At 42.5% G+C, this 144,179-nt stretch overlaps 3 protein-coding genes across 6 annotated transcripts in view; 2 read left to right on the top strand and 1 right to left on the bottom strand.

Annotated features, from left to right (window-relative positions):
* The window catches only part of foxk2a (forkhead box K2a), a 10,799-nt gene extending 5,003 nt beyond the window's left edge, over positions 1-5,796 (top strand). The window contains exons 7-9 of one of the 2 annotated variants that reach the window (XM_048233916.1): positions 1,744-2,037; positions 2,337-2,546; positions 3,881-5,796. In XM_048233916.1, coding sequence (XP_048089873.1) covers positions 1,744-2,037; positions 2,337-2,546; positions 3,881-4,065 — 689 coding nt within the window. In that variant the 3' untranslated portion in view covers positions 4,066-5,796. Of the gene's footprint in view, positions 1-1,743; positions 2,038-2,336; positions 2,547-3,877 lie in introns of both variants that reach the window. The other variant, XM_048233915.1, reaches the window with a different exon arrangement.
* Positions 5,797-66,322: 60,526 nt separating this feature from the next.
* On the top strand, positions 66,323-119,316 carry LOC125287360 (protein shisa-6). 3 transcript variants are annotated; one of them, XM_048233101.1, is made up of 9 exons: positions 66,323-66,572; positions 66,994-68,049; positions 69,666-69,826; positions 74,079-74,177; positions 102,960-102,998; positions 110,902-110,964; positions 113,776-113,796; positions 114,824-114,976; positions 117,838-119,316. In XM_048233101.1, the coding sequence occupies exons 2-9, from the start codon at positions 67,502-67,504 to the stop codon at positions 118,788-118,790; spliced, it is 2,037 nt and encodes a 678-aa protein (XP_048089058.1). In that variant the 5' UTR covers positions 66,323-66,572; positions 66,994-67,501; the 3' UTR covers positions 118,791-119,316. The 3 variants fall into 3 exon arrangements, with proteins under 3 accessions (XP_048089058.1, XP_048089059.1, XP_048089060.1); XM_048233102.1 differs by lacking the exon at positions 113,776-113,796; XM_048233103.1 differs by lacking the exons at positions 113,776-113,796; positions 114,824-114,976.
* An 8,154-nt stretch (positions 119,317-127,470) lies between these two features.
* Positions 127,471-144,179, bottom strand: part of dnah9 (dynein, axonemal, heavy chain 9) — a 107,200-nt gene continuing 90,491 nt past the window's right edge. The window contains 6 exon segments of the mRNA XM_048233169.1: positions 127,471-128,277; positions 133,256-133,645; positions 135,248-135,430; positions 136,358-136,528; positions 139,778-139,969; positions 141,887-142,078. Of these exon segments, the coding sequence (XP_048089126.1) occupies positions 128,050-128,277; positions 133,256-133,645; positions 135,248-135,430; positions 136,358-136,528; positions 139,778-139,969; positions 141,887-142,078 (1,356 nt within the window). The 3' untranslated portion in view covers positions 127,471-128,049.

The following is a 144,179-nucleotide window of genomic DNA, read 5'->3' as shown; positions in this document are numbered from 1 at the left end:
TCTGATGCGTTTGTGCTAGAGATTATACTTAATCATTCCTTGCTTTTTAGACTCATGTCTAAATGTCTGCCCAGCTCAAAAAGGAAAAATGATCTTGACATGAATTATAATGGCCTTTCTTCATGCTGTCTTAACCACAGTCTTGAGCGATGCAGCACACTTGAATTGCACAGAACTGATAAGTGAAAAATGTTTGCAACTTATTGGAAGCCACCGGTAATATGAAAGCCGGCCAGTAAAAACAAACCTAACTGAGGGTTGTGATCATGAAGGCAAAGAGTATATGATGAAGGCCTGACCTTGCTATGAAGCAGGGTCAAAGATGTCCCATTTCTTTATCAGTTAGACTGTACAAATCAATGAAACAATAACTTTGGTTTATTGCAAAGCAGTTCCGTTCTTGCTTGATTAGTTTGAGTTGAAAGTGGTTGTTAGCGTAAGGCTCATCCAGGTCAGTAGAATAGACGTGCACAGTAAAAAAAATTCCCATCACTCAGCACACCAGCCAAATTAATAATTCAAACACGTACAGACGTAAGTGCATTTGACTGTCGCTGAAGTATTCATAAAGGCTAACAAACAAGGACGACAAGCGGACAACAGCAAATGGACAAACCGAAGTAGACCACCGGGGAACGGCCTGTGTAGAGCTGGGTCTGTGGTTATTGCTTGATTGGACTGGATTTCTGGAGTTGGAGTTGAAAAACTGTACTGATTAGATTTGCCTATTTCATGAACTGCCAATTTTATATAAAACAATTTTGATCTGAGAAGAGGGCTGAACATGTCAGTTGGATGAAGGTTGAAAAGAATGGCTATAAAATGACAAATCGATATAAAATGCTGCACGTGTTATATGCTGACATGTCAATCAGCACAGCCTCTATTATTGTTTATATTTTTATCAAAATAATACCCTTGGTACCTGATTGCTATTAGCATGGATTATCGTAACACTACTTCAGATAGTATTACTTGTAGATTACTTGGACAGATCGTTACTTTGAATCAAAAGCTTTTGTTTAGAATCTTTAAATTGTTAATGTGTTTTTTTTTTTTTTTGTACAAAGAACCTTGGATCCTTCACAGCTGAAATTACGACGGAGTATTAGGGCCACACATGAAGGAAAATATTTTTGCCATGTCAACATTAAACTTAATAATAAAGTTGAAATGTAATATCGACTTTAATCTCGACGTATCGACATTAAACTCAACATTTTGAGAATAAAGTTAGTTTGGAGAGAGAATGACCGCTCGGGACGATTGAAAGGGAGGACGAATGAAACAATGCAACAAGTGCAACAATGATTCAGAGTGTTTGAGTGCAACAATGATTAGACATAGGCCTATATCATGTGGACAAAACATAGAACATATTAACCTACGTTGCTCAGCCAAATACTTTGCTGTTAGGTTCTTATCACAGAGTTACAGGCAATAAATGCGATGGTCAAAAGTAGCCTAAACGTCATAGCGGTTTATTTATTTATTGTAGGCCTATTATTAAAGTAGATATGATATTTCAACTTTATTCTCGAAATGTCGAGTTTAATCTCGCCATGGCAAAAATATTTTTTTTTCTTCATGTGTGGCCCTAATACTCCGTCGTATGAAATATCTCCGTACATGGTTAAAATAGAGGGTTTTTTTTTTTTTTTTTTTTTTCTATTTAAGCGACTTTGCACACACACACACACACACACAGGTCCTTTATATCTCTGTCCGCCATCTTTCCTCCAGGGTCTCCCATGGCCGGCCAGCCAGTCCTAATCACCGTTCAGCGGCAACTCCCCCAGACCATTAAGCCGGTGACCTACGCCATGGCCTCGCCCGTCTCCACCCCCTCCTCCTCATCATCCTCCTCGCCCCAGCCCACCGTGGTGCAGACGTTACACGTGGTTCACCAGCTCCCGGCTGTGGCAGTCACCACGGTGGCCAGCCTCACCGCCGGCGCTACCTACACGGCCAACGCCGCCTACACTGCCAACGCCCAGTCGGGGCAGCAGAACGGTGGTGACCACTCGGAGGTCAAAGGTGAAGGATTACAGCTTTTTCTAGTCTGTCTCCCTCTCCCACCCCCACTCCCACATGCACTCCGACACTTAATCACTCTGTCTCTCTCTGTTTGTGTGTGTGTTCCTGTGTGTGGTGTTTTTATGTGGTTGCTTTTATGTGTTCCATTGTTCACAAAATGGTCAGTAAAACTTGTTTTTTTAGGAGAGTGGTTGTATGATGGGTTGATCATACGTGGCTGTGCAGTGCATCTGCTAGTAGCATTTCATTAAACGTGTTTTTTTTGTTTTTTTTTTCTTCCTCCATTTTTGTATTTGCAGTGAAAGTAGAAGCGATGCCTGCCATCTCAAACGCCTCTATAGGTGGGGCCAGTCGCTTCATTCAGACCTCCCAGGGCACACCCCTCCAGACTGTTACCTTGGTGCAGCAGGCTCCATTGGGTCAGCACCAACTGCCAATCAAAACCATCACACAGAACGGCACGCACGTAGTGCCCATCAGCGCTGCCATCTCAACTGCAGGAAACACGGGTCAGTGCTAAACCATGCTTATGAACTCTGTCTTTACAGTCAAACTTGAAAAGTCATGAAATATCTTCAAATGTATGCTTCAAATATTTAATATTGGCTTGTGGTAATATCTTCAAATGTATGCATCAAATATTTAATATTGGCTTGTGGTTTAAGCTTTAACGTTGAATCCTTTTAAGCCATGAAGTTTTGCATGTGCTGCTTGAACAGCGGTTGTAATGGCTAGTATGAGCTAGTTGGGGCAGCCGTGGCCTACTGGTTAGCGCTTCGGACTTCGAACCCCAACCAGTAGGCCATGGCTGAAGTACCTTTGAGCAAGGCACCTAACCCCTCACTGCTCCCCGAGCGCCGCTGTTGTTGCAGGCAGCTCACTGCACCGGGATTAGTGTGTGCTTCACTTCACTGTGTGCTCACTGTATGATGAGTGTGTTTCACTAATTCACAGATTGGGATAAATGCAGAGACCAAATTTCCCTCACGGGATCAAAAGAGTATATATACTTATACATACTTATACTTAGTATTTTCCTCAACTCAGTTCTGTCACCCCAGTCTGGCGGAGGCTAATATTTGATGGCTGTTGTGCATGCAAATCACTTTGCCTGTGATGGTAATATGCTCTGTTTTGGGATTAGATAATATGCAGATTAATGGTTTATGAGACTGAAGGACACCAAAAAATGCGGAGGTGTATCCCTCAACACTGCATGGTAATATGCCAGTATGTTGGAATGGCGCAAAGCACTGCTCCGTTGCATGAAGGGGAAATAGTTTCCCTGTGCAATGGAATGAAAAATGATCATGAGGTCTGGAGATCTGAGATATCATTGATGCATGTGAACTGCACATGCATACATACACTGAGTAGATTATATGAGGGTGAGCTGTGTATATGTACGGGTTTTCCACTACTTCAAACTGGACAGTCATTCCATGAGGCCACATGTAAAAGTGTTTGTCCCGTGAGCATGGTCTCAGCAATGTTTCTGTTTGATAGGAATGTTATAGAAGGCCAGCACTTAAGGGCTTATGAAGCCAGAAATGTGTTGCGGAGTTTGCTTGTTTATATAGTACAGTTTACCAGCAGGCTTGTGAGGACCATGCCGTCAACAACTGGCTGTGGTGTTGACTTTAATTATGCCATATAGAGGCACAATGCACTTCACCTCTTAGTTGTAGAATTCTTTTTGAATATCAAACTAAACCTAATTCATAACTAAAATAACTACTCAAACCAGCATAACTATCTGATGTTCTCCAATCTCCATGGAGACCGTTGTGTTTACAAAGTAACTGAGTTTGGTGGCCTCTCTTTTTTTTTTTTCTCTCAGCAGTGGCAAGTCCCCTCCACTTACTGGCAACCCACGCCTCGGCGTCGGCCTCCCTGCCAACCAAGCGCCAAAACGGAGAGCCGTCAGATCAGTCGGAGCCCAAGAAGCTCAAAACTGAGGACGAGACGGAAGGTGGAGGAGTCTTCGCCGTGACTACAGACAGAGACAAGCAGGCGGTCAACGAATAGGGCTTCTCCTTCCATTCTCATCCTGTTACCCGCGAGTCTCTCATTTCTTGTTTTCTCTTCCCCATTTTTTTTTTTGGCCATAATCATTTTCCATCATTACTTATTTCACCGATTTCAATGGTGCCAAAAAAAGGAAACCACATGTTTTAAGAACAGATGGATTGGGAAAGTGTCATCTCTGAGTTCGTAGGCGAAGTGGAAAGACAATGCGTTTGGTGCAAAAATGACCAGGAAGGCCGAGGAACGCAAACAAAAGGAAGGATAACTTCAAGTGTACAGTGAGCAAAGCACATGAAGCCTTTACACATAACCAGAAATAAAACTGTATTTGAACCCCAAGGCCTACCTAAACTTCATAGAACAACCACCCAGGTCTTCAGGAGGTTCTAGAACCTTCCACCTCCACTACCTCTTTGTGGACTGGAAATAAAAAGGCAAAGGGATGATGGTTGGACCTTTCCAAATTTGAATGACTTATCAGAAAGCATGACACAATCAAAACACTTTAGAAGTGAGAATATGTCTCTAAAGTCGTCATCCAATGCTATTTTGTATGCAGATATTCACAGTGGCTTACAGCCAGTTTTGTTTTGAAGTGGGGACTGCAACTTCTTTACCTGATCCATGGACACAACCATACTGCTGCTATTTATGAAGTCCTTTAGAAAAGAAGTTGCAGTGGATGAAGGAGCAAGTCTTCAAAGCGTCATGACCATGTTGTTTGTTGACAAACAAACAAGCAAGCAAAAGTTCTCATGTTGTGTAACAGATTGGAATATCTTCTATTCTATTTAGTAGCATAAAAACACCTAACCTTGGAACCGCCAAGGTGTTCCAAATTAAGTTCCACAATAGGAGAATGTGTGGAACTATTGTCCTGTACCATGGCAGCTAGCCTTTATGTAAAACCTACCTAATGCAGTCCTAACTAGATATGCAGTATTTTGTGGTACATGTGTATCATAGTCTTATTTGTGTGTGTTTTTCCATTTACCAAGGCACCCAAAAGCAACTGGGACAACACCAGAATGGGATCTTCTCACATTCACAAGCATTCAAGTTTTAGGGTTTAAAAAAAAAAAAAAAGAAAAAAAAAACAGACTCTAACTTTATCAGAATGAATGTAGTTTCTCTGTAAAAGAAAAAAAACAAAACACTATTGATACAGTGGATTTGTGTTTATTTTTCTGTTGAGTCCAAATTATGTTTTTTTTTTTGTTACATCTAAAGTTTTTTTTTTTTTTTTTTTTTTTTCATATTTTAACAAATAACCTATAAGATAAGAGATATATTTCCATTCGTATTTGAACAAAACACTTCATCTGAGCTTGCATGTTTAATGAGTAGAGAAACCTATACAGGACCTGAGCAGAACCCCCTAAGGAACTGTGAAGAAACTTAAAAAAAGGAAATATTTTCCTGCGTGATTTCCAACCAGAGCTGCACTTACCTTGTCCCTATATCTCTGACATCCTCTTTTCCCTCTCCTTTTAATTCTTTTTTTATGTTTTCCCTGTCTGCGGTGTTTGTACTTTGTGTTGAAGTTGGCAATGTCTTTGCCCAATTTTTTTTTTTTTTTTTTTTTTTTTTATAAAAGTCTGCTCAGATTGGACAAAAAAAAGTTTATTCAAATGGTATATGTTCCTTAAGGAGAAAAATAAGTGATAGATGTTTGTTCTGCTTCAGTGGGTAAATGCCTTTTATATATTAAATTAAAAAATAACTAATGTATGTATCTGTCCTTGTGTGCATCCATTCAATACCTGAGAGGTCTACTATGAAGCAAGGTTACTGGCCTACCCAAGTAACTTCAGGAGTAACAGCGGATCTCCAAACACGGCGCTTAAGAAACATAGCTGATTAGTGCAGTGTTCTTTTAGAGATGAACGGTTACTCCCAATGTTATCTGGGTCAGTCAGCTACATACATTTGTAGCACACCCCTCTGAACTATACATTGAACATTAGTGTATTTGGTATTTATATCCATTATCTGGTTGGATAATGGATATAAACAGTAGATGGCGCTCTTGGCCAAGTTTGTCTTGGTTGAAAGCTCACACCAGGCCTCAGATATGAGATGACTACCATCAGCCGAGGCTCAATGTGGACGAAACGGCAAAAACGGCTTGAGAACAAACAAGAATGAGGCTCGTTGGCCTAACCCTCAGCGTTTTTAACAGTGGAGTTTGTTTATCTAGAGTAGTCCCATGCTTATAGATCTTTTTACTGGTGGTATACTTTAATCTTCGCACTGGCTCTATAATTAGTGCTCCAGTCTCATGTCTGATTAGTGGTCAAAATGGATGAAGGGGATAAGCGTCCACTGCACACTCTTTGTGAACATGTAGAAGGTTGCCTTTTATCACCAACCATTAATATGGAAAAGGTCTTCTAAACGAAAAGCTTCTCTGATCCGTACTCACCCTCTGTATACACCCTTTGTGTGTGTGTGTGTACATAGATAGATAGATAGATAGATACTTTATTGATCCCCAGGGGAAATTCAAGAACATGGCTCACAGCTCAACGCAACCATCTGAGCAAGCACACCTTTTCAGAGGCTGGTGCTTAGATATCGTATTTCTGTTTGATGTTGTTATGGTAAATGACTGCACACATATGTACAAGAATCTGAATACAAAATTGTAATCTGGGACAAAAGATTTCTAATGGCCATCCTCTGCTTAGTTTAAATGTTGCTGGTGGGAGAATGGCCAGTGGAAACAAATTAATTTGAAGATGACAACAAAACACAAAACATGTTGCACCAATGTCTCTAAACTTACCCACCATTGTATTCATTTTGGGGGGACACTGACTTTAGCAACTGTTCATAACTATACCATTGCACTATTTATAAAACACTACTTACTTAATATATGCAGATGTGAAGTTGTAGCCTGTGTTTCAATAAATTGACATAAATGGTCACAAGATGGTGGGTTTTTCCCAATAGACTCATGCAGGTGTGTCAACAAGGTATTGCAATAATAAAATAAATGAGCATTTACAATCGAAAAATAGCAAACAGGTTGTGATCACTATGAAGGGGATCACCAACTGGGAGAGTTTTGTGTGATAATGTTTTTATGCAATCATGAGAATATTATATATTATCTAGCTTTGAGCTTTCTATAGTTTACAGTTAGTTTTTACTCTCAAACCATTTGACTTGCACAAGGCTACATGTATCACTACAATAAAAAGCAGTCAAAGGCTTTATTCTTTACATCTGTTCAAAAAGGTAAGGATGTCGAGTAGCGTGCAAAGGCCTCCCATTATGAATTGTGTACTTTGTCATTATCTTCAGGTTCTTGAACAAAGCAGTGATGGATCTGCCAAGCTCTCCTCTCTGCTAAGATTACCAGACATTATTCTACTTCAAACATCAGCTGAGTAGTGTAATCATTAAACTGCTATTGAAACTAAAGCAAATGGATCAGCCTATCGATATAATGAATCTGCAAACAATGACACAGCAGGCACAGGGAACATTTAATCAGTCTGTGGAAAGGGTTGTGTCTGTGTGACTCATTTGAAAATGATGATATGCTGTTGATATTGTACACACAGGCTCACTAATGACAGCAGACTGCTAGATACCTCGCTGTTTTGTAAGGCATCACAGGACTCTTAATATCATATGCCTTACAGTCAAACATTTTGATGCCAGTGGGTAACACAGGTGAAGAATTCCCTGAATTCGGCTGCCCTTTTTCCATTCATACTTTGGAGTGAAATACGCAAGGACATTCTAACCCCCTCTTCAAAATGCATTCATCTTGAAAATGGAGTGAAAGCTGTATTCAAGTTTTTGACAGGGCATTTTACCCAGCCCCTTCTCCCCGAGCCAACAACCCCCTGCGTGTGAAATTGTGTCAGAAAAGGGGCACCTCAGCACATGCCCACTTGAAATGGCTTTATTCTGAAATGTCACCAGGCGTTATTTTTTTGTCGAGCTGACTGAAGTAACATAAGAGGCTTTCTGGGAGCCGATTCCCATCCAGTGTGTTTATTTTGCCACAAGGTATAGTTTGTTGTTGGTCCTACCATGGTGGTTGCTGCAGGCTTGCTGGACACATTTCACTGCTATGCGCTTTGCTTTTCAAACTCGCCCTTAAGAGAGGATCTGCTGGTGTGTTCCAACATACTGATAGATTTGTTGCTCAGAATATCTGTGGTTTGGTCAGCTGGGAACAATAGCTTTTGTGATGCCATAGGCAGCTTATGATGAGATCTTGCCGTCCCGGTTCTGTCTGTAGTCAGGGGGGAACTTGATCTCACTGTTAACAGTGATGTGCAGGGGTGTCAGATTCACCTGCCAGGCCAGGGAGGTGGGCCAAGCGAAGGTGTCGGAGCTGGAAACCCAAAGCCCTGTCCTCTCGACACAGTGGTTGTGAATAGGGCAATCTGATCTGTCTCTGAACATGTACTGGGTTACTGAAACAACAAGCGTCACTTGACACAAACACAGCTTGATTACTCAAAGGCACGCAAGCAGCTGCAATGAATAAGTGATGAATGTCTGACTTTTCTACCTCTCTCTCCCTCCTCTGAAGCTTTTCCACCAGCTCTGTCAAAAATGACCCCAGACAGTTGATGCTCCTGTGATCCTATGGCACGAAGGCCTGTAAGTAGGCCACGGAGCTTATTATGCTCACAGTGGGGACATAAGATCATTAATGCATTTCATCATGAATGAACCACAACATACATATACATTATTCTGTATTGCTCATTCAACACAGCATGGCACACTGATGACGACTCCCTGACCAAAAAATTGATCTCAGAATTTATTTAGTTACATTATATAGGCCTACAATCATTTTAGATTCCCATCGAAAATCAGCACACATTAACACAATAGAGAGATATTAGGCCGAACTTGCAAGCTCCATGGCATATTTTAAGCTTCTGCTTTAAAGTCAGTCTTATTTCCTGTAGGCTATGGTACTATCAAAGGTTCAATGTTTTCTTCAGGTGCATGTTTTCTTCGTGGCAAAACAACTACAGTCCTGTTTTGCGGCTGTCACGAGAAAGGTGATTGGAAAATCTTCCATTTCTTCCTCCACTGCCCCAGTAAGATAATACATAACATCAGAGGGTGTGACACTTCCAGACAAACAGGTTCCTCATGTTAGTGGTGTTAAAACTCTGGTGTTAGGCTAGTGTGTAGCATGTCAGCTTTCCCCCATCCCCAATTCTCAGTTCCTTGAGAAATGGTCATCACATTCACAAAATTCTATATGTATTCATCTTTGATTATGTTTTCCCTCCTTTGGTTTTCAGAAAAATATGGCTGTTTCTATACAGTGTTCATGAAAGGGGCACAGGTGTATTCAGCAGTCTTTATGTAAGCCAATAGGATTTTCAATGTTATGTCAGTAGGCTACACACTTAACTTTGCTGATGACAACAGCTGAATTGTGGATAATATGATTAAATGTGTATTCTAATATATTGCCACACTATGAGGGGTGGTTTTCTAGACATAGCCTAGTCCTAGATTAAAAGCTATCTTTTTTTCTGTCTACGGGCTTAATCCATGTGGAGGATACCGTCCCTGTTTATCCCCAGAACAGTCTTTATGTGAGGGTAAACACACCTTATGTTCGCTGGGAGGTTATAGGGGAGATTGAAGTTTTGTTTTTGTTCTTGGGTGAGTCATCTGCCATTTTCTTAAGTCCGCAAGTCTTCCCCTTGAGTCTATCTCCAGTGCAATAAACTAGCAGCAGTGAAATCCAGTTTCAGACAGACACACACAAACACAACTTTCTCCCCACTCGCGTCATTTCACAAGAAAGTCTGACGCCGGCACCACAAGGTTCCCCAGGTACCAAAATATCCAGAAGATAAGGCTGATGAAGATGACGAGAGGTCCTGAGAGGACGAAGAAGTCCCAGAAACTCAGGGGAGCAAAGATGCCGAGGAAGAAGAGGATGAGGCCGATTGCGTCGAACGCCACAGCCAGGAGGAAGAAGCCGATACAGTGGCCGAGGTACTGTGTGTAGTCCATGTTCGGAGAGATGTTCCTTTGTCTGTCCTCTACCAGCCGTGAACTCAAAGTGGCAAGCTGAGGGAGAGCTCTCTTGAAGGACAAGGACGCATTCCCGCAATAACAACACTGACATGTTCCGCATAGCAAAAATCTTGAACTACAAGTAGATCCACTTTAAGATGGATGAGATTCACCCTACAGTCTTTGTTTTAGGAAATGTGATTGATGATAAGTCCTTGTACACCGATTCCTTAGTGTCACAAGTTCCCAGATTAGTGGCCATACACCATCATATGGAAGGGATGTAGGCTAGGCTACGACTAAACTAGTCTTCAGCTACTGTAACACAGCATGTGATTATGTTATGAAATATAAATGTCATAAAATGGCAACGGGTGCTATGACTATGCTGGATATGCCAGCAGTGTCATAACTTAACTGATCAACTATATTAACCACCCTAATGAAAACAAATGTATATTATGCAGCCTACAGTACCCTCCAGAATTATTAGCACCCTTGGTAAAGTTGACTAAAAACAGGAATGAAAAATAATCTCAGTGATTTATTGTAGGGCTCACAATGAAAACAATGAGGAGGGAAGCAAATTTATTCTGAAGTAGGCCTAGGCAAATCTCAAAGAATTAAATATTTTGAACGAAAACACGTTGCTCACAATTATTGGCACCCCTAAAAACCTTATACAAAACAGAAGTATTTTCCTATCTAATCTCAACGTATTTAAAGGAACACGCCACCCAATGTCAGTATATGTTCTTACCTTAGGGACTGTACGATATTTACGGGGGGCGGAACAAGTCAGAGCCGGGCCGGGGGCGGGGCACATGACCGGGCCCTTTATTAAACTCATCATAACATAATTTTACAACATGAATACACATGCCCGTAACAGCGGGTGTTACAAGCGTCATCGCCACGGAGAGCAACTATGTAATTTGAAAGTCCATCGAACGTACATGAAGTGTAACCAAGAGAACAAGAAAAACATTAGGCTACATGAGCCCTAATAATAAAACAATAATAATACGCAGCACTATTTGAAGGGCATACGAGCCTTGCGCTCCGCGAACTCGTCCATGATGCTCTCAATGGCCTATGTCCATTTTCTTTGCTCTCTCATTCTCTATGGACAACATGGCAAGTCCACTCAATCTCTCCTGTCCCACTGTGCTCCTCGAGTGGTTTTTAATCTCACTGAATGCAGAAGTTACTGCTGGGTGGTTGCATTGGCGGAGCGAGGGGGTGGTTTCGGGGGCTCAAGCCCCGAATCCCTTTTTAAAAGCCCCGAATCTTTTTTTGTAGGTGTGTGTTTTCAATTTCCAACGATTTCTAATTTAACTTCCCCTCGGTTTCTCTATAAATGTTACAAAATATAGCCTAGGCCTACTATTACTGAGCAAATATCCCTTACTTTCAAAGCCCAATATGTAAGGGATAATGGACGACACGGTGGTCTGTTCACAGAAGTTAATGCACGGTCGAGGTTGTAAAACGGGAAATTCTAACAATGGGAAATTCAACCAAGCAGTGGAATAATGACAGATAATCTGATTTCCCACACGATGAGTTTAGGCAATGCCAGAGCCGAGATGTAGCGGTTTACGTCATAAACCGGGCAGGAAAGTTCAGAGCGGCGCAGTCAGTTTAAACAGCAAGCCGGTAAGAAAAACTATTGTCAAGACATTAGGCAATTAGGCTTGTACCCCGGAATCCAAAAATAAACTTCAGAAAGACAGAACGTTTGTTGTACTGTATTCTGTAGTCTGTATTCTCAATGACCGAATCAGTAGATATACCTGTTCAATTCATTTATTGTAGGCTAGTAGCCTAGGCAAATATGAAACGGAGATGTAACGTACCGGCGGGATTTTGAACTTGCATGTTTCATGCATTTTAAGGCAAAAAATACCATGGGATTGATGTGTTCTCCATTTGAGGAACGTAATCAATTGCGGACGTGCGCAGACAGCTCAGACACAGAGCGCATAGGCCTAGGTTAGGCTACTTTCACCTTCTAGAGCGCATTAGTTAGGCTACGTAAAAGATGCTTCATACCAAAACAACGATCAAACATTATCAAATGTATCATGACGTGTTGTCACAAAGACTTACTCCAATTAGAAAATCGAAACCAAAATCATGTAAGTGTAAGTGTTCTCTCATTAACGACAGGAGACAATATCGTTGATCCAATTTTGTAAATTTGCACGTCGTAAAGTTCAATATGAGAGTGAAAATAAAGCCAGTCATACAGCAGAACATTTTATTCAATATTTTACACCTACTAAATCATCAAAGTAAATTTCAAAACTTTTCAGCAACCGTGAGTCATAACTCGTCCTGACTGGGGCAACCTATAAGCCTAATACGTCCCACTCTGATGAAAATGATTGAAAATAAACCGTTTGCATGATCTTAGCTCCTCCGGCTTTGTGCCGTGGAGAGGCCCGGCCCCACCTTAGGAGGTGGGGATGATGGGCCCCGCGACCGGCCCCTACGTACTGCCCCTACGGGTCCCGGGCCGGGGGCGTGCCGCACCTCCCGCACCCCCTCAAGCTCCGCCCCTGCTATGAGTCATAAACAAAATATTTGAATGATATTCGGGTCATTTGCGGGCGGGTCAGTTAAAATTAATTAAATATATATTTTCTACAAATAGGCCTACTTAAAATATCACGAGAAGGCTAGGATCAATACAGTAAAGCATCAATACAGTACAGTAAAGAAGCTGAAGACGCGGGTTAGGCCTAAAATAATAAAGACGCCCCTTCAGGAAAAGCGATAGCCTAGGCTATGGGAAATATTGGGAAAAGTTCTTAAAGAAGATGACAGTAGTACAAGTTATGGTCTATGTAGGCCTACTTCTTGCGAAGCCATTTAAAAGTATGACAGCCAAAACGGGCAGCCTGCAGGAATAAATGTTATGGCACAGACTACACAGCCATATCTACCGGTATGTATAGGTTCGCGCATGCATAAAAGTTACCTTAGTTCGTTGTGTTTGTGACTTTAAACAGTGGATGTGCTTTAGTAAAGCTTTGTGCTTCATTCAGCATTTTAAACCACTTCTTACGCGTTTTGATCAGCAATGTATCTCTCTTGCCTACCTTGCCTCACTATTTCTGTTTTCGAAAGAAAGATGTATGTCCATGGCCAAATCTTATCCTGTTCTAATCCTTGGTGGTTGCGTGCGTGCTTACGCTCTTATTCTCATTCTCTCTCCTGCGCAAACATTATGTCCTGCATGCCTACTGCGTGTAGTTCTACTGCATAAAGTTTCGCAAATAAATTAGTTTGTTTTACAGAAATGGACTACTGTCACACTGCATGCAGGCTATAACCAAAAGCACACATTTTGTAAATAAGGGGGTCGGATCGCGGGTCGGGTATAATTTTGTCCTAATATTCGCGGTCCGAGTTGCGGTCGGCTTGATTAAAATATCGGGCGACCGCGGGCCGCTTGTGACCAAACCCACGCAACACTGGTGTGTAGCCTACCCGTGTGTGTGTATGTGTGCTTATGACATTTGCTGGCCGTTTTAACCTTGTAAACGTAATTTTTCGACCAGTTTTATTTGATTCACGTAGGGGGGAGGGCCTAGGAGAATTTTTTTGAGCCGGGGGGAGGCCCCTGGAAAAAAAAATTTGACCAGGGGGGAGGGCCAGGCAGAACATTTTTAACCGGATCGTCTGGCGACCGCCCCCACCCCTAAATATCGTACAGTCTCTTAACTTTCACGAGTTGAGTCATACCAGAGAATGTCTAACTAGATGTAGAGCGGTACAAAATATGACCGCCGCCCAGTCCAGCACATTTTTTCCACAAAAAGAAATCACGCTGAAAGGCCTATATGATTCTAACTGTCTCACTAAATTGCATTACCACACTCAATTCTCACTGGTATCTGCTAGACAACAAGTACCAAAACATGATTAGTTCATAGATTTCACATGTAAAATTAATTTTATACAACCTCACCTCCATCTTGCCTGTTCATAATTCTGAGAAATTCTTGATTGTTTGTGTTATGTTATGTGTGTGGGTGTGTGTGTGTGTGTGTGTGTGTGTGTGTGTGTGTGCGTGCGTGCTTGTGTGTGTGCCTGCATATGTGCCTGTGCATGCAAGCGTACATATGTCTACTGTGTTGGTTGCAATGCAACCTACTGTGTGAGTATGTGTCATACGTATGATTACTGTGAATGTATGTGTGTGTGTGTGTGTGTGTGTGTGTGTGTATCTGTTTGTTTGTGCACATGTGTGCACATGAAATGGGTTAACATGACCCCTAGAGGCAAACATACGGAAAAAAATGGTCATCCTAGGCCCTACAGTTCTCAAGATATTCACAGAGAACTGTGTCTGCCCTACCCTCCTTTCGGGGGGTCCAGTCCAGCGGGGGGGGGGTTACAGATCAAAACGAAAAATTACGGTTCCATGCTATCCATGTGGGGGTACATGCCCACCAAGTTTTGTGTACCCTGGTCTTTCAGTGTCCCGGGAATCCTTGTTGGTGTACGTCACTAAATGTACACATAAATTATTTTATTGTAAGGCCCCCCATGAACGAAAGTACACAAAACTTGGCATGCATTCGGAGGGTGTCATAATGATCCTACACTTTTAATTTCGTGCAGTTTTGACCTTGTCAGCCAGAGATATTGTGATGAAAACACCTAATTTTTTGCTACAGATCAAAACGAAAAACGGAACGGAAATTTGGGCATGCGAAAAAAAAAAAAAAAAAAAAAATCTGACTAAACCTATATGACCGCCGCTTCGCTGCGCGGCTGTCATAATAAGAGGAGAACTTTCACTCTCGGAACTGAGCTCCAACCATCTGGTGAAGTTTGCGGACGACACAACACTGGTGGGCCTCATCACTAAGGGCGATGAGGCTCACTACAGAGAAGAAGTAGACCTGCTGGCTAAATGGTGCAAAGACAACAACCTCCTGCTAAATGTCAGCAAGACCAAGGAGATTGTTGTCAACTTTCAGAGAGGCCACAAACAACTGCCACCACTGTCCATCGACGGAGATGCTGTGGAGAGAGTGAGCAGCACAAAATTTCTGGGGGTGCACATCAGCGGACGACCTCTCCTGGACCACCAACACAGCATCACTGGCTAAGAAAGCCCAGCAGCCTCTACTTCTTGCGCCAAATTGAAGAAGGCAAGTGCCACGCCTCCTGTCATGACTACATTCTACAGAGGGACCATCGAGAGCATCGTCTCCAGCAGCATCACAGTGTGGGGCGGAAGCTGCACAGATCAGAACAGGAAGACCCTCCAGCGCACTGTTAACACAGCTAAGAGGATCATTGGAGCACCACTCCCCTCCCTGCAGGACATTTACACCACCGCCTCACCGCCAAAGCACTAATGATTGTCAAGGATACAACCCACCCTGCACGCGAACTGTTCAGCCTCCTGCCCTCTGGAAGCGGTACAGGAGCCTCGGCTCCCGCACCACCAGACTGGCAAGTAGCTTCATCCACCAAGCAATCAGGATGCTGAACACTCTACCCACTCTCCCATCACTGACAGCCCCCCCCCCCCCAACACCGCCCTGTGGAACTGCACTGTGACTGCGCAGGCTAACGTGTTGCTGCTTCACATCAAGCCTGATATACTTGAAATTACTGCATACTGCATATCAATGTAAATATACAGGTCACACAAGCACAAGTTTAAACTTCATGTAACTGTTAAGACTATATAAATATACAACACAACTACCTCTATTTTTTTTATACATATGTCCTATATTTCTTTTTCGATACATACATGTTCTATATTTCAGTCTTGCACTTTAATTTAATGTTTATTGTCTATGGCTATGTCTATAGTATGTCTATGTCTGTATTTAAAGCATGTCTATGTCTAAATGGGAAAGTAAGAAACGAAATTTCAATTCTTTGTATGACCAGTGCATGTAAAGAAATTGCCAATAAAAGCCGACTTGACTTGACTTGAACTCTTCCGGTGTGGTACTGCATCTAGGGGCGCTCGCGGGCGAGTCCAGAATGAATGGAGGTTTATGAGCTGTACCCCTCAAAATCCACTTTTCTCGGGTTATAATTTTTTCTCAAGTAATTTGAATATTGTATTCGAAAGGGGAGGCAAAGACAATACACATGGTTGAGTATTATAAGTCACTTAATTGTTCTAAAAAGCCTTTCAAACGTGTCAATGGTCATTCATTAGCATGATCATAGCATAGCATAGCATCAATGCTAGCGTGTTATGGGCAACAACGACCCAACCTGTAAGAAAACGAAAGGACAAGGATTATTTCACTTTTGATTGATAATCCATATCCATTTTGCGAAAAATAAAATAAAATCTGAGGGTTTCAGTTGTTAAATAGGTGAAAACAATCACTTTAGCCATGTAGCTACATAGGACCCCATGTATTTTGGACTCGCCTGCGATCGCCATCTAGGTGAACTAGGTGAGCTGCAGCCAAATTCGGTTAGTGTGGGATTAATAGAGAGTGGGGAGGCTCTCCGTAGACGGGCTCTGGTCATACCTCTCCCGTGTCGGTATGTGCACTCAAACGCTCTGGTGCGCGGCGCAAATGTGTTAGCATGTTGCTATGCTAGCGGGCTCAGACGTAGCCATAGAGGGAGGTAGCAGTAATCAAAAACATCCACGTTTTCCCTTAAATACAGTCGCACGATTAGTTGATAAAAATGTGTAAGGTCACACAACATGAAACGTAGCAATTTTCCAAGCGAATAAACAGGAGAACTACAATGTGTAGCGCAATAGCACTTGAGAGTACTTCGACCTAGCGAAGTAATATTAATTAACACCTAATTGTAGATCCTATCCACCACAGCGTTCAGCCGACCCCTCAGCCTCCCCCTCCGAGGCACACACAGTCATTTCCGTAAATAGTGACAACATGTTAGTTTGAGCTGACTTAGAAAAGTAGCAGGTAGTAGTAAAGTAGATGTGAACAATCATCAAAATCATGTCATTCGGATGTGTTTTGAGAAAGTTCGATTTTACAGTTTTTAGTCAAAACTCGTTAGCCTGGAAGTGACCAGGGCATGTCATTTCGCCGCTACAAAACGCTATTTTAATACCTCTTCTACTCCTACGGACTTCCCCCTAAAGATGCCAGCTGCAGCAGTAACATTTCCGGAAAGGTACCCCCTACTCACTACCACGTAAGTGTAATGTTGTTTGGAACGGTAGAACTGGTGGAACTGTGGAACTGGTGTATTTACAAACTTTTCAATGCCTCGTTTTATGAGTAAAGAACATAGTTGTACTACTGTAGAAGTTTCGTACCATTCAGGGCATTATAAGTGGAGTAATTTACGAGATAAAAGTTGGTACCGTTACGACTGCAGAAACTCATTAGTGTCTGACAGCGCTACTCGACCAGGGTTCGACCAAGGGAAAACAGGTTCCTGGAGGGTGTTTGGCTCTGGGTCATGGTGCAAAGGACCCTAGGGTGAAATTACTCCGAACCATCGCTTTAAGTTAATCAGAGTGTCTGTGAACTTTCAGAAGTAGATCATGACTTTCTTTTTCACTAAGGTATGAAATTAAAGTGACACAGTGGCTAAATCCTCTAGTCATTTTTCAACATAGGAAAGACAAGAGAATACACTAAATTTAAATAAAAAGAAAGTGTGTTGACATTTTTAAGTTTGGGAATGTCTAAAGCAATGATTCAAATGTTCTAATCAAGTGGAAATGTGACAAACATGCTCAAAGACCCATTGTTATCTTGCCCCCGCACACAGTATGGAGGATGGTAAGAATCCCTTCATTCATGCAGGCAAAAAAATCCAAAAGAACCCTTGTTGGAGAGTTACAGAAAAAGGTGTCATCTTATGGTCACCAAGTCCCCCAAAAGTGACCTCACTGCTAATAGATTATTTAGAGGGCATGCTAGGTAAAAGTATGTCCAGTCATTAAAATTACCAATGTAAACAGCAGGAGTTACTGAATGGTAGAGACTTTGTCTGGAAGTGTGGTCTATTGTGAAATTAAATGAAAACAGCACTATTTGGCTAGAAACACTTTAGGCTTGTTTGGCGTACATATATGACGAATGACTACCTGAAAAGAACCTCATGCCTAATGAGAATTATGGTGGAAGGGCTGTGCTATTGTGGGGCTGTTTTTTATTCCCAAAGGCCTTGGGAACCTAATTAAGGTGCATGGTACATTTTCAAAGGAAATCTGTCAATCTCTGCCAAGACACTAAAAGTGGGTCATGATTGGATCTTTCATCAGGTCAATGAACCAAAACAAACATCCAGATCAAAACAAAGATGGTTTACTGCAAAATCAAGCTTCAGCCAATGCCATCTCTACCCCCTAATCTAAACTCCATAGAAAACATGTGGGGTGATTCAAAGAGGAGAATGCACAAAAAATTGCTTCCCTTCAAGATTGGATTTTTCCTTCATTGTTTTCATTGTGAGATTACAATAAATCACCAACAGATTCATTTTTTATAGTGGTTTTTGGTCAACTTTATCAGAGGTGCCGATAATTCTGGAGGGTGGTGTATGTATGTGCGTGTGTGTGTGTGTGTGTGCGTGTGTGTGTATATGTACCGGTATGTGTGTGTTTATGTGTGTATGGCTGTTAATTTCTGCTGAGAAGTTCTTAAAGATAGATTTTCTTTTAACTTTGCTGGCTTGTTAAGTCAAAACATTGGGAGGAGAGCCTGAATCATATTGCCATCTAGCCCCTTTATCAAAGGCTAAGTCATATAAGCTAGGCAATGCATACAGCATCTGTAATAGAAACATGAGGCAAAAGCTTCATTAAGTTTTGTAATAATGTGAAGACACCTGCTCAATCACTGTCAAACGAGTTTTGTTGTTATAAGTTAAGTGTCTGCATTACTGCATTAGTGTCTTACTTCATTCTGCACTCCTGGATCAAATCATCCAATTTCATGTCTCTGTTAAGGGGGTTCAAACCAAAGATATGTGTCGAGATGAGCTGCAATGTTCTAAAACCTTGCAACTGCGTTGGTGTGAATTGGGCCTTAAGCATTAGACTGAGGTGAGGCTGAATAAAGGAGTGTTATTACCTGAAGCGTGTTCTACATAGTCCGCTGAGACGGTGGTATGTTCAATATGGAGGTATATTTGGTGCAGTTCAGTCAACACATAACATTTCAGGAACCTGTGGTTTCATGTGGACAAAAGATATTTTTATAAAAAATAGTTTTTTATTAACACATAAAATGGTAAAAATAATTAAAATGTTCAAATGAAATGTCCATATACACTGAAATGTGCAAGATTTTTCTGAAATGAGAGCAGTGATTCAGAAGACCCATTCAAAGAGAAAAAAAGATATTAAAAACATTGATTTGCCATCTTCAGTCTTCTAAGTGCTGGTGTGCAAGAGAACCAGTGACCACCTGAAAAATAAACAAGTCCTGAGGTTAAACCTGTGCCAGCTATCAGAATACGCGATAACCTCAACTCAAATTACAACTGTTTTGTGTGGTCAAAAGAGTCTAATTGCAGTGAACAAACATTGCACAAACGATTGTTTCCCAACTGTACTGTTGATTCATGGGTGTTGCCTCTCTAACCACCAGTGTAGTCCTATACTGTTGGAAAATGTCCATGCAACTTACAGGAATGCCTTCAGGGAAGTGTTTGCTTCCTGCTGGGCCTAACCTACACAATATGCCAAACAATCATGATGGTTTAACAAAAAAGGGGGTAGAGGAGCGCTTCCTGGACTTGAAATTTGGTTAAGTCAGAGGTGCTCTTTGGATGGGAAACTAAATGCCAAGAATAAAAAAACTTTTTAACTTTTTCAAGAGTGCCTTGGAGTTTTTTTTATTCTTGGCAATCATGATGGTTTCACTGAATGAAAGGTGGTAATAACCTCTCCTTTCCCAGCATCCTGTATCTGTGAATGCAATGCAATCATCTGTAGATGCAATAAACTGCTCAACATTCAATATACACTGACACAGTTACATTGATTTAAGTTGAGTTCAAAGACTTCAACCTGTGTAATTGAAAAAGCAGCAACCCTGTTTAACAGAAGAAAGGTAAATTGCATGTTGGGACAATGTCATGGACAGAGGAAAGGTAAATTGCATGTTTGGAGAATGTCATGGGTGTCATAGTTCTGTACTGTATGGCAACAGCATCATAAATACACAATGCCCTCAAAATTAAACGTAGGATATTTCAGGAATGGAATAGACATTGAATTTGTTCTAAATTCTGTTACGTACGAAGGCTAGAGAAGACGTTCGACTTTCCCATCTTCATTCATCTGCAACAAATCTCCGGAATTCTTGAAAGTACCCAGTTCCACATTTTTTTGCACTGGAGTGTCAAGATTTCGATCATATCCTTCGTTATCGTATTCAAGGACTGCTGGACTCTCCCAGCTTATTTTTGTTGCCGCCTGCACTGATACAACTCCGTTGGTCGTCTTGCCAATGCATTTTTCTCCTGCCTCCAAAGTTTTAATACCACTCTTCGAAAGCCTCTGGGAAAACTTTCTAGCCCATTGTGTGAAACTGTCCAGACTGCTCTTGTCATAGTCCACAGATGTGTCTTTGATGTTTCCTGCGTACCACATTAGCCACCAAATCAAACTAAGAAAGACGATGATTGCGCCAGTGTATATTAAAAAGTCTCCATAAAACCTCCCGTCAAGACGCAAATTTCCAAAAATTCCCACCAATAAAACTGTCAAACCGACGACGTCGAAAATTATTCCGAGAATAAATAAAGGCATACAGGCACCCACACATTTCACTGTGGCCATGCTAGAACTCTCGGTGTTATCCCGTTGGTTAGCATTAGGGCAACATTTAACATGTTGTTCAAGGCATGTATTTCCCACCTGCACAACACACCTGTTTAGCGCCCCGCCTTGTTTGATGACGTCGTATACAACTCACACAGAAATCACAGTCAGTGTCAGTGCCCATCTCAGAGAACAGGGCACACAGTAGTTGATCATAGGCTACTTCATATGTATTTCTTAGTTATCGGGTTAGATCATGAACTCATTTCTGGCACGTGAGATGTGTTACTTTTATACGTTTATGTGTGTTTTTATGAAGGTTTTATGCATAAAGGCAAACGAGCACTGACACGTCCTATTCGCATATTTTGTTTCTGACCGTTTTACAGGTCACTTTAACACAATTAAACTTCAGCCCCGACAAAACAGGCTGTAGGTGAATAGCCAACAACTTCAACATGTAGACCTAAAGTAACAGAAGGAGTTCAAACAGGAAAGTGTGGATGATAGCGCTGGTGCATTGATAGAGGGCGCCAGTTACCTTTCTAAGAAACCGACCGTTGCATTTGGAGAGTGCGCAGATTTCATGCAGCTATACCACAGTACCATCGACAAGCTCACGCGCAGTTTACACAATGGGTAAGAGGCTTTAATTACACCTTTCCGGGTCTCTAACTAATCATCAGTTTTCCCAATGTAATACTAAAGTCGCATTTTTCTTTCCATAACGGATATAAAGCCACCAAACATGGATTTGACTCTGATATGAGAACCCTCTCTCTACACCCTCTTATTAAATGTTCAACATATATCGATCATTGTTCATTGTATTTATCTTATTATTGCAGTTTATTAAACTGAAATATTACCATTGACCACACCGTGGTGATAGTGCCATAGGAATGTGTGGTGCGCGCATCAGCCAAGTGTATACCCAGAAGTCGCATAGTAAGGCATATGAAATAATTAAGTCCTTGGGGAGTTTAAACTGCGAAATGACAAAGGTTCTCTGGAACTCGCTGGAGCCTACTGAAACCTCCCAAAAGATGCTCTTTTTTGCGTATAAATTATGCTAGTGCTGTTTACGAGATGCTTGCGTTTCCCCTCACTCTCATTCCTCAAGCATGTGTTGGATAGGCTTTGCTGCCACTAAAACTATACTGGAAAGCAATATATTCTTCCAGTCTTATGGTGGTTTTGTGAGGTGGTTTTGTGTAATAAGCAATGACATTATTTACTCCATAAGACGCCCGTCCAGCAAAGCAAGTATCTGATAATGCAGAGGGCCGTCAAATGAAATACATCAGACCAGTTCCACAGTGTCAAATACAAATGTTCCCTTCTGAAAATGATGACTGAAATAATAGCAGTGTTTGCACTATGGAAGTATAGGCCTATGATAGATTCATGAGACTGTTTAATCTAGAAATGGCCACTCTCTTTACCCACAGTGTGTTAAGCCTCTGGAATCTGTAAAGGGAATAGGTGCAGAAGAGTTTTCATTTGGAGCCAAATTTGATCTGAGACCTCTCTTGGCTTTACTATAAAGGATTGCATGTAGTTATATATTTTATATAGTTATGTAAGACCACACTTTGTTCCCGTACAATTTCCACATGAAATCACCCAGAGCAAAAAAGGAAAGGATGAGGCAATGTAATTTCTATTGTCTTTTGATAAACATACTGTAGGCCAGTGATACATTTGTCTTCCTACAAGTTTCATTAATGTGGCATCAGAAATGTTTTGCACATACGTATGTAGCATATAATGGACTGATCAAAATCACAACTGTGAACTTTGGGGCTGCTCACTGAGGGAAAGTCATAGGCATCCGTTGACTTTCGTGAAGTCCCCATAAAGTCCTTTATTTGCTGCCTTTAGATTTTCATTAATGGGGTTATAGAAAAGGTGAATTTACATTTAGTGTCGGAACAATGTTGGCTTGTCATGTCAAAGGTGCTCATGAATGGTGCAAAGGTGCTCATGAATGGTGCTCATGAATCCCTTGACATCTTGCTTTTCAGTAGTGGAAAGCAGTTTGGTCCAAGGGGGGATGTGGAGCAATTTTGAATGTACTTCCAGAGATGAATCTAAAGTTTAGTTGAGAACTGCTTTTCAGTAACTTGTTTCATGGTTGAAATCACGTTAAACAATTCAGCTCAATGGGAGATGAAGATCTAGATCAATAATGCCCAGGGAGCTACTCTCATTAGAGTAAAGTTTCCCAGTGAGCCCTCAAACAGCCGCAGAGTTGAACATTAGATTTAACTTGACAAATGAGCACCACTTCCTATCTCCTCCTTCAACAAGCGCACACGCCCAGTGTGGATGTCAATTTGGAGCGGTTGGTCTGGCTTTCGCCGTTTCGGGGGTGTCAGATCTCGGCGCTTGGAGCCGAGGCTCCTTTCCGAGGATGCTGTCTTTCTTCCCAATCCTTGATTTCCCAACGGAGCCGCAGCCTTGACACGCATGAGCTTCCTGGAGCATTTAAGCAGACGTCTTACCCTGTTATCAAAGACAGTTCCTCCTCGTGGTCTCTCTCCTCCACCCCCCCCACCCCAGACACGCTGCCTTCACATATCTCCCTGTCTGCGTGGTGGCAGATCACCAACTCATCCACAACCTCTTGGGGAATGTTGTACAGTAGATGATATTAGAAGTGGCTACAGAATGAGGTTTCCCCCCCCAGGGCAGATGTCGGTGTTTTCTCGCGGCAACCGAACAAAATGTGTTTTGCGTCTCCCATTAAGGACAGTTTAAAACTGCTGTGGGGTATAATTTGGAGAGGCGAAACTGAGACTTCTGATGTGGGGAGTTGAGAGAGGGTGAGTGGTGGGTGAGGGGGAGAAGAGAACGGGGAGCAGGAGAATTTCTACAGGTGCCGCCTGTCAAATGAGAGGGCAGCTCTTCTCGTAGTCTTTCCACTCAGTAGCCACAAACAAGGGTCCTTAGGGTCACATATTTATAGACAGTGACCGCAGCCACAATCTCTCTTTGTCTGTCTCTCTCTCTCTCTCTCTCTCTCTCTCTCTCTCTCCCTTTTTTACCCCCCCCCCACAGACACACAATCCCCTCTCTCCTGCTCTAGCTCAGATGAAACTGAAAAAAAGAAGCTGGTGAAAGGTTCATTCCTCCCTTCCGCTCCCTGCATCCCATGTCATCTGCTTTGGTCAAATAAATCAGTGCAGAAAGGCAGCGGGGAGGCACAGGGTGTGATGCTTATTCCCCATCCATCACTCTCAAGGTCAACTCAACAAATAGAGGGGACCACACAGGCCTGACTGGAGAGCATGTTTGTGGCACTTCTGTGTGTGTGTGTGTGTGTGTGTGTGTGTGTGTGTGGGGTGGGTTTATGTGTGTGTGTATGTGTTTGTACTCTGTATTTATTGACCATGTCTCTCCATACAAGACATCTCACACACAGTGGCACATGTCTCGTGGTGTGTGTCCTTCTAGTGCACACTATCCATCTTCTGAGACCCTCCACCACCACCACCATCACCCCCACATCAACACACATTCATAACTGGGAAAGCTTGCTCAGCAGCAAGGTCAGGACCACTTGACCTTTGAACCCGCAGCACACACACACACACACACACACACATGGTCTTGTGTTGAATGCACCACACCCACGCAGGAGGGTCCTTTTCAATCCAAACACACACAGGTGGCTGCCTGATTACCGGCGCATGATAAATAGGGCCGAAGGAGCCCCGGAGGCAACAGGGAAATGGAGGAGAAAGCTTCTTATCTTGCCGTGCAGATACATGCGTAGATTTTCCCTTGAATTATTTAGACTCGGCTCACCTCTTTCCAGGCCGGCCTTTCTTAAAAAGAGGACGCCTTCTGGAACTGACTTGTTTCTGACGCCACCCCTTATGGCTGGACTGAAAACCCAGCTTGGATTTAGATGACAGCTGTGGATGGCTAACTCCGTCCTCCCCTGTCAGCTTTCTCGAGGATACAGAAGATATGAACAATACATATCCTGTTCCTTTGCTCCATTCAAGCTTCACCTGCTTGGCGGCTGCAAGAGGCCGACCAAGGAGCATTTTCAATGTCGTCTCCGACAGCAAATGGGAGAGAGATTGGAAAAGGTGTTGAAGCCACACTCCATTCAGTGTCTCAGAGCCGCATGGGCCAAGGTCTTACAGCCGAGGTGCACGGCATCTGCTGCTGCTGTTCAGACTGTTGTCACGCATGCTGTTCCAATCGTTGCCTTTTAAAGCCTAAATTATAATGCAGCCCCATAATCCAAAAATAATTAGCGACTTCCTTGGCATGAGCCAATTCATTGAATTGTATCACTAATAGGGAAACATAAATGGATTGGGCAGCGAAGCTTAAACGGCCCACAACAGAAGTAATTGTTATTCACAGGCCATGCTGCTAATCAGGAAATAAATAAATGGCATAAATCTTTTCTCCTAGGAGGCATTCATTATGAATTTTGTCGAATGAGAATGCCATTGATAACCCCTGCCCCAGCTAAAGACAGGAGGAGAAGGGAAAGTAATAACTAAGTGATAAGACAGTATGCATAGTTACAATTTTCACATCACATCCTGAGAATGTTTTTCATTCTCCCAACGTAGGTGTGAGAATGTAGGTGTAGGAGCGCATGCAAATACAGGTGTCATAGGAGACACAGCGCTCAAATCCAAATGTGTTTTTGTTAAAAAAAGAGACCGCTTGTTATAAGAGATCATCAAAGAGATACAATAGCTCTCAGCCATCCAACACAATGTAGTATGCCAGATATGCAGGCTATAAGTGATATTTAATCATCATGTCTGCAAGCGTGTGAGATGGGGGGGGGGCTGATGTGTGAGGCAGGTTGGCCAGTCTGTTGTCTTACAAAATAATCAGGCATGTTCTTTTCTCCTATTTTTTTGCGCAACATGCCAAATTCCACTACAGTATCATTTTTGTGTTTGTTTTTCCACCTTCGTTTTTATTTTGTTTCTTTGTTTGTTTTCCTGGCTGCTCCAAGAGATCTTTTATGAGTCTGGGCTCCCAGGAACACCCTGCGCCTGTGGGCAGCAATAAAGAAGAATCCACCATATTTGTATGAAGAGAGGTGAGGGTGTGTGTGTTTGTGTGTTTGTGTGTGTGGGGGGCAGTGAGACAGCTTGGTACCTTTTTTCATGCTAAACTGCCAAAGTACTTTGGCAGAGAGAGAGAGAGAAAAGCTTAAGTTCCTTTGTTTGATTTAAGATTTCTGAGAGCTGAGAAAAAAGTGATACAGTGATCTTTTGTGAGTCATGTTTCGATAAGTGGATGCGTGATAAATACTGTGACTTGGCCTTACTTTTCCCCAACTCAACTGCTTCAGAGACTTTATAACCGTTTATCTGAAATATTGCTGGACTTAATCATAGCTTGGACTGTTATTTTAAAAGTAAAGTGACTATAGCAGATGCTTTTATCCAAAGGAATATTACATAATGAAGAATTTTAATATAAGACAGCATTAATATTTGCTTTGGAAAAAGGATTCAATGCATTTTATTCTTACCACACAGATGTGATGAGAAGCATTCTAAATAACATTGAATAATTGGAGTAATTCCATGCATTCTAGCACTGTTGATATTTGATGTGAATTAATCAACCACTAGAGCCCAAGAATACAGTATGTGTGGTAATCGGATAGAAACCTCAAGCAGCGTTAGCTCCAGCCAGGTTCATGAGAAAGACTGTAGCACCAGGTCTCCAAGGCAACCAGTAAGTGCTTGTGATGGATGCTGGTTCTCAGCATTAGGCTCTATCTATGGAGAATGAGTCACTCACCACTGAACCCGGCTGACCATTACCAGGGAGTCCCCTCAGTGCTCATAGTCTTGGTCTCTCTGAGGTCAATATTTTTGCTGTTAGCGACTGGACTGCACCACAATGAGTGTTCACTGATGCCAGTGTTTTATAGATCAACCTTTAGCATTCAAAACACTGACAAGAGTTTCACATATTAGCTATGGACATATCAATCATGTGCCCATTACTTTTCAATAATGATTTCTATTTTTCCTTCAAATAGTCTTTGCCCAGCTAAAGACACACACTCTCTCACACACACACACACACACACACATACACACACACACACACAACCACCACCACCATCATCACTACCCATTCCATACTCATTGGAAATTAAGTAGTAAGCAATTTAACATCCATTTGATTCTGTTGTGATAATCCTGTGGGGATTCTGCCGTAAGAGCAGCTGAATTATAGGCGGATAATTCTATAGGTTCCCTTCTCCTCTGGCCTGTGCTATTCTTGCATTCAGTAATCCTCTCATTCTGTGCCACTACCACCACAGGGAGAAGAAGAAGATGAAGAAGAAGAACCAAGGCTTTCGCCTCACGTGTAGAAGCACCATCTCTGAATATCACGATTAAATTCAAATTAGTGGATACTTCTTGGAGGCATGCCTGTTTTGCATTTTCAAGACCCTCTCCAGCAATGATTACCCTACACATTACTTTAATGGCTTCACATCCTTGTAATGCTTTCTTTAAATTAAGGTTAATTCCCGTGCTCAAAATTTTTCCATGTTTATAAGCAAATTAATTTGTGCAGAATTAAGACTTCCTGTGTAAATTATGCTATGCCATTCACCGCGACGCCTTCAGAGAAAGAGAGAGGTGATTCCATTTCTAATGGAGAGGCTCTCGACTGCATCCGACGATCCATTACTCCATGCGGCGAGTCAAGGACACATTGTGTGAGGCCCTTGTGACAAGCAAGGCGGAAAGCAGCCGTGATGAGATTTCTCCAAGCTGTAATAGGAGACCTCACTGTCACCAGTAGGCAGATAACTATAAACATGCCTTACCTCTAGGGGTGGCAAGCCAGGCTCTCAGACACAGAAAAAAGAAAACAGCATATGCCAGCGTGCGGGGGGGGGGGGGTGGGGTGGGGAGGGGAGGGGGGGTTGCAAGATGAGGTTCATTCACATTCAAGTGGAAATGCCACTATTCATGTGCATTCTTAGATTTGAAGACTGCGGCTGACATGTTCTATACAAGGCTTCTTGTCAGACTAAAAATCGTACAATATTCACCTGTATATGACAGTTGTGTCACGGCAACTTCCATCCAGAAGTACCACAAAATGATCTCACTTTCTCAATTTAATTCCATATACTTTCTCATTGAATGTAAGCTATGTAATACCAGAAGCTGCGAGGAAATATCTATTTTGTAAGTTACATATTTAATGTCCTATATCTAAACAACTAAACACTTCTTGTATTTGTGTGGTCTGTGAGCTGGGGGATTATATTACAGGGCATATGAGTCATTAAATAAAGAAGTCAATGAGGCTGAAAAACAACATGGCCGCTGTTAACCTCGAGCGCTGACAGACATGTAACTGCCTGCACTCTCAGAAAAGGATAGAGCAATTGTCATCTTCATCGTTAGCTGCCTTGCCATGTTAAATACGGAAATCTTGAATACAGCCCCCAACCTAACATGACACATCAAAGAAAAAAAAACAAAACAATTCTTTTGTTTGACTTTTTTTCTGCATTGTATGCTTGTCATCATGACAAATGACCAGCTAATAATATGAAGACATTCTATTGATTAAGTAAAGGCACATCTCTTATCTCATTTCACTGCATGGGAACAATAAATAAACTGCTGTCAACCGCATTAAAGGATGGTAAGTGGCAAAAACAGAGCCATTTACAACCATCGATTCACCCACAGACAGGATTATATAGCACTTAGCTTGCTGGTCAGGTTTGGGGAAAATTCCATTGCTGTGTAGCTGGGTTATTGAGGCGATTCCATTTTGGCCTTCATAAAAGGGCATAGTGAGACTGGAATATTGATGGCGCCATAGAGTGCCATTCATAGCGCCGGCCCAAAAGGTCCAGCAGCCCTTGTTCTCAAGCCTCTCTCTAGGTGTTTTGTCACTCACATTCTCCTGTCAAGTGTGCACCGCTCGCTGGGGAGAAGGCATAAAGTCTGGCTTTAACCTTCTCTCAATCCTTCAAAAGTCTTTGTGTTCTTTCACATGAAATTGGGGTACGTTCAAACCTCACAACTTTTTTTTTATTGACGTACAAGAGAAAAACAGGAGACAACTATTGAGAAAAATAAGTGTAACGTGCCAGATTTGACACCACCTCAAACACGTTTCCTAGACAACAAACAAATGTCAATAAAGAGGGTGGGCTGCTTCATTTTTACTTAAGAATCACAGGAAAACACAAACTGACAGTTTGCCACTAAGCCTATGTGGGTACACAATCTGTTTCAGCTGATACAAGTCATCCCCTACCTCCCCACAAATAACCCATCAGGATTAGTAGCAGGGTTTTCATCTAAGCACTTTAGAGACTAACATGCCATTGAATCTGAACTACAATATGGTGCTAAATCACTTGATTAGCCTCCCCTCAGGCATGCGGTCTGCCACCCAGCATAAGTTAAAGGGGCTACACTTGTTGGCCATTTCGTACCAACAAACATTAAGGCAGGGCTAGAGAGAGAGAGAGAGAGAGAGAGAAAAGAAAGAAGGAAAGAAAGAAAGAAAAGGGGCTTTCACTTTGCCTCAGTCACCACACTTTTTGGCTGGCAGCGAGATCAAGGCAGGTCCAGATTTACGAGCACAGCGAAGGAATGGATGGCTAATTCAATCAAGTCTATTATTCCCCGGGCTGAGGCAACGCTGAGGCACTGTTATCTGCAACGCAGCGCAGGCGTTTTGATGCATTGCCTCTCCTCAGAACGCCATCCACTCCCCTGAAATCAAAGCCTCCCTGCCACCCCCGCCCCCCGCACACACACACACACACACACTTCAAGAGGTGGTCGGTGGAATACATCAGCATACAGGCAGGCGGAAGACGGGTTTGTGGGGTGTGGGTGCCTGGGGAGGGGGAGACAACATTCCGGTTGCCAGGAACTGACAGAATTCCCGGCATTCCGGCGCAGTGAGATTTACCGCTGTGTGGCCACTTGCCGCTGGTGGGCACGTGCCAGCGAATCACCTTGGGATGCAGAAAGGCTCAGGTAACAAGCCTTTATTGTAAAGAGTTAATTAGGGTCATTGAGGCCTTAGCAATGCGAGAGAAAACTGAAAATATTGTCTTCTTACCAATTGTCACCAAATCAACACTTATCTTTCTCTCGACTTACACTTATATTTCTCAACAATTTGGTGTGCCATTCCAGACTAAGATGTGAACACAAATGCTTCCAAACACCATATTATTGAGTTTCCACACTGACTAACTGTCAAAAATAAGAACCGCTTAATTACCCAGAATTCTAGAGGGCTGTTGCACGGAGCCTAGCTGAGCTCTGATATAGTCACTCTGTGTTTCGCCTTCTAAAAGGTATGACTCACTCCTGCTCTTGTTAAGCAGAAAGACACCAGGCCATAGAATTTCATGTTCCAGAAAGGGAAGGAAAATTGCCTTTCTAGTGAGGGCTCCTAATGAGAAGGACTTGTGCAGGAGCAAGAAACGAGGTTCCCGCTCCACTTAAGGGCTGTGCTAATCACTTCTAAGATATAGAGGAGGATTCTCTGAATCAAGCACTGTTGATTACTGTAATCATCGATTACGACTGTCAACAAGCCCCCTACATCTGGGGGCATTTAAAAAAATCTTCTGCATATCTGGGAGACATTTAATTTACACCATGAATTACCAGTCACCGTACTCACACCTCATACCAACAAATGTCAGACACTGACGGTGAAACTTTTCCCGCAAACAATGAAAAAGGACACTGATGTGTGTGGCTCATTTTCTAGACATCAATTGGCTTGCCTTTCCAGGCATCAGCAGGTTGTCTGACAATGTATGAAAAGAACGATGAGTTTTTGTGGAGTTGGCAGTAAGATGGAATGGACTCCTGTCTCCCTTCTCCGCTCTCTTCCAAAATGGAGCTTGATTTAGGGCAGTGAGTCATCTGCACTACCCCTCACAGGACAAACGGCCATTGTGAAAGCTTAAGAATTGGGAAGAGAATGGGGAATGATGACTTTGCTAAGGAGCCTGCTGTGTGCCACCCGTCTGTATTATCTCACGGAAGAGTTCAGTTTTCGTCTCTGCCCTCCTCCTCCTCCCCTCCCTTCCTCCCTCCACCCCTACAGGCCCTCCATCTTTCAAAGAGGAGGAGGGTTCGTTCATTCGGCACTCTGATTATGTCACTTCTCAAAATTGTGAGTCAGCAAGGTCAAGGGGGTAGCAGCGGGGTGCCCGGTGCCGGGGCCAGATAATTTATTCTGGACTTGATAATCACAAGGATTTTGGAAATTGCCTTCAATATGACCCCCAAGAGATGAGGAAAAGCTGACTTAATAATTTAGCAGGTGCCATTAATACGAATCAGGAAATAAATGTATGATGAGCTGGATGCAAATATCACCTGAAATGAAGCTGCACACACAAACACATACGCACACACACACACACACACACACACAAACACACACACACACATACACATACACACACACACAGGTCTTAAGTGAGCCATTTGTTTTCTCAAAAGTATTTTGAATATGAAATGCAGTTCCATGAAGTCAAATCATCAGTCGTCATCCAAATACAGATTCTCCGTGCAACTCTGAGGCTTGTGTCATGGGGTTTAAGTACCATGTTTGTAGAGTATTTTGTATTCCTCCTCACTTAAACATATGGAAACACATGTTGCGAATGGTAATGATGCTTAATCTTTTTAAAGCCTCTACATATACATTAGCATCATCATCCATGTAGTGTTGTGTATTATGCTGTCGCACTTCTGCTGTGTCCTGATTTGACCGCTAAAGTCTTCAGTCTTCCCTATCATCCAGGTAAGAAAAGCGATCATCAATTCATTTTTGTTTTAATGATTCTCTTTGTAATACGAGTGTGAGAGTCGTGACACGTTTTCCCCTCAGCAGCTGCTGGAACAGATGCAACAAGCCTCTCACTGGAAGGGGGGTGGGGAAAGGGTGGAACTCAAGGTGTTCTTGGCAGTTCAATATGTCAGCCCTCAAGCATCATCCTGATAGCGAACGGCTACATCCAGATAGCGAATGGCTTAGCACGCTAACCTTGCAGCCAGCACAGAAACACTCAAACCATCCCACAAGTCGGTCTGGTGCATAAACTCACACCGCAGGAAAGGATTTGATCGTGTGTGTGTGTGTGTGTGTGTGTGTGTGTGTTTTGTAACTCTTTTCTCAGTGACATAATTCAAAATATGGCTGACTGTCTATAGTGTTTGTTCAGCTAACTATCCTGTCACCGGAAGTGTCCCCCTATTGTCTTAAATCCAATCAGTGATATCAGCATAAATAAACACACCCCTTCTATATGGAAATCAATTCATAATGTGCTGTGTATGTCAAAGGCTCAGACCAGCCTCCATTATCAACGGCTATTGCCTGTTTTCTTATTCACCTTTCCATTCCCCACCCACCCAACCCTTTGAGCATTGATTTTTATTTTGGCAGAGTGAGTTCCATTAGAGTGCCATCTCTGCCAGCTGTTACATCAAAAAAGTCGCAGTCTCCTGCTGCTCGACACACCTTGACATCCCATCAGTGAAGCCGAGCCAAACCAACTCACCTTCCAGCTTTGTCACTATAGTCACTGTCTGTTACTATGGCAGCCATGCTTGCATCTTCACCTTGTAGAATGCAAGGCGGGGTTGCTTGTGTCATGTCATCATCATGGTTTCATTTATTACCATTTCGAGAGAAGTGATGGGTTGGGGAGATAAAAGTGTCATTGCTGTGACTGAAGTGTTTTTTGCTGATCCAATAGTCAGATGTAGATAACGGATGGCACACTGTTCAAGTGATGCTTTCACCCAGTTAATCGGATAAAGCCATGGCAACTGCCCCGACCAAATACAGAGATGATAAATATGATACGGAATTGAATTGCAGTGGTGGCCCACAAAGTCATGGCATTGGCAAAATACTGTTATTGCTGAGGTTGCTCATGGAGATACATGTATAACAAAATCTGCTGAAACCTGCTTGCCAAAGTAGGAAAACAGCTAGCGGTACCCTTTTTAGTAAAGTTTGCTCTTGCAATCCCATGTTCTTTAGTATTTTTGTCCATATAGCTCTACTCTAAGCTATCCTTGTGGTACTTAAGTCAGGCATTTGACATGTTGTCTTGATGTAACTTTGAGTTGCATAATATGCATGCCAAGGCACAGAAAAGTCATGAGAGGTCCTGGGTCCCATAATTATTTCATGTTTAACCTCACCTTGACTTTTGACTGTGAGGGTAGGATGAATATTCAGTCAGACTCAAAGAGTATCATCTGTAAAATGTAATTGTGATGTACATATGATTTCACTCAGGAAACCAGGTGCGAAGGCTACATGTACATTAGGCTCATTGCATATTGAAAGCACCTTGGCTACAGCCACTTACATCCCTGAAATGTCCAAGTGATGTTCTGTCTTCCTCTGTCCCTCTGATGGTCTGTCTTCTTTAGTGCTCAATGTCCGAATCGTGCCAAAAAGTTATCAATCATGCTTGTAGCCACTGATAGATTTATGTGCCCTCTTTGAAACAGGTACTCCAGCCATGCCCTTGAACACTTGAGCAAATAAATGGAACCATGTACCAATCTGGAGGTATTTTCTCTCTCTCTCTCTCTCTCTCTCTCTCTCTCTCTCTCCTGGAAATGTCTGTCATTCATTTTACTGCATCGTGTCAGTGCATAAAAGACACGGACAAAGACATCATTTCACTTTTTCAGGGGAAAAAACAAAAAGCACATAAAAAGCAATATAAAATGTCATATTTGTGTTGATTATTGCAATTGTTGGCACATCATGATTTGTCAGGATAGAGCGAGCAGCACACATCATTCACGTAGTCTGATGACATATGACTATACTACAAAATGGAGGTAAATGAAAACAATGTAATACATATTTCATCAGATAAAGAAAAGAAATCTTTTATCAAGCATAAGGAAGTTCATCATTCCAGTCTTGCCCATAGGGTTTGGATTGCAAAAGCAAATTATGTCCTTAGGCTTCTCTCTCAGATGAAAAGCATTCAAATGAAATGAATGCATGCTAAATTATTTTTTTTATTATTTTAAGAAAAATGTCTATGACCTCAATTGCTCTGGATAAAAGCTCACCATGATTACATGTCTAAGAGAGCCTGGAGAGGCACTTATCAGGCCGGTAAATTTTATTAGAGACATTCTTTTTTTTTTTTTTTTCAATTTGTTTTTTTTTTTTTAAAAAGAAACATTAAAAATGGAAATAAGATCTGAAAAGACTGAGCAGACATTCCCAGACAGAGTCTTAATCCTTTTGGGTGTTTCCTCAAACAGCGAAAGAGGAATGCCATCCATTTTACTCACACTAACAGGTACACAGATAGCAGTGGAAGGACCTCGATGATATGAACAGCATGTCGTCTGTATGGCAAGATGCACACTCTCATCCAAAAGAGACTCTCTCGCCTGAGGATCCTGCTGTTAGGTTTAAACGTAAGGCCGAGGCTAACTCCCAACCCCTGCTATATCCATCACAGAGCCCCTGTCATCGGCAAAATCCCTCTCCATTTAGCACGGGGGATGAGAAAAGCTGTGAATGAGGCACTGTCGTCAGTGGGCTCTCGGTGTTTTAAATTCCCTTTTGATGTGACTCATGAGCAGAGAAAGGATTGTCTGTGTGCTCTGCCACTAATGGCTTCCTTTACTGAGTATTTGATTAGGCAAAATGCGTCATTCCTTCGGTTGTTATGGACCTTTAATAGCTTTCAGTTCTTTAGTCTTTTTTGTGTCAAAGAAATTGTATTTATTTATTGAGTTATTAAAAGCTTTTTTATGACGCCATTTTATGCTCGTGAAAAAAGTGTGCTTGCTTGGTTAATGCTGCTGTCATGACATTATCAAATTACATTGTGGACATCTAATCAAATAGCCTCTAACAATATGAGGTGGCATTAGATTTGAACCACTTGTTTCACCACAAATTTGTCTTATATTTGTGTTAACAGACATGATGTTCCTTTCTGAATAACATAAACCTTGAGATAAATCCTACTCTTCCATGAAATTAAGTTATACCTTTTAATGCTGCTCATAAATTAACAGTTCTGTTATAATTAAGGTTTCTTGTAACATGATGAGATACTTACTGCTCAATTGCTTGTGGATAGTGATCCAGTAATGGTCACTCCTCATATTTAAATTAGTACAGCACACACCATTACATTGAAATACATATGCTCAGTGTAGCATCAATTTAAGTTCAGCTGTTTAAACTTAATTGTTGATTGTATTTGATTGTTAGTGTAGAAGAAGTATTTCTGTTTGTATGAAGATGGATCTGCCTTTTTGTGGGATGTAAGAAAATCCACATTGGCCCATTACCCCTCTCTTGGCCGGTATGGAAGCAGACTATGAGTATTAGAGGAACTAACTGCAGGCTACCTGCAGCTTTCTGACTCCCCTATCTGTTATCTACAAATGAACTGGGATATGGTCTCCTGACAAAAAGGGCACTTTTGCCTCCAGATTACCTTATCAATACCTACCAAATACAGAGACAGAGAGGGGGGGGGGGGGAGCATTTTGTCCCTTTTGCGCCAGTACAGTCCAGACTGCCATGATATGAGAGGAAGAAAATATGTCTATATGAGATCATATCACTTCCTTATATTTAAGGACAACCTTGGCAATATCACAGTAAACATGGAGGCAGGATATATATTGGCACGCTCCTCCTGTCCTGCATATGTGCTGGCGGTTGTGCCAGTATGTCTGGAGAAAAAAACAGATAAGTAGCTGCCACTCTCCTGATGTCTTGAGTGACCTTAACAATATCCCTTGAGAGCATGCTTATGTGGCCTGCATGTCACAAATCACCACTGGCCATAACAATGTGTGACTGAAAACAAACTAATCAGTATACCCTGTGCTAGCCAAAGGACAGCTGCCACCTAAACATGTGAACAACACATGTAAACAGATGACAGATAGATAGATAGATAGATAGATAGATAGATAGATGCTTTATTGATCCCCAGGGGAAATTCAAGAATCTAACATGTAAATGTTACATGTTACATGTACATTCAAACATGTAAACATTCAAACATGTAAACAACACATGTAAATTACCTGCAGTAAATGGATATTAAAATTAATCAGTTTATCAAATATGTGTGTACTGACCATCATTCATGTTAAACTATGATGAACCCCTGGCAAGATGTTTCCAGGATGTTTCATTGGAGCCTTACAGCAGCATAACTGGTAGAGTAGATGCTTTGGAATCAAATCTGATCAAACTCAAAGGAAGTGAGTATTAGTAAAGTTTAATTTATATAAAGATGCAGGAAGTCAGCTTGATTTTTGAAACCAAGAATTCCACAACATAGCATTCTGTTACAATCTTAGAGGCTCTTAAAAATGAAAATGGGTGTCCCCATTTTAAGTTCATTTTCTTCCTGACAGCAAACAAATGTGACAGTACTCCACTAATGTAGTTTCATTGTCCTGACAGTCCTTCGCATTGAGCCATCATAAGAGACCGTGTTATACAACTGGGCAACATTCAGCAATGTTACTGTCAATGTTCCATTCTTCATAACCTAGGACACAATGCTCTCAATTCTCAATCGGTCTCCAGCCTCCCACTGATTCAACTGCATAAGTGAAAAAGATGTCAAATGTCAAAAATATGACCAAATTCAAAATTTGACATTCCTTGTCAATTTGTCCAACAAAAAAAAAAGATCCTTCCTTCACATTCAGTTCAGTTGCTTGTTGTGACCAACATGATCAAAGAAATCCAGCACTGTGTTTTGTAGAGATGTGTATTACTGCAAAAACAGATTCCCATTTCTGCCCCTATACCCCCTGCAGCAATTCCCATTCATGCACCTATACACCAGCAACCCCACTCTGAGCTGCGTTCGTTATCGGCACTGTCCAACCAAAGGCTCCAGTCAGGATGGACGGAGGTGGTTAGGGGGGGTGGTATCTAATTACAGATGGCCGATTCACTCCGTTACTCCTCAGCCCACACGCACACTCTCCGGCACCTTCTTCAGCCCCCCTGTCACCGTGGCTACACACATACACACCACACACACACATACACACACACACACTCAACACTCTCTTGCGCGTCACATGTCAGGTTTCTGAAGAATGCAGCTTGCCTTCTCTCTCTCTTCTGGCTCTGTGTGAGGAAGAGATGCTGTCCCTTGTAATACTTGATCCACAATAAAAACTTGCCATGCCCTTTGTGGTCAATATATTGCAACAATGTAAAGCCCCCCTGCCACTCTCTCCTTCACCATCACCAGCTATCCTTGAAAGCCTGCCATCATTTCTGATTCTGATTCTTATTTTCTTGCAGGGGCTCTGGGGGGAGGAAGCTGCTTGTGTGTGAGATATTTGATGAGTGGAAAGGGGATATGTTCAGAGCTGGAGAAAGTTTTTCTGGAAGCCGGATGTAAGATGAACCTGCAACCAAGGACAATAACGACTCTTCGCCGTCAGGCAGGCTCCTCCTCGGTCGCAGGACCGGGAGAAATAGAGTGCAAGGGCACTTTTAAGGCTTTACAGTGTGTTTTATGAGTAATCCTCTTTCCCCCCCCCCCTCTTATAATTAAATTCAACACTGACGCAACCACAGATGCGGCATGCATCCAGCAGGCAGTGAGATTGGACTGGGACTTACGAGGTCCTCCTCTTTGAATCACTGCGCTATCTTTTAGTAGATATCTGTCTGCTTGGGCTTGATAAATGGCTGAATCCCTGTAATCTATTTTCATTTGTTCCCCTTTTTTCTTTCTAGTGTTTCCAGCCACTCCTCAGTCCAGCCGCTTTTCACCAGTGAGACCAACGGCTTGATGGAATTCTAGCAGCTCCACCACACCAGAAAGAATAGCTCTCTCTCTCTCTCTTTCTCTGTGCCTCCCTCCCTCTCCCTCTCTCCTTCTCCCCTGCATTCTCTCTAGCACCTCTTTTACACCCTCCTCCCTTCCTTCCTCTCTGTGCATCTTCCTCTCTTCACTGTATCTGTGTGAATTTCTGTCTGTTCATGTTTGTGTGCCATTACTTAGTTCTACTCCCACAGCAACCTCATACAGTTTGGATTGAAACTGTAAGATGGACATTAACCATTTGCGCTACAATGGTTTATTGAGTAGTGTATGTCTCATACCTTGTGTCGTCATGCCAAAAGAGGGATCACTTACAGTTGAACTGGTCAGATCAATGTTGTAGTAACCTACACTTGAATTTAGCCAAATAATCTATTTAGGGTTAGGGTTAGGCCTTAATCTGAGCATGAACCCAATGACAGAGAGAGTGGTCAGTGTAGCAATACATCCATATCCAGTGTAGTTTGTTTGTGTACCTATTTGACTTCAACTCCAAATACTTGAAATGCAGATATTGCTTGATGTAATGTATTCTACAACCTATAAAGCTATTCATTTTTACTGAATATGCATGGCGACGTGGGGGGTTAATGCTTAGCAACCGAAGAAGCCCTCATCAAGCCATTTCATTCATATTTCCCTGTGACCCAATTTCCGTCCATTTTCACTGCATAAAAAGGATTTACCACAGAAGTAATTCCCCTGAGCTCTCAAAGTTCAAAGTTTTGCAAAACTGGAAAAGGTATGACACAGTTCTGCACAGTTCTATGATGAATACATGCTCTGTGCAACATGTTATCTATCCCATGTACATTGGCTACAAAGATAAATTATCATAGCTTTCATGAGTGGCTAAGATGAGACATGACAAGTCTTAAGGAGGGACAAATGCAATAGTGGCAATCAAATCATCTATCAGTGACTGTGTCATTGACAATATTTCAGTGAGTAATATTTCAGTTACTTCAAATGCATATGTATGTTTCGGTCCTAATCTAAGAAATGTAAAATAGATGCAAATCAGGTTTATAGGCCAAGTACACTTGCGTAAGGAATTTGGTCTCTGCATTTATCCCATCCGTGAATTAGTGTAACACACAGAGCAGATAGTCACACAGTGATGTGAAGCACACAATGAGGTGAAGCACACACTAACCCGAAGCAGTGAGCTGCTGTGGCAGTGCTCGGGGAGCAGTGAGGGGTTAGGGGTCTTACTCAAGGGCACTTCAGCTGTGGATGTGGGCAGTGCTCACCACTTCCCACATTTTTCCTACTGGTCAGGGATCGAACCTGCAGCCCTTTGGTTTTAAGCCTGAAGCCCTAAACAGTAGGCCACAGCTGCCCCCTGTCAATGTCCTCATTACCATGTTCTTACAAATGTTTCTCATCTAAATACATGTTATTACATATGACTAATCCTAACCTGAAACCCGCAAGTACCAATCTTGTATAAATGTACATTCAGAACGTACTTAATTGTACATATTGTACAAAAACCTAGTGCTTTAGAATAGTTCATAGAAAGTGGGACTGCTTTCTTTCTTTTACATATGCATGATTACAATTTTTTATTTGTGAATGAGTCAGCGTGTTGGTGGCAATGATGACAGTTACAGAGCTCAATATGGAACTGGACCTCTGTGTGTGACAGATGGAGACTTTTTGAAAACCCGGAGTTTATTTTTTTTTCTGCATTGATTACAGGGACATTTGAAATCAGTTCTGAGCGGCTTTAATTAATGAACTTCATTGCAATGGAAATAAGCCTGGACATTGATTATTGACTTTGCTAAACGAAAGAACTCAGTGCGCCAAAAGAATCGGTCGGGCGAGTGTCCAGAGCCACTCCTTTGCCTCGTGATTAATTTGTGTGGTGAAAAAGACCTCCGAGTTCTCCCTCCCATCAGATAAAACTAAAGACCGTGCTTCCAAGTGATTACGAGTTCCACAAAGCTTCAGTCCGCAGTGGTCCACTGCACTTGAGGATACACCAGGGCCACCTCAATCACATCATTGGAGCCTATTCAAACATTTATGATATTCTGGAACAGAGCTTGGTAAGCCAACCCCACCATCCCCCTACTTCCTCAAAGGCAAGTCCAAGTATTGTCTAAACAGCATGCACATGTTAGATTGCCCTTTGCTGGCCGTTGTTCACTATTCTCATTTACTGATTTGGTCAGTTAAGATGTCATTATTATGAGCTACTGATCCAGACGATTGGACAAAGCCCCTGATGGTGGGGGTGGAGTTGAAGATTTCAGTCCATAAACACTCGGCTAACACCCCCACCCACCCACCCACGATGGGTTAAACTCCAAATAATAATAAATTACTTTTTTTTCCTCTGTTTTTTTTTTTAAGATTATTTTAATTTGCCATCAGAGCAGGAGGGGTCAACAGACAGACATGGAAAGATTCAATGAAGTGGATTTCTCATTATCTCCCATTCACTTGCATTGCCAATCTTCTTGTAATTTCATTTGGGGGTTTTATAGACGGGACAAATTATTCATTTGTGAGAGACACATTTAAAGAAAAAAAAATCTTTTCAATTTCTCACGCTTCTGACCTTTATGTGGTGGCATTTGCTCTTTGTTCTGTGTATTAGCATGAGCTCTCCAGATATGGGTCTGAAGTTTCATCATGCTATAGTTACAGTTTCTGTACATCTACAGTTTCTGTACATTCATGTCCTCTTGAACATGGTCTTGGCCATATCTCTCAACAAAGTATTCACAAAGTATTCAGATATGCTTTAGATCAGAGAAGAAACAGAAATCCCTAGCTGGGTCCTGATGTATGACCACGTCATGAAATAATCATGAACTGGATGGATACAGTGTATATGAAATCCTTTGGTACGTTCCCTAGGTATTCTCTGCAGCAAAGGTTTCAGTGAAATATTATGTTGGAGGTGGATTTGCATACTATTATCTTTTTTTAACAGATGCATGTTTACAAAAATCTAGAAAGATTTAGAATCAACAAGCAAATCTCATGTGCAAAAATGCATCTTACCCTACTCACAGATACAGTCAAGTAGAGAGAGAGAGAGAGAGAGAGAGAGAGAGAGAGAGAGAGAGAGAGAGAGAGAGAGGCGGGGTATAGTAGATACTCTATATCCCAATGCCTCAAACTATATGCATTTTCTATATGTTTAGTACTTCTTATGGGAATCCTCTATGTCACCACTAAGCTCCTTAGAGATATACCAGTGCTGACATCACCAGATAAAAAACCCTTATGTGGATTCAGTCCTATCTAATCTGATATATCATTCACTAAGGGTGGTTGGCAGAAATGTTGACAGATAGGGACATGAAAGAGAATAGCTACAATATGTTTTATTCCATTGGTTTCAATAATAAAACGGGTGATAACCCTGCATAAATGCATTACAGCTGGGATTGCAAATGGCAGAATGTCACGCCGCGAGGATTTGGCTTCCATGTGTTCCATGTGCGGCATATATCCGACTGGATAATCGTGCACATAATGTTTTAGCAAAGGAGGAATGCATATATTTGTAAGGCTAAGGGTATAAAACATTTCGCCGCTAGGGTTGCTGTAAATTAAGATGAACCATATGTCTCATTAATACATTGGTACTTATTAAAAAACTATTAGCAACTTATCCACTAACTATGGCACACTGAAATGCCTTTAATTTCAGGGATAGATAGATAGATAGATAGAGAGAGATAGATATTCAATACAAATATAGTCAAGATATAATTTCTAAATGGCTTTCATTCTCTTATGTGTCTAATTTTATCCTTCTAGTCAAGTTTGGTGAAAGTGATGGGAGAGAATGTCTGGAGTTGGACAAGCAGCTTTCGTAATGAGGAAAAAAGCCGCTGAGCCATAGAGCGGTCTACCTTCAGTCAGGAGAGCTAAATTAAAGGACCAAATGATGCGTGCACTGAATTTCGTCTAAATCTCCAGGGCTGCAGTGTGCTGACTGGAATTAAACGTGTTTCTGAAAGACCCATCTGCCTTTGCGAGTTCAGTGCCTCAGATAAGGAGCCAAACTTTCTGCCTGGTTCTATGTGTGTCGTGGTTATGTGGGGTGGGGAGGTTTCTGTCTTCACTTATGGGACTCTTTTTCACACAAGCCTACACAATATCCCTTCTCACACACGTTGTGCCATAGGCTATCTCCGTCAGAAATGTATTCATTTCACATTTACAGATATGCATTTGGTATAATTATACATTTAACTTTGAGAACATCTATGTTAAACGCTGAGTTATCATATAACATATTTGCAACAGCCATTGGTAAAAAATAAAAGTAAACAAACATATAAATACAGTCAATGGCATGTTAAAAGTAATGGTAGTAAGTGACTGGTAGTCAGGAATGATTGAGTGTAGAGGGATTGGTAACTATTAGAATGATACTAGGGTGTGAAATGCTTCAAAAGTGCCATCTTGACATTGCACCCCCCACACACACCACTCACACCCACAACAGACACCCCAGCCACCCTTATCTCTGTATGGCCTCGAGACTAAACTAATGTGACAGTGTTGTGTGTGTGTGTGTGTGTGTCTGTGTGTGTGTGTCTTTGTGTGTGTGTGTGTGTGTGTGTGTGTGTGGTGTGTGTGTGTGTGTGTGTGTGTGTGTGTGTGTGTGTGTGTTTGTGTATGTGTGTGGTGTGTGTGTGTGAGGGTGGGGGGAGTGCGGAGACCCCGAGCATCAGTGTCTCAGTGGGCACAGCTCCCCGTGAGCGTGTACTGCACTTCCCTGTTAAAGAGTCGCACTGCTGCACGGCCATGTTCAACACGCCTCTCACAATTGGCTGTGTAATAATCAGCCACTACACCCTGCAGGAGGCGCAGAGAACGTGCCAGTGGCTCTGCATTTAAGACCCAGTAGTCCGTGGGCTGGAAGGCTGCGGTTGTGTCTCAGGAGGTCTGCTTACTGTTATTTAGGCTACAGCAAAGTTCTCAACGACTACTGTCAATTATTTTTGTTCCCTGTTCTGTCTTTTATCTGATACAGCTGATGCAGCACATTTTTCGATGTCCATTCTGACTAAAACTGTGAGGAATATGTTTCTTGTGTATTTTGTATCATTTACAGTATACACACAAAATGAGGGTGAATTCAAAACACTGGATAATCTACCCCAGTATTCTATTCTCAACAAACTAAATGGTCCTCTCACTTATTCAAAACAGAAATGCATGATCTATTCATAAGTGTTATGGCTGTAGGTTCATGAAACATGTAAGACATAAGAGCTCTACAAACTCTTCTGCACAGTTAAACACACAGTGAACATCACAGGCATGGAAAGGGATGGTAAACTCAGGCCCCACATGAAATGAAATCTACATTGTAGAGGTGGGATGGTGGTGCTCAAGGTTTAATAGACTGTCATTTTAACAGAGTCATAGTAGAGGATTTTATGCAGGATTTCAGGATTTCCTTTTTATGGGTAATAATACAAATGCTTGCAAATAAAGACACAGCTCACAGTGCAAAGGGTAATTAACTACTAGTTTATGTATACTATATTCTGAATCTTCTCTCACATGATGAACAACAAAGTAATTCAATATACAGTAAAGACTAAGCCCTGTGAAATGTAGCATGTTGGACCGTGTGACCATGGTACACAGCATACTTTTGAGGCATCCTAGGGAGCCCAGCAAGACAGCTTTTAAACAGTAACAGACTGAACTGTTAAACTGTAAACTGAACTGTAAAACTGCAGCAATGTTGATATCCACCAGGTAATGTTGTCTTTTTAGCTGCTATTTGCTTGTTTGAAGTTTTACATTCACTGCATTCACAAAATATTCTATTGTAGTGATAAATCTCCTACTTTCCCACTTTACATGTGGAATGATACCATGAAGGCTAACTACAACACTACAATGTTTGCATGTTTATGGTGCTTATGTGCTCGCCTCATCGTCACGATCCTTTGTTTGCCATGGTGACCATAGCTGAATAATATATTTTCATAATGAGAGCAGACTGTATGTTTTTTATTTTTATTGTCAGTCATGAAAAAGAAAGGATTTTGAAACCTTTGTTATTTCTGACATGCAGTGTGTTCTTAAGGTGGCTGTTTTAATTTGATTTAGTATGACCTTAATTAGATAGAAAGCCTGTGTCACTAATGAGGATTATTGATGAGGGCTGTTCAATGTTATGGGTGACTGCTCTTTAATTATGACTGTTATTCATCATCAAATCAAACAGCCATCATTTTGCCTTATGCTTTTGTGCGGTATGCATATATATATATATATTTCGCGGGTGTTGTGACAATCTTGCCTAAATGTCATTTAAAGGCACACTATGCAGGTTTTTTAGCTTAATATGCAAGTTTTTTAGCTTAATTTACCTTAATTTAACAGCCTCAGAGTCATTGGAATGGTTATATGACTTTATTCGGGTTGAATGGTGGCCGTCTCGCTTCCCCCTAGCGCCTGTGAGCGGAAAAACCACCCTTGCAACTGTGGGCCGGCGGGCCGACGGTCTCAGTGTCAGGAAGTATAACGAGTGTAACAAATTGCTTTACTGCATTCAAATACACATACATGCCAGGCACCGGCTAGAAAAGGTAGCGATGGAGTTTCTCAGACATTCGTCATGACAGAGCCAGCGAAAAAGAAGCAAAAACCGAGAAAACAGTAAGGAAATTGCCAATACTGCATAGTTTACCTTTAACTAAAAGATTAAAAGTTCAAAGTTCAAAATTATGGAATATAAAAAATAATCCATATGCTGAGCTGATTCCCTACTGTCATCTCCTATGGACTGACATACATTCACATATCAGTCACAATCATGTCATTCCCTCACCAGAGTCCAGCAGTAATACTCTGCTTTTAGCTTTTTGTGCCTATGCAAAACCTGTTGTACCACTTCCATTTTAAGCTATTTTTCTGAAAGGAAATTAGGAGGTGAACATGGCTGCAATTCACCTAAAAATGAAGATAAGCTGTAAGACATATCAGGTTGAGATTTGTTGAGCCAATAGGATAGAGCCTAATCCTAAATGCCTATTGAGGCCAATCTCACCTGTATCTGATGTACTGCACAGCACTGGCTGCCCAACACACTGTCTGTTTCCATTCTGACGAGTAATCCTCGGACTGACCTCCTGTGACATTCAATTTTTCAAAAAATATTTATTTATTTATTTATTTTTCATTTGCTGTCACCTGGGATTTACTGTCTTCCGACCGCTGCACTGGGGCCCCAAAAGTTCTCTCTCTCTCTCTCTCTCTCTCTTGGCATCCGTTTCCGAAAAGTCACTCCCCCAAAAAACAGAGTTGTTTTTTCTCGGTGTGTCACTAAGAACAGCAGACGGGTCTGTGCCCCGGTAGAGAGATGCTCTTTATCTGGCTGTGCCAAGATGGTAAAGAGTGACACCGCATTTCAGCGCGCCGTCCAACAAAAACAGATGGTGGAGTTTGGCAGCCACGGCAGGCTAATAATTGCACTCGCAATTTGATATGCCCATTATTTAGCATACTGTCGCTAAAAAACACGATCAGGATCAACCTCAAACTTATGGAGAGCATGCCAAACTGTGTTCTGCTGGGAAAATGTCTTTTCAGGGCCATCTGTTTGTGCTTGGCTTTCCTGCGATGGCACATCTTTCTCCATACCTTGAGTGAAACCACTTTTGTCAGCAGGAATTCAAAGGTTTTTTCTTTGAAAGTAATTAGCTCAACTGTTGGTAGCAGAGAAAAGGTGCTCAAATGCTCGAAAAAGTCCAACACAAGTTGCTATACATAATGCACATCACTCGATATGAACGTTTCTCCCTTTCTATTTCATTTTAAAGGTGCATTTCACTTCTCCCGAAATGGCTACAATCAGCTTTTATCACCCTTGAATTGTGTGCCACAGAATTTGGCTTGCCCCCAAGAAACGGGAAGATATAGGCCCCCTGATTAAACATCCAGCAGATGCATTAACGAGAGAGCAGTCAGCAATCACCTAATACCAGCAGCAAGCTATAAAATGGAGGCTGCTAAAGGTGCAATCACTTTGAGCATTAGGCCCAGTATTGAAAGTGACAGAGCAGATACGCTTGGCTTTGTCTTTCCCCGGTTCTCAGCGTCGCTGATCATCCAGGTGCACTTCAGAATAATTGCACTGTGTGGAGGACCCGCTTTTCTCCCAATTAGCCACATTTAGAAGATCAAAAATGGCCCGACTGTGTTCCCCGTCGCCTTTTTAAAAATCTCTCGTGCCAGTGGAGGTAGCCGTAGTTAAAGAAGACATCAAAGATGGTTGTACTTGTTACCGTATGTCTAATAGTGACTTTTTGAAAAAAAAGAGGAAAAACACTAGGCTTTAATGACAGCCTCAGCAAAGTTGTTTAATCAGGAACTGAGTTTAATGGCACATCCCCAGCTACAAACAAATGAGAAAAAAATCACTGCTTTCTGGCTCCATGCTGCCATTTATACTGTGTGATCAGACAAACTGAATAACATCAAAGAAGAGACACAGAGCTCATAAACTTCACACTGATTTTCACACAATTTTAAGAAGTCAAAAGAAGTTTTATCTATCAACAATCACAGGTGTTGCAAAGTCTCACTCAAAGTTGAGAGATTAGTCAATGCTAGAATCTGCTGTTATTCTGTAGCCATTATCACAGTAGGGGTTGACCAGCTCTAATACTAATCTCCAAGAGACGCATTGTCTGTCACACCACCCGAAACATGACAAGTATGGAAAAAATGAGTAAATGTAAAGTATATTTCACTTGATTTGGCTCAACACACAGTAACATAATGCAAGATTACATTCTTATGTCACAGGCAGAGCTTAAAGTACTGTATGTTCAAATAAATTATCTTTCGATATATATATATATATATATATATATACTTGTCGCAGCGTGATGTTTCTCACTGTGCCCGATCCCTGTTTCATGATGGACATTTGAGGTGAATGCCTCTGCAGAGCTGAAGTCAATCGTGTCAGTCTGCAGCACAGACATGTCTAAGAGCTAAGTGCAAGAATCACCACAAGGCTACTTCAAAGACCATGGTGGTCACTTCATATCAATCTAACCACTGATGTCCTAAAGCATGAGACAGCTTTATAGTTCAGGTTGGACTCACAAATGACCAAATGATGACCATGGCTGCCAGTAGAGTGAGTGTGTGAAAACCTAAGTTAACTCCTCAAATATATACCTGTTTGTGCACACCTCACTTTCATTCCAAAGTGTTAGAGAGATGGAGGCCAAGTTGCACATGCCAAGAAACTGACTAAAGACTAAAAATGTTGCCGATGAACTTGACTTGTTTTTCGAAAAGTGATGGGGACACATCCACCGCATCCACTCCACAGGAAGAGTATGTGAGGTTAAGCTCCTCTCTTTCTGTCTGCGTACGAGTTACAATGACTGTCCCCATGTCTCTGGCGGGAGGCAGATGTCTGTGGACAGGACGCCAGCAACAGCCTCATCAGGAGAAGACACCTCCGCGGCGGCGGCTAACTTAGCATTCCAGGCAGCAGCCCAGTGTAAGTGGCCAGACACACTTGTGCGGACGTGACAGGGGTTCCAGGCACGCTCAGTACACCAACCGCAGCAACAAGAGCAGCCCCAGCTCAACATCCCCACAGAAAGCAAACCACAAACCACTAAGCCGCCAACCCTCCCACCCCCAACCCCAACATCACTCACTGTATGCAGGTATCGATTTATTAAGGAATGTGTGTACAAAACCTTTCCACATACTTGACCTGAACTCCAAAACAGAAATGTCCAAGCTAAACTTTTTAAAGGTTTTGTGGAGAGTTACGTCTGTCAAACAGTAAAGTGACTTGTCTATTTTGCAACACTGCTGGCACAGTTGTTTTGTCATTGATATTGATATTGAGTTTGCACCCAGATACCTTGAATAACTCAGCATCAGAGTGATTTGAATGGATGAGTCTGTTCTGTTCTCTTGGATAACACTGTTCAGCTCTCCAATATTTATTGTTTTCTCTATATTGCTAATTCATATACCTCTGTAACTTTGCTGTCACCCTCACTGTAAAGATATGTATAATGCAAACCTCGGCGCAGTATAATGGTACTAAACCATATGACTAGAGTGTTGAAGATGTAACGAGAGGGAGGGACATTGGGCCTGCAGTGGTGACACAGTGTGGCCCGGTCGAGACACTTTTAGGAAACGTTGGCGCCAAATTCTCTCATTAAATCCCAGCCTAGGGGTGCTGTCATTGTCACAGTGCACATAAACACGATTGCTAAAATGAGAATGTCATCTCAATCTGAAAAAGCGAAAAGGGCATTTTAGCAGTAATAAATAAAAAAAAAAAAGTGTTTAATAATAATGGAGGTTAGAGGCAAAAGATTATGCTGCAAAGTTTTCCCTGTCTGCACTTTGTGACACTAAAAAGACAGCCCCGAGATTCAGGTCCATGGTTTGGAGATAATACAAATATTTTTGATCTTTAGTAAAACCCAAAGTTTGTGAATATCTAATCAGGCCGAACCCCCCTTTCCTGGCAAACACTACGGAAATGAACACACTATAAATAAAACAAAGGAAATCCTCTGACCAGGTACTAGGCCACGAACCCGAGATCTCCCTCATATCCTCGTTATGCAGAGTCACCGTGCCTTTTGGACTGCATCCATTTTCCGCCTTCATCGACACGCTCATGATGCTGCGGAGGAGAGGAGAGAACCGACAAAATACATCTTATCCACTGAGGGATTTGGTTAAATCCATCTGCGCAGAGTGTATTCTAATGAAAGCTTATCAGATTCAAGTAACTTAGTGGGAGGGTGACTTGCAACCAATGTCCTCGTCCTTAGTGTCTGTCACTGTTGCTTTTTTTGCAAACTATTGCTGTTTAAAAAAAATAAATAAAAAAAAATTCATCATCGAGGTCATACCCAAAAAAACATGATTCGGCGATGTCAACAATGAAAGCCAATGAATGTAATATTTGCGATGAGCCATCGGTGAATTAACAGTTTTTTGTAGCGGCGATGAAAATTCATTAACGTTTTCTATGGATAGGGAAATCAGCCATGTCACCCTTTCATAACATATAATCATATCTGTAATGGATATTGTGATTGTTGGCATTGATCCCTCAGAGCACACAGTCATGGATAATGCAAAGAGACTTATGCAGGGACAGACACAGATAACAAAGGCATTGATCCCTCCTCTGTAAAAAAGGTGCTGAGGCAGCTTTATGTGTGTTTTTCTTGATACCCCAAAAGAATGAGAAGCACAAACAAGGAGATGGCAAATGCCTCAGTGATGAGCACACTGGTGTCTTTTGGATGAGCAGACCATATTTTGTCAATCCACAGGGTCCCATACCCCCACCCTCAAACACACACACACACACACACACACACACACACACACACACACACACACACTTTGTCCTGTCTCATCTATTATCTCCTGTCTCTGTGAAATCCACAGTGAGCCAGTGAGTGAAAATCTTCAGTCACCTCTTATTTACTCACCTCCCTTATTTAGCCTTTTTATGGCATCTTAATTCACACAGACCACACTGCTTGGCACACACACACACACACACACACATACTGATGTAACTGATGGAGAGTTTGCTGCTCTCATGCGTGTGGTTGATGGCAACAGATTAATTTTTATGCACTTGAGGTTCCACTGCTGGCTATACTAACATGCTGTTACACTTGCACTAGAAAGCAATGATATATCATGTGTGTTATGAGAAATGGATTTACACACACTATATGACACACACACACACACACACACACAAGGCATGCACACACAGCCATGCACTCTCTCTCACACAGAAACATGCAAGTACACACACAACAGACATGTGCAGGCACTCTCTCTCTCTCTCTCTCTCTCATGTAAGTGATGTCCCACTCGTGTGGTCGCATGTCTCTCTATCCTTTTAGCTCACAACGACAGTGAAAGTGAAACTTGGAAAGTGGTCTCTCCACCGAGTGTCATGTTACCCCATGCATTAACGTCATGTCACTGCTTGACTAAATGAAAAATATAGGCTACTGAACATGGACATCGTCATAGTTGACAGAAATTACGTTTTGTGCCAACATGTTGTAGAAACACAAACACAGCCTTTATTTGGTGCAAATCTTCTCCTTTACTTTGGTTATAGTATATTCACATTAACTGTAGGCTATCACCACAAGTGTATACTAAACGTTTTTGCCCTAGTTTGTGTGCTGTCATCACATTTTGCAATACCTTCCAGTTGAACTTGATAGCCTACTTTTTACCTGCATCGACTCGCGATTGATTGCATCTAATGTAACACTCGGTGGAGAGACCACTTTCCAAGTTTCACTTTCACTGTCGTTGTGAGCTAAAAGGATAGGCCTACTATATGGGAAATACTTTGAAGTTCCTTTTGAGTAGGATCAGCTCCAAAAATGAATGGGTTTTCTTTAACCTGTGCTACACTTTTCCACCAAGTTGTGCGAAAATTGTAGGCTACCCGTAGTTTTTTTTTATGACAGAACCGCACTACAGCAGCCTACATGGTTCAGTAAATGAGCTCTTGGTAGCGCGTGCAACTAACTATATAAAACTCTATAAAAACAATATATTTATGGAATAAAACTAGACCTCTGATTGCTGTTTACGGTTAAACTGCATTAATGTGAACACCAGCCAGCGGAGGGCACTTATACAGCCTAGGCTACCATGCACTCGAACTAGCGGCTGCTTGGACAAATCCACTTGAGGGGTGGGGCAGGGGGGCGCAATCGTAACACACACTGAACCTGTCATGAAGAGGCCAAAATGATTGACCTGTCACCCCCCAAGCCAAATTGATGCAACTGCATTTATAAGCTAGGCCTAGGCCTACATGACAGGCTGCAAATAGGCAAAATAACTTAAAAAATAACTTAAAAATCGTGACTAAATTCAAGATGGCTGCAAACGCTAAACTTCGTGAAGATACTGTCTGTATAAATCGTCTTGTGAGTAAACTACCAGTGCAGATTTTGGAGTGCAGGGGACAAGCCGAGATGGGCTATGAGACATACGTTCACACTCGGTATCATGTTTCAACACACTTTAGGTCAACAGGGGCGCCTGCAGGAATTAATCCTATGGTAGTGCATTACACCCATCACCCCAAAAAAAAAAAAATCACTCGTGAACAATATTTGTCCGTTTTAGGTCCGTGCATTGGTCAGTCAGCAAAAAAGTAGCCTACATAGCATAACAACATCCACATACAATAATACAACGACAACGTCTACAATGACCTATTCATTTGGACAACTTGATACAGCCCTATACAGGCTAAAGTTACCTCTAGTTTTGTTCTAGTTTAGCGTGACGCCTGGCTTTAGTGCAGTCTAACGTTCTGACAAGCACACCAATTGCCTACCTTGTTCTTGTCCATCTGGAATAACTCCTAGCTTTGCTGCCTCCATCCTTTCTGTTTTCGTTGTTTAAAACTTGTGATATCCATGATGAGTATTGAGTTAGTGAATTAGCTCAACATTGTGTGCTGATAACCATATATAGATAGCCGAGTAAAAGAAAACAACAAGTAGCCTATTGCGTTCCTGCGTGCATATTCTCTCTCCTGCCAAAACAAAATGTGTGCACGTTATTTTGATAACGTGTTCACTAACTTTACGTAATAGAAAATGGTAAATAGCCTGATGGCATGCAGCTAATGGGATGCTGTGCATAGTTGGGAAGGTATGGTAGGCCAATTTGGTGTGAATACACACACACACAAGGGAAATTTTCTCTCGCTGTTGAGTAGCCTGATGGTACGCACAGTCGCGTCTGGGATCGATACACCTGCAAGGCCTGTAGGTCAATATCACACCGGAATTCTCCTTTAAGTCAGCGGTGCCTGGAAGACGACATTGGGGGCATAAAACACCATCAAGCAGGCATTACGGGAGAGGACAGCACAGGACACATGGCCCAGCTGTGGGCTTTCAAACGGCAGCGAGCCTCCTCATGCAGAAGAGGTCGTTCGCCGGCCTCGCTCACGGCCAGACCCTTTGATCCTCTATCCATCATCAAGCTGCCCGTGAAAGAATGAACAAGCCTCTTTTCTCTCTCCCGCTCTCTCTTTTCTCTTCTTTTTTCCCCTCCCCTCTGCCATGCCCTGATGCCACGCACCGACAGCGAGTTGACGGGCAAACTGGCCACCTCTGGAAATGGAGGGCGAAACTGGCTGCCAAAGCCAGCCTCCACGGCAGTTAAATGATGGAAATCGATGAGTCCTTGTTCAACAGCCTTTAGCTATGACCTTGAGTTAAAGTTAATAAATATACTGTGTTAATCCCCTCTTATCGGCAAGTCAAGCTAAACACCCATTTGAATCTGTATGTATATAAAAACGTCCTCACTACATACACACACATACACCCCACACACACACACACACACACACACACACAGAGAAAGAGTGGGCACACACACTCACACTGACAAACAAACCCACACAGTATCGAAATAATTTACATTTTGGTTTATTTAGGAGCAATATCTACAACACAGTTTGTGTGTAAAATGCAGAGAAGTGGGAGGCAGGAAGGGAGTTTAGCAAATGACAGAGCGGATTTGTTCTGCATGACGAAGTGATATGGAAAAAAACGAGTCAGAGAGAGGGAGAGAGAGAGAGAGAGAGAGAGAGAGAGAGAGTAAAACGACGGCGGCAAAGTGGGAACCCTGAGGTAATTTATCTTCTCGCCGAGCAGTGTGGAGGACGTGAATTCTCAGCAGCCCTGCAGCCTGCCGACGCCGGCTTCAAATTTGACTCACAGGGAGAAAGAAAGAGCGAGAGAGAAAGAGAGGGGGATAGAAAGAGAGAGAGAGAGGGAGGGTGGGTTGGTTGTGGGAGGGGGGCATGGCGAGGAAAGACAAGGTAGTTGGGATAGAAGCTCCTCACGGTAGGCCAAGGTCTTGGTCTAATCAAATCTGCAATGCATGAGAGAACAAGCCTTTTTGATCCTGTGAACTTAACTTCACTAGTGCACATGTTTGTAAATGTTTGTGTGTGTGTGTGAGAGAGAGAGAGAGAGAGGGAGAGAGAGAGAGAGAGAGAGAGGGAGAGAGAGAACTTCATGTGCTACTTTGAGTCTTCTGTGTACAAAAGAGAGATGGAAAGATTAAGGGAAAGAGAGATTGAGGCAGTGAGAGAGATTGAGACAGTGTGAGAAAGTGTGAGAAAGACAGAAGAAGGGATGGTGGCGAAGGAGGAGAGACAACGTCATCTCCCATTTGGCAAATGAATGATTTAACATCCAGCTTCCCTGTGCACTTGCACTTGCGCTCAGAAGCGCACAACGGAACGTGGGAGTGGTGGTAGTGATGAGCATGATGATGGCAGCGACAATGATGATGATGATGATGATGATGGGGTGGAAGCATAATGTTACTGCTACATGTGTTATAACAGCTACATGGGGTATACATGCTTATTCAATTTTTACCCCATACCATCCTCACTCACCATGACATGCCCTACCCCTTTTGCCAGGAAAGCCCCAGCTAGAGAAAGAAATAGAGAGAGAGAGAGAGAGAAGGAGAAAGATAGAGAGAGAGAAAGAGAGAGAGAAAGAGAGACTGGGCCAGGCTACTAGGCACTCATCCCGGCAGCTGTGACCCAGTTAATTCATTCATCCTCAACCACGTCACAAGAAAGAGAGATAGAGAGAGAAGAGAGAGAGAGATAGAGAGAGGAAAACAGTGGCAGCTGTAACACTGAGCCCTGGGGACGTATAGCACTATTAGAGTATATGGGCCCGTTAGGTGTCCCCACAGTGCATCCCAGCACTATTAGAGTATATGGGCCCGTTAGGTGTCCCCCTCCACCTCCTGCAGGGCACAGGGAGCGAAAACGTTATGAGTGCGTAGTTAATGACGGAGGCATCAAAAGTGGCACCTCGAGATGCGTTCGTAAATATGGGTCAGGCTACCATCAACTTCAAAAAGGAAAACGTCTCTGGGTGATTTCAGCTCCACTCCGCACAGGAAGTTCCCTGTCGCATATGTCAGGATGCATTTCGGAACGAGGCAGCAATATGTTGACGAAAAAAGGGTTTTAAAATTAATTTTTAATTAGAAAAACACACACACACACACACACAAAAGCAGCAGCGACAACAACAACAAAAATGCCGGTAACCCAAATGGGAAAGCACAGAGGCAGGTTAAAAAAAAGCACATATCAGTGAACACAGCTGAGACTGTTGCCCTGGCATCACATGTGACAGAGTGGGGACCTGCCTGATTGGCTGGCCAGGGAGCATCTGTGTTGCACACTTTTGTAAAAAGTATATTAAAAATATATAAAGTAAGATTACCTATAATTTAGCAATTAGTCACACATATATATATATAGCCCATATACTCTAATAGTGCTCGCTCTCTTCTCTCTCTATCTCTCTTTCTATATATATAAATATAGGAAATATGTACCCAGTAGACCATTTAAAAACACATAAAATGTAGATTTGTTGTTTTAGCAGTGTTATAATGACAATTACCCAAGGGGGAACCTCTTAATGGAGCTGTCATTCACCACCCAGGCCACTGATGTGCATGCCTGGCCTGCCAGAAGCTGCTGTTAGAAACAGCTACGATGGGGGTCTCAATATCATCTGCTGACTTGTGTCAGACCCAGAACCAGTACCAGTACCAACTGGCTTCAGCTTCCCCCTTGCGAGATGGGTCATTATAACACTGCATATAACCTATCTACTGGTAATTAGTTTTTTATATGTCCTCTATCTTCTGGTTAAATTCTAATAAAGACAATGATAAATAAACATATATGGTCATCACAACATTGCTAAAATAACAAATGTAATGGGTGCCTAATACTTTTGCACAGTATTATATATAAAACCTACATTATGCTAGTGTGCATTATTACATTGTAATTACTAGTGCAGCGCCTGCACAAAACCTACCCATTCCTGTAGAAACCCATAGCATAAACGCATACCACCACATAGTCCTTCTTTAAAAATGGTATTGATGGTTGGAAAAAACATCATTCCAATTAAGTATTCAATAATGCTAATAAAAAACATCCAATAAGCATAATTTAAGCATTATTTCATTTGTGACATTGTTTTAACAGATCAAAATGGCATCACACTAACAGGGCTTTGACATAGGGTTAATGCTATGTTTAATTCAATAACTTGATGGTAGAGAAGATGATGAACACCATTATTGTGGAATAATTCATTATCATCTGAAATTTGCAAGTGCCTAATCTTCCCAAAATAGTCTCTGGGATAAGTGACGTCACACTCAGCCACTCTGTTTCTTTTGTTGAAATGGCCAGAGTTGCCTAACTCTGCTCTTCAGTATTGTAACACTCCTAATTGTTTAGTCAAATGACAGTCCAACAGACAGATATACATTCCTGGAGTTGGAAAGATGCTTACGTAAGGCCTGCGAGATAGCCAAATGATGCTGTTTAATTAATTAACCTCTATCCCTATAGTGTAACCTTAAAGTTGGGGCATGAAATCTCATTTGCTCTCATAGCTTAGGCAAACTGTAGCTCATAGAGCTGCTGCACTGGGACAGAATTTAGCGAGACGGCATCATTTGCACGCGATGCACGCGTCCTCCTGTTGGAGGGGCATGGAGGCATGAGGTAGAGAATAGTCATCCTGCGTGTGTGTACGTACATGGCTGCTTATGCACATGGGGCACTGTACTGCCGACTTCAGGGACAGGTCAGGCGTGACAGGTTCACACAGACTGCAAAGAGCACAGTGAATGTATATGTGTTTGCCCTAACAACAATAATGCCCATATACGTTTTTTGTGTTCAGACACTAAGCAGTCTAGTTCTACTTGGGGGGAGGGTGGGGGGTGTCCTCCCTCAAAAATGTTTTGGGTTAAATGCAAATACATTAATGCAACAATACAGGAAATTAAAGATAATAAAATGGTCAAACAAATGAAAACATGAGGGTTTAAAAAGCCTTGGTTACACTTCACTTGACAGTATCGACATAAGAGTGACATGACACTGTCATGAACATGTCATAAACAATTCATAAACGTTTATGACATAACACTTCTGTCATTAAGTGTCATTCGGTTTTTGTCATAACAAGTTAGGGTTTAGGGTTAGGTTTAGAAAAAGGGTTAGGTTAGGATTAGGGTAAGAGGTTAGGGTTAGGGTTCATGTGTTCATGTCACTCTTATGTCGATACTGTCAAGTAAAGTGTTACCAAAGTCTTTAGTATGATAGTGTAGGGTGAGAATCAGTTATGAAACCATCAGTGTGACTCCTTAAATAAAGTGCATTGATAAAGTGCCTTGTTTTTTTATTATGCACCTTGTTGACTACTTTTTGGCATAGATATGAATGCAGGCACAATGTCACTCCCTTGGAATCTAAAAATACAGGCAGGATATACTTCTAAATTTCACAAGTAAAACTACTGAAAGTTACAGGATGTGCACTGAGATGTAGAAAAAAATACAGAGTAGATGACTTCTTAGACATGAGCCCTGTCAGAGCGCTTGACTTTGACGTGAACGAAAGAGAATTAAAAATGTCAGTTCGGAGACAAGTCTTATCTCATTCCCTTTAGTCACAGCCATTGAGCACTGACGGGATCAATCGCCCGCCTCTTGTCATGACAGGTCAGCGCGGCGACGGTTCGCGCTGTAGCCTGTGAAGTCGGCCGACACTGAAAAGCTTCTGGAGCAACACTGTGTATCCAAGCGTCCATTTCTCGACGAAAACGCTATAGGGTGCAATCCGACAGCTCACTTTGCTAAATTGCAGCAGATGACAGATCTGATGGGTCAGAAAACGTCCAGAAACGGTGTGCCCCATCATGGTGTCATTACTCCTCTCTCAAGCTACTGTTCACCTCCACCACCTCAAATTACCCTTCATCTTCTCAACTTGAACTCAGTGAGACCTGTGCTCATTGATGGAGGTGCCCAGACTATTGAATATGTAGGTGGGAGACCATGACCTGAATGTTGAATAAAAAGGAGGGTTGACATAGCATAGCTTGTTGGAGATTTTGATGACATGGCTTGCCATGAGACTCACAGCGCACTGCTGTCTGACCAAGAACTTTCTGATTTTTGTTGAGGTCACCACATATACATTTTGTTCAAGGCAACTGAATTTATTTCCCTTTATGTGTAAACCAATGTTCTGTTGATTTAACTCAGAGGTTTCAAAGTAACCTGATAAAAAAGACTGTGAGGAGAAACGCTGCTCCCAATAAATCCTTTATAACTGCAAATGCAGAAGACAGTGTGCGGGAGTTCGTTACTCATGCATTCAAAGCTTTTGACAGTCAGGTTAGATTTATGCAGAAGTACTTGCTATACTTGTGTTTGTACAAAATGCATAGACAAAAATGATACATGATATATCTAGACAACCTACAGTTACACCAAGTGTAACTATTACTAACAGTATATTTTACTCTGAACACCCAAGTGTAGCTAAGATCTTGTCCAAGGTCGGAATTAAAACAATACCTTTTACATTTCAGTGCAGCAGCAGCAGTCTTGATTTGCAACAGCAACTGGCGTAGACCAGCATTGGTGTTAAGCCGGCTTTTGCATATGAACGGTATGTAATTAATGGATGCATGGGCGCCACTTACAGTACAGCTCGTATACTGTAGAAGGGAAGTCATCCCCCCTCCCCCTCCCCTCCCCCTCATCCAAGAACCAGTGTGCCTGACATGTAAATGTGGCTGGATTCACCTCCAACAATCTTTGATTCCCCCCTCTCTTTTTTTCAGTGAATTCATTAAGCTGCAAATGCAAATGATAAACCACCACACAAGGTCAAATGGGACAGACCGCAATGGCAGCTAAACGGCACTAAGGAGCGTCATGATTTGTAACGTTTATCCTCAACACCCCTGACAAAAATGATACAGAACCGGGAGACACTAGCAGCAGTCGTTTTGCTCTCTCCTCTCTCCTCAACGTTGCCTGACTACTCCACGGTGCAGTATATAAAAACCAGACTGCCATGTAAGCTCAGTGGAGCTGACACCACACAGCATCACTTGAGCTCCCATCCTCCCTCTGTCTCTCCCTCTCCCTCTCTCTCCCTCTCTCTCTCTCTCTCTCTCCTCCCCTCCAGCTGAAGATGAGCCTGGTTTGGAATTCTTGACAAAGCACTTTTCTGCGCTGGCGACCTACCACGCATACCCAAACACAAGGGGACAGCTCGCTCTTAAAAGCATCGGTCCCCGGCACTGGCTCTTCGCCCGCAATTTTGGAACATTGTTTTCAAAAGAAATTAGGTCACGGCGGCGGCGCAGTGGAGGAGCATGGCGTGTTAGTGGGAAGAGAGAGACAGAGAGAAAAGAAAAGAAAAGAAAAGAAAAGAAAGAAAAGAGAAGAAAAAGGGTTCTGCTGCCCGCTGTAAGTTCATTATTGCAGAAGAGAGAGAGAGAGACAGAGAGAGAAGCCATCATCGACGTCGCCCGTCATCTCACAGGGAAACTCCCTTTGCGAGCCTTTTTGCATGGAGGAGCAGGAGGAGGAGAACTCTCTCATTGCGAGATCCTGTCAGTGATTGTAAGGTTACAATTACATAAGAGAAGAGAAGAGGAGAGGGGGGAGGGGAGTTCTGTATTGTAAGATACTGTCAGAAATAGTACGGTTGCAATCAAATAAAAGAACAGGAGAAGAGAGGAGAGGAGTCTCGTATTGTACGATACTATCAGAAATATTAGGGGTAACAATTGAATAAAAGAACAGGAGAAGAGAAGACTCTCATATGGTGAGATACTGTCAGATGCAGTCGGGGTAAAGTCAGCTTGGAATTCCACCAGCCTGCTGCCTCCACCTCCAGGGCTGTGCTCTCTCTCACGGCCGCTCAGACCCCCTGCTTGTACAGGGTGGTGAAGTATTTGCCAGATTCGACAGTGTGAGCTTCAAGGCTTTCTGCACAGCCCTGTAAGGCCGAAACACTGCTGGTCTCTGTCCCTCTGTCCTCATCTGACCATTAAGTATTATGACAATTGCCATAAAGTCATCGGTTCATTAAACTGATATTGTTTTTTATCAGAGAAAACAAATTAGTGGAACGATGGAATTGGAGTGTGATTCGATGAACACTGGTTTATCACTGGTTTATACCGTGCATCAAAAGAGACAGTGAATAGTCTCAAATGAATTGATACAATACAGTTACTGGATAAACCAGTAAGACCTTGGTTATGCAGTATACTATTGTAACCAAACTCCTAAAATCCATAAACCTGTGTGAGAATTAATAAGGAGTGGCATGTGACTCATTTATATTCCACACACATGGTGATGAAATCCCTGCAAAATTGACTGCATGTGATTCACTCATCACTCAAAAAGTTATGCTGATAGAAAGAAGAGGATGTGTCACAGTTTCACAGTTCGATAACTGAGGAGGGATGATTATCCTGATAAAAAGGCCTAAATCTGCTAGTTTATTAATCTGTTTAACAATGAGCGTCTCATTAATGTGCCTAATAGACTTTCCTGTGGGGATCTTAATTTAATTTTCCTGGTTTGGCTTGGATGGAGCCTTGCTGTTTCCCATATTGCAGTGTGAAAACTTCACTCATATCAGCGAGATGAGACATTTTCATTATCTCTGTTTGACATTATGTTTGGTGTGTGTGTGTGTGTGTGTGGGGGGGTGCACAATGTGAGCAATACAAAGGGAACTGTTCCCAAATTAAGTTGTGTCTTGTTTTGCCGCAGTGTCGTGATGGGGGCCCTTTTTTGTACGCTGGGACAAAGCGAGCACGGGAGTCCTGCTCCCGACAAGCTGCCGGGCACATTAACAATCACACTCACACAATGCCTCACAATGGAAGCGGGGAAAACATGATATTTATGAGCCAGCATTGACCTGCCAATGCATTTTTGCTGAGCCGGTGATTTTCTCCTCCGCAAACTGTTTAACAGTAATGGAAAATAGCTCTCTTGCTTGCCCTCCCTCTCTCCATCTCTCTCTCTCTCTCTCTCTGTCAAGCCTGCTCTTTGGATTGACAGAGTGACGACAGTGATTTGCAAATGCCATCATCCGTGATAGTAAGTGGGGCAGGAAATCTGAGGGAGAGGACTTAGAGAAGCGTGTCATGTCGCTGTAGCTTTGGGTGCTCCGACCAGGTCACTGTGGCGAGTCCACCTAGGCATCCTCCATTTTGTCTCGGTCTTAGAGGTGTCCCTGGTCGTGTTGCTCACATTTGGTGTTTCCATGTGCTTAGCATCAGTCGTGACGCCCAATTGCCAAATAAAAGGGGATGAAAACGAGATGCTATTCAAAAACTCCAGAATCTTCTCTGCGTTGAACAGCTGGCACATTTAAGATAGATAATGCTAGTTTCACACCCACTCAATGAGATTGTGTTTGTTTATTTGTTTGTCTGCGGGCATGGAAATTCAATCCCTTTTTTATTCTGAAGTGCATGTGTTCGTGACGTAATGGCACAGGCCTTTTAGAAATATGCATTTCTTGGAGACCAATATATCTTTTAACGTCCGAGGGGGAACTTCACAAGGAGGGCTTAAATATTTTATCACAACAAGTATGGATGGGATAGTGAAAAAAGTGGTTACTTAGCAACTGCTTCCCAGCTTTATAATTATGGGGTTGTGTAGGCATTTGTGCACATAATCTGAAATAATAGAACGCACTGGAGGAGGTATCTGAAACTTAAGGGATTCATCAGCCCTGGCGAGAGAAGAGGCTGCTGATTTTGTGCATCGTTTGCTTCATGTAAATGATGTATTCAGAATCTCTTTCATTTCAAAACTCCTCCATCAGGCAGGCTCTCTCACTTGGGCTTGCTTACCTTTCAGATTCCACCACAGTTTGAGACAGTGGTTTGAATGAAGGATGAATATGTAATGTCATATGTGTCAAATTTTCACAATCCTTTGGGTTGTAACAGCCTATGAACCTAAGGCAAACAAAAAAGAAATTCAAGCCACTTGATATTGGCCCACTTGAAAGAGCACCATTCTCCAAAATCAAGTGTGAACCTGATGAAGGGTGAATGTTCTTGCAAGTCTTTTGATGGGCTTGGCCTTGGAATAGCCTATCTTCGGTGGCTTTGAGTAAGACACTTAAGGAATCATGTAATGAATGAAATATTTTGTTTATGTGATTAATTATAGTGGATGGAATCCACTATCTTGAAATCTCCTGGCTTCTTCTTCTTCTTATTATAACCTTTTCTTTTTACCTTTTCAAGAATGAATGTGACTCTAACCGCTTAACGTACAGACATGTTGAAATAACCGTTGTGTAGGTCTGGAGTTGGACAAGAGATGTATTTTTTCAGATTTTCTTAAAAGTTTATGCTTTTTGAGAAATAGGGGATTAAAAATGTCAAAAAGCTAATTTTCCCCCCATAGACTTGTATGGCTGTGATGTCATAATGGCCTAAAGCCTGCTGCGCTCGTTAAGCTCCCAGAGAAGTTCCCGGGCTAATCAGAACACTGGCACAGGTGTCACCTGTGAAACTGTCTCTGCTTCTAATGCATACAATCTGGTGCTCCCTAAAACTACACATTCTGTTTAAAGGACAAGTCTGGTATTTTACACTTAAAGCCCTGTTTTCAGATAGTTTATGATTAAATAGAATGTTTAAGATTGAAATTTTGACACATGCTGCTGTCCTGAGAATTTTCGGTTTCTGTGGTAGCGCCCCCCCTCCTCCACAACGCTGCATAGGTGCACTGGAACAATCCTTCCTAAAGCGCATTAAACTTTTCGTTTACAAAGACGTGAAACTCACCGAGTGGTCAGGGGTGTTCGCTGATATGCTCACACAAAAATCGCTGCAAAAGATGCTTTCCAACAGATGTTTTACCATGCGTTGTAAAACTGTGGAGCTATTTTTCCAAACACCTCACACCCGTACATTCTTCCATTGAGAGCTTGAATTATAGACACTCCAGACCAGTTGGTGGCGATCATGCACCTTACACCGTCTTGCAAATTACAAGCAAACCACTGGCATTTCATTGAATACACAGAAGAAGTAGAAGATCGCTGTCTTGAAGTATTTTGCAACAGACAGCTAAAAATGAGGCAATTTTGTGCAGTTCTGAATTGCGGGAAAATTCATAGCAAAAAAAGTTGTCACAGACTTCCTTTCAACGATCCAGAAAGGCTAAAGTTGTGGCTGGAATTTCTGGGGTTGGATGTGAGCACACCTGTTGAGAATCTGCAGAAAACTGATCACCGTGTCTCTGCGGTCTGCATTTTACTGAACTTCGCTGGAGGTTGAAAAAAATCGCCCAAAAAGCTCTTTCGCCTGAGAAATACAGCGGTTCCCACATTACCTCCTGGGACGACAGAGTTGGAAGAACTTGGGGTAAGGTTGACATTTTGTAACATAACATTTGTAACAGGCGGAAAATTAACTTATTTGTTATGTCCATAACCTGTCATGTTCACATCATAAGCCTAAACCTAGCCTACATGAATAATTTGGCTACATGATTTTGTACGTTTACTATTTTTTTGGCTGTGGAACCTTAATGATGAAAACGTAATGATTCACGTAGGCTATCATTCACATCGTGCAAGTTCCAAGGCATTTTAGCATTAGACATGGTTGGACGTGACAATAATTTGGATAGCGTAGTAGTGTTAATTTTGTCACCTATTTTTAATTTAGTCTTAGTCTTAGTCTTGTGACGAAATGTCCTTTTTAGTCTTTGTCCTATTTAGTCATTCAAATATCATTTTTGTTAGTCAAGTTTTAGTCGACTAAAAGTCTCGTCATTTTAGTCTAGTTTTAGTCAAAAGAAAACTAAAGTCACTTTTTAGTCTTAATTTTTTATAACAAATTATTTCTGATTACCATTTGAGTCAAATAGTGTTTCACACATCTAAATTTTCCAACAATATTGTGTGTCCGCAGGGCTACTCGTCTGTTATAATTACTCATTCTGATTTTTTTGTCAGTCAGTATGTTTACATGCACAGGTAAGTCGAGCTACAGTTATAGCTCGGCTGGGATTTGACCATAAAAGATTTGACTGTAAAAGATTTGACTGGACCACTGTCATATTCGTAGACCAGTGTTTCTCAAAGTGTGGTCCGGGAATCACTGGTGGTCCGCAAGCTATCCCAAGTGGTCTGCGAGCAGACGTGGTAAAATATAATATGAGTTGTTTGCAATATTGAACCAACTTGTATGTAAAAACAGTTCTGCAACACTGTCTATGTAAGATATGCCAGTTTAAATCATACAGTATGAATCCACACAATAAGCAAAGTGCAAAGACAATAAGCAAGGTGGTTCAGTGAGTAGGCCTATTGTGTAGACTAATTATAGGCTACTGTTGAAGTAGGTCTAATCTTTTTTTTCAGCTAGGGTTAGTTAAGCGGTCCTGAAACTGAAAAAGTTTGAGAAACACTGTCGTAGACCAAAGTATTAATGTTTTACTCCGCCTCGCTAGATGGCGATATGCGCCCAAACACAACACATTCCCCAAACAGACTCTCCATCTTAGCCATAGCTAACTTGCTAGCGAACTTTCCATATTAGCTTACTTGCTAGCAAACTTTGCATCATCAGTCTAACTAGTTAAATAGTTGACATTACATGATGAACATTTTCGTATGGACATTCTGGGGGATGTTAATTTGTATGAGAGAAGCTTCAACTTCTGGGTATGTAGCATTGTGGCATAAAGCTTAGGTAGTTAACTTGCTAACTCTGGCAGAAATCTCCAGTGTTCTTGTTCCATGTAGTTTCGTGTTGCAGCCACAGGGTTGCAGCAACAGCACATAGACTAGCCTACAGAAAAGCTGTTGCGTATGAACTCATTCGGAATATTTTGAAAACGTAACAGCTAGATATTCTGTCTTCTCATTTTGTAGACGAAAATGAAGAGAGATTTTATCTTAGTTTTTATTTCATGCAAAACATTTTAGTCTCGTCTTTTTTCGTCAACAATAATGCATCTTAAGATAGTCTTAGTCAGTGTTTCAGGACATTACTGCCGTCTCGTCATCGTCTCGTCTTAGTCATGAAAAAAAAGGTCGTTGACGAACATATTTCCTCTCGTCTCGTCTGACGAAATTAACACTATAGCGTAGTAGCCTACGATACCGCGACTGCATAAGACTACAGAAAAAATACAAACAACTCCATATCCGTTTCCGGCAGCGGAGTAATACCATACCTCACAGCACATCCAATACAAGTCAATGGAGTTGGACAAAAACTACGATAAAACCTGTTGGAAAGAATCTTTTGCAGCGATTTTTGTGTGAGCATATCGGTGAACACCCACGACCACTCGGTGAGTTTCACGTCTTTGTAAACGAAAGTTTAATGCGTTTTAGGAAGGATTGTTCCAGTGCACCTATGCAGCGTTGTGGAGGAGGGGGGGCACTACCACAAAAACCGAAAATTCTCAGGACAGCAGCATGTGTCCAAATTTCAATCTTAAACGTTCTATTTAATCATAAACTATCTAAAAACAGGGCTTTAAGTGTAAAATACCGAACTTGTCCTTTAAGTGTTTCCCGTGTCAAAATAAAAGTCACAGCCATATCTCATGCTTTGCACATTATATCTCCAGAATGGTTTGACGCATATGCTTCAAATTTGGTACAAGTGTTTGTATGGACTCAAAGATGAAGTGAGTTGATATTGGAGGTCAAAGGCCAAAGGTCAAGTCAATGAACACTCTGAGCAAAGATTCTATAGTTAACTAAGATGAATCATAAGACGATTCACCAATGGAACGAAATGGCACTAGTTCCGGACTCCTAAATAGGCGTGTCAAAACAGAAACTTTTCTCTGAATAAGCAATAATAACATATAAATATAATTTTGTATACTATTTTACAGTCATTGTTTGTGTGCGATGCCAATGAAACACTCTTTCGGACACGGAATGAATAATTTAATTTTGCCCCATTAACCGAGCTAGCTAGCTAGCTAGCTAACGTTAGCACAGTAAACGGAAAGTGAATGGGAATGTTCGCTAGCTAGCTAGCAGCTAAGAACTTTGGTTAAACTTATATATTGTTGCAAACAAACCTGAAATAACATACGTTCAGCAACTTTGTAGTAGTCTACTAGTTCTAGCAAAAAATATGTTAGGTTAGTTTATCAACCATCTCTGAGTCTAGAGCCTCTGAGAACAGGTGGCTGTGCACCAGAGCTTTGAGGAGACAGTGACAGATCACGAACAAAGTTATTTTTGTCTTTATTTGTTTCGTTGGAAAATACAATGTCAGAATGTTAGGGAGACATGTGGCTTGTAGAAAATGGGTTCAAAACTTACATCGCTGAATGTAGGGCTAAGGGATTGGTCATATTCCGAGAAAATGTTCATTTCTCCCATAGGAATACATAGACACTGGACCTCCCGCTAGACTCCTAAATGGGCGTGACAGCTTCGAACCCCATGTCACAACGTGCCAGAATTTACCCTCTTATGAATCGTCTTGCTTTATCAACCGTCTCTGCTCTGAGTGTGATATCTCAAGAATGCCTTGACATACATGCCTGAAATTTGGTATGAGTATTTGTATCGATTCAAAGATGAAGTAAATTGATGTTGGAGGTCAAATGTCAAGGTGAAAAACACCTTGAGTATCATATCTCAAGAACGCCTTGACACACAAGGTCTTTTGGTACGAGGGTTTGTATGAACTCAAAGATTAAGTGATTTAATGTTTTTTTTTTCCCAGGAATTTCCCCACCAACATTAAGCCAGCAGCCTTCCATCCACTATTGTAATTCCTCTGGTATTACATTCTAGTTATTTATGATATTGAAGTGACTCATGGTGTTTCATACTTTGCAGTAGGCTATCTCATTAATATACACTAGTAGCAATTTTAATCTAGTCCTATTTGATTTTGACATAGGCCTAATGGAGTTTAAATTGACATTGGCTATCATATGTTTGGATCGCGTTTATATTTGCATTGTAACTGTATTTTGTGAACTGGACTTCCTAGAAAAGGACTGGATAGCCTGCTTTACGAGTCCACTTCATAAGTCTAGCCAGCACAGGATGTCGGATGGGTAAAATTGCTCCAAGTGTAGAAAGTCCCTCATCCTTTATTTAATCAACCCTGTGGTAATGCTGCCACAATGACCGGAACGGAGTCAGACATTATGGCAAATTAAAAGACAGCGGTCGTCTTTTCCAGCCACACCACGGCTGGTATCTGTCACTCACCGGCAGATGCAGCCTATCTGTTGGCATCTTGGAAGAATGCAACACCGATTATAAGCAGTGGGATTGATCGGCATATGGAATTCAGTGTTGTTGAGATCGGCTGCCGGTCTTTCACGGGACCAGGATAGTCTTTTAAAACAACCACAGTTGAATTATGTCTGCGTTCTGCCTGTTAAATTATAAATATTTGGAGGCTATCTGACAGCGTCTTTGCGAGTTCTATCGCAACAAGAAAGTTGCATCCTATACACAAGTCTTCAGCTGGAAGAGAATCAGACCTCCACAAAACGATATTTGTGCAGAGATGGTCATGTCGGAAACCAAACTGCTCACCATGAGTGTAACCGAGGACATGTAATTAACTGATACCTGGTTGGGTTGTGACGCTAGCACTTGAGTGATGTAAGTGTGGGAGAGAGGAGGCGGACCATAGGATCTGTCTCTAACCGAAAAGACAACCGATATTCAGTGTTATTCTGACAGGCAGAGCGCAAACAGTCGGCATCGAATTTACAGTATTTGGACAAGTGTCCTATTCCTAGTTATGGATATGAAGAAATAGTTTTCCTCTGCCATCACGATTTTTTTCTTAAATGGTAAGTGTGGCACAGCTATTTCATCAAGGTTTCGTTGTTATTTAAAAGCGTAAATCATTTGGTTATAATTGCATTAATTGCAGAATAACAGGGAAATCCTTTTCAGTGGGTATATTGTATTGTTGTATATTACTAACGACCAAATGTATGGCTGCGTCGATTTGAGTTAGCCTACTTATGGTTTACCAATATTGTTTAGGAATTTGCGAATTCTGTATTTTACTGAGTAGATATTTTCAGTCGTGCCATTGAACTATGACACGCATCAAACAGGACTGCATGCACAGAGCTGTCTAATACTTCACACCTCCCATGCGCTTGGATTTAAGTAGCTTTGCATTGCGATATTTCCTTTGCAGGCGACCGAGTTCTGATTTACAACGATTAATTAACATTTAAGTTATTTTCTCTGCTTTTCCAGCTTGGCTTCCATTCACAGAAGATGAAGAGCTTGCTTAGGCAAGAGTTCTCAACAAGGGCACCCGGAATCTTTCACCGGGGACAGTGACGCCCAGTTCGAAGAGGTGGAAAGGGAAGAAATGAATGGTCCCTCCACATCAGACTATCCCGCGCAGCGCATTTCAAGTCCTTCGGCGCAGTAACCGACCCCTGCGCAATCATCTACCAAACAGCGATGGCTATCACTGGCATTCTATTCTAATTGAATTAATGGCTTCTTCAGTGCAATCGACTGTGTCCTGTCCGAAATGCTGCTATGGGGATGAGGGTAATCGTGAGACCCACGGATGTCAGAATTGCCACAGCCTGATAGGATAGGGCTCCTGCCCGGGTAAGACAAAAGCAAAAGGGCGTCTTCGAAAGATAGAGAGTAAGAGAGGGAGAGAAAGATTGAAAGAGAAAGCAATAGAGAGAGAGAGAGAGAGAAAGAGAGAGAGAGAAGGAGAGGGGGCAACCAAGACAAGCATTAAATGAAACAAGCCATGGGTATTCAGCACTTTCTGCTTCTGCTAATTTATTTGGACCCACTGAACGTGTTCTGCGCTGTCCCCAAAAGGACAAAGGCTGTGCCAAAGAAGAAACCTAAGGAAGTGAACAGTACGGCGGCACCAACCGCATCCATACAGCGGATCGCGCAAGTCCAGTTGCCAACAGTGGTCGATTTTGACAGCTGCCGGGGTTACTACGACGTGAGCGGCGCCTATGATAAGGAGTTTGCATGCAATCACACCGACCACCACTACTGCTGCGGGACATGTGCCCTGCGGTTTTGTTGTCAGTTCAAATATAAACGGTTAGATCAAAGCGCCTGCAAGAATTACCAAAAACCAAAATGGGACCAAACGTCAACGCCGGCTCCCGCACCAACAGAAGACACCTACGACCCAAGTATGGACCAAACGAATACAGCGGTCTACATTACCTGTGGGGTTATAGCTTTCATCATAGTTCTTGGAGTTTCAGTAAAAGTTGCTTATGACAAAGCAAATCAACCACCTCAGGAGATGAACATCCATAGGTGAGATACATTTTGCATTTGATTTCAGCTAATGTCCTGTACTATCCATGTCTTTTGATCTTCAGTTCAGTGAAATCTTAAAATGACAACATTTATATTCTTAACAGCTGTTTTTCACGTTTTGTCAAATGAAGCTGCAAAAGGCATCTCATTCTGTCTTGAGAGGTTATTTATGTGGTTTCATTGCCTGGACTTGATATTTTTAAGTCCTGAACTTGACATTTACTACCTGCCTTCCATCAATTGTCACAAATATATCTCTTACTGTACAAATGCCAGTTGTCACATCAGTGATTCTCTGATTTACTGAATGCCACATTTTTAGAGACCTGTTCTACTAGTGACCATGATTTGGAAAGACAACAGCTTGGATAGATTTCTGCCCTTTTTTACCTTGTATTCTATGTAGGGTAAGGTGTGCTTCAGGAGAAGCCTCCTCCTTCATTGCCTGTGACAGAGAGCTTCTTGGATACCCTTTCATCAAATGCGTCCATTTACTCTGTCTTGAAATTGCCACCCACCCATCTCTCCTGACCCACCCCTCTCTCCTTTCTCCTCTCCTTGCACACATCATTAGGGTACACTTGTGTTGTTTGACCTATTCAATAAGTAGTATATGAGTGTAGATGGACATTTGTAAGCCATTGCTGTTATTCAAAACTCCTCCCATGAATAATAGAGGTAGGTACTGTAGGTTATAGGTTATGGGATAGTTATAGCATCCGACCATAGCCACTGCTTTTATAGTTAATCTTGGGTGGATTCAATATTTTACACTTCCAAGCCTGTTGGTGGAAGAATTTTAAACTGGAGGTCTATGTTCTGAAGAGCTCTTAATTTCAATATAAGACCAAAAAAAAAAACTGTAAATGTAAAAGGGTACCTGGTGACTGCAGGCTCTTCTTAACCTCTGTCTGAGCACAACATCTATTCCATTTTGCCTGTTGGAACACTCCTGGATTTGGATGAAGGTTGGCAGAAATGGGATCTGCATAAATTCACTTCGATTTCAAACATGTCACAGTTCGGTGGAAAGGCGGTCACAAGCCATCAGCTGAGGCCAGAGTAAAGTCAAGACATTTATTGTTTTCTGCACTCGGCCACTGTGTAAGCAGAAGCTCATTGGGCATGTGTGCTATTGACATTTCTGCCTCGCCAAGGCTTCTCAGAGTAACAGGGGCAAGAGTAATCCAATTGTCGTTCTGCCCAAAACATTGGCGGACTAAATTTTACTCTAGGCCGTCGGAATGCGGTGTGCATGCGCATGTGTGTGTGTGTGCGTGTGTTCTTTCTTCCTTTTTTCTTTTTTATTTTTCGCTTCGTTCCTCTACAGTCCCTCAGGGTCACCACTATGTGCACCTGGTGCGACTCAGGAAACATTCAAGAGTGACTCATCTACCGCACACTGTGTTCACCTCTTAAGAGCCACTGGAGGATCGCATGCACACACACACACACACACACACACACACACACACACACACACACACACACACACATACACACACACACACACGCACATACAGTATGATACCCTAGGCAAAACAAATATATGGTGCAGTCTCCATCAACACAGCCAAAGAAATAAACAGTGTCTTGTTGTTTTGTCTTCCCAGAGCGCTCGCAGACATCCTTAGGCAACAAGGACCTATTCCCATCTCGCAGTACGACTGCGAGAACTTTGCGGCCATGAACAGCTCCCCCAAAGACAACACGCCAGCCAGGACGGGATCCAAGAACCATTACACTCCAGTGCACACGTCAAAGTCCAACCACAGTAAGTAGTTGTTGGGAACACTGCATCCCATTGCGTTGAATGTGGCAAGATGATGCATTATGCTGGGTTCGTATGAATGTTTATGGGGGACATATTGAATTCTTCTTAGCTCATCAGTGTCCGAGTGAAAAGACCACTTACTAATCAGGGACACGTTTCCTGAAAAGCATAGTTACGCAACCACCATAACTACGATAGAGACAGTGACATCATTTAACGATAGTGATCGCACAACAATGCTTTTGGGAAATGCACTCCCGAATATTTGATAGGAGTGAAACGTAACATAGACGAAAGAGAATGCATATCGAAAGGAACACATATTCTCACTGCGGGAACTGACACCCTTGACGTCATATGTTCCTGAGTAACTACAACATCTAAAGAGCCCCCTTATTTGTACCAATAATGAATATCTTCAGCAATGATACATTCTGGATGGATGTTGTGTTGTATCTGAATGTGAGGCACTGCGTAAATCTATTACATGGACATGACACAGAAAGTCAGAACAAATGCTTCATTGAGTAGTTATACCCAGCCAAGACAAGTAAATACTGTGAATGTCTGATGCCAACATATGGAAAAGTGATATACTGTATATATGTGTATATATATTTAATATACAAACATCTCCTTTGAGGTCAGTGTTACAGTAAATACACAACTCCAGAGTAAACACCCTGAGCCAGACATAGTGCCTAGAGAACCAGGAGAGTTGGTGGGTGTTGAAGTGACCTGACAAGAGATTATGAATAAGTGACCGGCAAGCAGATAGCATCGGTCACAGGTGTCAGTATGCCTCATTGGTTTCGGCCACTATCCAAATTTGTCTCTGAAATTTGGTCTTGGTCAGCAGGTGTGTGTAGAGAGAGAGAGAGAGAGAGAGAGAGAGAGACATTTGTCCTTCTCTGTTAGAGCCTGCTCTATATTTGAAGTCAATAGACACTGCTGGTGTGTTTGTGTTTGTATATTTCTGTATGTGTGTGTGTGTCTGCATTTGTATGTGTGTGTGTGTGTGTGTGTGTGTGTGTGTGTGTGTGTGTGTGTGTGTGTGTGTGTGTGTGTGTGTGTTTATGCCAAGTGTGCTGTATTCTACATGCCCTTGTGTGGTCATCTCTGGGTCAGTCATCAGGCTCAGGAACCCCTCGTCACAATTGGCTTGCAGTAGATGAAGCCACTGCATTGTAGCTCCCTCAAGTCTCGCTCTCCGTGTAGACGTGAGAGACACTGACAGGCTCTGGCAAAGCGTGGTTCATTTGTGTATAAATTGCTTTGTAGTCCTATGCACTGGCAATGTATACATGCACACACACACACACACACACACACACACACACACACACAGTGACTTACAAACATACATACTGTATATCTTGAGAGCCAACTCAGACACAGAATGCATTGCATATTAATGCACTGAAAAGTGTCAGGGCTGGGCCATCATTAAGTGAGCTACACAGTGCTCTGAGGCCCCTGGGGAAATAACTGTTTTGGCTTGTGACTTGAGAAATTCGAATTTGTGAGTTCACTTTAGGAGTCAAGTGTGTAGCTTTGCACTATGTTAAGATGACTACAAACAATGTTATTTTTTTCTGTTTATGTGGGTAGTGATGTAATGCATGTACTGTATATATGAAAGGTCCACTGTAGGCTCCTCTGTTGGTTTGTGTTTGTTTAAGGGCTTAGCTGAAATCACAGTGACCATCTTTACAGTGTCGCTGCTTTACCTATTGGACTAGATGGTAGTGGGGTGACCAGAGCCTACTGCCTTAGACACACTATAGTATAACCCCCCCAGAGGCCATATGAATTTCAGCCAATCAGTTGTGCAACAGCTGTGTCTGTCTCCCTTACTTTTTTCAACAAAATCATGTGTACCTGTTAATATGATGCCCTTATGCTACTTAAAGAAGCAGTCTGTGATTTGGTTTCAAGAAGCAATCTGTGATTTAGTTTAAAGACGCAGTCTGTGATTTAGTTTCAGCTTCATGGAAGGTTGTTGATATTTGAGCGGTCAATTCCATTTAACCTGCCCCTTCCGTGCCTCTGAAGCGCCTTGTCGACTGGCTAGGACCTTTATGCTTGATCTGAGCCACTACATGCAACACATTTCATTTTGCAAAAGGTGTATGGGATTGAAATCATGGACCTTACCTTGAATTCTTGGGAAGGTGCATCAGGATTTAGCTTGACTCATTTACACATTTACACAGTTACTAATGAACCAGTGTAGAGGAATGAGATGGCAGAACTTGATTTGTGATGTGGTGTAACGTAACCTATGTTTGACTCTGGTAATAGCTCGCTTTTATGATTTACAAGTACTTGGGCCAGACTGCTGGTAGTAAACTAATTAACTGACAAATGAACTAAGATATAACAGAATGCAAAGAAATGTAAGCGCTATCTTTAAAAAAAAGATTATTTGACACTGCTTGAGGCGATTATTGTGTGTGTGTGTGTGTGTGTGTGTGTGTGTGTGTGTGTGTGTGAGAGAGAGAGAGAGTATGTGTGCGTATGCATGATGTTTTTTTTCTTTCAGATTTTGCTCCAAGAGATCATCGCTGCTTGCATGAAATTGTGCCTTGGTTATTAAACTATGATTTAATTAGTTTAATTAAGATGAGATATGCCAGTGGGCAATAACATAATGATATGGACATTTTCCCCCCCTAAATACTGCAGTCTTTTTTCCCCCACACCAGTTACTCGTAAAAATGCAAGATCTATACCGCGTACACAGAATCTATACCGCGTCCACTATGTCCACGTCCCCTGAATCTTCACTAGGCTAATTTAGTTTGGTTGCCTTAACACTGACCTACAGTGCTGTAACAGCCATAGTGGACATACCCCCCTCCAGCCTCAAAGCAGAAACAGAACATTGCTGGCAGTCATGCCATCCTCCCATGTAGCTTTCATATAGACCCTTTCAAGAGAGTTCCATTATCAGCATCATAGTTGGCCCCACAAGGCTTCCGTTTTAACATTCCATAATGTTATCTTAATGCAGAGGAAGTAGATTGGGGCCCAAATAGAACGTTCAAGCATTGTTTTTGTTTTTATTGTTGAAAGGGTCTATAATCATTTCAAATACATAAATATGCTCCTCTAGACTGCAGCTGGTAGTCAATGCTTCTCTATGGATCAGCCCCTAAGGGGGTCACTTTAATAGGCACTTATATTCAGTCATGAAGGACCTGGACTGTCAGGAGCTTGCTCACAGGACGATATATTGCCTATTTGGGACTGTTAAGATGCTGTCAGTTGTGATATTGATCCATGGATTAATGAAATAGGTTTTCCGAATTCCTAAGCCCTAACCACGGTATGGAGACATCAATTTATGTATTTGATTAGAATAGACAAGGTTCTCTCAGTCTAATCCAAAAAGGCTTGGATGTATAGAAAGATATATGCTTTTTATTTCAATATTCGTGCATTCATATGAAGTTGTTTGGCCTGTTTATTCAAACAGACCTGATGTACTGAACATTTTATCTGTATGTTTGCCCCATGGGTAAAGACCCTATGGCCTATGGTCAGCTTAACCAAGCAATTGAGTTTCAGGGGCTGAATTAGGGTTGGGCGATGTCGCCTAAATTGGCATTTGACGATGTTTGCCTTGCAAAAATATTTGAGCGCTAGAATGTCCTAGTCGTAGCCTAACAATAATAAATCTATATTTTTTGCTAAAACATTAGGCTACCTATTACGTCCAATGTAGGCTATAGGCCTGCGAGACATGTAGGCTACAAAAAGACAATTAGACTACACATTCACGTCACAGTCAGGAATTATTTGAATAAGAGGGTAGACTAATAAGTCTTTTATTTTACAAGACGGTAGACTAATACGTGATAACTGTTTGGTTGACAGCCTTTAAAGTAGGCTCAATTTCATTTTCAGGGAAAGGTTTTTTTATGTTTTAGCCTGTAACAGCAGGAATTAGTGACTGGCATGTGGGGGCGTGGCATCACGATGGTTGCTTTCCATCGTGATGCCTGTCAACCCATCACGATCGGCACAACCCTAGGCTGAATCTCACAATGGCAGAATCTCTAATCGCAACCATCATCTTCACACCTCAGAGATGGCTCCCGGCAGTCAGCAGTGGTGCATCACTATTTCAGAGACCCAAACTCTGAGACACTGGAGGTTATTTGAGTTTCACCCCACTGCCTAGCCGTGGGGACCACGACCTCTGACCTCTGACAATATTGTCTTGTCTTCTTCTCCCCCTCCCCAGGTGGACACTATGGCAAAGAGAGCAGCCGTAGCGGGGGGCATGACCTTCACAACTTTATCTCCTCGGGCTTCGTGACCTTGGGGCGAGGCCATGTGAAAGGTAGCGTGCCTCTTTTTTTTTTTTTTTGTTTCCTTTTCTTTGTTTTCATAGTTTCTACGAACAACTGGTCTGCGGTGCTGCTTACTTCTTCTACTCCATTTTTCATTTCCTATTCTCTCTCTCTCTCTCTCTCTCTCTCTCTCTCTTCTCCCTCTTGAAAAGACTTTCCTTGATACCACTGCTTTTGGGCCTCTGAAACATTGTCCATTAGTGGCTGTAAATGTTAGATGTAACTCACACTGTTTCCTTGGACAAAAAGGAAACTATGTCTCTCCACAGTGACTTTATAACCTCCAGAAATATGTTTTCATGCGTTTCCTGTCCATTTTTTTTTTGAGTAAGATCTTACAGACTGGGAAAATTGTGGTGCTAAAACATATTTCCTGTGGTTGTATAGTCACTGCACAGACCTGTCTTCAGACATGGTGCCTGGTTCCTATTGTCCTGTGACTGCACTTCAGTATTCTACTTCACTGTGTGGATAGTGGACAGTGGCTAGTGGATAGTGATTAGCAGTCACGTTATCAGTGTAAAGAAAAACAATAATATGTTTTCAGTTTTTATTTTGTCAGAAATGTCCAGGCCTTTGTTAAATATGCTGAATATCTGCTGAAATGAAACACACATTTATTGACAAATTGATCACATTACAAAGCATCACAAGTAAGGTAGAGTGAATAGCATTATCTTCAAGGGCCACAATCATGGATATGGAATAATACTTTCTCACACACACAGGACAAGAGCTATAGGCAAGACAAAGGCATAAAAAACAATGTTAATGGTCATGAGCATCTTGTCACCTTAGGAATTTGCATGTATATGAAAACATTAAAGTTCCTCCAGCTATTTATATAGAGCCTGCCACATAGCAATCTCCACTCACCCATAAAGAAGACACTCATTTACAGATTGGCGTCACGTGTGTGTGTGAGCTTCCTCCCACTGCCCAAAGCTTCATTAGTATGCATCTGTGTCGCCCATGTATCCACGGGCCCAATGGCTGGCCAAAGACCCATGTCGATAACTCATTCAAACAGACAATGAGCGGCTTCTCCCATGATCTCCCATTTTATGTCTCGCCCTTGAGTTGAGAGTTTTTAATCCTTTTTTGAAAGAGAGAGTGAGAGAGAGAGTGAGAGAGGTGGCAGAACGTGCCAGGAAAAAAAAGGGTTTGACTGCAGATTTATTAAATGTGTATGCAAATGGCCGCCAAGCCGTCAATACACGCGTGATTCTGTGTAATTGCCTGAAATGGTAAACATGTCATCAGTAAATATTTGTTGGCCGCCAGATTTATATTGCGGCTCAAAGCGCGGCGCTGCGTGGACTCTTTGCCATAAAGCATTTATTGTGTGATTGGAGTGCTCTCTGTATCTCGAGGGGGCCATATAAATCAAGAGATTCTGTTAGCGGAGGGCCATGTAGATTATGGATCTGGCCCGCCACAGAGGGTAGCTGGAGACTCGTGCTGCAGCACCTAGCCAGCAGCCCTCCCTTTTAAAAGTCCCTCACAGCAGGGCTGGACTCTCTGTCTCTCTGTGATATTTTGTTTTCCCCCAAAGTACCTCACATCAGCCTCGAAGTCTATTTCTTTTTTTCCTGGTGAGTTGTTGTGTGTGTGTGTGTGTGTGTGTGTGTGTGTGTGTGTGTGTGTGTGTGTGTGCGTGCGTGTGTGTGTATGTTCTCTTTTTCAGTGTCGTCCTTCTTTTTGTCGTTTTTCGGTTTGTTTTTGTCTCCTCACTGGCCATTTCAGCGTGACGTATTCGCTCATGTGCAGCCACAGTGGAAGTAAATGGGGGGTGGTGTGTGTGTGTGGGGGGTGGGGGTGGAAGGAGTAGCTATATTTGTCTGCCGCTCATGAAATATGAGTATTGGGAATATTGGTGCGAGCCTCCAGCTCTGTTCTCCGTTCTAAGCATAGGAAACAAATGGCCTGGCTAGTCCCTCAGAGCCCTCGCCTGCCAGGAGTCACTGTGACCCGGTCAGACTAGCTGAATTGAGAAACATTACGGTAGTATTTTTGTGGCGTTCCATCATTCCTGCTCAGGTTGAACTCATGAGTTCCTCAAAATATCACAAAATAACCCCCAACTTTAAATAAAAATAACCCCACAGGTCCATGGGCAACATCTAACTGATTCAGCGTGTGTTTTGAGATTCTTCAGGGACTTTAAATGGCTGACATCTCAGTTTGTGCAAAAATTCTCCACCTCTTGCATTCCCCCCTGACCTCCTCTCTCATGCTCTGTTCTTGCTTGTCTTCTTCCTTTGCCTTCAATGAGCTTCTTAGAAAACTTTGGATCAAAAGCGTAGTAAAACTGTCAATTATCCACTTGTGTCAGGATTGGAATTCGAATAGTTTTGCCACTGATGCGTACTCACACATCTTGTAGATATAGCTGATGTAACACCAAGCGCATAACAAGCAACACCAACATGCATATTTAGGTTAGTCCGACTTGCCTGCACTGTACAGACACACACTGCGGCAAGAATTCGTCCCAGCTTCATTTAAGTTCTTTTTTGGCACCGAAAAGTGTCTTTTTTCCTACAACATCACTTTTTTTAAAATGGATGCTAAATAATTAAGCCTCTGTTCTGGTGCCTAATTATGATGCAAGATTTTGCATTGTTATCTACTCCCTGGAGCAATGCAGTGAGGTCATATTGCGTACTAAGCCAGCTGAAAGCTTCACATATGGCTGAGGAAACGAAGACTGCACCTCGACCTTAAAGAAGTTCACCCTCGTCCATCTCCATGTGAAGGCTGAGCTATGTCTTAAGTCCTATGCACAGACTAGATGCAGCAACCCTGGCGTGCTCTGTCGCCAATCAGAGCTTGATGGGAAATAGACGAAATTCTAAAACCTTCTGATGCAGAGATGAGATGAAATTTTAGAACTGTCTGATGAACCGCCGAGGGATTGCATGCATCATTAGCGGGTGATACGTAAGAATTAGTCACTTATCCCACAGAGCCACTGCACCACAATCAGTTATAGATATAAATCACAAAGCTCATTTGCTCAACTGTTATAATGTCATAACCATTGTTACAATTTGCAGGCAAACAAGCACAACCCACAGCCTAATATTCAGATTTCAGAAACAGTCACCCGTCGAGCATGAACTCGAGTTGGGCTACATGGTGCTTGAACCACCACCACCACCACAACCCCATTGACCTCCCTCTCCCCCCTCTCCTACTTTAGACTTACACCATGCATAAACATATTTTCATTTTGCAACACTTTTAAACAGGAATATGTTATCACACCAACCACCCCTTCCCCATCTCCTTTCGCAGAGGAAGGAGAAAGTTTCCGTGATCAGCTGGTTACGTTGCGGGGTTCTGACCTTTGTTGCTGCACTGTGTGAATATGGAGCAGCTCCCTGAAGAGACACACAGACGCTCTTTTCACATCTCCCCATTAGCATGCGGCTACCGCTCGCATCATCTTTCCAGTAGCGGCTTCATAAATAAGGCTGCAAACAGTGCACCGGTCCGATGCTCATTCCCGCAGATAAATGTTATCCTAAAGCTCATCTCTACCTCTCTAATAGCTAGTTTACTGACGCACTGTGATGTTATGTATACATTAATCTGTATGTAGTATATCCTATGGTTAGTGTATGTAAACGGGGGTTTTCAAGAGGAAAGATTAAACAGGTCATTAGATAGAATGTAAATGACAGAGACAGAGAGAGGCTCCTCCTCTAAAGTGTCGGTAGAACAGTGAGTAATTTACCACAAAAACATTTATTTGAAGCAAGACCGTAATAGTTAAAGGGTTTGTAGAGTGTCCGATCATGCTTACAGATGTCATATTAGTGTGTCTTGCTGTTGCTTAAGACAGTGTTTATGTACTGGAAGGAAAATGCTTGTTTTGCTCTAGGAGCAAACTCATAAATTCCCATGGATGTATTAATCTTCTCAATACTTCCACTGTTGGCAGACATACCAATTTGATGAAAATATTCAAATGTGTGATACATTCAATCATAACTCTGTTGCTTAAAACACACATTGATTGTCAGTTTGCTGTAACTCTGCTCTTGGTGCAGAGTTCAAAGAGGAGGTAATTGGTTTTGACAAAGCTTAACTCCTCGACTGACATGTTTGCATCCCATCAATTCAGAAGAGTGTGATTTCTGTTGCAGTTGTGATGGCCTGCCATTGTCTCCCAGTGCCATAGCCAGATTAATTCTTGAATACACATGTCGTCATGATTGACATGTTGTTTGAAGACACCCGTGTGAAGCACGGGATTGGATTTTAAGTAATTAGTTATGCTCTGAATGGCTGAACTGGCTTGCTGGCTTTTTTTTCTCGGTGTGCAAAGCTAAATAGGACACCTGAGCTCATCTTCATAAAAATAACAAGTAATATTCCTGCTCTATTCACATCAGTGTAATTGCTGCGGTGACTCACGTCTGTCTTTGGATTTCCACGTCCATTTGCTCATTATGTCTTGGTTTTTGTAAGCGTTGATAAGAATATCGGTTTGTTCATGCATGTCTGTTTCTAAAACCGCTTTTCACAAAATTATGGCTCATCTGCAGTCAGAACAGTTCCCTATCAAGCCAAACCTATTGGCTTTCTGAAAGTGTGACAATATCATATGCAAGGATAAAGATCAGTGTGTGTGTGTATTTGTGTGTGTGTGTGTGTGTGAGGGAGTTGGGGATTGTCAGAGTCATTCCTCTAGTGACCACCAACCCCATCTCCCCATCTCTATTGCAATGGGGGAAATGCTGTGTGTAAGCTGCATTTCAGCTGTCTGTTTCAATACTCAGTGGTATGAGGGGTGTCCAGTACTTTGGCCTCAGGCTGAAGTACATGTGAAACAGCACTTCTGCTTACACTAATATTTGTTATACCTGAAGACAGAGTCAAAAAAAAAGATTTCGGAGTGGTACCGAAATGACAGCACTTCACTGCTCTACATGACTCGCGCCTGTCAACCCAACTCAGTATTTAGGAGATGCGTTTGTTGACTTTCAGATGCGGACAAAGCAACCATGGAAACTAGCTCGATGGTTTGGCTCGCCCAATGAACAGGAGCGAAGGCTATATGCCAGCGTACACTCAGCCCCTTCGATGACTCACTTAGGCTCTACCACCAGGGTCTGATGCTTTTCAATTAAAAACACCAAGCAGGACGTGGGAGAGATTTCTTGCCTCGGAGGTTTAAACCCAGATCCTCTAGAGTTTGAACATTTCTAATGTATATATACATATACAGTATATATATATATATATCCGACCGTTTTATATCTTCAACAGCTCATCTAGCACCAACGATGCAATTAGGATCATGAACGTTGAGGTCTCTGTGGACCAGGCCATATCTCCCGCCTTTACTCTGGAGGCCGGCGAGTGCGAGTGAGAGAGACAGGCTGCTGGTGAAGCAGCCCCGTGGAGTCCTCGCAAGTCAATTTAAATGTTCTCCCAACGAGGCTGAAGCGAAGGCCTGCAAGCACCCATTAAAAAGAGTGAAGTTCTTAATAACGAGTTGATATTATCACAGATTGGGAGAGAGAATTGGATGAGAACTCTGCTACTGTTAACTGATTTTGAGGAGGTGAATACTTCTCTCGACAGTCAATGTTATGGAGTAACTGGTTTTTTTTTTTACTGATGTAATCACATAGATTGTGCTATTTTAATTTTACTTTATTTAGTAATTTGCATTTGGAGGCACAGAGATAATATCGAGACCATGGGATAATTTTGTGCATATGGAGTATTTGTATACAATACTTCAAGAAAGTAGTGAAGTATTCTGAACTGAGGTTTTTTAATAGGCAAACCATGTTTTGTTTGTTTCATATCATATTCAATTCAGCTCAGCATTCTGTTTCCCATTCAGAATCTACAATCAAGAAAACTTCAAGTGCAACACAATGACTTGGCACATAACATGGTGCAGAAGGAAGCGAGTGTGCGACAGTTGTAAAACATATCTCCCATCAATGGTCTTTTGTGGTGTCCTGTGTTAAACAATTGAAGCTGCCAGGCTATTTGTCTTGCAACTGGGTGTGCGGCAGAGGGAGAGAGAAACACACACACACACACACACACACACACACACAAGAGGAAGGGGAAAAAACACGGCACGCAGAGAAAAAAAAAAGAAACAGAGATTGTGTTCCTTTTTTTCTTCTGCCTCCAACCAGCTCAAAGACAGTCAGGAGAAAATGGAGGACAAAGAGGGAAGGAACACTTTGATGTTTGGTTGGGCAGGCTACTCCACTAAAGTGCAACATCACTCAGGCTGTGTTTTCTATGGAGGGAGGCAACTGTCCCTGTTTTCTTATTTATATATTTATATATGTATTGCTGCTAATTAGAGTAAGATTTTTTATGCATCAGTTGAAATGTCTGCAGTTTCTTGCACAAAATTGTGTTCCCTAGATTGATAATGATTATCTTTGAGAAATCTTCTGTCATGTTAAAATGTGTAGCCAACACCACCAATCTCAACTGGAATGGAACATCCTCTGATAAAAGAAGGGAATATCTTTGCTTTGAGGATCCTGGGTTATGCTTCAGTTAGCGTTGACCTTGTTGTATTCTTTGTATGCAGTAAAGCATCTACAGTGAAGTGTAGTGTAACATAGTAAGATAAGGGAACAGCATATTTATCCTCTGCCTTTACACCATAGTGAGAATTAAGTTTAAGACTCAGCATGAATGCAAGGGTAGAATAGGAATGGTGTGCTACTCGGGACTTAATGGCACTTAAGTGCAACTTTAGGCCCTCAGGAGTGGTTAAAGTACATTTCTTTGGGGTTTTGGCTTTATTTCTGTATTTTTGGCTTTTTTTGGATATGGACAGTGAAGAATGACAAGAAGCGACAGAGATGGGGGTGGGAAATGACCGTGGGTCAGAATAGAACCCAAGTACCCTTGGCTGCTTGCACCACAGATTCCTCAAGACAAGACTTTATAGTCTACTTCTTTTGTTACAGCAACATCTTCAGCTGCACTTTGTGTCTCCTTCAAATAAATCCACACACACATACACACACACACACACACACACACACACACACACACACTGACATGATACTCAGAGAATGGTATGGTTGTGTTCATGTGATTTAACAAACATTTATTTTATGCATGTACTGTATCAGCGTTGATTTGTCAAATTGTCTCAGTCGAGAGCTTCGGCTTTAATAACGCCTCTGAATGGCGTCGTCCCATTAAGCTGTTGGGAAAAATGTTCATTGTTTTATTCCTTTTGGACCTGATAATGCGTTTTAATCGCATCTGCTCTCTTCGTCGCTTACCTTAATGGGCTATGGTAGCGTAGCTCTAACAACTGCAGTCTGAAATGAGACTGGCGTGCATGCTAATGACTTCACCTCTCAGGGTTATGTTTAGAACCCAACCGCACAGTCTCATCATTTGGCTCAGTGCGCTTTTGCACATTCTAATAGCCATAACAAAACAAAGCAAATATCAGTCTAGAGGGGCGTGATATTAGCCAGCAAGTAAGTAGCCAGTTTTTTGGATAGGATCTCACTCAGATCTGGATCCAGAAGTGGGATCACGTCATCTGTGCTCGATCACAGCTAGACATCTTCTAGGATCAGGATCAAGAGCATCGTGGGGATTTTGTGTTGGATCATGTCAGGGCCGGCACGGCTTGTGTCCTTACAGTGGTTTTGTTTAGCCTGATCTCCAACACAGAGCTCTCAGACTCTGCCCTCTGTTCGCAGGAGTGGGGCGGCCAAGCTGACATTAATACACTATGCCTTGTCACTGTTTGTTCTCACTTCAGACCTCTCTCGCTCTCTTAGCCTGGGACAAGACGAGATAAGATTACCCACAATGCCGTAGTCAGTGGGAAAGAATGAACTTGTGAATTGTAAAATCATCCCTCAAGAACACAATAACAGCAAGAGCATATTAGACAACTCTTGAAGGCAAGATTTCACATTATATCGACCCTTACATGTCTATCTCTCCAAACAGCATAATTTAGTAGTTATCGAATCCCAGGTTGTTCGCACTTGTGTTCTGCATATAGCTAAACACAGCAAAACCCACTTTCCTCACAGCTTTCTATCCTTGTATGTGGATCAGTATTAAACACTGTTTGAAGATCAGACACATTTCCCCATGTGTATAAGTCTTGTTCGAAGCTGAATGGGCTTAGCAACGGTTGCTTACATGTTGTCAGGTTCAAACTGTGCTTTAATACTGCACATACTGTGAGCTTAGCCTCTGATATGGATAGTTTGTAAGTACAGTATTCTCCTTAGTATCTGCGTTTATCCAAAAAACACAGCAAAACCCCCTCAGTGTGTGTACGAAAAAAACTCGAAGTTGTTCTCGAAGGAAGGGAATGTGAGTAAGAAAGCAACGCCCCGCTGCCTTGACCTTAAAGACGTAAGGCTCGCCACCTGCGAGGCAAACTCCAGTTTTCATTTGTAATCTATTATTCATATCGAGGGTGTGGGAGTGGATGCTAGCAGAAGGGCTTCGCTAGCTCCTTCTTGTGTCATCCTCTCCGCTCCTCTCATCTGCAACCCCCCCCCCCCCAACCTCACTCCTCCACTCCCCATAACCATTTTCAGATGCCATTGTGAAAGAGCACAAACGGAATGATTGCCTTTTAGTGTGCAGAGAGGAGAGAGGAGGGAGAAGAAGGATTCGGGGGTTGGGGGGCAGGGGTGGGTGGGTCGGAATTTGCCATTCTATTATGAGGGGGAGACCAGACTTGTCATTCCGAGCACACATGCTCCAAACTCTCCGCCTGCATACGGCATACCTTGTAAGTAATGACACTGGGGAATTGAATTAGGCCTCGGTAGCTCAAGGTATGATCGGTGCTGAAATCTGCCTCCCGTGTCAGTCTCGTCTTGTTAAACATTGAGCCAAGTAGGGCTGCTCTGTGGTGTGTTGTTGTCGCATTACCCCACACACCTTTAGTATTAGTCTGGTAATGCATGAGGGTGCTATGAAACACTGCGCGTGGTATTGATGGAAAAAAACGAATGTCCCAGGCTCACGGGCCCCAGCTCCTTGGTAACACAATGGTTTGCGTATCACTCTCTCACTGTGTCTCCAAAGCAACCTCTTAGCATCCTATGAGTTGACTGCGCGCCTGGCGTCTGTAATGCGCTCTGGCAGCACGGGGCACTGGGTTTTTGCATGTAAAACGCAACAATAATGGGCATATTTATCAAAGTGAAGTGCCACAATCGGCGAATCAACATTTGCCCTTTTTCGGGGCGGGCGGATTGCTCAGTGGAAGAGAGCTGGCGGGCGGGTGGGCAGCCGTCTTCGACAAGAGAATAAGGCACACACACAGGCCTGGCCTGCATGTGAATGTCAGGGAGCCACACTGCTGTGCCTCAGTAAATCTGTGTGCAGATAATTGCCTCATTAGACTCCTCGCCAGTGTCTGTTTGGGGAAATGAGCAGAGTGTGTGACAAAGTACCCGACAAGGACAGTGTTCACCGCTGTCGACCACTCCCCGCCAGTAGCTTTTTGATAATAATAAGACACGTTTTCCCCCCCCCTTTTCTTTTCTAATACAGGTGTGAAAATTTGGCAGCTATGGTGAATTACACAATACAGCCTCATTTCGGTATTGCGCGGGGAGGTGAATTATGGAGCAATAACTATCGAGTTTTCTGGACGTTTCTGTTATTGGGGGCGCAGATTTTACAGAACCCACTAAAGTACTGGGCTCATTTATATTCCACTGTGCAACTTTCCAGGCAGCATATAACAGTGGCTACACCAGCTTGAGTAGGTGTGCTTTCAGACTTTGCCAATGAACCTCCTTCAATATTTCAATAGTACATCACATACAGCATGAGAGTCAACCCATATCTATCTATGTATATTTAAAGGAGTAATAATGGTAGAAACGCCACTTGGGATTACTGGCAGCCTTGCGGAGGTCTAGTTTATAATGGCCTGTCTGCTGGTTGGCCACCAGTGGAGAGTCAGCGTGCGTTCAGTGGCAGAGCAATGCAGGGACGACCTTCTGCAGCACTCTGAGGAAATGTCAACCCCTAATGCATTGGATATGATCGATAGAGGGCCGTGTAACCCCAACACAACATGTTAAATATCGGCTGTAGGTTTCGTTTTGTGCAATTAGGGGTTTAAGGAAGGGTCAGAGGTAAGGGGAGTTTTGAACAAAACAAAACAAGTGAACAATTACTAATCAGAACAGGAACAGGTTTTATAACAGCAAAGTTTAACACGTTTTTCACTGAGGTAGTAAAACAAAATTGTTTGAATGATATTGAAAGCAAGATTGCAGCAGGGGTTGCAACTAAGACTTCCTTCTAGTCTTGGCTGGCAGGTTTGATGGAAATACTGGGGAGAAGGTAATAAAAGTAGGAAATGATTGTAGGGAGGAAGGGAAAGTGTATGTGAGTGTATTATAGAGAGAAAGGGATTTGTGTGTGTGTGTGTGTGTGTGTGTGTGTGTGTGTGTGTGTGTGTGTGTGTGTGTGTGTGTGTGTGTGTGTGTGTGTGTGTGTGTGTGTGTGTGTGTGTGTTTGTGTGTATCTGTGTGTGTGTGTGTTAGGAAGAGAGAGTTAAAGAGAGTGAGCGTGCATCCACCCCTACGGGGTGAATTCCGTGGGGATGTGCCACTGTACAGAGATGAGGGCTAAACATCAGCAAAAGCGTGCAAATGGTGTCGGAGAGCTCTGTGTGTGTTGCTGATATGATGGGATGTCTCAGCCAATTCCCCCGCAAGATCTGATGATAGACTCACTATTTTACTGGGCTGCTAGTGCTATGCATACCATTATTGTCAGAGTACAGCGAACGATCAAGACTCAGGTTAAATAGGGTCACACTGCTGTTTTTACATATTTAAGGTTTCTTTGCTCTGTCAAGCAGTCTCATCTCAGTGTCAAAATTTACTTTTTGTTCTAGTCTGTTAGCTTACAGGGTTATGCATGGGAAGGGATGTGCTTGGTGGTCATGCTTTTAAATCAATTTCGATGAGATTCGGTATAAGATGCTTACATAAAATATTCGCATAGACACAATGTTGGCTTTTAGCTATGAGCAAGATGAGTACTTTGTCTCTTGCAAAATAGAAAATATTTGAAGGATGTGATATTGCAGCTCCCCTCCCACCTCCAAACACACACTCCCACGGCACACTCTAGGTGTGTGTGCGTGTGCATATGACCCGGAGGGCTCGCATCATTTTGGAATTGTACTAATGGCATCATGATATACCCTTTTCCAATGGCTTAAGACATCAGTCTTTTGGATTGGCCCAGTAGCCCTCTAATGATGTTGCAAGACTCCCATTTTGTAGTCTGCACATGCAGTCCTGCTGGCATTTACTGGGACAAGTACAACAATTCTGACCGTTTTCACAAAATGGACGATGCGGTCATTGTTTGTGTTTGTTCCCGGACGGGCCTTCTCTCAGCTCATATTGCCAGTCCAATGGTCTCAGTGCCTTTGGGGGTACCTAGTCAGTTGCGATACTGAAAGCGATGACCTTTCCAGAAAGTTCAGCAGCAGTGGGGAGAAAAAAAAGCAACCGATCATGTATGCCAGTCTGACGCTTCTGATTCGGTGACCTCCATTCGCCTGTTAAACTCGCTTTGCTCGTTGTAGCATTGCGCTGCTGTATCATGGCCCAGTGCTTGTGCTGCTACCATTATGAATGCATCAACACCACAAGCAGCTGTGATGGTATGTGCCAAAACACACAGTCTAGTTTGTTTGCATAGCTTTATAGAGTGTGGTCCTATATATAATGTTTTTTTTTTTCTTTTCTTTTTTTGTCGGTGATGGCAAGGGAGTAAGTGAGAGCCCACAAAGTACATTCACATAACACATGATTAACCTATAAAATATTAAAATGGTGGCTTGTAAGATGTTCTGGTTAAACAATGTCTGTTCATTCAGAGGGTATAATGAGCAGAATAAATGATTTGCACTTAAACCAGAGTTAGCCTACTTACTTTATTTGCCAGCCTTGAAATATATCTTTCTTGAACCATGGATTCCTTCAGCCATTAAGTGAATACCTATCAAGATCAGGGGAGGCTATTCAGCAGTCCACAGAGTGGTTAATGAATAATGAAATAAATAAAAAATATATAATCCACTCCACATTCTATATTTAACTCAGAGTGCAGGGTGTCAGTCTGTCAAACCACTATGATAATTGTGTACAGTATACAGTAAATGTGGACACATTGAGATGGTCATATTAAATGTAGTTACAAGCTAATCAAATTCTCAGTACACTCATCTTGCATAGATGGCAATGCACTAGCTGGCTGCAATCTATTTTTCTCTACTGTCTCTTCAATCTGCAGTATCATTTGGCAGAGACGCGATATTGATTTGTTTTTCTGAAGCGCCATTTTCATCTGGCGGCTCCAACTATTAATATCACATCTGGCTCATTTAAATAAGTCGGTAACCGATAGCGACACCGGAAGAATCGCTGGGATAGAATGGGGAAATGGAACCTAGGATAAGCCTCGACTCTGAAGGCACAGGATTCAGAGGTTCTTTGATGATCGTATTTGAACTCTTGGTTTTTCTCCCCCCCACCAACCACCCCCCTCTCCATCTCCTTAGGCAGAGATAACGCCCAGAGAAGCCGTCCCAAAGCTCACAGCTAACCTGGGGAATGGCTCTTCATAGCAGAACAGTGGAGCAGTTCAGTTCAACACCCCCACCCATCCCCAACCTGACACACACACATACACACACACACACACACACACACAGACACACACACACACACACGCACACAGACACACACACACACACACACACACACACACACACACAGAGAGAGAGAGAGAGAGAGAGAGAGAGAGAGAGAGAGACATGCAAATATGCATAATCTCTGCTGCTCAGACAGAATTGATAGATTTCTATTATTCCTTGACCTCTCTTATGACACCTTGAAATTGCTTTTGTCAGTTAGCATCCTCCTTCTGATTTAAAAGTAATGAATCTGATGTTATTATCAGCGATTTTTGTCACTGCTTCTCATTGTGACTGGACGTGGACGTGAGGGCCTTGCACTGCTGTCTCATTGTGTCTTGCCATGTCAGCTGGTGAGAAAATACAGAGAACAAAAAAAAAGTAAAGAATCTCATCAGATGAACAGCACACTGGGTCTTTGAACAGATACATCGACCAAGGGAAGCATGAAAATATTTAATTAAACTCGGGCAAATTAGTCATGCACCCTCGAGGCCCCCTTGGGATGCATTGCCGAAGAAAAGAAATCTCAGTTTGGTGTTGGCCCGATGACATCCGTAACATTAGAGCCCGGGAGACCGAACTGGGCCAATATTGATTTTAGGCTTTTTTGACAAATGTTGTAGATTGTACTGGAGTTATCGATTTCAAGCATGGCTGCAGTGTGCCCTTCAGGTATGAGATTCCTCAAAACGGTCTCTTGTCCGTCACGAAGACGGATTCTTATCAACTCGTCCAGTAAGACGTAAGCTCTCTATCAGGGGTGACAGCACTGAAATGGCCTGCAGAGAGGCTCGCATGTGAGGGTTAGTCGTCTGTCTTTTCATTGGTGATGCTGCAACAAAGACTAAATATCACACTGTCTCGGTAAGTGTGTTGTGAAAATCTCTGGGGCTGAACTCAAGCTGAGAAGCACAAATCACACATGTACCAAGCAGAAAAGGTGACAGATGAAGCTTCAACTCTGCCAGCAGAGTTGTGTAACATTGTGAAAGGTGTGAGAGAGAAAGAGAGAGCGAGAGAAAGAGAGAAAGATCGCAAGCTGCACCTCTAAACTGATTTTGCCAGCTTCATCCTGGCATAAGGAAAAGTGAGTCACAGTTTGTTATCACGTTGTCATCTTATCATACCAGTTTTGCTTAGATACAACATCATATAGGAATTTCCCATGTGTTAGACACATGGTAAATGACATTAATGACATTGAGCTAACCGAGGCGTATATGAAACCACTCAGTTTCATCTGATCTAAACACAGTGCCCGATAGCTCAGTGATCAGGCTTTAATCCAGAAGAAGAAGGAAGAAAAGAAATGTTTTCTCATGTGTAGCCCGTCCCTGTGTAATAATATCATATCTGAAGAAAATTAGCAAAATCAATGTATAATCCTCGGTTAATAGACGGGAAATGATGGTAGACTGAACTGCCCATAAGGGCGAGACTCCAAAGATTATGTCGGCCCTAGGTGCTTGCAATATTGCTGTGTTGTGTAGGCCTTTTATTGAACATCAACCAAAGCAGATGACTCAGAATCCATTCTGATGACCTGATTGAAGGCCTTATAGGCATCTTAGATTAGTCGAGTGGAACATGGGACCTCAAGATCAGGATTTTAATTCCAGCCAAAAGCACAGCAACTAAAAATCCAATGAACCATATTCATAAAACTCTGCAGCAGTGCTATGCTAAATCTTCATCAGGGGAATTTAAGCTCCTTTGTTAAGTCACCATGTCGGTGATTTCCATGTCAGTAGCCCACTGCTAACCTATAATTGTCCTCCACATTTTTCATACCATGCAAAGTAGCTCCCTTCAGTGGCATGGTTATTGCAAGCAATATGAGAGTACCAATCTACCTACTGTATCTACCAGATAGCAGTGATGTTAGTTATGTCCCACAATGCACTTGGTCTCTGTCCCCTTTGTATTGCATGCTGCAAAACGGTGCACAGCTGCACAAAGCACTATTTAAACAGCTTAAAGCAGCTGCACATGTGCCCAAGCATGTTTGGTCATGTGTGGCTGAAAAGTAACCTTAACAAATATGTATCGTCTCATGTGACACTTTCCCTTTCCAGGTCAGTCATGTTCCTCTGCATGTCTGACAGGCCACTTTCATGTAATGGCTTTCGAATCGAAATCCAGGCGGGATGGTAATCTCCGATGACCTCCTTAAAAGCATACCGGACTAAAAAGCTTTGACCGTTTAAGGTGCCACACTTTTATTGATAAGGATCTCATCCTTATATAACAGTCCTTTGAAGTGACTTTTTCGCTAATAATTTAATAGGCCATAACTAATGTACTCTAATTTGTTCTAATTTAATTTGACTCAAAGGTTTTACTACACAAGATAAGACCATGCCCTCCCTATTCCATATGGAACAGAAATTAGCTGGAGAGCATTTCTTTACTAAAAAGCTGATTTTTAAAATCTGGGTTTTCCTGTACGAGCATATTGTTTGTGGTCAGCCAGCCTATTTTAATTCTAGCCACATCCTGGTATGCTGCATGGTTTTGATATACAGCATGCATTACACAAAATGATGACCGTTGTGCTGCTGCACTGTCTCTCAGTCTTTCATTTGCCATTGCAAACTGGACCTCGATATCGCAACCTATAATTTGTTCCAATATTTATTATCTGGATATAGCTATAATATTAATCACTTGGTTTATTGTATTCAGCACAGTAAGACTTGCTCATAGCAGCTTTAGTGCAGTGAAAATTATTGCTGTACTTACTGCTGTTGTTGCACAGACAGTACCAATATTATCTTGTAATTATATCATAAAATATAACAGTGTATATCATTCATATCTGTGTAAGAGCACATCTACTATCTGACCTCAGTGTTAAGCCAGTGCTGTCACTGTGATTGTATTATCCTGCACTATATGGGTGTGCCATTTATCCATCCTTAAAGTGTAGTTCACATAATTAGGCCATACTTGATTGTTGTGATTGGCCTTAGCATAGAATAGCCATAGCATCATAATAATTAACTTGATTATTTTATATCTGTATAAATGCCCATATTTGAATATAGAAGTCCACCACCATATATAACTACTATATTTTGCTTCTGGAAGTGTCAAATGTACTGCAGTCATAAAATGACTTGCATAATAGGACTTGATTGAGTCTCCAGTACCTGCAAGGTGTTGGTAGGCCTATTGTGTTCAGTGGATGTGTGCTCATTCATTTAGAAGATTTCCATCAGTGTCCACTGTTATAATAGCAACTGTGAGTCTTTAGGATGAGGAGCATCTGTTTGTGATAATGAGCTCTTGTAAAAATGCCTCTCCTGCAATGGCTGGCGGAAAGCTCTGTGGCAACATAATTAAAAAACATTAAAGGAGGCTTAATCTAAGACCAGTTTACGCGGTACATTATTCAAATTATTGATTAACGCACGCTTGATTTCTTCACCATTGAATTTTTGGGTTCATTCTGTCCGTGCGGCCAATGGCAAGATGAAATACCGCCACCCAAAGTGATTTCCAAAGGCCTTGGTTTGGAGCTATGGGGGCAATTATTAAAGGAATTCACCACTGCTGGAAAAGCCTCACCATAAATGTCAGAGTGAAATATGGATGTTCAGCACAAAACAGCATAAAAACATCACAGCAGCTGGCACATTTGTTTAGAAAGTCCAGATTAGCCTCTGTCCTTTTTTTGGGACTTCTACACAAAAGAAACACACAGTATAATGAGAGATTCTTAAATGTATCTAGATGTGAAATAGTTTAATATGCGTTTGGAATGTTTATTTGAAATACAATTTCAAATTTGTAAGATCCTAAGTATTAATGTAAAGACTTAAATATTGAATTTAGTGACATAACCAATTATTAAGTGCACTAGGACAGACACAAAGGATGTAGGATGTCAATCACGCAGGAAGGGACATATTTTGTTACAAACATCTGTTGCTCACATGTGTTCATGATCCAGAGGCTAGATCGCTCCTAACAGGAGTCTTACAGGATATACTGTATGACTTTATATGATTACACTACATAAGAGTGACATGACACTGTCATGAACATGTCATAAACAAGTCATAAACATTTATGACATAACACTTCTGTTATTAAGTGACATTCGGTTTTTGTCATAACAAGTTAGGGTTAGGATTAGGGTTAGGTTTAAGGTTAGGGTTAGAGATAGAGTTAGGGTTAGGATTAGGGCTAGAGGTTAGGATTAGGGTTAGGGTTAGGATGAATGTGTCATGACAGTGTCATGTCACTCTTATGTCGATACTGTCAAGTAAAGTGTTACCCTTTATACTGATCGAACAAAGTTAAGAAAATGTTTGACTACATGTATGTAACAGATTCTAACACCCCAAAAAGCTACCAGCAGCATTGCAGACAGAATGTTCAAAGGCACACCATTAGTTGTTTTTTATACAGTGCAATGTTTTTTTCTCTCTCCCTTGAGTTTTATCATTTTTCTTCTCTCTCTTTCTCTCTTTCTCTCTCTTCTTTCTCTTTTTCTTTGCTATGAAAGAGTGTGTCATTGAATCAGTAGGGTTCTTTTCTCTCTCTCCCTGCTCTGTCTCTTCCTGGTGGCTAGCACTCCAGGACTCCCTCTCACTTGCTCGCCCCTCTCTTGTTTGCCTACTCTATCATTCCCAGACTCTTTACAACAACAGTTATTTCACGCCGAGGACAACGCTGACTCTGACATCACGTCTGTGTGTCTGCAAGGGAGTGGAGTGGAGACTGTATACACTCTATTTCATTTTCACCTCTGCACATTTAAATTGGATTGCTCATTTCTGGACAAATTGGCTCCAGCGGACTGGAAATTAATCATATAGATTTTCCCTGCTGGTCCTCCCCCTCACACCCTCTTTATGATTTTATTTCGAGGTTTATAGTGTGGCTGGCACTGGTGCCAGTTCCAGATTATGTTCTGAGATGAGATTGAACTCATTATTTCTAATATTAGTCTCTGAGTTTGTTTTCTGTCAAGCCATCTTTATAGTACCGAAGTCTATACCCTCTATTTTTGCTTTGTATTTAGAGGAAAACACAGGGAACAAGAGAAGAGGTACAGAGGTAAAGACATGGAAGTAAACCCTATATAGAAATCATTGTACACACACACACACACACACACACACACACACACACACACTCAGTCCTTTGTCAGTCGTGCTAGCTCTACAGGTCAAGGTGAAAGGGTCACACTGTTCTCCATTACAGTATGTGGTAACTGCTGTTTGATAGATATATGAGAGATATTGACTTATGGATTTCCTGTCTATTGAAAACACCTTAATGATGGTCATCAAGTCACTTAAATGTCCACTGAACATGATGTCCTAAAAATGTGTATGGGAACGGGTCATCATACCATTGCTTACTATTTAAAGGCCACCTTTTTTTTTACTAGATGTGTCTTGAAAAGGAAATACAACTAGAACACTGTATGAGGGGTATGGACATGGTGTTGGGTGTGTAAAAGTCAAAGATTTTTATATGATACATTTAGTTTGATTTAACAGTGGGTGGATCATTGCAGATTTACAGAACCAGAAATCCTTGAAAACAAAATGGCTGATTTGAATTTTATGTCATCCCTCTGATGAGTAATGCTTTCACATAAAGGGCGAAAAATATCCTGTAGGAAAAGATAAGACTTATGCCTATGACTGTCAGTAAAAAAATGAAAGACAGATATTTGGATAGGTTTTGAAACAGATATTTAAGGTATTTGAGATTGAGATGTCATTCAAATGTGGTCTCCACTGGCATCTGTAACCCATTTAAAAATGTTACTTAAGTGCCGTTAAAGCCTCTCTACGCCACATGTAGATCTCAAATGACAAGATTTGCTCAACGTTTGATGCCGCAAATTCATTTTGTTAACTTTGCTGGCTGGCTGTCAATTTGGTTCTTGCTGTGAAATGAACCGACCTGCTGAGATGCTCCATTTCCTTGTGCTTTTGCGCTCCCTCCCTGGGCCTTTGTGTGCGTCGTGAGTCGAAGATGCGATGCAATTTTGACAAATTGAGTTACCCTCGATTAGAGTTCACAGATTATGAGCACTGACTTTTTTTCTTGCCCTCAGCTTCTCTCTCCAGGAAGCATCTCTAAAATGGCAAACACGGGGAAAAACAAATAATTAGGTTCCAAAAAAAAAAAAGAAACTTTTGCAAAAGTAGAGGATTTAAAAATGAATGTCAATTTTCAAACTCCAAGGAGACAGGGCAGTGCACAACACAGTGTCACTGTAGGGGGAAAACGTTTTCTTCCTATATTGTCTTCCCTTCCCTTTCTTAGCCTTCTAAGACCATGAAAAATGGCTTGGAGAAATTGCATCTCTCTATGAAAAACGTCATTTTGATGCATTGTTCCCTCGTTTTTTTTGCCCAGACATTCTTATTCAAGAACTTATTACTCCAAAGGCATGACATTGCCTGCTGATGTCTCCCCTGGTGGCGGATGGTAATTAAATGATCTCTGGGGCCTTCTTTTTGTGTTTTTGAAATAATCTGGCTTTTGAAAGCCAATCCTCTCCTCAAATAACAGGGTCTGTTTGTGTTACCTGCAGCTTAGTGTTTTAGGACTCGTCAACGCCGCTGATTGTGGGCTTCCTATGTTAATGACTATTGAATAATTAAAGCCATCGGCGAAGACACTTCCCTCTCGACGGACTTGATTAGACTTGAGGGAAGGTGCAGGAAATAATTAAACAAATTCAGAAAGTGCCTTTTGTTTATTCGCCTGAGCATCGCAAAACTTACATAATGTGCAAAAACATTTAAGTGTACTCAGCTTGACAACATGGCTCTCCTTCGTGAGTAAACATTGTGTGAGATTGAGTCTGTCTTCTGAAATTAAGCTATGGATGTTTTTTTTTTGTTTTTTTGTTTTCACATAACAACTGCAGTTGCTTGTTGTGTACAGTATTTGTACTGTACCTCAGTGTGTGAAACTCATGAATTCTGACTGCTGTCTCTTTCTGCCTAGGACTTTTGGTGGCTTCTTATGGGCCACTTATTCTCGTTTCGCATTTATGTATGACTGTTTAGAATGCCTTGTTTTTATTTATCCTTTTTACACGGGACGTAAAGACGTCTTGTTTTCTTTGTCATTAACTCCATTGAGAGGAAATGCTGTTTCTTTCCCAGGTTGGGAAGGTGTGAGTTTTTCACAGTGGTGGAAATCAATGACTCCAAAAGCAAGCGCATGGGGGGCAGCGTATTTATTTTTTGCTTTTATCATCTGCGGGTTTTATTGGCTTAAGCCTCCCACAGCAGTATTTCTCAATAATGAGCTTGTCGACAGCAGATGAGCTATGATTCCCTGGAATTGAGGGCAGCCGTGTCCTACTGGTTAGCACTTCGGACCTGTAACCGGAGGGTTGCCGGTTCGAACCCCGACCAGTAGGCACGGCTGAAGTGCCCTTGAGCAAGGCACCTAACCCCTCACTGCTCCCCGAGCGCCGCTGTTGATGCAGGCAGCTCACTGCGCCGGGATTAGTGTGTGCTTCACCTCACTGTGTATACTGTGTGTGTTTCACTAATTCACGGATTGGGATAAATGCAGAGACCAAATTTCCCTCAAGGGATCAAAAGAGTATATATACTTAATTAAAATGGCATTTTTTACTTTGATCATGCCAGCTCTGCAAGCAGCACTGAAATAATATCTGCCATCATACATTAAACTAGTGGTCTCTCTCTCTCACTCTCTCTCTATCTCTCTTCTCATTCTCTGCCTCACCTCTTTCTGTCTTTTCTCTTTGTGTGTGTCTTGCCCTCGATCTGCTTTCCAGGAGGCATCGTTTCATTCAAATTAATGAAGATATCTAGCGGAACACTTGTGGTAAACAACCTCTGTAGTGTTGTTCAGAACAAGCTGTTTATTATATTTGAGTTGAATAGTAAGTCTCGACACATCGTAAACAACATCCTTTTCCATTTGTATTTGACTGCATTTATTTTGAAATATGCAGGTGCAATTTAAAGTCCACATCTGTTGTGTAAAAAGCACTGCTTGCCTAAGATCACTTGACAAACATTTTTTGTCAGAAACTACTAGCTAAATGGTAGAACAGGCCTCTGTGATAGCAAACATCAACCCCCTCCCTTTAGTTTCCCCCCCTTGAGTCACTGGGTCCTGGGGCTTCTCTCAAACTCCAGGGAACAAATGTCTCCCATTGGCTGCAGCTGGAACCCTAGACCCTCAAGTGACTGCTTTGGCTAATCCACACACCACAGAAAGAGAGAAAGAGAGAACATTCACCCCTTGAAAAACCTCTTGATGTCACTTCTCTGTATGAGACCAAAGGAAAGTTTAATCATAATGATATCTCATTTTTAATTCAAATATTCATTTGTATGTATGTATGTGTGTGTGTGTGTTTGTGTGTGTGTGTTATTTGGAGGACCTGGGTGTTGCGAGGACCTGTTCTAAAGTCCTTATCGAGCCCTAACAGGGCTCCAGAGTGCGACCAATTTGGTGAGACCAGAGAGGAAAAAGTGTCCGCATTGAAACTCTAGCTTTGGTTCAATAACAGACACATATTTGGCCAATATCGTGGTTTAAACAAATCACAGATAGTGAAGGGCGGGACCTCCCCTCTGATTGGCCGTGGCCCAGTGCCTGTGTGTAAATTTGAAAATGCGTGTGCTGCAGAGAGAGAGAGAGAGGTCAGAGACCCGTCAGATAAACAGAATGGATGTAGTTGCATTACAGTGTGGTCACATAGGCCGAGATAAATGTAGGCCTACCCTCTCCCCACTGCCTTTCGGCGGCTGGCAGCAGCAAACCGATCAGACGTTCAGTCCGAAATAATTATTCACCAGAAAAATAGTTTGAACGTAAACCCGACGTACAGGAATGCCACTTGCGCCAAATTTATAGGAGTCATTGCAGATGAAAAGACGCCTTAAAATTGTGAACAATGCATGCAAGGCCTTCGCGAACGACAGAGATACAGATATTGCCGAAAAAGAGTGCGTCATTGACCGCAGTTACATGCAGGGAGTAACCCGGTTTTCAACAGCAATATTCGTTTTGCGCGCAAGTTGTGTAAACTCATTCTGATGGCATCAATCAATTTAATCCGGTATTTGGAAAAACCCGAATATCGGCTGCTACATTTAAAGCCCAAATATTCCCTGCATGTAGGCTATAACTGTGGTCATTGTGTACGGTGAATTGAATGGACACATTTAGATCGAGCATGGCAAGTCATTGCAATAGCCTATAATAATAGGTCTACCATTTTGTTACTGCATTAACCATAGTGATGTTCTTATTGAAAATTTAAAAATACTAAAATTAAAAAGTAAATTGCATTGTGGGACTGTCAAATGATTATTGCAATCATCATTGCAAAATCACATAAAAATCCCCCAGGCTACTTGGAACATCTCTTTATATTCTCAAATACATTCTATGGAAGATGCTAGCATGGCGAGCTGGTTTAGCCAAGGCCTAAAGATCATGAAGGATAGTATGTAAGACATTGAGCCATGAGATGTGCAGTTTGAAGCCCTTAAAAGACATGCACTGTTAATTTACTCACTGTTATTTTTATTTAATTCATCTTGAGATGTTTTAAGTTTAAATTTCAGCTCAGTGAAGCACTTAAAGCACCAACACTTCCTTAAGTTACTTTTCTTGTAGAATTGTAAATCATAAGTCATAGGACAACCTATATAGGACAGTAATTAAGGAAAAAAAGTGAACCTGCTGCGGTGTTAAATGCGATGTGGTTGAAAATTTGGGTGCACCTAACTTTTGTGCCGGTGCACCTAAGAAAAAAAGTTAGGCGCACCAGTGCAACCAGTGCAAAAAGTTATTCTGGAGCCCTGCCTAAGTATAATTTGAGTGGAGCTACAGGTTAATAAGGAAAGGAATGCTGTTTATTCCCTTTCATTACAATTCGCCCACCCGCCTGCTGAAGAACAGCGGATGACATTTAAACGGCAGCATCATCCCCCACCCACTGCAACCGGACACTCATCGCTGATGATGATGACATTATGGGAGTGCCAGCACACGACAGGGGCCGATGCTGTGGCACAGTGTGGCGCGGTATGGCATTGTGTGCCAACTTGGCGCCCCCAGCCCTCGCTTAACAGGTATAGCCAGATGAGAGTGGTTGGGGATGGAGGTGGGTACTATAACGCGAATCCTTGCAAGCCCACTAATATGCCAGTGCGCCTTCCTCCACCGCCTCCCGAGAATTAATACGAAGCGGCAACAGGAAAATAAACAAACGTGAAATATATCGGCTCCTCGTAGCGCGCCACCGGGGCTGATGTTTAATTAATGTGAGTTATTACCGCACCTGAGTGCCTGCTGAGGCAAGTGTTGATTTTTTGGGGGGCGACTCTTAAGAAGGTAGGGTCTGGACACAAAGGAGGCTAATTAATAACGCTTTTGGCTCAGTAAGCTTGTGTGTGTTTGCATTTTCTCTCACCCCTCTCTTTCTCTCTCTCTCTCTCTCTCTTTCTTCACAGTCATCTCTTTTGTTTTTTTTTTCAGTTTGGGGTGCTTCCCTGAAGGCCTTTGCTGTGATTTACAGGGCGGTGGCTCAGTGGCTAAATTAAAATTTGCATTAAGGTTTTGTGTGTGTGTGTGTGTGTGTGTGTGTGTGTGTGTGTGTGTGTGTGTGTGTGTGTGTGTGTGTGTGTGTGTGTGTGTGTTAGAGAGACTTATCCTCAGCAAAGGCCACTTCAACACAAGGGCCCCCACTTCTACTTAAACAGAGTGGCTGCTTATTTCCACTGTCCACCCTCTCCCTCACCCCCTGCCCCCCCCCTGCACTGCCCTGTCCTGTCCCCCAGCTCCGTGCATGGCTCAGAGACGGCGAACGCAGCAGCAGGCCGCAGTAATGCGCTGCCGGAGGCATGTCCGAGACTGAGCTGGCCTTTTCAGACGAGTGCCACGGATATTGGTGCCGGGGATGCAAATGCAGATGAAATTGATGGATTCCGTTCACTTAAAGCTCTCTTGTCTTTTTTTTGAGGATTATTTTCTTGAATATTAAGTGGAGGAACTTCAGAAACCTCATTTCACTCTTCCCTGTATTAGGTATATTGTTATGGGGTTCCTTGTAATAGGGCATATTGTAGTATGATTTCCCTTTTATTGAGCTTTATTACCTACAGGTTAAAAATTATAGTTTTCCAAAACCAGGAATATAATAAGCTAGCCTAATAGAATGACACAGCACCAAAAGGCACATCCCATGTCTTTATCCACTGAAAACAGTTTGCAGACAAACCTTGTGGGCAAAATAGACTTGCAAGAGCCTTTACACTATCTGGCTGAGGATCTTGGGTGTTTGCCATAACCTTGCAGATTCATGGATATAGTTTTTCACCTCTCCACTCAAAGATTGTCCTGTCTCATTATTTTGCTTTCTTATGAAAATCTTGTACTGTAGCTTATGGGATATGCAAGGTTTTTTTTATTGTGTGTGATAGACGACAGGCAGAAACCGCCGAATCTGTGCAGAAATATTTACTCTTGGCCCTAATCTAAATGAAAATCTCAGCGAGCATTGATTGCCGTGAGCGTGGAGCTGAGAATAGTGTGGCGGATGAAAACGGCCCATTCTGTCAGCATCCCACTGACACTGCTCGGTGGCCCCTTCCGCTTGGCTGCAAACGGCCCTATCTCTCCAAACCCATTGTGCTGCACCACAAACTCAAACACTGACTTTTGACACCTAGCTGGGCTGCATGTGTACTCACGCACTGGCCTGTGCAGGATCCCCTCCAGGAACCGGGGGAGGGCGAGTGGGATTTTTTTTTTTGATTGACAGGTCCATGGCTGTATAGGGATATCCATATTAGACTGTGAATCCCTAGGGCTTATTGGACAGAGAGGGGTTAGATGAGGTTTCTGACGGCAACCCATTTTCAAAGGGACATCTTCATTTCAAACTTTATATAGCACTACTCTCCTGTAGCTTGACACATCTCGCGTTCCAACGACTCATGATTGGGAATGATGTCACATCGTGTAAAAACCTGAACCGGTTGCGTGCTAGTTAGTCAACAAGTTGTGAGAACAATGCTACCATTTGTTAGCAATTGTCTGTTGTTAGCAATTGTTACCAGATATAGCAATACCAGTTTGTAACGAAGCATTACACAGTATTTTACACAAACAAACGTCATAGCAACATAGCGACAGATAGAGGATGGACACTATTGTTTCTATGACTGATTTAATGAGACACAAATCAGACAGAACTACTAATAAACAGAGGGCCAGATGTACTAACGCTTTTGCGCAAACTTCAGGCGTATTTGTTTCGCAACGTGCGTGTAAAATCATTGCCAGGTATGTACAAACAGGCCGCAATGATGTAAAAGTTGAGTAGAACTACTGATCTTCATTATCTCCCTGCTTGTTGACATCTTATCATATATTGTATTGTCATGATCGCTAAACGTTTGATTATTTTTAATGTTGCCATCAGTTAACTTCATTCAACTGCGCTTGTATGTAGGCGCTGCCATTCAGTTGTGGACGTTTGTAAATTGCGTTTATGGGCGGAGAAAGGTGCAGTTTACACTAAGGATTGAACGATTGATAAATACGACGGAAACTTGGGTCTGACAGCGTTCGCAATCTGCGGTTTGTCCTTGACGCTGATAACGTTACGTTCGCAAATGTACGTATATCTGGTATGGTACTGGTATGGGCGCAGTCATCTTGGAATTAAAAAATCGGGTAATCTGCGTTCGATTGACTTCAAGGGGCGTTCAAGGAACGTTCCTTTTGCATCTTCCGGTTAGTAGCTCGGGAAAACAACTTGCCGACTGTCTCAGGCTAACAAATGGAACGCAGCAATTCTAACACAATATCTAGAAACAGGAATGAAGGAATGGCATTTAACCCAGTCCTACCCAGGTACTTCAATTTTTTCATGAAAATATGGGCTCAGAAGATGACAGGAAATCTTTAAATGATGCGATGGGTGGGTCTTAGAGAAGAGGCCTGTACACATAGCCCTGTCTGGGTTCACTGAGTTGTCCAAATGTCCTAATTCAGCACAGTGTTTACAACTACAGTAGCTTTATGTGTAGTTCTTCTTTAGGAAGTTTCTTCTTGACATCTTTGCCTGATCAGAGTTTCTGTGTTAACCCTTCCTAAAGAACAGGACCAAATAAATTATTGATAGGAGGAAGGATAGAGTGTCTTCTTCTACATTCAAACATAATAAAGAACTGCAGTCAAAAATAAGATGTCTATGGGAGAAAGGAAGAATGTACATAGTGTGTGGATGGGATGGATGCAAACATCGGTATAATGTTAAGTGATATGAGTAAAAGACAAAAAGAGTAGGTGCATGTGGTTTGCACTTCCTAGATATCTTATGCTGTATTTTCATTGTGATGTGCAGGTCGCGAAACGTGGAGTCGAAATGACAAATTCCATTAGTAACGTTCATTCTTGTTTTATTGATGAGTCATTCCCCCACTAGATGAACTGACACAGAAAAGCCAGACATTTCTGGACTGTTCATTTCTCCTTGCTGTTACACGACTTCATGCCCTTGTCTGTACCTTGCCGTCTTTCTCACTCTGTCAACTTTAAAAAACATGACACGGTCAGCAGTTCAACCTTTTAGCAGTAAAGGGCGACTGTCGCTGAACGGCGGGGTCAGTCTTTTAACGGGAAGAGACCTCCAGCTGTGAGTCCCTCTCTCTCGGAAGGTAATAAGTTTGCCCCCATTGACAACGAAGAGGAACGAGGAGCTGACGACTAAATCAATAGTGACGGATCAAAGAGGTACACCTCAGATCGTGCCCGTGGTAATGGCGAGTTAGCAATAGCAGGAGCGCTAGCGTCAGTGTACGCTACTTCAGAGCCTGCTTTCATCTCGTCCCCTTTTCCTTGCCTCAGCAGACTTGGCCCTCGCTGCAGGTGTTTTCTAGTAGCCTCTCTGAGATTCCGCTCACTCACTCGCTCTCTTGCTTGGTCGCTTCATGCTCGCTCTTTAATTAAAGTCAAGGGAGACGTCTCTGGGCTTGTCAAAACTCTCACACTGGTGGTGAATTTTTTTTTTTTTTTTTTTTTTAAGGTATTAGCAGTTTCAGGTTTTTTGCTCGGCATGCGGTTTCTTTGAGTGGCAGTTAGCCATGTTGTACATGTTTCAGCCATGGTAACTGCATGTGAGATCACTTGCTGCAAAATGCTGATGGAGTCAAATATAGGCTTCAAGTTGTCATACCAACACCAAGACTCTCACTATCACTTTTCAAGTCAAAGCAATTCCCTAGTACTTCGATTGTGCTGACTGTTCAGGGCTTAAAATTCATTTTTCAAAATGGGGGGGAATTCCCCCCTTAGGTTATTCATGTAGGGGGGATTTACACAATTTGGGGGGGAGGGGGGGTCGATTCTGATACCAAGTCAAGAATTGCAATTTCAATACTTCGATACTTTAAAAAAAAAAGTGTTTGATTTTGGGGCCCCCACCACCCTGACGTCATCAGTAATATATACTGTAGTGGGATCATTCACAACAGTGGACATCCTAGATTCTGCTTGACTCTCTCCACACACACAAACACACACTGAAAATGATAGCTTATGTGATATGTTTTCTATCATATATTTTTGAATTCATATAGAGTGTATTTATTTAATAATGCATTTTTTAAAGTATAGCATTTTACTAGTAATTACTATAGTAGCTAAACATATTTAGTCATTTGAATGCCTCATATTGACGTTTAACCTATAACACTTAGGCATATCTTTAATGTGGTGTGTAGGTCCAATTGAGTGCACATTGGTGATGAGTAGGTGTAATTCAGTGCCTGTCACTTTAAGAAAATACCTGAGAGTAATTCTATGGAGTAATTAGCCCCCTTCAACCTGACGGTTTTAGGCTGTATTAAGCTAGTGAATAAAAGTTGTGCATAGTGCGGTATGTGTATGCAAATCATTATGTTTTCTATGTCATTAGATACAATAAATGTTCAAAAAACTAACATGTCGAAGACAATCTTTCTGGGATCAAGTGTTGACCTGACCTGAGCTAGCAGGATAGTTACCAAGGAGCTCTTTCCAGATGTAAAAGTTTGCCATGGTAGCGTAGCCTATTTGCGTAAGCGCAAAGTGGTTCTCTCTCTCTCTCTCTCTCTCTGTCTCTCTCTCTCTCTCTCTCTCCGTGTGTGTGTGCGTCTGCATGCGGCTATGTTCAATTCAACTCGGTAGTTGATCAGTCCGGTCAATAGCACCGCATTCACGCCACTTAATGATTAGGCTATATTAACGTCATCAGACAGGCTGTAAAACGTGTATGCGGGAATTTCTCGCATTATGATGGCTAGAGTTGCGGGACTTGAACAAATTATGCGCAATACCCGCAATCCCGCAGTGAAATTTAAGCCCTGCTGTTTTTCTCACTCTTCATAGTGTTTTGTGTGAGTGAACATTTTACACATTTTGTGACATATTTTGGTTATCTTTGCAAATTCCTTATACAGAGAGATATATACTTAGACTGAAAATAATTGTGCTATATGAATGAAATGTAATCAATAGAATACTATTAGAATACTGTTTAAAGTCATTGTCATGTGTAACAAACACTATAATAATGCTGTGTACCATGATAGATTAGTGTTGAGATGGGTGTAAATAGCTTTTTATCTTATTTTAAATTATTTTTATTTCAAGTACAATGTCATCAAATGTTTCCAAGTGTCTTGTTTTACTATGGGATTACATTAGAGCAACATAACAGTGAGAATGTTTCACTATGATTCACAATGGTGCTCTGAACCCTGTGAGTTTGTGTGGCTCCTACTGTGCGGAGCAGTTGAACTAGTGTGTGTGTCTATGTCTGCTTTTTGTTTGTGTCTGTGTATGTGCGTGTGTTTATATGAAGGAGAAATGAATTCCATGTGCATTCTTTTATATTTGTGTGTGTGTGTGTGAGAGAGAGAGAGAGAGAGAGAGTAAATGTATTCAATTCTTCACACAGTCTGCGCGCTCGCTCCGTCTCACCCACTTGCTCTGCCTTGCTTGTGTTTTCTAGGGGAAAAACATTGGCCGGTGCGGTCGCAGAGCCACCATGGTAGGAATGGCTATTATATGTCCCGTAGTTGAGTGTTCCTCCTATCTCTCTTATCTCTCTCTCTCTCTCTCGCTCTCTCTCTCTCACACTCTCTTTCCCTCTCTGTCTCTCTCATTCTCTCTATTTCTCTGGCCACGTAGTTCATGTCTGTGTCTGTGGTGGACATGTTCAAGTCTGTGTATTCATGCCTCGCCCATGCAGACCTATAGTGGTATAATTCAAACATCTTTTTGAAAAAAGAATCATTCTTTTTTCATTTTTTTTTTTTTTTTTTACCGGTCATCCAAAACCAAAACCTTCTTCTCCTACATGGCCTTTCCCATTTGTAGCTTTTCTTTCGTTTTCAGTCCGGAGTCCCACTCTATTTGGCTTCATCTGTCAAGAAGACTTGAGCGTATGCTAGGCAGGGATAAAGGCAGCTTTGAATGATGTTACTTCTTATTAATTAAAGAAGACATCAGTTAAAACTGTGCTTATCCTTGTTAGCAACTTTGAGGATGCTTTCTCCTGAAGGGAAGATCTTCAGCCCTCAGCTCTTGAAGGACAACGTCTGATATGTCGTCAACTGGCTTCAAGAGGCAGGGTGGGGTTTTTTATTTCTGAGAAATGTATCACTCAAAGACATTGTATCACAGTTAATATGTAAGGGATAATCCAAGACTATGTGTGCGCTAAATGGTTAGCACACACAATGTTGTGTGAGGTGGTACACCTAGGAGTGGATTATCCTGCTTATAGGCTACTATACAGTCACCAAGAACATTAAATGAGACATTTCATAGTTCTTTTAGGACTTATTATCTTTTGGCTTTGTAATAAGTCCTAAGGATGTTAGGATGGATAGGTTTGCTGTTCACATGGCAACACTCTTTCAAAGCTAAAGATACCTAGTTCCTCTCATAGCTGGCTTACAATTGCATCAAACTCTAAGGAATTGTCTATTTAGTGTTCTTGGCAGGCTGCTATGTCAGCATGTTTCAGAAGTCACACAGGTTGGATTTCCTCTGTGTGACCAGCACATTACACTATAATAACTGTTTTACACACACCTTCCAACTTGTCAAATATGGCTATTTACCCTGGCCACTGTATAATATACAAATGTATATCTGATAAAACGGGTGGTGTTACCAGCGAGACAAATGTCAAAGGTATGGCATAAGACATACTGCATATGTATATCTCTCTGTGTTTGAGGCGTTGGAAATAAGAGTAGATCTCAAATCGGAGATGACCCACTTACTGCACAGGCTATATATGAGATGAATTCAGTTGCCTTCAGTAGCAACATAGGGTCAGTCTGGCAGAGGTATAGGTCAGAGGCTACCAGATTGGTAAATGAGTAGTGTTCACCCTGTCTGGCCAGATAAGATTGTTCTTATAGCATGTCAATAAACCTCCCAGATTGTTTTTGTCAGTGTAGTCTATCACTCACAGTGTTTGACTAGACTATTAGATACACATCATCAGCCTATTTCAGCCCCGTGGCTTTGTTCACTGCTTTTGTAAGTCCGCTTGGGGAAAAAAGCCTTTGCAGCTCAAGGACTTGCTATTTTTCATTGAACTTGTTCAATCCTTTGCATTCAGCTCTTAAGAGTGTGTGTATGTGTGTGTGTGTGGGGTGGGGGTGGGGGTTGTGGTGCTGAGGAGACATGGATAACATCTTCTCCAGTATGCCCATGTGCCTGAGCTGGGTCAGTTACAAGAGCGCCCTGCGCACCCGATCAAATACAGAGATTCCACTGGCCCAAAATGTCAGCCGAACGCCAGAGCCACAAAATCCTCCTCGCCGCTTTCCTATCGTCCGGTTTTTTTCTCTTCCGCCATTTAGCTTCGGCGCCACAAAATAAATGCTAATGCTCTTTGTCAGCGTTTAAATGCCACCCCCCTGGCGCGGTCTCGGCCCGGGCCGCCCTGGCACTGCGGCAGGTTGGGGAGAGAAGGGCAAGCCAGCTGGTTGCCCATTGTCAACACTCCCAGTGGGGCAGACCCATGCAGGAGGAAGACCACTGGGCCTCAATTCACAGTCATACAACAGCCTCACACACACACACAGAATATGTGTTCAGTAATTAAACGACAGGGGCCTTTACTTGTTTATTTGTTTATTTACTTCTCAAAGGTGGAAGGGGCTGACAGAAGGGATAGTGACAGGAACCGAACCAATGCACAGTGATCTGTGGTGCCTCGGATCAGGCATTTTCTTCGATTCCCGCTCTCTGTTTCTCTTTACCGCAATCACTTTCTTTCATTTTCTCCTCCCTCTCTCATTCTCTTTCTACCTCTCTTTTCCTCTTCCGTCCTTCTTGCTCTCCGCAGCAGGCAGTAGCGCTCTGGGCTTTTCATTAATTGTTCCGCCGTCACCCACAGTCTGCCTGCCTGCTTTCCCTTGCCCCTCTTGACAATTTGTTTATTTAATTTGGTGGGGGAAATAATTTCACACTTGGACATAAAAACAGATTTTCTTTTTGTCAGCCTGTTTTTTTTGTAGGTTTGTTTTACCACCTCAAACCTGATCTAAACAAGATAGAGCACAAAATCTCTCTCTCTCTCTCTCTCTCTCTCTCTCTCTCTCTCTCTCTCTCTCGTTTTCTCTCTCTCTCTCCCCCCACCATTTTTTCTCTTTTACTCAATTTGTGTGTTAGCATCTGGTTTGATATGGATAAGAATATTAACGAATCGTGATTCAGATGACACAGATTTATGGGCTGCTCTGGGATCTGTGGGGAAGCGGTATGTGTGCTGCAGCTATTTCCTGACAACACTTTGAAACCCTGAGGGTGACGTCAGGCAACTCAAGACTGGAGGCTATACAGCTGTTCTCGCAAATGTTCTCTGATGACCTTGTTTGTTTGTTTCCACCATGTTTTTTCAAGGGATTACAGATTTGGAAAGATGCTATTAATGGGAGTAGTTTTCAAAGAAAGTGCAACTTATTTATGATAAATTGTTTTTTAATGGTGCTGTCATTTTGTGATCTTACCCACACTTATTTAGGTTTAATACTATGCTTCTAACAGGGTTTGTATAGAAATACTTGGGAAATAATATGGTCGTCTGTTTGCCTGGCTATTTGAAGTGTTTAATACCACAGCATAGTGTTGAGAAAATTGCATGTTCTAGTTTTCCCCAAATAGCGAATTAAGTATTACTTTGACTGAAGACTGGAGGTGTTGATTAAACAAACAAAACTTGACTGCCAAAGTGTTAACCTACTTGCTACTATGACATTATATTTTGAAAAGAATAATTTTTTTTTTAAATCTAAGATGTATATCTTTAAACAGCCTATACATATTATTTTGACTGTATCCGATAATATGAGGTCTTCGGATTGGCATACATTTCACTGGTATATAAAGGTTACATTCTTCTATTGAACGTCACTTGTTCATCCATGTTTTACCACATACATTTTCTTGGGCACCCTGTCTAGGGTAACAGGAATTATCCCACTGAGTCCTTGATAACATACACCTGCTGTTGCATGTGAGACAGGGATCCAGAGTTAGTTGTTTACTTCAAACATTCGGATACATTCTTGCTTGGTGTTGTTGTATTATTTACTTGTAAATATGCAGGAGAAATGTCAGAATACTGAATCACTGGTGCCATCTGGATATTACTATGCAGACGGGCATGGGTGGTGTTGGCAGGACGTGTCAGGTGTGAAATAGAGAGCTATGTGCAATCTGTGGATTTATTGGGCATGGGAGAGTTCACTGCTGCTTTGGTGCCTCGTTGGAACAAATATCCCCACGCCCACTTCAAAGTTTGTTCACTGAGTAAACATCTGTATGATCTGAGTGGAAAAACAACAACTGCAACGTCAACAACAACACAGTTGCTCAAACCCATTCAATCACAATGAGCAATCAACACTCCCAGATCTCCCAAACCGAACCAGCAAATCACTACTTTCAATCAATTACTTTCTTCAAAGTGTCTTCAACATCAAATAATCAATCCACCTAAGTACCGTACACTAAAACACAAATTGTATGAGTAATTCAGCGTATTCATGTAACTCCAAGCCTGAAAGCAGTAAAGCTGACAGGAAGTAAAGGGTATGTTTTATATGATCTTAGTAAATATGTTGCTTGTTTGTTTGTTTATACGTGTCATGTAAGAGTCTTTTTCTTTCAATCATAACTCAATTTTTCAGTGATATTCAAAACAAAATCGCTCTCTCTGCACCCCACACACACACACACACACACACTCCCCCCCAAACCCTTATCCCCTCTCGTCCACAGCAAATGATTCAGTTGGTGGGTGGGTGATGTGCTACTTTAGCCCTACAGAGGACAACAGGGAACTTTGGTGCGACTTCCTGAGAAAACAAGACCTTGGGCTATGAGAGGAGATTTAGTTAACTGTCTCTCTAAAAGCAGCTAATTGGACCCCAGATTAAGCCAGGATCATTGAACTGGACGATGCTCCATATTAATTAGAAGCCTGAGCTGAAAGCGGAAAGGGGCCTTGAATCCATTTCTGCCTTTTATGGTGGTTGGTTTAAGTATTAAACCCCTTAAATTCTCACTGTGTGGTGGCCGCCTAAGGAAACTACACTGCATCATCTCCTAATCGCAGTGAGAGTGAAGGGTTTTATCCTTGTATTAACTGAATTCGGTGAAATTAAGCCATCTCTGTCGCCGTGCAGCATTAACTTGACTAATTTCTGTGTGTTTTCTGTTAATGGTGTGTTATTTTTGCATATTAAGTAAGCTAAAGTCAAACACTATTGAGTATTTAATCACAAACCAAGCAAACTAAGGTGACATGTTATTGTGAGTGTATGAGTGATAAGCCTTTAACTTTACTGTGATTGGAGAGAACACGCATCTCTTACCATTTGCATCTGTTATCTTGAGTCTTTGTGCCCTTTGCAGCTCCATGACAGATGTAAATGGCACTATAGCCGGTTGTTCTAATACATTTTTAAACAGACTCAACAGCAACCCTTTCCAAAAAACCCTTGGCACGCTTGACTAGGCTTGCTCCGCACCCTTCCTCCATTTATTATGGGGTCCTCGCGGTGTCATCATTTCGAGCTCAAAATGGCCGTCGTTCATCATCCTTCACCACACAGTGGACTTAATGAAAGGGCCTCCTGCACTATGTCAAAGCTAGTTCAGTGCCAAAAGTGGCAGTGTCGACGCTCCCATAAGCCACTGCACACTGTCTCATCACCCACCCCCCCACCACACACACACACACACACACACACACACACACACTCACATCCTACCCCAACCCTTCCCTGACGCACCCAGACCCAACAGCAGCTGTGTCTGCCTCGCGCCGTCCGCACGGTCGGTCACGCGTTAGCTCGGCCGGCGCTGGAAGTGACAGATGACAGCGCCATTCATTTTCCCGGTGACTGAAGGGGTTCAAAAGGCGCCCAGGAAAAGTGCAGGATATATGAGGCTTCAGCAGGCTGAATGATGGTGCTGGAAGTGTTTCAGAGCCAGAGCTGACAAATGCATTGCGCTGCCTCACAACTTAAGCGTGATTGGATTTGTGAGGGCCACTAGGGATTTCATTAGTGTTCGACTGCAATGCAAGATTAATTGTGCCCATTTGAATGCTGTGACAGTGTGTTGAGTGCGCAAGACTGACAGAAAGGAATCACAATGACCACACTGAGTTGTGTCAAAGCTTATATAATGCAGAAGATGATTGTTGATGATGATTGATGATTGTTGTAAGTTTTGTGTATAAAATGCTTGTGAGTAAAGTAATCCATACCAATGTACTTTGTGCGCCTACAAATATCTATAGCAAGGCCGTAGTCATGATGTCAACATTGGGGGGAACCAAATCTGTGGTGGTGTCTGGGGGACCCCCAAACAGAATTTTAATACATTTCCTGCCATGGACAAATATTATTTGATTAAAAATCACAAACAAGTCATTAGTTAATTCAGTCAATTAGGGTATTCCAAACTTTTGACAGACATGGGCATGGATGGATTATGAACCCCTGGGTACATTATGCAAACAGTCCCCTCAGCGAAGATAGGGGGGTCCGGGGGCATGCTCCCCCGGAAGATTTAAAAAAAAAAAATGACCCTTTAAATGATGACTTCTGGTGATTTTTGTGGAAAGAGAAGAGAAGGGTGGAGAAGAAGCAACTTCACACAGAGGCTTGGGCTTCAGAGCCCCCTGAGCTCTTGGGCCCAGTAGGCCCATTCAGTAATCCATCCCTGGACATATAGCTATGACTCCATTTGTCTCCAAAATGTATTGTACATTATAACATTATAATGTACTCTATAAACTAGAGTATCTTTGTTAACCTCTATATTACACAGAATACAATGGCTCTTTGACTAATTACTTACACCTGAGTATTTTAAAAAACTAAGGCTTAGAGAGGCTACATAGGGTTGGACCTATAGCCTAATACGATTTTGTATTTGTGTTTTGATTTTATTATACTGGCAGCTAAACACACAATTTTAACGTAGTTTGAAACGGACATGATTCAGGAATATGCTACTAAGACAGGACCCTCTTCTGTTTGACTCACCTCACGTTACCCCATGCACTATAGCCTGGTTTCTGACAGAAATTGTGTTTTGTGCCATGTAGAAACAATACTACAGCTTTTATTTGAATGGAGCGATTTCTTTCTTTAATTATTGTCTGCGATTCACATTAACTGTAGGCTATCACCACCAGCATTGTAAACGTTCTTTCCTAACGGCTCGTGTCCATTATCGTGGCAAAACCCACTGCGCCGCACATAGCCCATTGATTTCCTATGGAGAGTGGCAAGGCGTGGTTTATGCTTCCACAATGCACCTTGGGAAGGCGGCGCGGCCATTCGAACAGAGGCGGCGCGTCAAGAAGTTGGGCTCGGCTGAACTTTATGCAAATGAGAGCGGTTAACGCTAGGCGGTTAGCCAATGAAAGGACACCTTCGGTAAACAAGTTCTGTCCTTTGCTCTAGTCTTCCGGTCCGGAACAATAGCCTGCCAGAAATATTTGTTCTGCCTGATAATCGTGTAGGTTTTATGAAAATATATTAAGCTATAGTGGCGAAGAAGTTAAGTTTAGAACAAGTTCGCCACTGCACCCTATCAAAAAGACCTTGTTGGCGACTTGAACCAGGCCTACCGCACCGCAGCATGTGCAGCAAATGGAAGCCTTTGATAGCGCACGCCAATAACGAAAAATGCAAAACCGTCAGGACAAACCATTCAGGGGTATACTCTCTCTTGAACCATCACTAGGTTACTCATATGCGTTACTTACGTTTGATGACATTTCAGACGATGGTGCTTGTTGGTTTCCTGTAGTATAGCGTTTTCTTTCTTTATTTTTCTATGTCAGTATATTGGGGGAGGACATTTTGGTCATATCTGAATATTGGGGGCACATCCCCCCCAATGTCTATGGTGACTACGACCCTGATCTATAGCATGCAAAGGAATTAATATGTGTAACAATGTGTGACTTGATGAATGAAACAAATTTTCAAATGACTGTTGTAGTGTTAAATGTTAAATGGGCTCAATGTGACTTGTATGGTATCTAAAAAAAACATACATTGTTTTTTCCCCTCATTCTGATTTCCAGCTCATTTAGTAATAGACTTCCATTTCAGTTGCTATGACAACCAAACCATTTCCTCGTGACATTGTGGTCTTGTCATGTGACCCTCCCGCTGTTGTTTCTTTACCGTTATGTCATGGGTATCAATTATTTTCTCCTGTAGAGGGACATCTGTCCATGGCACATTTGGACTCATTGCTATCCCAGACAGTAGTGTAAACCTGCCACCAGACCTGGGCCGGATTTGGTTCAGATCCGGGTGAAAGTCGGCTACTGTCTGGGATGTCTGATGAGTTTATCCACTTGCTTCACCACGACCTCTCGTTGCTTCCCCCTACAGGTGCCCACCAGCACAACTACAACCACGTGGGTCTTAGTAGCCCAACGCGAACACCCAAAAATGGTAAGACCAGACAAAACAGCCACCCAACAAGTCATGTGATTGGCTACTAACCCCAGTCGCTAAGCTTATGAAGCAAGAGTCAAGAGTGCCGCACTTTGCTCTCCCGCAGAACTGATGGAGGCCGTACCTATGATAATGGTTTCTTGTGACGATCAAGGCTAACGTAGCTGCCAATGTCTCTTGTATGTGTCAGATGGTGCAAATGTGACCTTCCATTACAGCTGTCTGTGATTGGTTATGGCTGTGGCGCTGAAGGATGGACTACTGTGTTGGTCTATGTCAGTTTTGCTGCCCTGATTGCAAGCAGTACTTAATAAGCAGTTCATCAGCATTATGAGGCCTTTGTCCTCATTTCTGAAGGTGCACATTCATATTCCGAGGGTGACGTTTCCGTATTAACGAGCCGCTCTGGCTGCTGACCCAGCACACATCTACACGGACATGCTTCCATCAGGGAGGTTAATGAATCCGCTCATACAGCGCCGTCCATCTCAATCACCCCTTGTCCGTCTCCGAAAGAGAGTGATGATGCTTTTAAAGAAAAGGGGAAATTAATGCTGTGTGGAGGGCAACCGAGGCACGGCAGGGTTGCCTTAAGGAAAAGGTGCGGTCGCATTCAAATGCCCGACACCCTTAAAAAAGGTCCGAGCTCAGCTGTTTGAAGATCGTATTCACCGGACCGGTGCTCATCGTAAACCGGGCCTGTGTCATCCATGGGGGGTGGGGGAGGGGGGTACGGCAGAGTTCTTTTTCTTTGGGCAAGTAAGCTTTTGCTGATGTGACGGCATGTTGTGCTGTCAGGAGGGTATGAAATTGCTCAGGGCAGATGATTTCTGTCCCAAGGCCAGCATGCCAACCAGGCTGCACTCACACCTTCAACGGAAAGCACTGATGAGGAGGTGTATACACGGTGGTGCGATGCTCTGCCAATTTCATTGGCCCGTTTCATTTATAGGGTGTCAATTGTTATGAGATGGATGCTGTGACTATCTCACACACACACACACACACACACAAACACACACACACACTCACACTCACACACACACACTCACACACACACACTCACACACACACACACAAACACACACACACACTCTCTCACACACACACACACACACACACAAACACACACACACACACACACACACACACACACACACACACTCACACACACACACACACACACACAAACACACACACACACACACAAAGCCGCTTTTTTGCCTTTTTCTTTTGATTTCAAGTTTCATTAGTTGGAGTGCCAGAATCAAACTCTTTCATTCTGTGTCATGCAATGCTTTGTCCTCTGATAGAGGAAGAAGAAAAAACCCCACAGAAAAGACCTCCTGAAATCCAGGACATGCATTTAAAATCCATTTTTAGCATCTCATCCGGTAGATATATGTATTGATCAAAGGATAAAAGGGAAGTCAGAAATCCCTGTGTGTGTGCTGGGTAGATAAGGGGGACCCAAACCCATGGCTCTTTAAATGAGAGTGGCAGACACACACACACACACACACACACACACACACACTCCCACACATACACAAGCACACACACCGGCTCAGTGGCTGGGGTCTGCCGCATGCCCTTGCTTGTGGAACGATTAAACCACTGCCGCTGGTGAGCCGGCGCATTGTGACTCACAGGGCGGCAAAAGCTTCGTTTTGTTGGCCATCGGCTAACAAGCCCCCAAGATCTTCCTGTGGCTTAGTTAAGAGTGTTGGCGTATAGTTGTGTATGTGTGTGTTGAACTGAAAGCTGGTGTTGTTTATTCGATTGTGCGGATTCCCTTGTTGCACAGGATGTCTAAATTCAACATACTGCTATAGAAACTACATACCAAACAGAACATATCTAGACGACCTAATGGTTATGCTTGTAGACATGGGTAATAGTTGTAAACATTCCCTGATGTAAATAACAAAGGTAGTACGTTTACGTTGGATATGTTTATGTAATGCATGGATATGGCTGTAATATGTAACCTCTATAATGCTGTGCAAGAAGAATCCTACGGTTGGGCTCTTAGAATTCAGACACCCAAGTGAACTTGTGAATGCTTAAAGATGCATTATGCAACATTTTCAAACACTTGCTTTTAACAAAATTCTCATTATAATTCAGAGGCAATGTGACACCAGAATATCTGTGATAGAGAAATGGTGGCTCAAATTAAAGTTGTGACTGTTTTTTCCTCAGGAAGTGAAACCTTTGTCTAGCAGAATTTCACTAATTGGATATAAAAAAACAAAAACAAAGGCAAACAACCTGATGCTTGGGAGATAAAAAAATGGCAGTGTCTGAAAGAAGGGAAGAACAACCAAAGTTATACTGAAAAGTACAAAATGTACCAGTTTAGTATGGCCCTAAAGAATTGCACAATAATTTTCTACCCTTAAGTCATTTTTGATACACGTTATCTCAGAGTAATGCATTTCATATTATACCTACAGTTTAAAGGGCAAAGTCCCCACCCCAAGAGGATATTTAGATATTACAAACAATTAGGCAAAACGTATGCATGTGATGCAGTGTTGCATGAAATGTTGACTTTGTTTTGTGGTGGTGGGCAAAATAAGATCTTCAAATGCCATGCTAAAGAGTAAAATTACATTTAGAGCTCAAATACTTTGGACACAGCTGAAAAAAAAAACATGTACATCAATCCCCACAAAGATGCACCATGCAGAGAAGTGATAGGCTCGGCCTCAGAACCTATTAGCTGAACTAGCTGATGTACACATATCTTTTCTTTTGTGTTGGCATGTCATTGAAACATGTTTTCTCACTTGGGTTCACCAGCTCACCGATCCCTAAGGCATGGTAAGTCATACCCCACCCACACTGTGCCCAGTCCCTACCCCACTTCACCACCACATCCCCCTCACCTCTTAAGTGGATAGCGGCATCACTCTTTGCACACTGCACTAACCACAAAGATGGTGGCTGACCTCACTTAGATGACCTAAGATGGCATTTTATAGGATTTGGATTTGGCTGCTATACTGCAATGACCATACCCCCCCCCCACCCCTCACCCCCCAGTGTGGTCTCGTCCTAACAAAGGTCCCTACTCTACCACTAGTCCACTCTCGGTTGTTGTGGTGTGTGTGTGTGTGTGTCTCTGTGAGAGTGTGTTTGTGTGCATGTTTGTGTGTGCTCCCAAAGCACTCTTCATCGTAGAGGCCAACAAACCTCTCCCTGCCATCGTGAACACAAAGGCTGTAATTTCACCCCCCACCCGTCATGGTTTGGCACAGTTCAACCACGTTTGTGACTAGCGCTAGCTAAAACTGATAGAGTGCCCCAGCACTTATCATTCCCTCATTGTCATTAAATTCCATCCCATCATGCAACACGATACACACTCACACACTCACTCTGCCTACCAGTGACATTTGGTGTCGGGGGGAAGAGGAGAGACCACAGAACACCTGTTGGTCACTTCCCGAGTGGCCGACCAATGGGGCGTTTTACAGTAGCAGTGTAACCCCCCTGGTCCTTGTTCCAGCATCTCCTTGTCTCCACACATGGCGTGACGTGATGTGATGTAACGTGTGACATGACCAGCCCTCATGATTACAGTCCTGAGAGAGAGTCTCGACCCCACCCCCACTTAAGAACAACATTGTGGCGTGGTTCGCGTCTTCTTTCCATCATTCATGTCAAGTCTTGTTTGGGACTCAGGTTTCCTCTCCTCTCTGTTTTTTTTCTTCTTCTCTTTCTCTGTCCCCTTCTCTCTCTCTCTCTCTCTGTCTCTCTCTCTCTCCCATCTCTGTCCTCTTTTTCTCCCTTTCTCTTTCTTTCCTTTTTGTGTTCTCTTTGTCTCTCCAACCCTCCCCCCCTGCAGAGAGCTCGCGGATGAACAACATCCTCACCTCCCAGACGGAGCCCTATGACCTCTCCTTCTCACGCTCCTTCCAGAGTCTCTCCCACCTTCCTCCTTCCTACGAGTCTGCCATGAAAGCAGACCTCAACAGGTTCTCCTCTCTCAAAAAACTATGTGAGTGTCACATGCTACTAAACACACACACACACACACACACATGGCAGAGGGTCACCATATCTTGGTCCTTCTACACAATCATCCGGTTGAGGCTCAGAATGTACGGTAGATGTTGGAATTAATTTCACTTTGGTTAATATAAACCAAAGGACAAGGACCTGGAGTCCCCTGGATACCCTGCGCTGTTTCAGTTGCCTTTTTTCTCTACAATAATGAACCATATGCACGGATGGTTATTTAGCCATCTCATTCATTTCCGTTGGAGCGTATGTGTTGTAACGACATCTTCTGTTATAATCTGCTCCATACATGTTCTCTCCGATACTTAATATCTTTTTTGCGTAATAATAAAAATTGTAACGCATAAATCCTTCTACATCTTAACGTGCTGATTCACTGGTGCAACACTCAACTGGACACCAATTACATTAACAATAACGGTGGCTACAACACACCTGGCTCCACCGGAAACAAATGCTGCATGGCTAAAGAGCCTTCTGTGCATAAGGTCCATTGCAATGAGTTAAAAAGGGAATGGAAAAGTGAAGGCTATACCGCCATATTAAACAGATAAAGCCTTATTTGCACTTTTTGTGAAGTGTGAATCTCTGGTCTGGTATTAAAGTATAGTCCTCTCACCACAGTGTCCTTTATGGCCGACTGCCCAAAACTGTGTCTGGTCCTTTTGTAATTTACTGCTAAAGGTGGCCATTTTGCTAATGAGGTCTCATAATATTTCTAAGAAAAAATAGTATTTAGTGGTCTGAATTGCATATTCATTTGGCTCTGCAGTCCCCCCCACACACACACACTTGCTATCTGTGAACTTGGGCAAGAAATCCCGACACTGACAGTTCCACTAATCATCCCCTCAACAATCGTGGCTGCCCTGCCCAACTACCATGAGCTGAGCAAGTATGCCAGAAACTATTTCTTTCACCAGATCTTCTCTAAAGTAGTCCCCTTGGGCCCTGACTGAGAGAGCCTTTCAGATATGCCTCTAAAGCAAATAATTTGCAGTAGCCAACCCTCAATAGGCTTGGCTCTGTCTTGTACAAGTCCACGCATAGATCTATGGATAAACAACCTTTATTCAGAAATGAGTCGAGCTGCAGTATGAATTACTGCCTGAAGACCCCTGCATTCCTTCACAACTCTAATTCTTTTCATCTTCACAAGTCTAAAGCACTGCATTGCATCCCATGCTCTCATATTAATGTTTCAGCTCATATCTCACAATGTATAACATGAAAGAACAGTGCTTAATTGTGCCAAATCGAGCACTACAAATAATTTCTTTTATCATTAATTACCACAAGCAGATTAGAGTGCATTTATCAACCGAACAACAGAATGCTCGTTTTCATGCCAAGAGAAAACGAAGAAGAGATTTAAAACCGTCTGCTCTTTTATCTGCTAACAAGCTTGATCCAATCCCCTTTGGACAAACTGTGCTGTAATTGATACCTCACATATGACAGCCTAGTCCACAGGTTCTGAAGTTCCACACTGATCTGTCGGTAAAGGAGCGGACGACAAGGACTGGCCTTAATCGGGCTGTAGGCAAATTAACGTCATTTTTTCCGCTGCAACGTAACCTATTAACGGCAAATTCATTTCTGCAATAATTGTGTTTCTGCCTCACCTTTTCGATGGTAATAATCGTAATCTCAAATGTCACAAGCGTGTCGGGGGAGACGTCAAGTCGAGCGGGAGGCTCAAGGTCGATGGCCCAGACTGCTCTCATTATGGGCCCCGCGGAAATAATTATTTAATTATTTCCACCTCTAATTATTTCAGCTGCAATTAGCTTGCGGAACGGTACAGTCTAGATGTTCTGACAGTGTCTCTTTCTCTCTCTCTCCCTTTGTGTGTGATCTTACTTTCTTTCCCCATACAGTGTTAACTGTTGTGTATACTGCATAGAAAACGCTTTGCACATTGCAGAAATAGATTAACCGGTTTGTGGATTCGCTGAATAATGGCATGTCTATGTGGCTGCTTGCCCTCGGGAACGTCCACACGGTGTTCACATGACGCCTCCGATCTGGCGCTCGCAAATCATATGGGCACCAATTAGTCACATCTGTGTGGGTAGACTCACCATGTTCCATGATTCTTCATAACGTGTCCATCTGTAGATATCGGACTAATTGGTGAGTGGATGGGAGACTTAGATTTAGTGCCTCTCTGCCTGTCTGTCTCTGCCTTGCTGTCTCCTGCTATTTCTGTCTTGCATTTTGTTTCTCTACTTTTGTGTCGTTTCTCTCTCTCTCTCTCTCTCTCACTCTCTCTCTCTGTCTCTCTTACTCTCTGTCTTTATGTCCTCTCAGTTTTTGAAATTAATTTCCCACGCTCTGTGGACCAATGTGCGATGCACTTAATTGTTTTCCCTGCTGTCCTTTATCAACAGTAGAAAGTTGCTTTGCCTTTCATTTGCCCTCACTTAATCCATCCCCACATTTAAACGCTATCCACTTACTGCCCAAAATATCGGTCTTAATCATTAGACCGTAAAATGTATGCATGTCGGCTTACCTCTCTCTTTATCCTGACAGACAATTAAAGGCAGGCTGGCAAAAAGTAAAAGCCACATTAGAAACAACGGAAACGTATGTCTGTTTGTGTGCTGGAAGTTATACTGTTTCATATAAAAAGCAAAATGTACATGACATAGGGTAATATGAGGTTATGTGTTTTAGCTCCTCCACATCACTAGGAATATGCACTGTTTTAAATCATCAGAGCGATCTGAGTGCTTGAACTTCTTTCCTGAGGCACAATTTAGATGCATGCAGCATACCAACAGCAAGGAGATGTAGCAACAGAATTATCTGTGCTCTGGCTTCTCCTCACAGCTGACAAGGACACGGACGAGTACTACAGCCGCAAACGGCACCTCGCAGACCTGGCCATCCGCGGCACACTGCCCCTGCACGTGATCCGGAACAAGGAGGCCCAGGGCAGCCAGCCGGCACTGACCCAACAGCAGCAGCAACACCAGCAGGCGGCCGCCGCCGCCCAGCAGCAGCAGCAACAGCAGGGGGCGCCGTCCCAGCGGCAGCGTCCACGACGGGTCCAGCGCGCCATGTCCCAGGACCGCGTGCTGTCACCGGAGAGGGGCCACGCCGGGCACGACTACGCCGCCGCCGCCATGGCGGCCACCGTCTCGTCGACGTCGCGCGGCATGTCGTCGGCGTACGGCCCCATGTCGCCGTACGGCGGGCGCATCCTCAGCGACGAGCAGCTGCTGTCGGCCGAGCGGCTGCGCTCGCACGAGCGCCTGCTCTCGCAGGAGCGGCTCTACTCGCACGAGCGCCACTACTCGCACGAGCGACTGCACTCCAGCGACCGGCTCTACTCGCACGACCGCCTCTACTCGCAGGACCGCCTGCTCTCGCAGGACCCGCTGCTCTCGCCGGACAAGATGATGTCCATCAAGCGCTCGGCGGCAGCGGCGGCGGCCATGCCGGGCTTCCGCTCGGACAAGTCCATGTCGCGCGCCATCTCGCACACAGACGTCCACTTGCCCTCCACGCCGCTCATGGACCGCTACAAAATGACGAAGATGCACTCGCATCCCAGTGCCTCCAACAACGCCTCGCAGCAGCCGCCACCGCAGCAACAGCAGCAGCAGCAGCAGCAGCAGCAACACAACACCCTCAACCGGAACCAGACGGCCTCCAAGCGACAGGCCTTCGCCTCACGCCGCACGCAGACTGTTGAGCAGTTCCAGTACATCCCCAACCAGCAGCAGCAGCAACACCACCACCACTACCGCACGGGTAGCAAGACCGAAGTAACTGTTTAACGGCAAAGACACAGGACAGAGAGAGAGAGAGAGAGAGAGAGAGTGAGAGAGCGAGATTGAGAGAGAAAGAGAGACATAGAACGAGTGATGCCAGCATCCCTGACTTAGACACGACCAGAATGAAAGCAAACCACAGAAGGCAACGACGATTGCAAAAACCGGGTAGATCTAAATCCAGCAAACCTCTGATTGAGATTCATGAGATGGTTTTGGAAAAGGATATGAATATGATGTGCAATACAGGAAAGTAACCTCACTCACACTGTTTCTTTTCCTCAGCCCTAGCCTATTATTATCGCTCCATTCACTACAGGAGCCCTTAACCTGTCTGTGCACACTCATATCTTTATGTGTTTGACAAGGAACAAATGAACAGAAGGACCATACGATAATGAATCTTGAATCTTGTTATTACGCCGCAAACAAAGACACTTCTACACCTTCTTTTTAACCACCTTACTTTTTAAGGGCTTCGCTCGGCTGTACACACGGACTGGCCTTTCAGATAGATGAGGAGGGAAGGAAATGAGGGAGGGTGGGAGGGAGCGAATCGGGACTCAGCCCCTCTGGCTCCTTGGCTGTGGACACAGAATCAACACTGTAATAACTTTATAAATATATAAATATAACTCTACTGTTTGTACCTTTAGTCATCCTCATATAGCTTCAGAGATTCATTAACAGAACAGATGTGTGCCCTTCTGTTCGTGCCTCTGAGAAATGTTCCATTTCAACAACGAAGTGTTTTTTTGTGGGTTAAAAAGCACAATCAATTTTGAGGACAAAACAAAAAAAAATGATGTAACGTTCTACTTGGTTTTGTTTCCTCTGTTGTTTTTTTCCGTTCATTCGTTTTGATCAGTGATGGCTAGCAGCACGCATCAGTTTTTTGTTTCCACAATCAAAATGGACCCATTTCTTTGCATAGATAATTGTAAATATGCTATTTTAGCAGCAGTGTATGGACAAGTCTGGTCTGGTCGGCTTTTTGTACTATCATAGTCTGTTTCTAGCAACGCTGACAGAGTAATTATAATGACAACCACAGTTTTGTGAAGGCAGAGTTAGGCAAACCTCACTAACCATATATTCGACCATTTAAATAAATACTGAAATGTGTGTGAGTGTGTCTTTACAAAAATGTGTTTGTAGAATGAAGAATGAATGAATGTTGATTTTAAAATATATATAAATATATATATATAGAAACGTATAAATAGATAGATATTCCACTACTGTTGATATCTGGCTGTAGACTGTGTTTTCAGTGATTCACAAGACAACTGGATATATTAATGCTTGTTGTAGTAGCTGCAAATAAAACATCCTTATTTTTCTAAACATTACCTTCATCTGGATTGAACGTGTGTTCTTAGTAAGACAAATCTCTTTCAGCCCCATTGCCCTGCCACCCACCACCTCAGCTCACTTCTGTTATTATACATGCAATGTTCCACATATGTATTCCCCCTACATTATTATTCCGCCTCTGACAGCACCAATAAATGTAAATGCACTTACGGCACTCTGCAGGTACCTTCATTCATAAAGTTTAATGGTCGCACGGTGGAGGACGAAGCTGTGTGTAGAACGTAAGAGGTGCGGGAAAGTAAAATATGGATTAGTTTTAGACAGCCACGTTGCACTTAAGGTGCTCCCGTTCTTAAGGCACTGAAAGTGATGACAGTGTTCTGCTGCAGTGGTTGCGAGTAGAGTTGGCATACCATATACTTTAATGCAAGCAGCAGTGAGGTAGTTTTATCATAAACTGAAACCAGCTGCATAATAAATTTAGCAGTTGGGGCCTAGTATATGAATTCTTAATGGATTGTTTCTTAAAATGTATGAATAAAGATAAATGTATGAACTGCAGTGGGCTGTGAAGTTGATTGACTGGGGCAGGTCTACCGTGCATTTTGTGAATAGTGATGTTACATTATCATGAAATGTAACCAGTTGCATAATAAAAACTGAACTGTAGAGATATTCTAAATAGATTGTTTTTATATATGTAAATCCAGATAAATGCATGAGTTATATTTTGTTTGAGAAGAATATCATCAGAAATTCAGAGGATTTATGGCTGCCTAAATGGTGTTTTAATGGCAAAATAGAGGATAAATAATTACAGACGAAGGAGTTAGAGGCCTGAGATTGCACGCTGAAGAGGTGGAGTAGGTGATGAATGCATAATCAGACAGACCCATGAAAATGTGGCATTCAGATACACATGCAGATTTTAATGCCTACTGCTTTGATACTGGGGAGTGAAATTCCAGCCCTCTTTTAAATTCATTGAACTCAGCAGGTGCAAATGCAATTCTCACTGGCAAACAAAAGCTCCCCCCCTCCTCTTGCAAGGACATTCCTTTGTATCCAGACTTGGAGAAAAAAAAAACATTACTTTTCAATTTACACTGATCCTTTTTCCCCATCAATATTTAGATAAGAAATATGAATCTTTGGTGATTGTCACAGACGCAGCATCCATGCTAATGCAACGAAATCCAAAGCTGGACGAGTTTCTGCTGACTAGGACAAAAGATTTTCCTTTTTACCTAACCCCAATCATCAGCTTTCATCTTCTCCACATCAATAGTGTTGCTGCCTGGCTGCCTCAGAGTCAGTTTGGGAACTTCAAACACTCACTGGATGGAATAATTCAGGCTCATTAACACACTGCACTACAGTGTCTGGTTGCCTGGTCGTGAACTCCTCTCTTTGCCATCTGCAGCTATGCCCTCAGTAACTGTTTTAATCAAAAGCTATTTCACCTTCTCTGAACCATGTCTCCTCATAATGTGGTTAAAGTGGAAAACAAATTACTTAAGGAGAGTTCTCAGGCAGTTGTGGCGATGCTCATGTTAGCTTTAACACTGTAGAGCTGCCAAGAGTTCAGGCAGTGTCCACTATCCAGGTAACATAAATGAAAAGTAATCAAAGAGCCTTTGACCAATTCATGTACTATTCCAGTCAATCAATATCTTGCTTCAGGATCAAAGAAGGGAGGGGTGTAATTTTATTAGCTTTTAAGCTCAGAATATCAACAACCTACTCACTATACTCCAGTGCTGCACCTTTAACTTGTAAACTAAGGTGACAAAGCCTTTTGAATAGGCATCCATGTAAACGGTTTGCCTGTTATGCAGCTGACGTTTGCAGAAAGCTGTGTGTGCAGAGGAGGGTTTAGTGATAGCTTGGGGCGGGGGTCTATCTCATTGTCTGTTTTACCACACGGTGCATAATCTGTTTTACATCCCGTAACGGCAACATCGATTGTCTGGCGTGCAGCTCCTTGGCCTTGGCTCAGTGCTTGAGAAGGTCATCCAAACAGATGTATCTTCTTTTTTATTTGCTCCACCTCGCGTTTGTGTGCCATGAAAAGCCATTGCAATACTAGTGTATTTCTCTCAGTGAGAGGGCTGTTGGCTGAGCAGTACAGAGACCATTTTAACATGTCCCAATAGCTTTGTCTGATAATTTGACTTTAGCTTCTATATTGATCCAGGGGTATTGGAACTTGAATTGGACTCTCTTGTCTTTGATGGGTAGACACTAGTTGAAATAGAAGCTTACATAAAAAAAAAGTTTTCACTCTGTAAAGTTTTCACTTGGGAAGAAGACAAAATCGCTGGACATGAAGAAAGCCAGACCTCAACGGAGATCTTGGAGAAAGATAAAATAACACTAAATGGGGAAGGATGACAGCATGGTCGGGTGGAACGGTCCCTAAGTGAAATTCTAGAATCGGTTCTTCACCCTGTATGCTCCACTGGGTTCTCTGAACCTTTTTGAAACTCACTGAACAGGAGCTCACAGCCTAAGCCGACAAATTGAGATAAATATTTTAGAAGTATTTTGATTGCAAAGCCTTTCAGTAAATTATTTAGCTCACATGTTTTTTTGTGGAGCAAAATAATAGGAAACAGTGAAGCAACAGCCCCTGAAAAAAAGGTGTTTGTATAGTGGGGTATGGGAATATTTGCTAAAAACATTTGGCCATTCAAATAAAAAATAGGCTATATTGAATGGTGGCTGTCTGGTCTGTCAGTTTGTTTAATTTGCCAAGAAACTTCAAGAATATATATTCATGATAAACAGGACTGTATATCATAACAAATATGAGAATGAACAAATATGGAATTAATGTTGTGACAACATAACTACCTAATAGCTACCTAAGTAAATGGAAATAAGTGGTTATTCCATATTCAGTGCAGAATGCCTACATACTCAAAACACTCTCTTTCATCAAGACTAGAAGGCCGTTTAGTTTGTCGAGACCGAATAACAATATAAGACTGTAGGTTTGTACGTAGGTTTCCTGTTCCTGTTCATATGTGTGGGTGTTTTTTGAAGATTTAAAAAAAAAAAAAAAAAAAAAGTTGAAAAAGCACCCAAACACCCAAGAGTTGAAAAAGTTTTGAGAGTCCTCCCGGCCCAGCGGCTCCACGCTGTTGGACTGCTCTCTGCCTTTGCCTCAGCTTCCTGCCTTTGCTTCCTCATTGGGGATTTGGGTCTCTCCAGCCTCCCCCATATGTGCAGTTTCCCGCTCCCCACCCTCTCTCTCTTTGCACCATCAGTTTTGGCGTATATCCAGCTTCAGTGCTTCCATGCTCGGCCTGTCCCTCTGCATGCACTGGCCATGGCATGGTGCCGCTTTCACAACACAAACAATTAGTAGATCTGACTGGACCGACTAGATGGCTTTACATTGCTGGGCTATGCGTCTGGTGGCTTAAAGGAGGGATCCGGAATCCTGAAGAAAAAAAAACGGTACAAACTAGCTAGATTTTGAAAATACACAATTACAAAGGTCATACCTACTTCCATCAACACCCATGTTTGTCAGACCGTGCAGGATGATTGAATGGGTTTTGCCTGTTCCACGGGTGACTGACACTTTTTGTTTTGATGTCAGAGCATCTAATTGACTGTGATTGGGGTGTGAAGAAGATTTCAAGTAATTCAGCAAAAAAGTTAATCAAACCCCTCCTTTAAGCTGTTGGCTATAACTATGAGAGTGGGAATACATTTAATTAAATGTAATTAAATTCAATAAATTAGTTTTACTCAATGTCTAGTGCCATTAACAATTAACATAGTCTCAAGGCACTTTATCAAGCCCAAAGCCTGAACCCCCTAAAGCAAGCACGTAGGACTCTTATAGGTCATGTGTGCATGATTAGTAACTTGTGCCAGCGTCTCTGCAGCTTTTTCATTTGTTTAATATTGATACATTCATATTACACTAGGGTGTCATCCTTTTGGATTTCTTGTAACACACTGGTGCACAAAGACAAAATAAATAGTACTGTACATAGTCTTCCCTTCTTGCTGATACACTCTCTGCATAAAGCATAAGGTCACAAATTGAGAATAATCCATTATGACATGACCTTACGTACTACCTTTCTTAAAAGCTTTTTGACTGAAAGTCATTTGTACGGATGCCAATGCATCCCATCTTCTGCGTTTTATAATAAACCACTGTGTTGTTTCTTTATGTGACACATCCAAAGAGTAGGTCCAATATACGACGGAGTATTAGGGCCACACATGAAGACAACAAATATTTTTGCCATGGCGAGATTAAACTTGACATGTCGACTTTAATGTCGACATGTCGACTTTAAAGTCAACATGTCGAGTCGACATGTTATTCTCTAAACTCGACATTTCGAGAATAAAGTTGAAATGTCATGTCAACTTTAAAGTCGCCATGTCGACATTAAACTCGACATTTCGAGAATAAAGATATTGATATCTTCTTTAATCTCGACGTGTCGACTTTAAAGTCGACATGCGGACATTAAACTCGAAATAAAGTTTAAACATAGCCTACAGTTTAAGCTATGTAGCCTACACTAACACACAATATGTGACATGAATAATAGGCCTACTTCAAATAGGTGTTATTTCAGATAGATTGCTAGATTGCAGGTATTCAGATATTGCGTCTTCTCATTGTAGTCATCGTGAAGCGCTGTAGGCTATCTCGCGGTTATACCATGCACTATTATATAGCTAGAATAATACATGTATATCCAATGATATAATGTTTATATAGTAGGCTACAAAATGTTATTTCACTCTGTTTTACGTGGGTAAGGCCACCGCACATCCAAATAACTGCCCTTCATGACCCACAGGCCGTCACTCTCCAGTTAACATGCAAAACTCATTTTTCTAAAACTGCTTTTCCATGTCTCACCTGCAATACATATAGGAGGCTATAAACACAGATAGGTATATAGGCCTATACTCTTTTGATCCCGTGAGGGAATATGTGTGCATTTACTTATAGGCCTACATGGGGTTGCCTGGTCGGGAGGACAACTTCATTCATCCCTCCATAGACATTCAGGCTGTTTTGCATCCATTACAAACAAACATGCAATGTGAAAGTCTGGGATTGGGGAGAGCACTTAGTATACCTAGTCTAGTGCATAAGCATGAAGTTGAACCTGATGAAAAACACTCTTTAATAATAGGCCTACAATAAATAAATAAACTATGACGTTTACTTTTGACCATCGCATTTATCGCCTGTAACTCCGTGATAACAGGAAAGCATTTGGCTGAGCAACGGAGGTTAATATGTTCTATGTTTTGTCCACATGATGTATGTCTAATCATTGTTGCACTCGAAGAAAACTGCAATGTTTCATTCATTCTCCCTTTCAATCGTCCCGAGCTGTTTAATGTCGACACGTCGAGATTAAAGTCGACATGATATTTCAACTTTATTCTCGAAATGTCGAGTTTAATGTCGACATGTCGACTTTAAAGTCAACATGTCGAGTTTAATCTCGCCATCGCAAAAATATATTTTTTTCTTCATGTCTGGCCCTAATACTCCGTCGTACCAATATGCTCCAATGTAGTGCTTAATTACTTCTTTTTTAGTCTAACAGCATATTCAAATACGAGTACAAGTATGACAAAACACTCTCAAACAGTGTCATCTTCTCATGAGGAAGATGACCCTGGTACACCAGGCTCTGAAAGATGACCCTTCATGGGACACCAGGCTCTGAATGTGTCTGTGAGGTCATTCTCATGCCCGCATAAATAAAAGCCTCCTTCCTCAAAACATCTTTTCTCCACTCATTTATTTTGACTGAAGAGACCCCGAGTCCCAGACCAAACACAACACAACAACAACAAAAACAACAGTTATAGCCAGTTGCCAGAGGATGAGAATAGAGAAGAAAGACATAGGGGAAAAAACCCACCACTATCTGGTGTGGTACATATTTCACAGTAGAAAGACACTAGCTTGAAGATGAGCTATTTAGTGTGAGACGCAATGCCATGTAGGCCTTTAAGGTCATTCCATCAGGCACTTCTTATCTTACTGAGAGTAGTTTAGCCTCAGGCAAACAAGTCCTTTGATGGTTGTTTCCTGGCCTGATATCTTGACAGAGGGCTGATGATTATTTTATTTCCACAAGACAGACACAGTTCCAACATTGGGCCCTCTCCACACTAATCCCCAGTGATTCAACTGAATGGGAGAAAGAATGATACGCCACTTCCTTTTACAAATTACCATACCGTGTGCTTTAATGTTAGCCCATACCCTGTAACACCTTCCACAGCTTTAGCCTACACGTTCTTGGAACTAACCTGTAGCCTAGCAACCACTGTTTCTCATAAAAAATGATTAAGGCACTCTTCTATACCATTCTGAGCATGAGTCTCTGATAGATCTCCCCCACAGCCTGTCACATGTTCTCCACAGCTTGCAGCAAGAAGAGAAAACAGCTCCGCGTCACTATGAAATATGAATTGTCAGTCTGAGTTCGGCCCTCAGTAACTGGAGTTGTTAGCCGCGCGGCAAACTCCCAGGAGTGACGCTAGCTCAAGAGATGACATCCACAGGGGGGCCGTCGACCGTCGGCTGTCTGTCTGATTCCACGGCAGTATGGCTTTATTGGCAGTTCCTAATTATTTCTTTTGGATTTACAGGGCAGAGGGATGTGGTGGCATTAAGCTAAAGCCTGTTTTTCTTAACGTGTTATTGAACATAGACAAAACTACCAAATGGAGAGATATGTTAGGGATGTTGTCTTAATTATTACTTTCAAGAATCTTTCTTCAATTATTGTGATAGGTATTGAAAAGTAACACTGGTGGCCATGCAGGACCAATGTAATAGCGAAGGTTACTCTTGAGATACTCCTGTCATTCATCTTTGTGATGAGGGATTAATTTCGTTCCACTATATGGACAAATCCTTAAAATGGTTCCCCCAAGACCAGAGTGGTATTAAAAGGTTCACTTATAGAAAACAGAGTGACGCACATTTCAAAAATGCATTAAGCCAAAAGACCTGAAAAGCAGTTTTATGGAAGTCTTCCCTGACGGAATAGAACACCTTGCTTTTTTGCTGCAGCAAAGCTATTTTATGGATTCATTCCTCAATAACTCTTTTGGATGAATGCCAATCAAGTGGCTATAAAGATAGAACTTTACTCAGTTTTATGTCAGGTTAGTTCCTCTAAGTGAGGCAAAAATACGTCCCTGATTTACGATATATATTCACATCATTCCTGCTTGAGTCTGCCAATCAAGATGACAATGAATTTGAATATATGCTGGACTTGAACAGAATGTATTTGTTTATTTAGCTCAGATTCCCTAATACCTAACAGACAACAGATTCAGTCTACGCTGCATCTCAATGTCTTTTAATGTGTGTGTGTGTGTGTGTGAGAAAGACAGAAAGAGAGAGAGAAAAAGTGTGTGTGTGTGTGTGTGTGATTGTGTGATTGTTTGTGTGGGAAGCTTTACAATAATCAGATTAACAATAAAAGCACCTCTGAATTTCAATGAGAACCCACTGAAGAGTTTGGCTTCTTTAAATGTATCTCAATGCACTTTGTACTGAATGTTCCTGTCAATTTGGATTACATAGTTTCTTGCTCACAGTACACCCGGTAAAGCAATTTTGAATAAATAGTCTTTGCACAATGCCAAGACATCAGTGTAAACACAAGAGATCCAGAGATTCAAACAGTGGTGATATTTACAGACACAAATAGGCGTAAATTTAGAGGGCATTTATTAACTGACTGATTTTAAAATAAAACATATAGGTAGTAATTTTGATAATTGAAATAAAATGTTAAAGTATTAAAGTATAAAGAAAAAAGTATTTTGCACCCCAAATCACCCCTACCATAGCTTATTTAGTTGTAACACAATAATTTTGTGCAACATGATTGCTGTGTGCTGTTGTCTGATTAGACCACTAAATCTGCAATAGTAAGGCCACTCCAGCCAGTGTCCATTTGGAGGGGTTCTCTTTGGTCTTCAGGTTGAAAGTCCACACGTAGGTTGGTCCTCGCTGTCGGGTCTTGTACACCGGGCACTGGTAGACGTTCCGTGTCTCCTGCTTGTCCACGGGGATGGCCTTTATGAAGATGACGGGCACAGCCGGGGTCAGCTCTTTCAGCCGGGCATCCACAATTATGCCAGCCTGAACAAAACAGTTACAAGAGAATAGGGTATCCAACATGGCAACTCACATTTACAATATGGCATTTGCATTTACAGTCAACTATTTGTGCATTGCTGTTGTATCGCACGACATGTTGTGTCATGTTAAATAAATAGGCTTGGTTGTTGATCTGCCACTGTGGGAAATCCACTACCTATAGCACAAGGAATTTAACACCTTTCCTGTGTATATCTGAAAAGTAAGCGTATGTTTCAGTCCAGAAAAACAAATAAGTAAGTAAGTATAAGTATATATACTCTTTTGATCCCATGAGGGAAAATTGGTCTCTGTATTTATCACAATCTGTGAATTAGTGAAACACACTCAGCACACAGTGAACACAGTGAGGTGAAGCACACACTAATCCCGGCGCAGTGAGCTGCCTGCAACAACAGCGGCGCTCGGGGAGCAGTGAGGGGTTAGGTGCCTTGCTTAAGGGCACTTCAGCCGTGCCTACTGCTCGGGGTTCGAACCGGCAACCCTCCGGTTGTAAGTCCGAAGTGCTAACCAGTAGGCCACGGCTGCTGAGTTCATCATAAAATAGTAAATCATTTATATAAAGTATATTTCAGTTTTTTAATAAAGTATATTTAAGTAAGATTTCACTAAGAGCCCTTTCTTACCCTAGGGTGTGCATAACAACTTTTAGAGAACCTTTTTAGAAGGGGTAATCAGCATTTTGTCAGGTTCCACAGCCTTCTACAGAGTACTCAAAAGGGGACTTATTAAACAAGGGATATAATTTCAAATAGTGATTCAGTATAAATGTGAAACATACTTTAAAGTCAAACTCTGACTAATAGATATTGTGTCAGCTGTATCACTTGCATTGGATTTCTGTGAGTCTATGCCCTATGATATTTAACATCCAAAAGATATTTTGAAAGACTTTTCTAAAGAGTACGCTCTGATGATTGTCTTCTCCAATTCCACAGTCCCCTTGAAAAACAGTGAAAGTCAATGGATTTGGGGATGAAATTGGCTTGTCTTTGCCACCCACCCTTGTCTCTAGGCACTCTGAAGATGGGTCCTTACGGATGGTTATTTAATTAATCCCTTTCCACTTAACAGATGACAGACGTAAGTTCGACTCCTTTGCCGACTTGAGGGACGTGTGCTAATGACGCTGACTTTGTTGCGAGTCCACAAAGGACGCTTTTTATGACCGGACGCTCGTCTGATGTTCTAATTGCATCAGAGTCGCAGTAAAACTTTATTGCGTTCCGTCCACTGCAACTGCTTCACGCCTGTTTAAATAAATACAAATCACAGAATACTAAAGCTGTCGCTGCATTGATCCTAAGTGCAGATCATTTCATATACATGTGAGTAAATACAAATTATAGGGCGATAAAGTTATCAAGACCTTATTTCTTTTTAGCTGCGATCAAGCACTTTAATGAGCTCAAGTGACATTGGTGATGTAACTTAAGCTTCCTTGGCAAAAAGTGTCGGTGATGAATAATTGAGCCAGAAAGTATCAGCAGAATCTACAAAATTAAGTCCCATGACAGTCCCTGAAACAGAAGTTCCTTTGCAGGTTAAAAAGCTCTTATGGCAGGAATTTCCATCAAACTTTTTTGGTTATTTCGATCCCCTATCCACAGAGCACCTTCAGTGACATAAAGGACTCTAATTAAGATAACACAATTGCTAAAACACTAAACCCCATTCTCTGAACCAAATTTTCAGTTGCCTGAACACATTTCTTGAATCGATCGCGCTTTTGCTGTGAATCATTACCCTTTCGGTATGCAGTTTTTCACAATAGATAAAACCCTTTTTTTTTTTAAACCTTCCACCTTTTTCTCAAAACTGTAAACACAAACCCCCATTCCAAATACTTAATGTTTACTGGATTTACAGTAAATGTTGACTCCATGGAGTTATGAAATTGTTTTGCTTTGTTTTGTTTTTTAGATGCAAAATGCATTTACTGTATTGTAAACAATGGCAATTTCTCCTGGAGCTATATGAGCTGCCCTGAACACTGTGCTTTCCATTTTTTGATGTAGTGCCTAATGACTGCTCAGTAGAGTTTTCATTTTGACTGCTTTGTGAGATGATCTGAAGACAGTGTTTGGTTTTGAGGTACAACTGTTTTGAGGTGACTGTTCAGTTTTGCAGAGGTTGTCAGAGGTTTTGTGAATGTAGTTTGAGATTTGGGGTTTGTGTACAGTTTTGAGAAAAGGGTGGAAGGTTTCAAAAAATTTGTTTTTTTAAGCATTGTGAAAAATTGTAACAGCCACTGTCTTTGTTAATCAAGGTGTAGACCAGCAAGTTTGTTTTCTAGATCCTTCCATTTCTATTTATTGTATTTTCTATTGTACCTGCTATTGTAACCTGCTCGTGTAACTTGATGGCATACAGCACAACCTCTCTTCAATAAGACCTGAAGTGCATGGCCTTCCTAGTATAGGAACTCAGTCCTGATAACACTCTGGCAATTCACTTGCATATTTGAGTACTCTGTTTAATTACTAACTGTCAAAACAAATCTGAATGAGTTAGCAGTTATTACTGTTAAGAAGTCCATGCCTTTGCTGTTGTTCCATATTTCCTGAGGAGAGTGTGAGGAAGCAAAAAAAAAACCTTGTGTACACACTTCACTCATCTTACCCTCACTAACGCTAACGACGGTGGAATAATATTTCCCAACAGAACCATTGGATGCACCTGGTTTCCATCCTTGATTGGCCGTTATGGTATACAGGGGTGGAAAGAGTGCTCGACAATAATTAAAAACTGACATCAGAGGCTGTAATTAAAACGGCCTGCAGAGACTTTCTTGGAAAGCCGAGTGCATTTACACTGAGCCCAGTAAATTAGTTAGTGGCAAAGACTCGATCCGGAGTTGCCGAGAACTATGTACTAACTGCTGGTACTTCAAAGCTTTTCTGTACATACAGTACCAGGAGAAACTTCAAAGTGTGTATGTATATTTCCCTCCCTTGATCTGAAAACAGTATGTGGCCTGTTTTTAAGGTACTCAGCCATTTTGTAATGCTCTGCCGTGCTTTTTACAAGTTTTCTCAGATCTTTTCTCTACTGACAGTGTTGTGTTAAGAATGAAAATGAGATAATATTGACAATTATATTGGTATAAAAAGTAGGGTAAAGTTGCTTGGAATGTTAAAATAATACAGGTTGGCAACCCACAATATCACAATGGCAATAGCAACGCAGTACTAATCAAACAAGTTAATCAAACAGGTCTACAACGTTTTATGTGCCAGTAGGCAGTAGTGAAGGAAAACAATCAGACCTATGTACCAAGGGGTTGATTTGAGGTTATTTCAAGAGGCCTGTCTATAATGCTCAGTCTGTCTGCTGGTGTCTCATTGGATGTGTGTGTCGGTGTTATTATCCTTTGGCAAACATTGTGGGTGACATGGATTTTCTCTATTGTAAATTAATAATGGAGTACATCACTCGGTCGACCCAACAGTCAATCATAAATGTGTGGATCTGTGTGTGTGTGTCTACAACTTACTCAATTTCATGGAAAATATATGATCATTTAGAATTTCATGCCAGCAACATGTTTCCAAAAAAGGTTGGGACAGGGAATGTTTACCACTGTGCTGCTTCATCTCTTGCTAGAGTTTTGAAAATTAAATGTTGTAACATTCCTGCCCGATATAGGATTTTCGTTGCTCAACAGTATTCTTATCATGTTTTTCATTCCATGTGCACCTAATTTGACAGGTCTGGACTGCAGACAGGCCATTTTAGCACCTGGACTCTTCCTCTAAGGAGAAATACTATTTAAATATGTGCCTGAAATATTCAAGATCTTCCCTGGAAAAAAACATTGCCTGGATGGTAGTATATGTTGCTCAAAATCAGAATCAAAAATCAAAATCATTCAGAATTGATTGTGCCTTGCCAGATGCGCAAGATGCCCATGCTGTAGGCACTAATGCACCTCCACACTGTCATAGATGTTGGGTTTGAACTGAGCACTAAAACAAGTTGGATTGGTTTGGATACTTGGATAGGCAAAGATGAGTCCATGATTTCCGAAAAAGAATTAGAAATTTTGATTGGTCTAACCACAGGACCTTTTTCCACGTTACCTCAGTCCACTTTAAACAAGCTCAGCCCCAGATAAGATCTTTGGCTCTTGCATGGTAAGATTTCTGGATTGAGTATCAAACTGTCCTCATAGACAATAGTTATCAGAGGTTTTCCTGAGCCCATACAATGGTCTGGTTACAATGGTCCCTAAAACAGGTCTGGTTTTAATGCAGTGCCATCTGAGGTCCTAAAGACCACGGCCATCCAATATTGTTTTTTAGCTTGCAAAGATTTCTCTAGTTTGCAAAGATTTCTCTGGATTCTCTGAATATTTTAATGATATTATGTACTGTAGATGATGAACTCCCCAAAATGTCACAATTTCATGTAAGGAAGTATTACAATGACATTGTTTCATCATTTGTCCACACATGTTTACACAGAGTGATGAATACCCCTACTGTACATCTTTACTTCTAATAGACTCTGCCTCTCTAGGATGCTCTTTTACATACCCAATCATGTTGCCAGTTACCATGTTGCTGGTATCAAATTCAAAATGAACATATATTTTCCATGAAATAGTCAAATTTCAAACATTTTATATGTTGTCTGTGGCCTTTGGCAACTAAATATGAGTTTACGAGATTTGCAGATTATTACCATTCTGCTTTTATGAATTTTACACAACGTCCCAACTTTTTCTGATTTTGGGTTGTATATTGCACACGTGTGCCTGTGTGTACTGTATGTCGGGGCTTGTGTTTGAGTCTGTGAAGGAGTGTGTGTATGTGTGTGTGTGAGTGAGAGAGTGTGTCTCTATCTGTGAATGTGTGTGTGTGTGTGTGTGTGTGTATGTGTGTGTTTGGTTTCGGGTGTAAAAACAAAATGTGTGTTCAGCCATCTTGGATACACTCTGAGAAGAGGTACACATTACCTGCGTGTCCCAGCGTGCGCCCTCCATGAAGAGCCCATACACATAGGCCCCCTCCCTGGGCGGCGAGGCGAAGTCCTCGCGGTTCTTCTTGGTCACGTCGCACTGCAGGCACATCTTGTCCAGCGGCCACTCGTTGCGCCGCGCCATCGACTGCATGATGGCCGTCAGGAAGGACTGCGGGTTGAAGAAGCCGGCCAGCCACACGGCCGATGGCAGCAGGAAGTCGGACGTCCAGCTCTCCAGCTCCCGGATGCGACTCAGCAGGTCCGTGAACCACAGTGCCAGGCCCAGGATGGACGGATACGCCCGCCGCGTCCACGACTCGGGCACCTGATCCAGGTACAGTGCGTTCTGTAGGCTCTCCATGTCACTCGTCATGGTAAGCTCCCCCTGAAATGAAATATGAAACACCCCATTTGCATCCACACACACACACAGCCTTGCGCTGGGAAATGAAGCCCTAACACTAAGGGCACAGATTCCTATCTGGAGGGATTCCTTGTACCACACCTCCTGCTGGGTTTATCTTATTGCAGGGTTTAGGTGGAGTCTGCTGCAATACAGCAAGGTCAGTCTATCAAGCCCAGCGGGGGCTGAAGAGTATTTGTGGATGGTGTGTTAGACGAGGGCTGGGTCTCCAATCTGCGGGAGGGAAGGTGAGGGGAGAGGAGAGGGGAGGGTGGGGGGGTGCTGGAGGAGGAGGAGGAGGAGGAGGAGGAGGAGGGGCTGTAGCTGAGGAGATAGAACTGTCACTAACAACAGGGGGCTTCCAAAGTGTGTCTGGAAATGTTGAAGTGTCAGTTCAGTAAGACACTGAGCACGTGACTGATCCAAATGAACAGGCCTGGCACTCTCAACAGCCAAGTTAGCCGTCAGTGGGCTAGACACTAGCTATTCATTGCACAGCGCTCTGAGCTCCCGTCAAATTGAACCATGCTATCTAAAAAGCAATGCTTTTCCAATTTCACTAGGAAGACCGAGTACCATCTGGTAAATGTGGCATATTTCACAGGCCTGACCTTCTAAGCGAAGCAGTTCCATTTGAAATTGGAGAACCTTCCTGCATGAATGCATGCACATATGTGTAGTAATTATGCCTGAAATCCAATCAGTGTAATGCAAATATTATTACGACAAGGGCTACCAAAGTCAAATGCTAAATCGACATTAGTCAATTAATGACAACAGCAAAGGTACCCTTAAGGTATCATTTTAATGAAAGTACAGTTTATAGAACAAGATTCTGTGGCTGCAGAGGACTTGGCAGAAAGAACATGCATGTTACAGACAAATTAAATGTCAAATGACATTTACAGCACGGGAGAGATATGGCAGCAATAACAGTAAGCTTACAATGTCCTTCACGGTGGCTTTCCCCAGCGAGTATGTATTCAAACCTTGCCATGACCATTATTTACACATCAGGGAAATATGGGTGCGTTTGCTTTCTGTAGTAGTCAGGAACCTATGAAGTGGCCCAGACACATGGTCAGAAATCAGCATTTTCCATCAGGTCATACGAAGCACTAACTCTAAATGTCAAATCCAAGCGGTGGCATAGCGCTATTTGACAGATTTGAGACCTTGTGTGAAATTAGAGCTGCTTCTTGCAGTTTCTCGCCTAGTTTATTTCCTGGCTTTTCACTGTGGCAGGAGCCAACCAGGTGTGGAACACACTTGGTTCAGGATCACTAACAAAAAATGCAATCACTCAGCCTTGAAATCCTACAGGGGTTTCAAATGGGAAAGGGAGGTTGAAGAGGGGACTAAATTAACTGCTTTTGCTATGGGGCACACAGAAACCCTGTTAACATGGGCTGCAGGGTTAACTTTGGCATTGAGTAAATATCAGTCAGTTCTGCAATTTCCTTAAAGGGGTGGAGAGGAGGGAAAGAGCCATCACCATGCCTTTAGTGGCACAAGTAAGATGTATAACTCACTAACGGTAGAAATGTGTGATTGGGAGCTAAATGTGCTTAACGGGGAGCTCACCTTGAGGCCGAGGCTGAGCTCTTTGAGGGAGTGCTTAATCTCCTGCGTGAGGAGGTTCATGCGCTCGCACTCCTGCAGGGCCACCACCACGTACGGGGTGCGCTCCTCCGCCTTGCCCAGCAGCTCCGCCATGTTGAACTCTTCCGGAAGTTTCTCCATGATCTCGTCCAAAATGGCTCTCACCTGAAAAAAAGAGTGTGGGGGTTGGGGTCAGGGGAGAGGCAGGATTATTGAGTTAGTCTTCCATCATTGCCATAAAAGACAAAAAAAAAAAAAAAAAGAAAAACCTCAAGGACCACTTTAAACATTCTCTATCTTAAACACACAAGGTTTTTCACTTGATAACCATTGGGCACTTGTCAGATGTTTCGCTTCAAGGTCAAAAACCGACAAGAGATACAGTACGCATCAGTCGGTATATTGTGCTAGCACCTGCCAATCACCCAGTCACTTCCATACAAATTGGTCCTCACATTATAAGTCTCAAAATCTCTTAACTGGAAAAGGGCAACTGTCATAGCCCATTCAGGCACTCTTGCCTCGATCCCATATCTAATCCCTCTTAAATGTCAGACCTTCCCCAAATGGCCGCACGGTCGGTCGGGGAATTAGCTCAATTTAAGCAACCCAGACAGGCGTGAACGGAATGCCAAGAACATGGCGGTGCTCATGATGACAGGGACATGGCGCAACACAGGAAGATAATGATTGTTAGCAATTTGACTCATTTTCTGTACTAGAGGAACAGTTAAGCCATTGGAAATCCTACTGCCTATGACAAAATGAGCATTATTGTGACTGCACAGAAATGTTGTTCCTGAAAAGCATAAAAAAATAAATTGACTGTTTACTTTTGGCCTGGGTACAGACATTACTTCGTTTAATCCTGTGTTTGATTCCTGAACCCAACACCGCAAATCGCTTTGGCTAAACATGTCAACAAAATACCACTCACTTCACTTTGGCTTTCAAAGTATTATTTTGGTGCGACATGCGGACATTCGTTTGAGCCTGCTGGAAGTTCTACGTCACCTTCTCCTCCTCTTTTAAAGTATTATTTTGGTGCGACGTGCGGACATTCGTTTGAGCCTGCTGGAAGTTCTACGTCACCTTCTCCTCCCGCGTGGAGCCTCCGCCTTCCCCGGCACCTCCGTCATGCGGCTGCATCTCCAGCACGGTGCGGAAGAGCTTCTCCGACGTCTGCGTCAGGAAGCCGATCTCCGCGTTCGGGTGGAGGCCGTACAAGTAGGGGGACTCTGCGGGGAGGGCCTCGTCGATGTACTACAGGAAGAAGGGGAAAAAAAACAAGAGGAAACATCATGCTGGTCAGAGGCTACTCTGTAAAACCTGGAATGATAATTGAGAATGTTTCTTGGGTTTTGTGTGAATACATGTGAATGTGTGAATCTATGAATACATTCAGTCAAGTTCAAGACCTTTGCGAACAAATCCAGACCTTTGTGAATAAAAACATGGTATATCTCATTCATTGTATAGCTTTGATATGATAATCTGGGGCTGATATAGACTGCATTAATAACATTGACATTCCGCAGTAATGCTGGTGTATATCAATATTCAAAAACATACACCTTGGCATACCAGCTTCCCGAAATCTAACCCTGATTTCCTTGATTGTCTTCTCCACAGTAGCCCTCCCCCATCATCACCCTGTAATGAACAACATCAATATCACAAGCCGGTCGCTCTAATGAGCAACACCAGCCCCTGGCATTAGGAAAGCAGTACACAACCTCCAGAAACCATCCCTTTAATAAAAAAACAAAAAACAAAAAAAACAAACAAAAACAATAATCTCCAACCGTTTTGCTGCGAGAACATTTGGCCTCATGAAACCCGTCCCACCATCCATGCATGGTCTCTGATCGCCACGGGAGCTGGGTGCATCTCAGAGAAGCGGCACAGTGGGAGTGTGCCATGCTCGTTTGCCCAGACTCAGTGTGGGAGTTTAACTGTGCTAACCAAAAAACAAACCTGCGTTGGCTTCAACTGTGGACCGACGCACAGCACTTGCATTACTCTCCCTGTTCCATCAATTCTTGTCGACTTAACCCCTCGATTCGACCAAAAATAAAAACTTCACCAACAATCTGGCCGTGTTTCCAATTGTCACCCAACTGAATGGGCGACTGCGTCCGTGGCTCTGTAAGGGCTCGAGCAGAAGTCGTGCCCTCCCTCCGGGAGAGAAGAGGTTGAGAGGTTTTTTCGGTGGCACGGTGCAGTGTGGTGTGAATGTGGCATCTTGTTGTCAGTGTGGCCCTAGTGGAGCTGGCCCCGCTCCTCCACAGACATCACAGATGGCACAGAGAGCCTCGGGAGCACTTACCCTCCCTGTCTCTCTCTCTCTCTCTCTCTCTCTCAGTCTCTAACACACATACACACACACACACACACACACACACACACACACACACACACACACACACACACAGTCACTCTCTTACTTTCTGTCTCTTTCTCTTTCTCACTGTCTCTAATGCACATACATACACACACACACACACACAGTCACTCTCTTTCTTTCTGTCTCTCTCTCTTGCACTTGGTGCTCCCACGATCACTGAAAGCACAGACGCTCACATCCAGCTCAGACATGAGCCACTGTCTGTATCAGGACCCTGCACGCCAGAACAGAACACACACGCACACACGCACACACACAAACACGCACGCACCCACGCACGCACGCACGCATACACACAGAAACACACACACAAACAAACACACACACACACACACACACACACACACACACACACACACACACACACACACTCAACTAACTATTACACTCTCTATCTCTCTCTCACACTCTCTCTCTCTCTCTCACACACACACACACACACACACACACACAGACTCTGTTCCTTACACACTATTTCCCTGGGGAGGCAGCGTGAGAAATCTGGACAGCTCCAGTGCCAGCAGTCATTTAGCTAATTAAATATAACTGGGGCCAATCATGGCGGCGGTGGCGCACAAACAGCCAGTGAGAGCGGCGCCCACCATGTGTTTGATGCTGTAACAGTGCATCCCTGAAAGGCTGCGGAAAATATTTTCCTTTTTTTGTGTGTGTGTGTGTGTGTGTGTGTGAATGTGTGTGTGTGTACATGTGTGTCTTTCTTAATGTGTGTGTCTTCTGCTTCTTGGGGAAAGACAATTTATCTCTTATCTGAAGATGTTGAGTCAGACAGAATGATTCAGAGCATGTATTTCTCATCTTAATACATTTTTGTGGGGGACATTTTTTGATTTATGCTAATAGATGTGTATCATCTCAAGCCTGTTGCCAACTATAAAATCTAAAGTAAAATGCTGGAACAATTTCAATTTTTTTTTTTATTTAAATATCACACTGTGCCTCACGTACGCAATACTGTCAATGAATGCTCTTTACAGGCATATCAATTTGCTTGGTCCTCTGGATTACTGCAGGCTACCACTGCAAATGTCAGACATGTTGAACAAGACATATGGGCATGAGAAATATGACATGGGATACTGCTCACACACACACACACTGGAGATGGAGATTATGAGATAGACGTGTTTTTAATGCTTAACTTGAATTGTTTCCATGACCGCATCATTAATCTACATGTGTAATAGAGGTTGCCATGGCGATAAAAGTGGCAGTGGGGGAGTCCCCCCTCATGCCTTCTGTGCTTCTGTTAGGCAGAAAAAGACAGTTCTCACACAAGGAGATCACGGCGTAGCAGCAAGACACTACTTACAAGGGGGTAAACTCCTGCACTGTGGGCTGTTAATCAACCACTTATTATCAGGATCAAATGAGTCCATATTAAAGAGTGCACACTGAGAAAAGCCATGCACCCTTGGCCCCATGCACTGTATATGGGGAACAAAAGGTTTGGGGTTTTTGTGCGGATGCTTGGTGAATATGATTGTGATTCTGCTTTACTGTATATTTTTTGGCAGCCTTCTCAGTCACAGCTCCTCAACACACATTGCAGGGGAAAGCAGCACTGCTGGTTTTTGGAGGATGGGCCCGCACACTGCTGTAAATGCAAGGTGAGCTTCCTAGCAGATGCAGAATGACAGGAAAGAGACAGAAAAGTTCTTCATACTGTAGCTCGGCTAGACCCGCACCGTTTTGCTTATTAAGAAGAACCACACGGTTGACTTGCAATGTTTTTTGCTGTAACAAACGGATTAAATGACGAGCAATATGTCAGATGCAAAAAAATAGTAAATTCTGAAAATGCTCCTGAGCTCAGCGCTTTGCTCTTGAGACCAATTTGTGACAGCCAGACAAAGACAAAAGAGTCAAATAAAAAGAAAGACAGACAGACACAAAGATAGATACAGTCGCCCCCAGAATTGTTGGCACCTCTGCTAAAGTTGACTAAAAAGAGGAATATAAAATCATCTTCCTCTTTTTAGTCAACTTTAGCAGAGGTGCCAATAATTCTGGAGGCGACTGTAGATCGAGAGAAAGTGTGCAGTATAACAGCGTGTGTGTGTGTGTGTGTGTGTGTGATAGCCTACCTGGTGGTAGCCATTGTAGTCCATGTTCCCGGGGATCAGGAAGCCTGGGGCGAGGTAGTGCTCCCCCTCCATCATCTCCGGCTTGATGAACTCCTCCAGGTAGGTGCGGCACAGCCGCCGGTCCCAGTCGTCTGTGATGTGGCCTCCATACATGATCTCCCCGAACAGATAGCGCAGGTCGTCATAGGGCACCTGCGAAAATACATATCAGAGGAATCTACACTCCATATCTGCAACCCACGCTGTGCTGCCGCTGTGTTAATGTGCTAACTGTCATATCAGTGCATCACATATCAACAACTCTACAGGGATGATATGGAAAAAAAAAGCATTCTCTATCAAACTGGTCAGCCAGTCTATTGCAAGGGGAATGAGTTGAGCTCTATGTCATGATTACATCCCAGGACAATAAAAGCAAATGCGGATGATGTGACTCCTGTTGTGCATTAGCAAACAAATGGCATATGTGCAGGTCTGAGCACTGAATTAAGGAAAGCCTTGAGATATTTCAAAGCAGAAAAGAGGCTTTAATGCACTCTCGACATCCGTGACAATTATCACCAATACGACAGCATCAAGAGCAGTATGAAGAGCTTTTCATACTATCACGCCTACTCTTCCACTCTAATGCTGTAAACGTATTGAACGTTTGGAAGTTATTTAATATCCTGCAATGTAACACAATAAACAGTGTAGTGTATAATTGTAAATCAGCCTACAGATTAGACTTCAAATGCAGTAACCAGCGTTTCTAAAGGGAGACTTTATGCTTGTGGGGCTTCACATGATCAATGGCTTTCATTACACGCACAAATCACATGTATACTACGTGTGAGGCGCTGACCCCTCTTAACCCCACTAGCCCCGGCTCATATCGAGAACCGCCGGCCAGCGCCTGTGGTGGCTCTCGCCGCCCCCGGGGAAGTGATTAAACCGGCGTGGGCGGTGTGCGCGATCCAGTCCCGGCTGGGAGAGGGTTAATTCCTACAGTGTGACCCCTGGTAATGCCGCTCTCTGTGTGATAAAATGAACGAACGCTCTGGGGTGGGGGTGCTGGGGGGCATCATATGAGAAAGCCTCATATGGTGGAGACACAGGGCAATTTCCAGCAGCACTTTACAGTACTGACAGGAACAAAGGTGGACTAAAAGGCTTTTTTATCTTTAATATAAACCCTTTCTGCAAGGAGGAAAAAAATATTGTCTACTTTAGGACCTAGTTGCCAGTGCTTTTTTAAAGTCTCCCTCGATAACCGACAAAATATGTTGATACTGGGAGAGAGAGTGAGAGAGACAGAGAGAGAAAGTGAAAAAGGTGTTCATTTTTAATTATGTTTGCCGAATAAAGAGCAAACATTCCATTTGAATGTTCCACCGCAGTAAAAGGGCAAATGTATTCATCTGAAGCAGGTTTGGTGTGTGGGTGTTAGAGGCGAATGAAGGCACAGAGAGAGCTATGGCTCCAGTCCACTATCTCTCCCTCTCTCTCTTCAATCTCTCCTTCTCTATCTCTCCCCCTTTATCTCCCTCTCTCTCTATCTCTCTCTCTTTCCCTCTCTATCTCTCACCCTCTTTCTCTCTCCCTCACTCTCTTAGCTGGAGAACAGAATACAACATGCCCTTCACCTGATTTGCTGACTCTGTGTGGAACTCTGACAGAAAGGATGGAGCTCTTAAGGGGGAGACATGCAAATAACCATGACAAAACACACAGCATTGTAATGAAATGACTGAGGCTTGTTCAAAATTGAGTTCCAATGTCAGAGCTAGGCTGGAGAAAGACAAATGATACAGTCAAATAAATCTACAAAGTATCACCAAGAGACCACTTTTCTTCACTCAGAGAGTGAGTAAAATTTGATGGTGCAGATCCTATGTTTGACTTTTATTGCTCTCTTTTTTGTATATTTTGGGGCTTTTGCCTTTATCTGACAAAATAGGGAGAGAGAGATGGCCGTTGGATTGGAAAATGACCTTCAATCGCAATAGAACCCGGTTCCCTGTGGATTCTTGGGCCTAAATGGTTGGATGCTCCCCCATACACCACAGTAAAATAACAACACAATCACAAAAGCTCTGTTCGATTCTGGACAGCGGATTGGCTCCTCACCTTGGCGTTGGCCTCCAGGTAGTTATAGAGCACGTTGACGGAGATGGTCAGGTCGCCCGTGTTGAAGGGGTAGCTGCGGTTCCAGCCTTGCGGCCCGAACTTTCGCCGCTCGGCCACCACGGCGTGGAAGTAACACAGAGAGAACAGGATGCTCTTAAATTCGTTCTCGCGAGCGCACATCTCCAGCGTGTCCTGGGCACAAGAAAAGAGAGAGGATAGAGAAAAAGGGGAAGGAAGTGGTGAACGAGAAGGAGGGAGAAATTGAAGGGAGGAGGAGGGAGGGCATAGAAGAGAGGAGCAGAGGGAAAATCACAACAGAATGGTTTTTTAATGTCTGCCAATGTGACATTTGGTACGATGGCGAGGGGCGCGTTGAAAGAGAAATACCCCTTGGCATGTGCTTTGTCATCTGCTCTCATTCACCAGGCTCCCAGCGGAGCGGGCGTGCTAGGGTAGACAAAAGGCGTGACTAGATGGTGATACAAATTCGGAGCGGGATATTCGCTCTTAATTGTTACCACTTGTCAGGGCTTTTCAACTTGCCACCGTCCCGAAGGCTCATTATCTCAAATGACTTCAAACAGCACACACACACACACACACACACACACACACACATATATAAATAAAGTATATAAAGTAAAGTAAACATATTAACATGCACATGGAGAGATAAATACACACAATAACATTGAAACACACAGTACTCAAGGGATGGGCGGTTAAAAGAATCATGCCAATAATGCTGTGTAAATTGTGTGCGTATATTCACATCTTCTTCATAGCTGGGTCTAACAGAGAGAAAGAGAGAGAGAGAGACAGCAGAGAGAGAGAGAGGGAGGGAGGGAGGGAGAGAGGGAGGGAGATAGAGAGAGAGAGAGAGAGAGAGAGAGAGAGAGAGTTACAGCAGCAGTGTCGAGGCCTTGTCTCTCTCTTTTCTGCTACCCAGAGGAGCTGACTTGTAAACCAGCAGTGGAAAGGGCCGCAGTGTGTCGAGCTTCTGCTGCAGACACGCGGCATTAATATTCTAGAGGCGTCGCGGCGCTCAGCACTGCTCGGAAGAAGCCCACCACCAGCCACAGTCTCCACAAGACAGAACACGGAGTGCCCGTGGCGATCCACATGCAAAACCGACAGGAACTGGACAATGCGTAACTCTGAGTCGGCTGATGTGGACATTTGTACATTTGTACATTGTAACATTTGGACATTTGTAAATGTTACAATGTCCAAATATTTGTAAATGTAATGGCTATACAACTGAATGAAAATGTAGCCTTGAAAATGTTTCTTGAGAACCTTACTACAAAACACGGATATGAAATGAGATGGCAAATTGAAATGAACACATTTTGTGACATTTTTGTGGGATTTGTGGTGTCAAAATGGGTCGGAATTATTACATTTATTTTTTTTGGACACCAGGTTGTTTGCCTCTTCCGCGTTAAAAAGGTCATTACAAAAACCACTGTCATTTTCTGGATTATGCCGGCTTACTAGTGTGGGAGAGCAGTTTTTCCCCTCTCTCTCTCCCCCCTCCCTCTCTCCCTCCCTCCCTCTCTCTCTCCCAATTCCTGGCCGGCCATTGATTTGCTTTCAAGGTACACACGTGACTGGAATATCGTTTCAGCAGCCAACCTGAGGAAAACCCTTCTCCTTTAGCCCACGCTGCTGTTGCGTTGCCACACACAGCACTAATAGGCCCCACTGCCATTAGAACATCTGTGAGTTGGCTCACAAATTGGTGATTGGTCGATAAGGCCATGCAGAATTTTAAATGATCATTAGTGGGAGCACAGAGAGCCTGCGTTGTGACATTATTTTTTGTGTGTGTGTGTGTGTGTGCGCAATAAGTACGACGGGCCGCACTGATAATGTCTCATTCCGAGGGTGTGTGGGGCCTGTATCCTCTGAAGAGGAGAGACTGGGAGAGAGAGCATGGAGCTAAATGTGTGTTTTGTGTGTGTGTGTGTGTGTGTGTGTGTGTGTGTGTGTGTGTGTGTGTATGTGTGTGTGTGTTTGTGTGGTCTGAGATTTGCAATTTGGAGTTTATGAGGCAGAATTCGCTGCCAGAGAGGGTTTTAAACTATTTAAAAAGATGCAAATTTAAACAGAAACAGAGCAGCATGAGGGATATTAAGAGATTGTTTGGTGAGCACCTTATATCTCTTATTATATTTGATCACTTCTTTTGTATCATTTCAATCAGTTTATATCACGTTGATACAATTTCCTCAGAATATCCATATCCAGCAAACGTGTGACTTGTTTTTCCCCCCACTTTTCACTATAA

Source organism: Alosa alosa, chromosome 22, assembly GCF_017589495.1.
Source record: "Alosa alosa isolate M-15738 ecotype Scorff River chromosome 22, AALO_Geno_1.1, whole genome shotgun sequence".
NCBI classification, from domain to species: Eukaryota; Metazoa; Chordata; class Actinopteri; order Clupeiformes; family Clupeidae; genus Alosa; species Alosa alosa.
Note: the sequence above shows the minus strand (reverse complement) of the source record. Positions and strands in the feature narration are given on the sequence as shown.

Excerpts from the sequence above, each read along its gene's own strand:
- LOC125287360 (XM_048233101.1), top strand. The coding sequence starts at position 67,502 with ATGAAACAAGCCATGGGTATTCAGCACTTTCTGCTTCTGCTAATTTAT. Across the intron at positions 102,999-110,901 it reads GCGGTCGCAGAGCCACCATG|GTGCCCACCAGCACAACTAC; the intron begins GTAGGAATGGCT and ends TTCCCCCTACAG. Across the intron at positions 113,797-114,823 it reads TCACCGATCCCTAAGGCATG|AGAGCTCGCGGATGAACAAC; the intron begins GTAAGTCATACC and ends CCCCCCCTGCAG.